Below are 141,876 nucleotides of genomic sequence, written 5' to 3'. Positions count from 1 at the left end.
CAAAGCCTGGCTTGGAGGGAGCTGCACCTGTGACCTGCCTGACCTCAGTGGGGTGGGAGCACTGGGCATCCAAAACTCACAGTTTGTGGGTGCTGCTCAGGGCCCCCTGTAATGCTGGGCTGGCTCCGTGGCCATGGGGGAGCACTGGGGTACTCTCAGTCCTGTGGCAAAAGAAGCAGCACACAGGCAGGCCCTGCTCAGGACCTGGCCCCAGAGCTCCAAAGCTCTGTTTCTGCAGGGGAACCGTGGCCTGGATGGCTCCCAGGACCCCCCTGCCTGTCCCCCTGCCCAGGCCACCAGCAGTGAGCTCAGGGCTGCCAGCAGGCCCCTCCTGAGCCAGTAGAGCACACGGTGTAATTACACTGACTTTGAGAAGAGCAGACACAGAGGCTTCGCTCTCTGGAAATCCCAGATCCTGCCCTGAAATGTTTACTGTGAATCACCTCCCGGTGAGAGCGCCTGGTCCTCCCGGCCGCTCCGCCTGTCAAGTCAAATCGCCAGAGCAATGTCACGAATGCACAACAGCGGTGTCAAACAGCACAAGAGGCAGCCCAGCCCCTTCCCTAAAGAGCCAGTTTGTTGATGCTGCCATCTGAGAAGTCCACGCTACCTTTGCTGGAGCACCTGCACCGATCCCGTTACCTCAGCAACAACCATCACCCTCTGGTGTCACCACCGGTGCCACCACGCTGAACACACCGAGTCAAGGACCTGTCCAAACACGAGCACTGATCCTGCTGCCGTTTTCCCTGCCGGGTCTGCTGAGCTCCCCCCTGCCCCGGCTCTGCTGGAAGCGGAGGCAGCAGCCCGGGGATGCTGGGGAGCGGGCGGCAGGGTCATTTGCATTCCCAGTGTCGCTCCGAGCCGCTGCCAGCTGGGAGCAGTTGGGCAGCAGGCTCGAGAAGAACAAAATAAGAATGAGAGAGAAAGCAGCGAGAGGTGCAGCGCGTTATTTAACACTGTCACTCTCATACCCAGTTGGGACTCCCCTGCTCAGAGGTTTCATTTGGTCGAACAAAGCTTCCTGTGGCACAGAGAGAGAGCAGCCTGCACCGCTCCCCCTCTGCTCCAGCCCTGCTTCCCTCCCGACCTGCCTGCCGGTGCTGAAGATAAGAGTTGTCTCTCATTTAGCAGTTCTCCTTGAGTGATTTTTATTGTGCTCATCTGCATTGTAGTAAACTCCTAAGATAGCCAGATAATAACAGCAGTGCCATGGAAACAGGCAGGAAAAGAGACCAAACATTGTATTTGTGATGCAGGAATGCCCACGAAGTGGCAGAAGTTGTTAGTGATGGAGAGGGAATGGTGAGGCTCAAGGCTCAGCTGCTCAGCCAGGTTTAGGGGGTGCAGGTGAGCCCAACTCCCATGAGACTGGAGGGCATCACCCCTGGGGAAGGGACCTGCTGCTGGAAATTTTGCTGCCTGGGGGTCTCACTGCAGTGCTGGGGTCCTTCTGTCCCTCCAACAGCTTTGCTGGGGACTCAGGTGAGCTGGGAGGCAGGAGGGTGTGCAGGGAGATGGGCTGGGATGAACCACAGGATGCACCGTGGCGTGTACCCCCCAGAGCTGCTGCGATTTGAAACATTTCCCTCCCACAGCCGGCGCCGGGGCCTAATGGGCTGTGAAATCTCACCCGGAGAAACAGCGGGATGTGTGTGGGGAGGGAGAGCGGCAGCCTCGGGGCTCCCGGGATCTCCCTGCTGCTCCCCAAAACACCACGGCCCTTCTTGCCTGCAGATGGGACCTGCCACCCTGAAACCCCTGCAGCTGGACCAGCTCCTGCAGCCCTGGCACAGCTGGGCACGGCTGGGCATGGCTGGGCATGGCTGGGCATGGCTGGGCATGACTGCATGCACAGCCCAGCTCCATACCAGGAGCAGCGCCGACAGGAGCAGGCAAAACGTGGCCTCTTGATCTCCTTCAGCAAGGCCAGAGATGTTTGCATGGTCAGAAACCTCAGGGGTTCTGAGAAATAAGACAAACATCTCCCGAGGCCACTTTATGGGCATTGCTCTAATTAGCACAGTGTTCATCGGCCGTTACCTCAGACCTCTGATTAACAGTGGAGAAAATCAATAACTGCTCTAAAAACTCAGATAACTTTCACAGCTAATTTTAATTTCACATTTTAATCTTGTATTAATGTCAATCTTAATTACCATAATTAAGTCAGATGTGACTTAGCAAGAGCAGCTTGGAGATAAGATGTTAAAGGCAGACGGTGCATGTCTGGTGCTGCTCTGGGAAGGATGACAGGGGAGTGGGGTGGTCCCACAGGGAAACCCACTTCCCTGTCCCTCTCAATGTCCCCAGCCTTGCCAGCTCCCTGCCTGGGGTCTGTCCCCTGCACTGCAGTGAGGCCCTGGAGCCGCTCAGAGCTGCGTTGCCTTTTGGCAAAGGGTCGCTTTTATTTGGGGTGCCAACCCCTCACAGGGCTGCATCTCAGCACTGGGGAGTGCAGGGAGGTGACAGAGCCCCACTGTGCTCCACTTGTCACGGCAGCTGAGCTCCACGAGATCCGAACTGCCCGGGAAATCAATCAATCTCTCATTTATTTTCGCCGTGGTGCTGCCTGCAGCCGCCGGTGCTGCCGCGTTCTCTCTGCAGTTGTGTCGATTGATCGCTGCCCACGGGGCAGGGGCAGCTTTGCCAGGGGCTCCAGCCAGCCTGGGCATTGCCTGTGTGACACTGGGACATGTCCACATCGTGGGGCCCTGCAGCATCGGCCCTGCACGGGCTGGGACAGACCCCAGGGCACCTCCTGTCCCCCACACTGGTGCAGCACCAAGTGGGAGATGGGGACAGAGGCACAGGGGGGACAGACCCCACCAGGACAGACCCCACCAGCCCTGACTCCTGGCCTCAAATCCATGTGAGCCATCCCAAAACACGCTGGGGATCCCGTGAGGGCACAGAGGGCATGCACGGGGTGCCAGGCTGCTGCCTCTCCTGCCCTCTGCTCACGCAGCAGCCTCACCACTCTGCTCCCTGCAGCTTCTTTGGGAAGCTTTCACCCCTCCTCCACAGTGCCCGGGGGGGCTTCAATGGCAGAGGGAAGCGGAAAAATAACCTCAGCTTCAGACTTGGAAGCAGAGGTGCCCCGTAGTGCAGCTGAAAGGCGGCTCTGAGGAGCTGTCCCCAGGCTGCGCTGGCTGGGGGCACTGCTGCTGAGTGGCAATATTGTCCCGGGGCAGAAAAGGCCTTTGTCCCTCCGAGATGGCAGAGCCACTCCAGCCTTTGGCTTTGGGAACGGGGCTGATTCCCTGCCTTGCCTTCCAAACACGGTGCTGAATGGGGGGTTTGAGCCAGAGGCCAGGCTGGGATCCAGCCCCTTTGAGGCAGTGCCGGCGGGCACAGCTGGGGGCCCGCTCAGGAGGGAAGTCCTTGTTCCTTGTCAACAGAAGAAGACTTTGCACAGCTCGAAAATAGGCTCCCTGTTGCCCACTGGGGTTTGGAGGGGGCTGAGGGAAACAAACCCGCTGAGGGGAAGGCAGGCAGCAGCATCCCTGTGGAACTGGAGGGAAGGGACAGCCTGCCCGGGGTGCTGTGTCCCCAGCATCACCTCTGCACCCCTCCCTGTGTGGGCCATGGGCACAGCTCCAGTGTCACATCCCAGTGAGCCACCCCCCCCACCAGGATTGAAGCCTGGGAACACCTACCTGAGCCCACAGCTCCTTAATTCCCCAGCCAGAAAGCAGGACATTGTTTTATGCTCTTTATGCATAATTCAGAATTCAGAGCTTAATTAACTAAAGCTCCTCATGGCAATGCCCGGAGAGGCTGCCACCAGCTCCAGGCACTTCCAGCCACTCCAGCCCAGGCTGCCAGGCTCCTTCCCAAGGCAGTGGTGTTGCTCTGGTTGCTGTATCCATGCCTCACTGCTGTGCTGTGATGTCCCAAAAGTTTTCAAGAGGTTTCTGTTGTGATTTTCAGTTCTTTGCTCCAGCAGGATTTGTGTCAGTCAAGGAGCAGCCATGGCTCCATGGTCCCCCCGTCCTGATCATCCCCACAAATCCTGGAGAAATCTGCCTCCTACAAATCTGCCTTTCAGCTGGAAAATACCTGCTCTGAGGAGGCTTCCCTGCCTTGTTCTCCATTCTCTGCATCCATTCCAGACTCAGTATTCCTGCCAGGACTGCTGGTGTTTACTCATTGCATCCCATATAAATTGCAAGAGAGATTACCCTGATACATAAAACAGCATTTGTAAATCCAGGAGTGCACAGAACTGTTGTCCTCTCTTGCAATTCCTCCTTGAGGAATAACAAGAAGTTTTTATGAAGTGAGGCAGAGTGCAGCATGATTTTAGTGCCATCCCACTGCCTCTGGAGAGAGGGATTTCTTTGCCTCTGCATTATTCTACACTTGCTGTAATCCATTAATTGCCTTCAGGAAAATGCTCTGGCCTTTTCCCTCACCCCTGGGCATTTCAGAGTCCCCTGATCCAGGCAGGAGGTCTCAGAGCCGTGCTCAGCACCCTGAGCCAGGCAGGAAGGCTGGAGGTGTCTGCAGGACAGGACAAGCTGCATGCAGACCTTGGCCCTCAGCACTAACCACAGGTAAATATTTTTCATTTGTCTGGCTCAAATAATTTCCCCGTGGGAATCATGAAAGCAGCCTGTGAGGAACTGATGCAATCAGCATTCCTCAGTGATGCTGATTGGGAATAATCCCTGAGCTGTTGGAGACGCTGGAGAGAGGGGGTGAGCACCAGTGTGTGGGAAGGGAAAGGAACAGGAAATAAGGGAAAAGAAGGAAATCACAGATCACAATCGGCACCAGTAACCATGGCACTGTGAAAGCCAGGCTTTGTCCAAGAGCTGATTGTGATCTTTGAGGGGATGATGCATTTGCGGGAGGGAGGGGAGGGGGAGGTATCCGATGGCTGCCGTGGGTTGCTGTGATGGATTGGATGTGGCACCAGGCACATTCTCCTGGAATCAGCGTGATGCAGTATCGGCACAGCGCATCCTAAGCGGGAATGAACTGGCTCATTGACAGATCCCCAGAACAGACTGATGAGGAGTCCTCACAAGGAGGAATTAGTAATGAGCCTGCTCAGACCTGGCGTTTGCTCTGTCACTGCTCGGAGCCCCCACGGCCTGCAGGCAAACACCAAATCGCTGGAGATGCTGCACAAGCCGGGATCAGTGCCTGGTTACCGGGAGCAGGGACGTGCAGCCACACAGCACAGCCCTGACCACAGCCCTGAGCCAATTATTCAGCCAAATGCAGTCCAGCCACTGGCATCAACTCACTCCTGTGCCATCAAACAGGGGGTTTGGAGGGACCCAGGGACTGGAAGGACCCTCTGAAGTGGCTAAAGCATCTCTCAGGTGCCAGGAACCCCCTGCAGCTGGAGCAGGGAGCCGTGCTTTGCTCTCCCACAGCCCCACAGAGCCCACTCCTGATGTTTGTGGCCAGCAGGGCCACACCTGCACCTCCCCTGCTTTGGGCACCACCCAGGGACCACAATCCATGAACTGGGTGGCACAAAGAGCAGGACAGTGGCACTAACTGTGGCTGTGCCTCACAGGGGAGGTGACAGCCCCCTCCCAGCCCACCCCTGCATCCTCCCTGGTGCCACAGGCTTGGCTTTCTCTGCAGCGGCTCCTTGCTCTCTTTGTGGGGGGAAAAAGGGATTTGTACTAAAGCTCTTTGCATGAAAAAAATAAAATCCATACTGTGCTGCTTTGCTCTGCCCCGGCTCCCAAGCTGTGATGTTTCATTGATTAGCTTGTAAGAGCTTGGAGCAGAGCCCGTGCTTTGCTGGGAGCATTTCCGCAGCTCCCGCAGGTGGAAAGCCATTAACCGCCTCCAGCCTCGTCCCTCCGCCTCCTGGGAGACTTTGGGTGGGGCCTTTGGGGTTGTTTTAAGAGGAAAACCCCTAAAACACATTCCCCACACTGTGGCTGGGGTCCTCATGCTCTGCCCTGGGCTGGGGTCCTGGGTGGGGGTCCCCACGCTCAGTGTCACCCCCCGGGGCAGAGCCGCTGCCCTTCCTGCAGCTCTGCGAGCTCACGGGGACACAGGGATAACAATCCCCGAGATTCCTGACAAAAGAACAGCATTTCACTCGTGCAGGGCTGTTAGGGAGCTCGCTGGAACTTCCTGCTGCTGCTCCGTGTGTCGGCGTGATGAGAGGCCGGCAATAAACCCGGGCCGCTCCCCGAGGGCTGCGGGATAAACGCCTCTTCTGGAACAGCGGTCCTCGGTTCCCAGCACCTGCTCAGCCTCCTGCGAGCCGCGATTTTTGGGGATGGGAGGTCCCACGTGGCTCCTGATGCTCCATGCAGCCGGGCACGGCATCCAGCGGCTTTTCCTGGAGGGGCTCATCCCGGGATGCCAGCGCTGGGGCTCGGAGCTCCAGGCAGGATCCGGCTACTGATCAGCCCAGGGGGTTGCTCTATTTTGGGAGGGTGGGCAGAGATCCTGGCACGGTGCCACAGCAGCAAGGAGCCGGGCAGGGCACGGAGCGGGGTGGGGGAGGCTGGGGAGGAGGAGGAGGAGGAGGAGGAGGAGGAGCAGCCAGCAACATGTGCGGGGCGCTGGCGGGGCTCCAGCGTGGCAGCGTGTGCGTGTGCGTTCGCGCGGTGGGAGATGCGGCACAAGCTGCCGTGAGATGTAAGGATTGCAAACACGGGCCAGCCGCCAGGGAAGCGCTCCCAGGGAACACCGGCCTCGCTGCCCGGGGCTGTCCGTGCTGCCCTTCCCCCTGCAGGGGCTTTGGTGGGAGCAGCCGCTGTTTCCTGCAGCTGCAGCACGTTTGGAGCGGTGCCCGTGGCTCTCCGTGGGATGCAGAGATGCCAGCCCTGCCCTGCTGGCCAGGCATCCTGTGCCCACTTGTCCCACCACCCCAGGGTGGTTCTGACCACGGTTCCCAGCCCACCCCAATTCCCAGCCCACCCCAGTTCTGTGGAAGACATTTCCAGCTGCAGATAGCGAGTGTGTGAGGCCCCGAGTTGCTGTGTGTGTCAGCTGAGTGACACGAGCGTGTTCCACGGCAGCTCAGCTCTCTGTGATCCCTGGGGAGATGCCCCTGTCCCCATCCTGTCACCCGGTGATGGCACCAGAGCTCAGAGCTGCTCAGGCAGGGCTGGGAGCCGGGAGAGTGGGAAGGAGCCGTGGTTGTGGGTTAAAGGAGGTCACTTCATTGCAGTCAACACTGCTGAGATCCCTGAGCAGCCACGGGGTTAATGGAATAAACCAGGGAAATTTGTAAATCTCTCCCTGGCACCCAGGAGATCAGGTTTTGTTTTGTGTTTGGCAATGGAAGCAAATCCTGCTCCGCTCTCCCTGACCTGGCTGTTAGCATGACACCGTGAGGACTGGGTTTGATTCCCAGGAGGGTTTTATGCACCTGGGAAAAGCTCCTTGGGAAAGGTGCTGCACCAGCCCCAGGTCCCCAGACTCTTGGTGGCCTTGAGCCCAGGATGTGCTGGGACTGGAGGGAGATGGGACACGCAGCCCAGCTGAGTGCAGGAAGGACACAACATCGTGGGGGATTTAATAGGGAAGAAGCCTCCTGACAGCCCACACCTAGGTCTAATAATTTACTATAACTGCTTTTATGGCAGACCATAAAAATCTAAAATAAGGCTGGGAATTGTCAGAGAATCCCACACGGAGCTGAATTTTTGCATAATCAGAAATTCTGGAGCCAGGGGTTTTAGGCTCCAGTGCCTTCCTCTGGAATCTCTGAGGTGTTCACCAGGCTCCCACAGTCCTGATGATGAAGGCCTCCAGTGATTCTGTCCAACCTCAGTGGGTTTGGGAGCCAGAGATCCCCTCTCTGCTCTGACTCTGGAGAGCAGCCCCTTGCCCTGCACCCTCCTGGGCAGCCTCCTGCTGTCCCCAGCCTCTCCACAGGAACCAGCACCCAGGGAAGGCACAGAGGGGTTTTATTTCCCAGGCCCAAGCCCTGCAGTCCCCTCCACGTGGCACAGGGAGGACACAGTCTGTCCCTGGAGGGTGACATTAAGCACCGAGCTAATTCTGCCTCCGAGTGCTAACCCTGAGCTGTTATCACAATTACTCCCAGGGCCACTGGATGATACTTGGTAATTACGTGGCTCTTTCATCTGGGATCTCGGAGCACTCACTGATCAATTAATTACACTTTGCAGCAGGCTTTGGCCCCGGTGCCAGATGCAGATCAATAATCCCTCTCCTGGGATGAGGCTGCCTCTGAATGACACGGCCCTGCCAGCTCAGGGCTCCCCCAGCCGGGTGGTGTCCAGGCTCTGGGGTGCCAGGGAAGGTGGCGGATGAGGGCATGGAAAGCTCATGGGTGAGAATCAGAGAATTTCCATTGAATAAGGCCTCTGAGATCTTTGAGTCCAAGCCTTAACCAAGCTCAGGAAGGTCCTGAGCACTGCCAGCTCTTCCCCACCCTCCAAAGGCTTTGTTCCCCTGCTGTTGGGGACAGATGGGAGAAGGGAAGTGCCAACCAGCTCCTCCTGATCCTCACAGCCCCAGGACAAGCTGTTGACTTGGAGCTTTGGACACAACACCGTTGGGAGGAGCCCTGGCAGGAGCCAGGCCATGAGCAGGGGTCGTAAATCTCCTCCCAGAGGGGAGCCTGGCTACACCCAAACCTGGATTTATAAGTATAAATAAGATGGAAAGCAGGAATTCCCCTCAGGGCATGCAGGGGTGGAAAATACACAGGCTCCTGCCAAAAACCCTTCAGGTTTTTCATTGCTTACTGCAGGAGGAGAAAACTCACAGGGCTGGGGATGTGCTGGGGGAGGGAAGGATCTGCAGGAGGCTTTGGTGGGAGACTGGGAGGGCAGAAAGCTGCCAAAAGCTGCGGGTCCATGGCAGCCCCATCCCTCCTGGAGGCAGAGGAAGGATGGGGTCAGGTGAGGACGGTGGCAGGGTCGAGGATCAAGCCCAGCTGGATCTGAGGGTTTCTGGGGTATCAGGAGCCAGCCAAGGGCCAGCCATGCTGACAGCCCACGGAGCTTCTCACCTCTCATTACAACGACCTTTTCCTCACAGACTTGTCCTGTGTTGATCTAAATGACAGGACCGGGGAGAGTTATTGCTCTTATAAAATGATTTTCCATTGCATTTCCCCATTGTCGACTCTCCAGAGATGCAAGAGTGGAAATCAAGGCTGTGGGGGCTGTCCCTGGGCAGGGTTTCAGAGCCTCCTCACAGCTTGGAGCAAAACTGCAGCGTTTGCAGCCCATTCCTGCCAGAGAGCCGCAAGCTGTGCCCTCCCTGTCCCAGCTCATTGCTGCAAATCGCCAGTCGCAGGTGGAGAAACTCTTCCCCCCGCTCCTCCCGCAGAGCCCCAGGGCTCAGCCGAGCTGCTCTCAGTCCTCTCCTGCTCGGCCAAAGAGCTGCGTCACTGCAGCCTGACATCCTCTCCCTCCTCCTCCTCCTCCTGGCTGCCCTGCTTGATGCGTCCTCCCTGTGTCACCCGGCTGGCACAGCCAGGGCTCCCAGCCCCTCTTCCCGAAACTGCTGGAGAAGGTGGGACATGGGAAAGGGGGCTGGGCTGCAGGCAGGACAGGTTTTGTCACCCTGGGACAGCGGTCTGCACTCTTGGCTGTCCTTCCTTCCTTCCAGGCAACCTTTCAGCCCAGATGGAGAGCGCCATACGGAGTTTTGTTTCCTTCCCAAAACACGCGACGCGTTCCCTGCCTGTCTAACAAGGTGTCTGTGCCAGGCTGTGTGACACGGTGAGAGGCACAACCAGGCATCATCCACGTCCCTGAGCAGGCAGGGAGGGGACACAGGGGAGCTCTGTCCCCCCACATCCACTGCTGGGCCACCCAGTCCTTGTCACAGGGCAGCACGGAGGGGGTTTGGGAGCTGAGGGCAGGTGTGGGGCACAGCCAGGCTGGAGATTCTTGCTTCCACCTGGACTTGTTACTGAGAGCTGCTAAAAAAGCAGAGTTGCCCCTTCCAGGGCTGCTGTGCAGGAGGCTGAGGATGGGGAGGGCTTTTACAAGGGTGTGCAGTGCTAGGGTGAGTGGGAATGGCTTAAGCTGAAGGAGGGTATATTTAGATTAAATATTAGGAAGAAATGATTTTCTGTGACTGCTCTGAAAGCTGTGGGTGAGGGAGTGGCTGTGGGGATGTCCGGGCATTGGGATGAAGCCGTGCCAGCAGAGGGATAGATGGATGAGCCATCAGCTGGGATTTCTCCAGCGCTTAAAAGCCTCCTTCACATTCTGTGCCATGAAACACAGCCGTGATTTTTGCTTTACAAGTGTCATTGCTTATAACAGCATGAAATTACAGCCAGAGCTGGTCAACCTGGCAGCAGATAAGCGGAGCTGGGAGTGTGGCACTGTGTTGGTGCCTGGGGAGGAGGGGTGAGTGCAGCCCCTGATGAGCCACATCTCTGGGCTGTCTCTGGGCTATCCCGGTGGGAAGGCAGTGGGGAGCCCAGAGATGGATCCTGCAGGGTTAGACCTGGTGGTGATGGAGGTGGGTGGGCAGAAGGGATTAGTCAAGGCACTCAAATTGGGAATAAACACGTGGCTGCCCTGTCCAGGGCATCCTCATCCTCTCATTTGGGGCTCCAGTTCTGAGTGCCACTTCAGCACTGCTCTGTCCAAGCTGCCTCTCTGCTCACAGCCCTGTCCCACACCCCCCTAAATCCCTGTCATTCCTGGCGTTTTCCTCACTCTCATAAGCTTTTTTACCACTCTGAGGAAAAAAAAGTCTCCATTTACTCATCACTGCTCTAATTCCATTTGCGAGCTGTGGGTGTCAACCAGAGGTGGGCCAGGGAAGGATTGCTGGCAGAAGGAGCCCGTGTGTGAGGGGTGGGATTGATTTCACGGTGCAGAAGCCACTCAGCAGCAGCCCCTGTCTGTCCTCCTGCCATGCACAGCACTGTGGAAAATGCACTTATTCGCATGTTAGACCAATTCTCTGAAGTTCAAGCCTTCCAGGTATTTCTGGTCCCTCCCAGTCTTGCCATCTGCTTTCACCCCCTTTCATCCCACTGCCCCTGCACCTCCCTGGTTCTGCTTTGCTTCCAGTGTTTGTCAGAGGGAAAATAAAGCAGCTGAGGGATGGCCCAGGGCTGGGGGCTGGGAGCGTTTTCCTGGCGACTGCGCTCTGCCAGCCTGACCTTTGCAGGGAGCAGCCCAGGACTGCTGCACGCAGCTTTCCCTGTGCCACAGCAGCAGCACAGCCAGGAAAGGAGCCCATCCCAGTGTCTGCATCAGTGCTCTGTGCCCAGAAAGCCTCGAGCACCACGGCAAGGCAGCAGAGGGAGGGGCAGTGCTGGTGGTGGGACAGGGCAGTGCTGCTCTGGGAAGCAGTGGGTGCCTCTGCCTCTTCCTCAGACCCTGGCGGCTCCCTGTGACTGATGGCGGAGTCTTTCACCCTGAACCAAGCTGACAGCTTCCAAAAATCCTGTTGATGGATGATCTCATTAACCAGGGGTGCACTGCGAGGGAGGGAGGGGAGCAGGTGAATTATTGCTTCCACTGGGGGCTTTGCTGGCAGTGTGAGGATGGTTCACTCCCTCTTCTCCAAAGCCAGGGAAGCAGCAGGGGCGTTCATCACTGCAGCATGGCCTGGGAGGTTCCTGAGGCACTGGGAGAAGGTGCCAGACAGAGACTGGGGTGCTCCTTGCTTGTCCCTATCCTGCTGCAGTCCAGAGCAAAGATCCATTTCCAGCTCTCGTGCCCAGAAGGAGCCAGTGGGATGACCCAAAGCAGCCAAGGAAGTCACAGGGCTGGAAATGTGCCTGCAGCCAGGGAAGACACCTCAGTGTGCTGGAGAGCCATTTCCATGCTCACCACTCATGGTTGGTTCATCCCCATGTGCTCACAGGGTGATGATCCAACACAGGAGTGGGAGGGATTTTGATTTTTGTTTCGGGGATCATGTTTATTTTCCTGCCATGCTTCAAGGAGTTCTGTGCAGCAGTGTAGAGGGTGAGCAGGCTCTCCCCAGAGGTGCCTGGGTGCAGTTTTGACAGGGAGTCAGGGGTACAGGGACTGAGTGGAGATGGACTCTGCCCTTCAGCACTGCTGGAGATGCTGGGCTGCTCTGGGGCTCATGGACACAATTTGGTTTACCCGAGTTTTTCTGCACTCAAAGTGAGCAGTTAAAGGCAGAATAAGAGTTTGAGCAGGGGAAGGTTCCTGGCTGTATAAAGGGAAGGTTTGCAGTGCTGGCTGTGGGATCAAGGACTGCATTAGTATTGACTTAGGTGTGGTGAGATTTCCTAACTCAGCACCAGGCTGTGTTTCACTCTGAACCTCACAGAGTGCTGGGCAGTGATAGCCCCTGCCTTGCAGAAGTGTTTGGGGTCTGGATTCATCAGTATCTCCTCAACACCTCCATTCCCAGAGGGGAAGGATACTCTGGCAGTGCAACCCACAGCCCTGGCTGCTGGTTGTGCATCAGGCACCAAGGTGGCACCTGAAACCAAATGTGCTGAGCAGGATCCCAGCTCCAGTCTCAGGGAGGGAGGGGCACGACTGAGGATGGCTGGGGGAATAAAGCTCCCCTGTCCCCTCATCCTTCTGCTGCAGCTCTGCCCTGGCACAGCAGAAAGGCCTCATGCTGGGCTCCAGGCAGGAAGAGCAGGTGATGGCTGTAAAGTCTCGTGTTGCTTGCAGGAATGAGTTATCCCAGGAAAAATGCAGGTTCTCTCCCCCTGTGGGCTCCTGAAGCTTTGATATGCTCCTTCTGCAAGTGAGAGAGCCAAAGAGAACATGGAATCAGCACCATCTTCCCCCTGGAGTTCTTCTTCAGGCTTCACTTGGTGTCATAATGATCCAATCAGTCCCAGGAGGCTCCAAATAATTATTAATTAAGGCAATGATTGGGTGATTTGGCCGTCATTGCAGCTGTCTTTCACAGGGAGAGAGAAAAGCCTGTTCCTTTCTTATTTTTCCCTAAAGCCTGACTCTGATGGCACGCGGCTGCTCTGCAGAACACAATGTAATAGCAGGGTGAGTCACAGCCAAGGATTTGTATTCAATATCGGTTCGGATTACATTAGCTTTGCCTAATGCCTGAGCAATAAAGTGCCTCTTCATTGTATGGCTGCAATTTATTTCGGTTCCTGGGTTGGTACAGAGCAAACATCCATCATGCAGCAACACGTGTGCCCTGTGCTGGGAGCAGGCTGGGGGATGCCTCTCCTCTCTGCCTCTCCTCCTGCTCCCAACAGGAGCTCCTGTTGTCATGGAATTCTGGAAAGGTTTGGGTTGGAAGGGACTTTAAAGCCCATCCTGTCCCACCCCTGCCGTGGACAGGGGCGTTTTCCACTAGAGGACATTGCTCCAAGGCCTGTCCAACCTGGCCTTGGACATTTCCAGGGATGGGGAATCATCCATTTGTTCAGCAGTAAAACCCACCCAGGTGTCACACCAGAGCCCAGCTGAACGTAGTGGCCTGTACCCCCAGCGGGGTCTTCTCCCGGGTGCTCCGCTCCAGGAGCAGATCCCTGAATCCCCCGGGGCAATCCACAGATCCTGGAGCAGCATTCCAGCCCCCTGCCACGCTCCCTGCAGTGTGCTGCTGCCTCAGTGCTGAGCAAGGGCTCTGGATCCACCTGAGTCTCTGGGTGGGCCCGGTGGGTCCCCAAGCTGATGGTGCTCTTGTCACATCCCTGCTGTCCCCTCTCTGCCAGCCTCTCCTCGGTGCCTTTCCCGCCCGTGCCATTCCCCTGTGAGCTTTGGCAGAGGGAGAGAGATGCAGAAGAGCAGTGAAGGCTGCGAGAGCACAGCCCGGGCTCTGTTCTGTGCCGGCTGCGCTCCTTGGCAAAGGCTCCCCGTGCCAGGCTCCGGCTGCGGGCACAGCCCGGAGCAGCGGCCAGGGCACAGCCGGGGCTGCTCTGATCGCTGTGCGGAGCTCTGGGAACACAGAGCCTTTCCCTTGGCTGCCCTGAACGGGACCCGGCGATGGTTTTCACGTGGGCAGCGGTGAGTAAGAGCCTTATCTTTATTTACTCCACGGTTTCGTGCTGGCGCTGTGGAACACCTCGGAGGAGGAGGGGCAGCTCCACAAGGAGCCTCCGTGAGCGCTTCCAGCCTGGGAGGGCTGAGCAGGTCACCGATGATCGATGAACTCTCCCGTGCAGGGCAGAGCTCCCTTTTTGCCTGGCACAGAGGCCCTGGGCTCCTTGGAGGAGGGAGCCGGCCCCAGCCTGGCTCAGAGAAGCTGCCAGAGGTTTCCTGATGGCCGAGGAAACGCCCCCGCATCTCCTCCTCCCGGGTGGCGGTGGCTGTCGCATGGTCCCTTCCCGTTTGTCCCTTCCCGTTTGTCACCCGGCCGGGAAGAAGGAGCGGGGCCGCAAGGAGGGGTCCGTGAGCATCCCCGGTGAGCTGTGTGTCCCCAGGGGACATGGACAGACCAGAAAGCCACCACCAAACAGCGACCTGCCGCTCGCCAGGCGGTGACACGAAGTCCCAGGTGGTGACACGAAGTCCCAGGTGATGTGGGGATGAAGGAAGAGGCTCCAGAGCTGTGCTGGGAGAGAGGAACGCCCCTGGGATGGGGCCCTTAGCACTGAGTGATGCCACCACCATTAATTAGTCCATGCAGCACCGATGGCAGCGCTTGGGTGTCCCCAGGGACGCGGACACCGCCGGTGTCACCGCGCTAGGGACAGAGCTGTGCTGTCCCCGGGGCTGCTGTGCCGCTGCTGCCGGCTGCAGACATCCTTAGAGGTGACATCTGATTGCTGAGAACACCTCAGACTCGCAGCCTGGCAGGGCTGGGACAGCGCCAGGGCTGGGCCGGTGCCAGCTCTGGGCTCTGCAGCCACCGTGGGCGCATGCCCGGCCTGGGATGGGGCTGCTCCTGTGCCCGTGCCGGGACATCCAGCAGCATCCTCTGCTCTCCCAGCTGCATTTCCCAGGAGCCAGCAGCTCTCCTGTGGCCTCTTTGGGGTCCATTTGCTGCTGGATAACCCACAGCAGCTGTGGGACAGCCACAGGGACTGAGCAGGGCAGGGAATTCCCTCAGTGCTTCCCAGGCTGCTGGGGTGGGAACAGGGATGCCTGAGCCCTGCTCTTCCCACAAACCCAGCACTGCTCCCTCTAAGGAGCTTAATCCGTGGGGCTGATGCTAAACCTGTCAGCAGTGCCCAGAAACCATGGCTCCATGCCAAGGGTGGTTCTCTGGGGTTAAGAAATAGTTCCCATCCCACAAAGTTTGGGTAAAAATCTCTGTTTTCTGGGACTGCTGGTGAGACAGTGCCCTGTGGGAGCAGGGGAGTCTGGATTCCTTGGTAAATCTACTGCCATCCAAGAAAAAACACATTTTAATCAAATCCAAGGCAATGCTGCAATCTAGACACAGGAAATATAGGCCATGCTCACAAACTGGGAAGCTGCGTCCCAGAAAACATCAAATGTGAAAATAATTTAGAGGCTAGAGGAGCAAAAGCAGCTCCACAGGCATTCTTAGGGCTCTGACACCCTCCAAGGCTGGAGCCAGTGGCCCCAGCACAGCCCTGGTGAGGTTTAGGGGGTTGCCGTGGTCCTGATGCACCTGTGGGACCAAGGGGAATATTCCATGCAGGGCTGGGAAATGTGGTTCATTAAAGAGGGGTTTGACAAACAGGAGAGGGTGAATAAAAGAGGCAGGAAAATTCTTTGAGGACTGAAAAAACACCACTGAAAGGCGAGGAGGGAGTGAGGTCCCTGAGGTTTAGGCAAAGGAGGATCCAGAGGTGCCTTGAATCCGCTCTGCAAAAAATGTTCCTGGGATACAGCAAGCTCTGAAAGGGCCTTTTAATCCAGCAAGGAAAGCACAAGAGAGCCAACAACTGGAAGCTGGAGCCAGACACATTTAAATTAGAACAAAAGACACATTTCTAATAGTGAGGTAATTAACCACTGGAACGAATTATCAAGGGGAAGTGGTGCTTTCTCAGTCTCTTGAAGTTTTCAAATTAAGTCAGGATGTTTTTTTCTGAGAAAAAGCTTCACTTGAGCAAAAAAACAACTGGAGGAATTTACTGCCTGTGCTCAAACGTCAGCCCAGACCCTGCAGAACACTCAGGCCTCAAGATCAGCTTTTTGATAAAACTGGTGGGATTTTTAAGGCAAACCAAATTAATTGCCCTGAAATGGGAAGAAGAGACTTTTCACAGCATATTCCTGTTCCCAGTGAAGCCAGGACTGCTGGTCCTGCCACAAGCTGTTCTTTTCCACTTGTCACCCATGGGGCAATTCCTTTGCCCTTCGGTAAATGGTGTGTGTACAAAATTTGGAATTTGGAGAATGGTCTGGATGCATCCCTAGGGACCTGCTCTGGGTCATGGGGCTGCAGCTTCTTGGTGCAAAATCCCTCTGGAAGCAAAGCCTTATCTGAGCTGGGGCTCTCCTTGCAGGACACTATAAATATGTGCACAGATACATCTATTTACTTTCTCTATTTACATTTCTATGGCACACTGACAGGCTTCCAGCACCGTTGCAGTGGCCATGCCTGGGGTGAGGCTGTTCCTGTGTGTTTGGTGTCAGACAGTTTGGCCCTTCCTGTGAGCCAGGGCTGAGCTGGGAAATCAATCTCAGCTGTTCCGTAGAGCTCTGGTCCTGTAATTACTCCGTGATTAAATAAAAACGTAATTCCTTCAACACCTCCGCACTCCTGCTTTATTGCAGGAGAGCCCACACAAGGAATTATTGTTTAAATAATGGCTTTCCTCCCCAGGAGCACGCTCTGAGATAGGCAGGAATATATTAATGCTCTGTCCCACGGATGGAAGGAGCAGCACCTTGCTGGGGGTCACAGAGGCAACAGTGCAGCATCCACTGGGATTTTCCCACTGATCTCTCCATATCTTCTGGGCACAGCCCAGAGCTGCCTTGGGCAGAGCCTGTGCATGCAGCCCCCCAAATCCCCACCCCAACTGGCACAAGGAGCCTTCCTTGGCGCGATGCCGAGGCCTGGAAGCTGCCTGGTAATTCCTGCAATTGGGATGGAAGTTTGGTGCCTGGAGGGGTGCAGAGAATTCCAGCCCCTGGCTGCACGGATTCCTGAGCTGTCCATCTTCTCCTATCGGCAGATGCCAGCTGGGACGTCAGTGCCTGGTGAGGAATTGTCTCTCCCTGCAAAGGGCAACGCAGTTTGAACCTCTTTATTAAACCAAGCACAATCCTGTGCGCCAGCAGAGATGAAGAAAAGCTCCTGATAAGTGGGACTGGCCATTCCCTGAGTTTCCAGTCTCCTTGGTTACAGTACGCCGCACAAATGCTCTTCTCGGAGAGCAGCCTGTGAGCAGAGAGTTTCAATCCCAGGCTGGAGGGGTTCCCCATCTCCCAGCCTCATACCTGGTGCTGCTGAGAGGATGCTCAGCACATGAGGGGGTGGGGAAGGGGCTCTTGCTGGTTTTGCAGAGGTGTCTGAGGGATGCAGTGGGAGCAGACCCAAACCCTGGACAAGCTGCTCCCAGCTATGAACGAGACTGAATGGAGGATGGGCTGCCTGCTGTAACTGGTGTGAGGGTACAGGGAGCAGTGTGGGGCTCAGAGAGCCTCAGCCCTCAGCCAGCACCTCCAAGGAAGCCCAGCAGGGTGCTGGTCCCACATCCAGTGACAGCAGGGTGCTGATCCCACCTCTAGAGCACAGGCAGGAGTGGCTTCAACACAACTTTGCCACGCTGACCCCACATGTGTGCTGTGCCCATGGTGCCATGTGCTGCAATGCCACCTCGGTGGTGTCACCCAGGGCAGGGCAGTCCCAAGGGATTGCTGTCACCACCACCAGCCTGTGACAGGCGTTAGTAACGTGATCCCCCGGCTGGTCAGAGCCTCCTGTAGCTATGGTAATGGACTACCATAATTCACAATTATAATGTCAGATTTAAACCCAGGGCTTGTGCAAAAGGATAAAAATATCTCTTTGCTCGTGGGATCTCGGTATTATTTGCTTTGCTATATTGGAAGCTAAATGCTCTCATGAACATCAAGTGATTGTGCCGAGATTAAACACTTTTCTTCTGTTTATGCACGTTTCACCCTTTTATAGTTTTATTAAAACGTTGGCTGCACTCTCAATTAAGCAAACTCCTTCTGCAGTTGTAAGCACATTTCGTAGGAATAAATAATTTAATCTGGAGGGTGTTTTGGGCTTAAAACCACGATGCTAAGATATCGGGGAGTGCAAAGCTGAGGCAGGGGAATGGGCACTGCCTTCTCACTGTGCTCCAGCAGGGATCATTGAGCACAGAGCCCTCCAGGTGTGCCCTGGGTGTGCCCCCCTCACACACCTGGATTGCACCTCCAGCCCATCCCATAACCCACAGGGACAAACGGGTTTTGTGGCAGAGCCCACCCTCCCCTTCCTGCACCCTGTCACACCTGTGCTGTCCTCACCTACCCATCACAGCAATGCCACCAACACCTTTCACCCGAGAAGCCCAAAGCCCCCTGCAAATATTAATGAATCAATCACCCAAACTGCACAGCTTGGGCTGCGCCAAACTCGCAGTCGTCGTTTCTCCGAATTTCGCATGGAAAAATCTGTCTGTTTTCTGCCATTTCTTAACCTCCAAATGTTGCTTTCTTGGCACTTGCCAGAAAGCACATGTTCAGGTTTCCAGCACGGAGCCCTGTTTCCCTGGATCCCTGCCCACGCTCCCCATGCTCGGCTGAGCTTCCACGTCCTGGTGCTGGTCCTGGTGCCTGCCCGGGGCGTCCCAGCACCGAGCCCTGCTCCCCCTCCCTGGCACCTCTCCTGGGTGTGTTTGTGCAGCACCAGGCAGACAAAATCCCTGTGAAATCCCACCCACTGCTGCTGGGAAACTCTGGCAAAGCAGGATGGCTTTATTCTTCGGGATGGCAGCTGACAAAGGCTGTGCTGTTGGAGAATAATTAAAATGGACAGGTACCAAACCTTTGTCTTGAAACCCCCGAGACCTTGAGCTATTTCTGACACATCAGCAGAAAGTGGCAGCAGCGTGACGAGCTCAGGGTCACGCCTGGCTCTGAGGGGCCCTTCTCCCAAGGCACAGCCATGGTGCCCTGGCTACTCCAGCCAGCACATGAGAGCATGAATATTCCTTAGGAAAAGCATTTTCAGCAGCACGGGTTTGCCCCAGTTTTGGATTTTTGCTGTAGGTGATGCCTGGGTGGGTTGGAGTCAGTGCCAGCCCAGAGCTCTGCAATGGAAATGCAAATGAGCCTGAGATCCAGGATTTGCTTCTGCTGGGTGGGTTTTATTCCCTTTAAAACCCTCCCTGTGCTCCGGGTACCCCAGTGCCAGCACGAGGCTCTGGGAGGGTTCCTGCTGCAGGAGCTCTCTCCCCAGCTGGTTTGCAATGTGCCACATGAGCACAAAGACCTTGCACTGTAATTAAGCTCTCGCTGTTCTTTCAGGACTTTGATTCAGAGAAATTCATCACTCAGAAAGAGCAGCTTGGCTGGGAGTTGAGGGAAAAACAACACTTTTCCCCCAAAGCCACGGCCAGTGTGTGGAGGTTTATGCCCAGCAGTGGCACTGCTCCCTCTTCATCATCCAGGTGAGCAAATGAGGACCCATCTCCTGCCCTCAGTCCTCTTATAAATTATTTAGCACCATCCAAATTACTGGGAATGTTCACTGGCTGTCCAGCTAAATCTAATTTGTATTAAGTTCATTTGGCAGTAATTTTTCTTAATGGCCAGGGTGGCCTTCTGTGGGTGTGTGGTAAAAGTGATCTCTTGGATATAGGTGGGAAAGGCCTGCGTGGGCCTGCACTCCAAAATAACAACCAGAAATTAATTATAGCCATTATAACAGCTCAAAAGTACATTTAGTGAAAGTGGAAAATAGAATGAGGATAATTATAGTGTTTTTTCCCTACTGTACCAGTCATTTGATGACATAGCAAGCTCCTCTATAAATATAGAATGCATCAATAAAATACATCACACAGAACACAGAATATATAATATATAATGTGTTATATAATATACAATGTATTATATAAGCTACAATGCAGTGATAAGATGTATCGGTTTACAATATGTATCTACCATATATTTATATAGAATAGTTTCTTTATCATATATATGCCAAATAGATAATATTAGATACATATGATATATATTATAATTAGAAGTTATATCATAATTATATCATAATTGTGATATATATATAAATAACAGCATATGATAATTATAATAATATATTATAATGTATTTATAATATACAATGCATACAATGCACATTCTGGACCTTTTGAATTGGGAGAGACCAGGAGCCACCCAGGGACACGGGGGGGTGCAGAGCAGGGCCAGCCCTGCCCCTACAGCTCCTGGGCAGATCCCAGCGTGGGGAGTCCCTGAACAGCCCCACCACATCCCCCTTTGCCACCTGGATCTCAGCTTTTCCAGGCCCCCGGAGCAGCAGGATCAGTGTCAGCCCAAATCGAGCCCAGCAGAGCTTCATCACAGAGACCGCAGCTCCTTCCTCTCACTCCTTGTCCCGACTTCAGGGGGTTTTTTCCCCCTCGGAGAGCCCGAGGCACTGGCACGTGTGGGGTGGCTGATACTCCCCAGAGGATCTGGGATGCTCCGGGATGCTCCGGGATGCTGCGGGCTCTGCCGGGATTGCCGGGAGCTCGCTGGAGCGCAGCAGCGCTGGTCACCGCCGCGGCGGGAGGGTGCGGGCTGGCTGCCACTGAGGCAGGAATCCCAGCGGGACTTCCACAAGGATAAAGCTCAGCCTGGTAAGAACGAGCCCCAGCCTGACAGATGGCCCTGGAGCTGGGCAGGGAGCACATCCTGCCCTCCTCCTGACAGGCCCCACGCTGGCATGGGCGGTGGGTGGTGGGAGGACACTCTGGGCAGGGGTAAGATCCTGATTTGGATGGGGACAGGGGATTTAGGGTCATCCTCAGTGGTTCTGCACAGCATGGGGACACAATTCCTGCTCTCCATCCACATATGGATGAGGAAGGTGGCCAAGGCGGCCCTGCTTTGGCAAATCCAGTCCATTTTCATTTTCCATCCATCCCTGCAGTGCCACGCCATGCCAAAGACTTGGCTCATCTCTTCACAGACCCATTTCCCCATTCCAGACCCATTTCCCCATTCCAAACCCATTTGGAAGTCGCCGTGCTGGGGGTGGGCTTGGCCACTGCTGCAGCTGCTGCAGCAGGAGCCCAACCACAACAGCAAACAGTGGGCAGGGCAGGGGGAGGCTGCCACGCCTGCTGAGCCACCCCGAGGAAGAATAATTTCAATTCTATCTCCCTTTTGGAAGGGACACATTTAATGGCAGAGAGGCTCCATGCATGGCAGTGATCGGGAATTAACTCCCTGCATCCAAGTGCCGTGAAATTGAATCCTGTCAGAGCAGCAGGAGCTGAACACGGTGCAGGAGAGGTGGGGGCCCAAGCCCTCATCCTTCTGCCAGAGCCACCAACCCATCAGGACAACCCTGGCTGCTCCACTAGGTGAGGATTTGCAGCTCTGGGTGCTTCCCTTCCCCCTGAGCAGAGTTAGGAGTCAATGCCAATCGTTCACAGCTACGGGTGCTGGAAAAAACAGCTTAATTGTTGGAGAAGAGGCTCACAGACCTAGATAACCATTCAGAAGTGCAGTAAATGGAGTTCCCTGATTGCTCTGAGAGCATTGGAGGAGGCCACAGAGCACCTCAGGCACGTGGTGGGGTTCTTGGGGTGGTCTGGTGCAGGACCAGGAGCTGGATCAATGATTCCTGTGGGTCCCTTCCAACTCAGGAATTCTGTGACCTCCTTGATGCTCAGCTCCTGCGAAGGTGCCGTGGTTCAGGGGGGTGATGGGGAGACATGGGAGGTCTCCAACCCTGGTACTCGCCTCAGCAGGGATTGGGAATTGCACCCGAGCCTGCCCAGCTCACTCACACTGCTGCTGGAATCTCTGTGAGAGGTGGATGTGCAGAGCCAAAGGAGGCTCTGCCAGCTGGTCCTGGCTCCAGGAGTGCTGCAGGACAGCTCTGGACACTTAGTTCTGAGTGATGGGCATCATGCAAAGAAGGAGCTCTTACAGAGATCACTCCTCTGAGGAAGGCTTTCCACAGGCACAGCCAGTAGAAGAAAAGAGCAGGCTTTAATTATGCTAATTAGAGACTTGGCAGTCTCGTTGCTTGATGCTTTTGCATTTGATGTGGAGACATTTCCCTTTCCCAGGGTCTGCCCCTCCTGGAGAGGGAGAGATGTGGGCAGAGGGCTCCAGGGGTGTTACCCTCATGCTCCTGCTGATCCCAGCCCCGAGGTGCACTCAGGTGAAGGATCCCAGCTGACTGGCACCACTCTCCCTTCTCCAGGGATGACATGGAGCCTCCACACTTCCCTCCCCACGGGCTCCGTCCCTGCCAGCAGCACAGGGCAAAGCTCTTGTGCTGAAAGCAGGTGAACATGCTAAAACACAGGGGCAAAAGGAATAACTCCTGTCCTCCCACTCCAGGCTATAAATGGCCGTGATCCTGCTCCTGGCTGGCTCAGCCATCAGTTTTGTGTCTCCTGAGCCTCCCAGGGGGAGCAGAGAACCAAAGCTTTCCCTCCTTGGCTGTGCACAGGCCGTATTTTCCACCGGCCAGCACTGATGGATGGCTTGGTCTCACCATCCATGAGCTTTGCTCTCTGGCTGCTCCAAGGGCAAACAATTCTCTGGACTCAGCCTGAAACGCTCCAGGCCAAGCATCGTTTTGTCCTGGTTTGTCATTAAAGGATGTGCACAGCCATTCCAAGTGACAGAGCAATTTCCTTTGTGTCCTGCAAAGCAAAAGGAAAAGAAAGAAGTCAGCGTATTACACACAAATCTGCTTTTCTCCTGCAAGTTGAAATAGGAACAGCTTAATTTCCAGCAAACCCAACGCTGTAGTAATTCCAAATCAAAGGCTTTGTGTCAAAAGAACCATTTTGCTACAGCCACAAATAATGAACAATTTATGTCACGTTTGGAGATCAGATTAAAAATGAGCTGCAAAGCGACACCTCAGCCAGTGGTGGTTGTAGGTCAGACTTCAGGGGCTGAAGGTGGAGCAACACTGGATTCCTGGTCCTGGGTGTCCCTGCTCCAGGTGCCACTGGTGTCCCTCCCCTCAGGTGCCACCAGTTGGCTTGGGGCAGACCAGAGTGACAAGGGCTGGAGCCCCTCTGCTCTGGAGCCAGGCTGGGGGAGCTGGGGGTGCTCACCTGAAGAAGAAAAGGCTCCAGGGAGAGCTCAGGGTTAGATTGGGAGGGAATCATTCCTTGTGAGGCCCTGGGAAGCTGTGGCTGCCCCTGGACCCCTGGAAGTCTCCCAGGCCAGGCTGGACAGGGCTTGGAGCAACCTGGGATAGTGGAACATGTCCCTACCTATAGCAGGGGAGAAACAGAATGATTTTTAAGGTCCCTTCCCACCCAAACCCTTCTGTGATTCCCTGGCTCTATGAAACCCCTCTGGGGAGCAACACTCACTGCAAAGAGAAAAGCACTTGCCTTTTTTATTTTTTTTTCCTCCCAGAAATAGCAGAATCATTAAAAAAAAGAGAGACCGATTTAAAACTAATTAGAGGCAATTTCTTCATCTGCTGCCTTCCTGCATGAGGAGCACGTCTTGAAAGGGACACGTGGGAGCACGGGGAATGTCACCCTGAGCAGCGCTGCCTCCTGCCAGGCTGCCGGCCCTGCGGAGCCGCCGGCTCCGAGGAATTGCTGGGAATTGCTGACAGGCGGCCGAGCAAAGTGCTGATGTGAGCCCTCGTCCCTGGGCTGCTCATCCATCGCTGACAAGGAAAACGCTGCTGGCTGCAAGGCTCGGCTTTGTGTTGGGAGTGAAGGTGAAGAATCCGACAGTCAAAACAAAATGCTGAGCAGTGCCCAACCGGCCTTTCAAGCTGCTGTTGCCCTGTGGCTGTCCCAGGGGGTCCTGGGAGGTTCATGCAAATTGATAAAAATTTCCCAGCCAAGCAAATGACTTGGAAATCCCTGATGGAGAGGACAGGTTTGTGCATGGATTTATACCCTTTTGCCCCAAACCTCTGGTCAAGGAATAAGTTTGGATCTTTTCTAGGAAGGAAGGGTGAGGCTGAGAAAAGAGATTTTTGTGGAAGGACATGCTCGGTGGCACTGTGCCACTTCCACCGACCTGCTCCCACCATGGGGAAAGGAATAACAAGAAGAGACCTGTGTGTCAAAGAAGCAAATATTTTATTGTGTAAAAACCAAGCAGACATTAAATAGAGCGCCCCATTGCCCCCGCACCACGTGCCTTGTATGCCACTGGGATGTGCCCAGATGTCCCCCACAGGCTGGAGCCATGGAAGCACAGATGGATCCATCTTCGAATACCTGTGGAATTATAAAAGCTTCAGAGCTGTGGTGTTGCTGGGTGTTACTGAGACCCAAGAGCATCCTCGAAGATCCACTGATGTATGAGCAGTGCAAAGCGGGATGAGACAGCTGGGCTGCAGCTCTGGGTTCCAGAGGAGGGGTTTGGTGTCCCTCCAGCTCCTCTCAGAGTGGCCTTTCCCAGGCCATGGCACATCCTCAGCATCTGTGGCAGCCGCTGGGTTTTAGTTAAAGCACCAACTCCCAAGTCAAACAACTGCAGGAGAACAGGAAAGTCCTTAACCCCGCGGCTGGCCCTGAGCAAAGCTGGGCAACGGGGCAGGAGCACAAGGGAACCACGGCTATGTCCAAGACCAAAAAAGTTTGTAGAACCATCCCATGACTTTTGTGGAGCCACTTGCAGCCCCTGCTCACGTGAGGTGGTTCTGCCAGGAGCAGGGGAGCCGGGTGCCCAATGTGGCTCCTCATCTCTGCGGGTCGGGGCCGGCTGCTGCGCTTGATGGAAACAAATCCTGCAGAAAGTGGGACGTTGCATTATGCAAATTTGCTTCCTGGAAAGAAATGTTTTATTAACACGCGCTCCCTTCGTGTGTTGGCTTAGTCAATTTGGTCACAGCTTGACATCCAATAAGTTACTCTAAAGGCAATGGTTTTACAAAATGTTTTTCTAATCTATTTTAAACACTTAATTACAGTTGTGGCACATTCATTAGGGACTCTGCTTTCAAACCTGGATTGCAGCAATAAATCCTAATTCTCCAAGTGTCAGTTGCAATCCTGACATGGCATCCAAGTGGGTGTTGGAGGCTGTTGATGACTGGGGGAAGGATGTCTGGGCCAGGCAGGAGCCCCATCCTCCAGAGAGGAAACCCCCAGCATCCAGCCCCAGCTGATTTCTAACCACCAAAAGAAACTTGGGCCCCAGAAGAGGGAGTGCTCGAGGGCCTTGAGAGGATGAGTGTGCCGGGGGTGGGAGCTGAGGGATGCTGTTTTTGGGAAATCCCAGTGAATCCTGAGCTGGTGCCGTGCTCTAGGGCTGAGCCTGGCACCAGCAGCATCCCCATTGTAGCTCTGAAGCTGCAAAGGCAAGGGGAGACCAATCGCAGTGCCACACACCCCGAGGGACACGCTGCCAGCCCTGGGATGCTCTGACATGCCAGGAGGAGCACGGGAACCTCTGCTGTCCTGTCCCCACACACTCCCCAGCATCAGCACAGGCACCGAGGAGGGGCAGCGCCTCAGGGCCAGCATCCCAAACGTGCCCCCACCGTGCCATCAGTACAGTTACCTTTTACTCTCTGCCCAGGTACTTCTTCATGATGCTGCTGACATCGTCCTCCTTCCCTTCGGCCTCGGCCCGGCTCATCCCACTGCCCTGGGTGCCGGCTCTGCCGCTGGAGCCCTCCCCGGCCCCTCTCAGTGGCTGCGGCCGGCGCTTGATGCTGCCGGCGCTCCGGGAGGAGAGACGGGAGCCGGAGGATGAGGAGGAATCAGAGAGGTCCCCGGGCTCTTCCCGGGGCGCCGGGCTGCACTTGGCCGTGCCCTTGGTCTCAGAGGGCTGCAGGCTGCCCGCTGTGGCCTCATCCTCGAAGCGCACGGTGAGGGCGCGGTGGCCGTCCCTCCTGTCCCTGCGGGGCCTGGCCAGGCTGCTGGCCGAGCGTGACTTGCGGATGGCCGGCAGGAAATCATCGAAGTCGACCTTGGTTCTCCTCTCGTAGTTGAGGGTGGGGATTCGCCAGCTGAAGGGGTCGCTCCCCTTCCCCTCACCCAGCGCATCGCCGGACAGGGAGCTCAGGAATCCCTCCGGCTCCTTCCCCAGCTCCACATCCTCCAGCGACGGCTCCAGGCAGCTCCTCCAGGAGCTCAGCCGCGGCACCTCCGTGCCCGCAGCCGGGGAGCTCGGCCGGCGGCTGGAGCCATCGAGGGCCGGCAGGAGCGAGTCGTAGGAGCCGAATTTCGACGCCTTTTTCAGCGCTGGGGAACGCGGGGGCTCGGCCGGCTCCGAGGCCATGCTCCGCAGGCTGGAGGAGCGTGTGAGGCTGGCACCTGCTCCTTCCCCTTCCCCTGCCTGATCCCCCTCCAGCCTCCCCGGGGGCTCCTCGGCCGCTGGGACAGCCCTGGAGCGCCGCAGAGCCGCGGCGCCGGTGGTGCGGTAAATGGGGAGTGGAGAGGCGTCCCCCAGCGCCGGCTCCCGCTGCCGCCGCAGCTCCTCCACGTACTCGGAGAGGGCGGCAGAGCTGGGCACCGGCCCTGAGGACACCGACACCGGCCCCGAGGCCACCGAGAGCCTCCTCCTGCTGGGCACCGGCGGGGACACCGCGCTGGGGAACCTCGCGTCCGCAGCCGGGGAGCCGCCCCGCCGCAGCACCGATGGGGACTGATCTCCTGTCCTATCCGCGGGCTTCTTGGGGCTCTCCAGCTCCTCTCCTTCTGCCAGAGGTTTTCCATATTCCCGTCTTCTGGCCCCCAGCAGGGGACTCGTCGTCCTGCCCGGATCCGCGGCGCTCCGGGCGGACAGCGGCCGGCTCGGGGCGGGGTCCTTGGTGTCTCTGCTCACCCTGAACAACAGAAAGCGGTGTTAGTTCAGACTCTGGGGTTCCCAGGGAGCGGGATGTCATTCAGCAAGGACAAGGCTGAGCCATGAAAAGCCGGCATTGCCATGGGAGTCTCGGGATAAACTCACTGCTGCATCCAGCAGTTGGGAAATGCCCAAGGATTTTATCTTAAATAAGCCCAGGTCAGCCAGCCTGGATAATTCCTGGTGTAGAGCGTGTGGTGTGACCAGCTTCAGCTCTGCCAAGCCAGCACTTACCTCCAAATATCCTTTTTCTTGACAGATTACAGCAATATGTAGGATTTATTTTATTTCTGTCAAAGCCAAAGATTATTCACTAAAATTTTATGAAACCAGCTCACAGCGCACCCCCGACACGTCTCAATGTTATTGCTGGGCATGTTTCACCCAGGCTGCTGCTCAAACAGTTCTGAACTGCAGGAGTCCTGCAACACCCAGGCCTGCACAGCCAGGGGGGGATGGCCAGACAGGACCACAACCCAGACAAGGGCTAGGGCAGAAAGGGGAGAAAAAAGGGGAGAAGAAGAAAATATATCAGTTGAGAAAACTGATATTATTGGGCAAACTGCACCACGGCTGGAGCTGAGGGGCTGAAAGGAGCATCCTCTGCTCTTAAACCCCTCTTGGCACCAGCATCTCTGGCTGCTTCCAGCAAAGTTCCAGAAGAAGAAAGTTTCTGAAACTTTGGGATGGGATCCACACCAGTAGCCCCAGCCAGGATGTCCCTGTCTTCGTGAAGATGCACAGAGATGTGGGGTTGCAGGCTTGGGGTCACTGGTGTCACTAAGCCCCTGATGGGGCACTTTGTGACCTCTTCCAGCATCTACATTTCCTTGCTGGCAGCTGTCCCCACTCCCAGGTACCCCATCCCTGCTCAGCTCAGGGAACCTGGACTGGGAAGCCTGCTGGGATGTGAATTTGGGGAAGAAAGGAGGAAGGAAAGAGAGGGAATGGGGCAGAGCAAAACAGCAGAACCCAAGCAACAAACCCATCTCTGGGAGGGAGCAGCGCTCAAGTTGGCCATGGCCCTAATGAGGTTTCCTGCCCCGGGATGCCGCTGTTGCCGTGGGAATGGGGTGGGAGCCAATAATCCCGCCGGGACGCTCAGGCCAGGCTCTGCTGACCCGTGAAATAATTTACATGCCGAGATGGGCTGAAGACAAATTCCAGAGCTGGGAAATGCGTGATTGCAGAAGGGAAGGGGCAGAGGAGCAGCTCCAGCCTCCCAGCATCCACTGTCACAGCCAGGGGCACAGAGGTGTCCCCCTGTCCTGGTACCCACGGCCTTTCCCTGCCCATTAAATCAGCCTAAATCGTCTGATTATTCAACACAAAAGGAGTTAAGCAGAGATTTCATCTCCCTGAATCACTTCAGGGCCATCCCGTGCTGATGCTGCCGAAGAACCGCAGCTGATTAATAGTTTGAGACATTTCAGTAATGCTGGATTTTAGGATCCTAAATTGCATCTCACTTAAATGGCTGGTGTAATCCTTCGGTGAGGTTTTGTACAGAAATTGCTCCATTCATTCTGCACGTTTCCAAATAATGTTGTAACCTGTGTGCTGCATGAATGGCTTTCATAAATTAAACACCGGCATCAGGGTTTTTATTTGGGTTTTAAGGCTGAGATAAAAGTGAGTGGAGAGGTGAGAACCACTAATGGGCTGTGAACAAGGACTGAACACGCTGTATTTATTGTCCTGTTCAGCATGACGGACAGCTGCTGATTTTATGAAAATCTTTGGAGTCTAAAATGCAGAAAAGCTGCAAAGGTGGGATTGTTCCAGCTTCCATGGCTGGCAAGGGCCACACAGCCCCAGAGTCCCTGCAGGGACCTCACACTCTCCATGCCCTGGTTTCCAGCCAAAGGCCAAGACTGCCCCATCCATCCTTGTGTGTCCCAACAGTTCTCATTTTCTGCACCCATTAAACTGCCAGAGGCAGGGTTGGCTGGGATATTGGGAGGGAATTCTTCCCTGGGAGGGTGGGGAGGCCCTGGCACAGGGTGCCCAGAGAAGCTGTGGCTGCCCCTGGATCCCTGGAAGTGTCCAAGGCCAGGTTGGACAGAGCTCAGAGCAATCTGGGATAGTGGAAGGGGATGAAACCCTTGGCAGGGGGTGTGACTGGATGATTTTTTAGGTCCCTCCCCACCCCAACCATTCCATGATTTGTTTCCTTAACTGTTCCCTTTTGCCTACCAAAATCCCCTCCAAAACCATGGCCAGTCTCCCTCATCCTCATCCTCCTCACAAGGCAGGACACAGGAGCGAGAAGGTCACACTCCACCCTGCAGCATTCTCTGCTCATCCACAAATCCCTGGCAAAGAGCTGATGTGCCAGCACAGATTCCCAGGGCTTGGAATGACCCCAGGAAGCCACAGGCAGCCCCAAAGGAAGGACCATGAGCCCCTCCAGCCCTGAGCAGAGCCCTGCTCCTCCACCATCCTCAGGGAAGATGATTTTCCCAGCAAAAGGCAAAAGATGCCAAGCCCGAGAGGCGCCTGGAAGCCAACGGAGCTCTGCAAGCTGCCATTCACACCAAACCAAATGACATACAACAATAATTAGGGAAGATTACATAGCAATTAGCATGATTACAATTATACCAGTTGAAATCATTTATACAATAAAATCCACACATGCTTTGCAACACATGACCAGGGCCGAAAGTGTGGCTGGGATGCTTTTCCTGGGAGCTCATAAATAAAGCCAAGACAGCTCCATTTCAGGGAGGGAAGAGACATTGGCCTCATTTCTGTCAGAAGGGGATTTTCCTGTCACACCATCATCTACACAAGAGCTCCCACTTTCCCAAGTAATGATTTGCTTTTGACACAATCATGGTTAAAAATAAAAATCCGTGTCGGATCCCCGGCAGCCTTGGGACCAGGGCTCTTGGTTTTGTTTACCAAGGTGGGAGGGGAATTGCTGCCAGGGTGATCCCGGGGTGATGCCAGGGCTGTGGATGTCACAGTCCTGTGGGATACAGGGTGGAGAGGCAGATCCTGGGCTGTGGATCCACTCCCTGACTGCATCTCTGGATAACTCCCCATCACAGCACAACCCTGACCTGCCTGGAAGGAGCAGAATAAATAAACAAACTTTTAAATTGGCTTCTTAATAAAAAAAAATCATATTTATTCCAACCCTGCACTGTGTCATATTTATGGAGGCTTAGCTCTGCTGGCCAGCATTTTGCACAGGCATTTAAATGGCAGAGAATTAAAGGAAATGTTAATCAAAGCTCTCCCTCCTGTAAGCACACGGGTGATAAGAGCTCCACGCTCTCCCCTGGCTCTTGGCAGCTGTTTGTTCAGCAAACACCCCAGATGTGGTGCTGAGCAGCCAACACGAGCAAGACTCGTTTTTCATTACTGGGAGCTTGCGTGAGACAAAGGAATCTTAATAAGGAAGAGCTCGTTTCCCTGATCTCGTTTTTATTACCTCCACTCTCGTCTCCTGTTTGTTTGCATTTCATCCCCTCCCCGCTCTATTTCCATCCCAGATGAGCTGCAGCCAAACACAGCTCCCACACCAGCATTTGCAATTTGCCCCTTCACAAGCCCCAGGACAGAGGGTGATGTCACACTGTGGCCAGGGCTCAGGACAATTCACTTCTCACAAGGGCCACAGGCAGCCCAGCAAACCCCAGAGTCACTGAGGTTGGAAAGGAATCCAGGACCATCAAGTCCAGCCTGTGACAAATCCTTGTCACCCAGGCCAGAGCACTGAGTGTCACCTTCCCTAAACACTTCCAAGGATGGGGACTCCAAACCTCTCTGGGTGACCCTTTCCAAGACCTCACCACCCTCTCCATGAGGAAATTCCTCCCAATGTCAAACCTGAAAACCTGCATATCTTTTACTATAAATCCAAGGTGTTTCAGCTCAGAAATAAGATATTAGCCACAATGCCCGTTTTTCTGTCATTCATTAATGGTCAGAGCTGGGTCATTTGGAGAAAAGCCACCTCAGCAGCACTTAGGAAGGACCTTATTTATTGTGCAGGGTCCCAGAGAGCTCAGCCAACTGCTCTCAGGGCTCCCACTCATCACTGGGCCCATGGCAGGGAGCTGGAATGAGATGATCTTTAAGGTCCCTTCCAACCCAAATCATTCCAGGATTCTGTGATCTCCCCACAGGTCTCTGCCCTGCCTGACTGCTCTTAAACTCTGCCTTGTACCTCCCCAAACTGCTCCAGCTCACCCAGGGTGATTCCTGCCAGGGAATTGCCCTTCAGAACATCGGTTCTGACAAAAGTGACTCTCCTGTACGAGGCAGGTGGGGGCCGTGGGGACAGAATTGGAGCAGGGAGATAAATGTCTGCAGTGGAACTCTGCTCCACAATCCTGACAAATTCTGTCACCTTGGAGCATCTACCTGCACACCTGCAGGGATCTGTGCCCAGCCTCAGCCTGGCACCTGCCCTGGTTATGGGGAGAAAAACTGGGAAAACAGGGATGCATGTCCTGAGACACCATCCCTGGGAAAGCAGTGGGGTGGGGAGGCCCCAAGGTGCCCCTGGGAGGTGCCAGCCCTGCCCACCCTGACTTTGGATGGTTGGCACCTTTTCCACCTTCCCTGCAGGGGGATGATGCTCTCTGGAGCCCACTCTGCTCCCTGCTCCATCCCTGCTCCATCTCTGCCCTCACAGACCTCCAAGGGGATCTGACACCCTCCTCCATCCTCACCAGCTCCCTCCACCAGACCCTGATTTACAGAGCTTTTCCAAACTCAACCCATGAGATTGTTTCACACAGGAAACACAAAGAACCAGTTTCTCTGCGCCCTGGAAATTGGGTTTTTCTCTGGGCTGGGTGGTCCCTCTGATGGGCACCAACTCAGGATGGGCACCTGGGCACCCACAGAGCAAAGCAGGGACATTTGGGCTGTGCAGGTACTTGGGTCCTTCTCCAGCTCTCTCCCAGCCCATCAGCATCACCACCAAAAATTAACATATTTGCTATTAGAATGGCAGAAATGCATCCCCCTCCCTCAGCAGAGAGCATATGGCATACAAATCCTCAAGCAGGCTGAATTGCCTCTTTAAATTATCTCCAGAGAACACATCAAGGGATATTTTTCTGCTTGAAGCACATTTTTGATGTAGTGACTTTCATCTGGTGTTTCACTGATCATGACTGCCTCCCTTGATTTGATGTTTTGACCTTAAACACCACAGGTCCCACTGAGCTCCGCTCCGCACGTCCCAAGAGAGCCCAGAGGAAGCCCCCACACCTCAGCACCCCCAAAACACCCAGGGTGGGCTGGGGGTCCCTCACCTGAGGCTCTGGGTGCTGCGGCTGCCCATGGATGGTGCTGAGATGCTCCCGGCCACGCTGGCACTCGCCAGGGACGTCCAGCCCGTGGAGGAACTCGGCCAGGACTTGAGGCTCTCTGCAGGCTCCAGGCTGAGCACGGAGCCAACGCTGGAGCAGGCATCCCTGAGGGGACAGGAGGGACCTGTCAGCTCTGCAGGTGCAGGCAGGAGGGGTCACTGAGATGGTGACACAGAGCAGGGAGTCCTCACATCTCCAGCTGGTGGGCTCTGCTCGGGTTTGTGGCACCAGTACAGAGACAAAAAACCTTTCCGGGCAGCCTGGTCCTTGTGCCATTGTTGCTGCCATTCATTGTTTCTGAAGCTTTTGCAAATGCTCTGTAGACCTTGATCAGGAAAACCCTGCACTGCCTGCTGTGCCTGGGGCTGCAGTGACAGAGCCAGTGTGACACCAGACCCACAGAGCCCCACACACCCCGGGATTCCCCAGGGCTGGAACTGCAGTGACAGAGCTGCTGTGATCCCGGGTGCCCCCCTGGGCCCTGTGCACCCCTGGGCTCCCCCAGAGCCAGGACTACCCCAGCCAACCCACCAGGAGCCCCCAGGGCAGGCGTAGCGGATGAAATCCTTTAGGATCTCAGTTCTCCTTCAAAACCACAGATCATCTCTCAAAGCAGAGCCCAGAGGAGTGGAAGCATCCCTTGGGATAAGAGCCAGAGTTCCCAGGGAATGGGAGTGGGTGGATGGGCATGGGGCACACAACGCCAGCACATCTGGAGGCCAGTGTGAGCCCAGCCCGTGCAGCTGCAGCAGACAGTGGCTCCTGACCCCTCAGAGCAGCAGCTGGTGGCCCATGAGCTGTGGCAGAAGCAGGCACAGCCTCTGTCCTTTTACCATCTCCTGGCATCACTCACGTGTCTCTCCTGGAGCACAGCGACTCCCGCGCCGTCCGCACGCTGCAAGGAGCACAGCAGAGGGTCAGCCACGGCTGGGGGGGACCCCAAACCCGCCCCGGGCTGCAAAACTGCCCAGACCCCCTGCAACAGAGCCGCTGTGGCCGGGACAGGGGCTGGGCTGAGCCGGGGAACATCCAAAACATCCACAGGGAGTAGAGCTGGAGACCCCTCCCTGCTCCCGCAGGGGTCAGGCCTGGCTGCAAACGGGAGCCAAGGGCGAAAGGAGGGAGCAGAACACCCAGCACGGGGCTGCTCCTGCAGCAGAGCCCAGGGAGAAAGGAGGGAGCAGAACACCCAGCACGGGGCTGCTCCTGCAGCAGAGCCCAGGGAGAAAGGAGGGAGCAGAACACCCAGCACGGGGCTGCTCCTGCGGCAGAGCCCAGGGAGAAAGGAGGGAGCAGAACACCCAGCACGGGGCTGCTCCTGCGGCAGAGCCCAGGGAGAAAGGAGGGAGCAGAACACCCAGCACGGGGCTGCTCCTGCAGCAGCAGCTGCCGTTCCTGCCGGGAAACCCTTCTCACCTCCACTGATGCATCAGCTGCATGGGAAATCACTCTTCTTTCGGGAAGCTGTGTCTAAGCTCACGGTTTCTATCTCACCCTTCCCTGGTTTAATCACCACAAGGAGCAAGAGCAAGTGGTGGCAAGCACACCTCAGCTGCTTTTTTTTTTTCCTTTTTTTCCTTTTTTTTTTTGTCTTTTAAACTCATTTATCTGTTTTGTCTTCATTTGTCATGATGCCCCTTTAGCTGCGTGGCAGAGGGGAAAATTGAACGGCTTTAGAAATAACACCTGAAAAATGCGCTGGAATTCTTTCCTCATTTTTTTTCCTAGTGAAACGCTCTACCCAATCACCCAGTTTCACTGGCTCCTCCAGCTCCTGGGGATGATCAAAGCAGGATTTTCACCCCATGAACCCAGCGCTGGGGCACCAACAAACTGCTGCCAGGGACCTGCTGTACAAATGGGGCTATTCTCACCCTTTTTGCTCACTTTAAGCTGGGCCACACAAGGGTGACACTTTCGGTGAAACTTTCCATTAACGCCAAGCTTTTTGCTCATACACGCAGCACAAACAGGTGAGGATGAGGAGATTAAACTCTCCTGGCATTGCCCAGCTCTGCCTCTTCCCCTCACAGAGCAGCTGAGCCCCGCAGCTCCCCCCAGCCCCGTTCCTCACCTCTCAGCATCGCTGTCGTCGCTGTCACGGAGCCCCTCCAGGGCCACCTGCAGGTCTGCGATGCGGCGGATGGAGGTGCCCAGGTCAGCCTGCAGCACCTGCCTCACCTCTGCCAGCTCTGCCAGCTGCTGCTCCTGCACGGGGGGCACCAGGTGAGGGCCTGCACCTGACATGGCACCTGAGCTGAGGGTGGGGTGGCTGTGGAACCCTCCCACTCTGGCCCCAGTGCTCCCAGTGCCTGTCAGGGCGGGTCACCTGCACCGTGCCCCGTGAACATAAACTGCATCTCCCAGCACCTGCCAGTGCTTAAAAGGGCTCTAAGAGAGCTGGGGGGGAATTTTGGATAAGGGTATGAAGGGGCAGGACACAGGGAATGACTGCCCACTGCCAGAGGACAGGGACAGATGGGAAATTGGGAAGGAATTCTTCCCTGTGAGGGTGCTGAGGCTCTGGCACAGGGTGCACAGAGAAGCTGTGGCTGCTCCACCCCTGGAAGTGTCCAAGGCCAGGCTGGACAGGGCTTGGAGCAACCTGGGTTAGTGGAAGGTGTCCCCTGCCCGTGACAGGGAGAGGGACAGGATGAGCTTTGAGGTCCCTGCAACCCAAACCATCCCAGGATTTACAATCTGACACAACCCACACGGCTCCATGCACCCAGTGCCGACCACTTTGCACACCAAGGACACCACCCTGGCCCTGCACCCATGTTCACCACATTCCAAGTCCTTCCAGCTGGGAAGGAACCCTTCCTGCTGCTCCTAAGCCGTCACAGGGCCGAGAGGAGGGAGCAGCAGAGCCACAGTGATTGAAGCTGCCAGCTGTGAAATCGCCGCGGCGGCGGTGACAAGGTGAGGGATGATTTGTGACAGGCCACGGCACAGGAGCTGGCACACTGTCACAGTAAATAATGGAAGGCCTGGAATCACCAGGCACACGGGCCCCAGGGGAAGAGCATCTCAGTTCATCAGAACATGAAGAGGAACAGCCCCGTTTGGGTCGCACCGTGTCACAGCGGCTCATGGTGAAAACCTCAGTGCTGCTGAGAAGTTTTCTGAAACTCGGCGCTCCCAAGCCCTCCACTTCCCTCCTGGACCGGGCAGAAGGTGGGAAGGAGCTGTTTCACCAAGGGAAGTGTTTCATCAAGGACCTCAGGGGCTCCGAACAGGGCACACAGTGAAACACCAACACTGAGGGGAGAAAAGAGCCCCAGGCTCCGGGTGCCTACGTGCCTGTGTTCAGCTATTTGGGACTGCAGGAGTGGAGAGTGAAACCACTGCCTGATAAAGGGCAGAGCCCTTCCACAGGCTGATAACAGCCAGCTCCTCATCTGCAGGCTCTGGCACAAATTACAGTTCAGTGGCTGCATTTACAACAACAGCAAAACTCCTCTGTTCTGCTGTTGTTGACAGGGATGGGCAGGGAGGCACTGAACACCATCTCCCTACCAGCACCCCAAACCCTCTTCCTCTGTCCACGGACACAGAAATCCCCTGGGATGGCAAACAGACTGTCCTGGGGGCTGGAGGGGTCCCCCTGGTTGGTGGGGTCTCCCTGACCTTCTGCATGACACTGGGAGGGCTGATGGGAAAGGCACCATCCCAGCTGATGCTGCAGAGCTGGGGCTCCACCTGCCACCCCCAGGACATTCCACATTTTGTGGCACCCACGCTGGTGTGGAGGGACCTGCAGGGCACCACGGTGACACTGGGAACTGTGGGTGACCCTGGGTCTCCTGCCCACAGGCTACCCCAGGGGTAATTTGAATGTGAGCCAGAAAACAGAGCTGACACTGCTCAACCCCACATCCCAGCTGTCCCAGATCTCATCCACAGAGACACCTCATGTTTTTCTCCATACCCTACAATTGTCTCAAGGAGAGGAATAATTTTGCCAATAGGATTCAATTTCAGATGGAAAAATGCTGTCTGAATAACACAAACTGACAAGGCCCATCGTAGCAGCAGCCCCCTGGCACTCAGGGAGCTGTTGGACACCTTTGACACAAGTTGTTTCTATCTAAATGTAAATGTAAGGAGCTTTTCTCTTTTCACACAGTCCCTGGGCTGAGAACTGACACCCTCACACTGGGCAGAGCTGGATTTTTGTTTCCTCTGAGCAGAAAAAGGGGACAAATAAAGGGGAAAATGTATCAGTTGAGAAAACTGATATTATTGGGCAAACTGCAGCACGGCTGGAGCTGAGGGGCTGAAAGGAGCATCCTCTGCTCTTAAACCCCTCTTGGCACCAGCATCTCCAGCTGCTTCCACCAAACCAGTCAGACATGCACAGCAGGACCAGCCTGACCAGCTCAGAACCTCTGGCTGATGTATATTTTATCACCAATAAATAAAATATAAGTTCTGCCCGGCTCTGAATACATTTCCAAACTGGATCCTCCCATTCACACTGAGGGACAGATTGCCCCAGAGAAAGGACTGGCTGTGCTGGTGGGTCAGAAACCACGATTTTAGAAGGCTGAGGTTGATTCCTGCTGACAGGGAGCCTGAATTAAAGGTTTCCCCAAGACAAGGGGACAGGAGCTCACTCAGTGGTGGCTGGCACTCAGCAAACCCACAGGGAGCTGCTCTCAGCTGAACTCCTGCCCTCACCCAGGGCTTCCCAGGAAAGAGATTCTGCACATCCTTCATGGAAGGGGATTTCTAAACCTTCTTTTTCTTAAGAGTTGGTGGTGTGTTTTGTTTTGTTTTCCCCAACTAATTTCGTCTCAGAATTATTTGAAGAGAAGTTAAAAGGAGATAAACAAAGCCAGCAGTGAAATGATCCGTGGGACTCCAGAGGATTCCCAGGCCGGCACCGCGGAGCATCCAGCCCCACGTCCTTGTCACCACCTTGTGTTTTTGTTTGTGGTTGTGCTGTGACAACACCGCCTTTGCTCGCTCCCCTCCACCTCAAGTGAAGTGTAATCTAATTAGCCCAATTTGGATCGCTTTTCTTCGAGTAACTTCAGCGTGCACCTGCAGGATTCATCCATCATTATTATTTTTAATTAAGCCGTTAACTCGCGGGGTTTTCGGAGAGCTGGAAGTGACAAAATTTGCACAGTTGAAGGCTCGAGCGAGATGGGGCTAGCACCGTGTAATTGGTGTGTGAGCAGCTGATGGATTCCTGAGGAATTTACTCTTTTCATGGCAAAGCAGAATCACAACAGCCCTAATTAGCGCAGCGCTTTCACTCCTGGCTCCTCCATCACCCACCCTCACCTCTAAGGACCGAGTGCCTTTGATCATAATTGTGCTACACTTCCTCAAAGACGTTCGCTCTGGAAGGGAAGAGCAGCTGGAAAGACCCAGGAGCAGGCGGGGATGGGGACACAAGAGCTGCGGAGACATCAGAGGGTTTGCTGGGACCCTGCTGGGAGCTGAGCGTTTGCCCGGGTGGGAGCGTGGCATTCCCGGCTGGAGGCACAAACAGCTCCCACTTCGCTTCTCAAGTTCACCGGAAGCCCCAAAAACTAAAACAACCCCCCCCAAAAAAAACAACAAAAACAACCCAACAAAACCTTTAAAATTTGCAAATGAGCAAAACCATCTAATCCCGGAGTTCGGGCTGTGTTGTGTTACACAACGTGTGGCCATGGCAGGGCCGGGGCGCAAAGATCTGCCAGCAAAAGAACCAGGGGGAAAAAAAAAAACAACCAAAAAATAAAAAAACCCTATGTTATTTACACTAAGGCTCTCACAGAAAAAAAGAAAGAAAGGAAAAAAAAAAAAAAAAGCACACACACCAGAAAAAAACACACCCAACCAAAAAAACCCATCAAAAACAACTTGTGAAGAGCATCTTCACACCTGTACTTCAGTTTTCTGCAAAATTAGTTAATTATTGTTCTGAGGAATTTCACAGCTTCATTAAAGAAACCTGATTTTAGGATAGCACCTGCCAGCCCCCGTGCTGTGCTCAGGGGGGGTCAGTGGAGCTGTGCTGGGTGCAGAGGGGCAGGAGGAGACCCAGCAAGCCCCTGGATTGTGCCTTGGCCAGCCAGGGCTCCATCCCAGCTGGATCAGCCTCTGTTTTTCCCTAGATATTCCATCAAGGAGGCACCTGGCTCTCCAGGAGAGACCTGAGGGGCTCCTGCTCATGGCTGGACCCCGTTCCAGAGTTTTCATCCCAGAGCCCTCATCCAGATGAGGGCAGGCAGTTCAGTCAGCACCAGCACAGCCAGCACCATCCTTCCCTAAGATCAGCCTCCGGAGGGAAATCCTGGAGAGTGCCTTGTCCTGGACACTCTGCCAGTCCCACATCCCTGCCCCATGCCTGCTCCCAGCCCTTCTCCATCCTTCCCAGACCCTGTTCCCTCCTTCCCAGCCTCTGTTCCTTCCTTCCCAGCCTCTGTTCCCTCCTTTCCAGCCCCTGTTCCCTCCTTCCTAGCCTCTGTTCCCTTCTTCCCTGCGCTGCAGCCTCACCAGGGGACACACATAGGGGACAAGCATGAGTGTCAGTGCCCACACCATGAGCACAGCGAGCAGAGCTTGGGTTTGAGCTCCCCAGGATTAACTCCAAGCTGGAAATCCACCCCTCACTCCTCACTGATGCAGTGTCTGCCGTGCTCTGAGGACACCAGGGGGCTGGGGCTGGCCTGGCAAGCTCTGGTGTCAGCACAGCAGCTGAGGGATGAGGAGCTGCTGCAGGCTGGGATCCAGATTTTATTGGAAGAGGAGCTCCAGGGAGGAAACCCAGAGCAAAGAGAGTCCAGCAGGGCCAAGTCCTACCCCCATCATTACCAAACATGCTTGGAAGGTGTTCAAAACCCATGCTTCTTACAAAATTCATAAGGCAGAGCCATCTGCCTGGCAGCCAGCTCTCATCCCTGCTCCTCACTGGATATTCCCTGCTGAATGGCACAAGGCTGCCTCCCAACTGCCCTAAACTGGGTGGGAAAAAGAAGGAGGGATGGAATAGATGTCCTAAACCTGGCTGGGGATGGTGGCATCTTCCAGTGCCTCCACCACTGATAAATATGAGGTGTGAGAACAAAACACCTTCTAATTTGTGTATTGTGTATATATAAACTATATATACATATATCTACATGTACAGGCAGCAGCTCTGAAACAAGACAGGATTTTAAACCAATTTTCTGCCAGAAATTTGTCCCTTCAACACCTCCCTTTGAACCTCGGCAGTGTGTGGTAAGTCCACAACCTCACCACCGTGTATTTAAGTAAGTTTTTAAAAAATTGTTAGGAGCAGAGCACAACTTAAGTAATGTCAAGTGAATAATTCATGCTGGATTTATAATTGATGGGGGATTTAGCAGGAGCAGAGCCATAAGTGGCTTTCTATTAACTATTGATGCTCCCCACCAGGCTCCCGACAAGCTGGGCCGGGCTCCTCGATCACAGCTCTGCCCCATGTTTTATTCAAGTGCTCTTAAGAGGACACACAGTCTGGGGGGATGCCTCTGCTCCCAGGAATGTCACAGCACTCCCTGCCTGTGGCCGTGCACGTGGAGCAGTTCCCAGGGAGCAATCCCCGTGGAAAAGCTGGGATGGGGAGGTGTGTCTGGGAGAGCCCACCCGCTCCTTCCTCCTGCTGGATAACCCCGAATATCTGAGTGTCTGGATAAACCCAGAGCCCTTAGTTCTGCCTTACAAGTTCAGCTGTTCACGAGGGTTTGTGTCTTATTTGAGGGAGGTGCCTCTAAAATCCCTTCCAGCCCTCTTTGCACACTTTATCTGGGAGAACACAAGAGTGCCGAGAGGTTCCTGTGCCTTCCCTCACATCCCCGTATGAAACATTCAGAAAGCTTCCAAAAATACAGGCACAACCCCAAAAACACAGCGAGAAGAACCCACCCCTATCCCAACAACCAGAGCACCCACATTCCAAACACTGCCTTTCCAGCAGAGCTGCAGCAAACACCCAACATCACAGCAAGCACGGCTCCCTGGATCCCACAGGGAAAGCAGCAGGATCAGAACACCCATGGAATCTCTCATTCCACCACCTCATGGCTCTGCAGAGCATCAGAGGCTGAGAGATCCGGCCTCATTCCATGCCCAGGGGAGGCTGCTCCGGAGCACGCAGGGCTCAGCCTGGCCCAGCAAGGACAAAGCCTGGCAGGCAGAGGATTGGGAATCACTCACACCATTCCCCTCGGGAAGGCTGGCAGCCTCGGGGCAGAATAAATCCTGAAATCTCCTTGATTGCTAACTAAAAGATTATTGATAAAATAACTGCTCCTAATTCGGCCCTGCTGCCAGCAGAACTGCAATATCTTTTGATTATCGCTCGGGAGCAAGGCTTTCCTTTGGATTACTGGAAGAAACAGCTTGAAAGGAGACACTGGGAAAGGGCTGGAAAGTGAAGGTGAATCTATTTTTGCTGCTCTCCAGACCCAGCTGGGGCTCTGCTCGCTCAGAGCGGGTTTAGCTGATGGTTGGCACTGTCTGAGCTGCAATTTGGCAAAGCCAGGAGCTCCACGAGGATCTGGTGCTCGGGATGAGCCTGGCACACCCAGCCCTGGCACACCCAGCCCTGGCACACCCAGCCCTGGCACACCCAGCCCTGTGGCCAGCACTCAGCACTCGGGGGCTGCTGCAGGGCCAGAGCATTCCCCACCCACTGTGGTTCTGTCTGACATGAGGAGAACCAGCATGAGGAACGACCTGAGCAACTTGAAATCATAGATTCATCTAGGATGGAAATACCTCCAAGATCACCCAGTCCAACTGTTACCTCAGCACTAAACCATGTCCCCAAGTGCCACATGACACACGTGAACTGCATTTCTGTGAGTGGGGCAGGCAGAGCCACCTCCTTCCCACAAAAAAAAAAAACCTGGAGCAGAGTGAGTGTCCAGGCTCCCAGACCAGCCACGGAGAAAGGGAACATGAGGGTGCTCAAGGACAGCTCTGGTTCAATGGTTTGGGGCTGCAGAGAGACACAAAGAATTCCCTGCCCCTCCCAGAGGAGCAGCCCAGGACCTGCTCCATCAACAGACCCAGAGCACACAAAGGACCACACAGAAAATGACTTTTCTGGGGCCCTCAGACCAACCTAGGGGTTATGAGGGGTCACCTCCAGCTGCAGCCAACCCCCCTGTGGCCACAGGACCACCCAAACCCAGGGAGGAGCACCCCCTCACCAGCTCCATGCGCCGGCGGCTGGACTCCAGCTCCCTCTGCACCAGCTCATCCATGTCAGCTTTCATCTCCTCCATCCTCCTCTGGTAGTACCTGGTGTTCTCCCTCTCCCGTGCCTCTGATTCAGCTGCCTTCTCCAGCTCCTCTCCCATCTGGATGATGCTGTCCCGCAGGCGCAGCACCAGCACCTGGGGTGTGAGGGAAGGTGAGGGGTTGGAGAGCTCTCCAAGCCACCGCTGCCTGCCAGGAGCCCCGATACAGAGACAACAGCAGCACCAGGAACCATCTGCTGTCCCTCCCAGCCCTTCCCAGGTGCTCCTTTCCCCACAGATGGGGCGGTGGCAGTGCCTGGCAGGGGCAGGGGTGAGGAGGGGGTACCTCGAAGCGCTTCATCTGCACGGCCTGGAAGTCCAGCTGGCTCTCCAGGTCCCGGATCCGCGCCTCCTGCCGGCTGACGATGGAGCGCTCGGCCGGGCACTGCTCCAGCTGTGCCGCCCTGGCCTGGGCTGCCTGCAGCTGGGAGAGCAGGGGCTGGCTCAGCATCCCCCTGCCCTCTGCTCATCCCCTCTGCTCACCCCCTCTGCTGTCCCCCTCCCCAGTCCCTCACATCCTCTGGGGCTCTCTCCTGGCCCCTGCAGTGAGGGGCACCGCGGCCGCTGGGTCAATAATATTTAACAGCACATGAGGCCAAGCGTTGCCCTCACTTCCCAAAGAATTCCCAAAGAATTCCCTGCTGTTAAAGCCACGCAGCACAGGCCTGACACCAATGCGTGGCTTTGAATGGAGAACCTGCTGACCAGGGACACGTGTCTGGGGCTTCTTTACTTTTCTCTTCCCACAGAGTCTTTGAGGCATAAAAATTCACAGTCTTTGTGGAAAGCTGCCTGGGCCAAGCTGTTTCCTCACTTCTTACACTGAGACCTCCAAAGGAATCTGCCCTTTCAGTGATCCCAGTAGAGCTCGGGTTTAGATTTTGAATTTGACCCAGAACTAGGGGAATTTGTCTCCTTTTATCCGACCTATCTCCAAAGCACCGCCCGCTCCGCCTCGGAGGGAGCGAGTCCCGCTTCTGATTCCTGGGCAGCTTAGCCACGCTCCAATAAAGCACTTAACTTAATGGGATTACTCATGTGTTTAAAATTAAATCCACCACTCCAGGAGGGCTGGCACAGCCACAGAGGCGAGGGGGTGCAGCCCCTGCTGGTGCCGACCCCAGGGCAGCCCTGGGGTCAGCCCATCCCAGCCACGGCAGTTCAGCAGGGGAAGAGGGAGATGCCAGGCTGTGAATCCCAAGAACTCTGCCAGGAATGGATTTCTCCAGCCTAAAGTGGTCCCACTCTTCAGCAGGGGTGTCACAAGCTGGGCAGGAATAACCTTCTCCTGCAGGAATTACCTTCCCCTGCAGGAATTACCTTCCCCTGCAGGAACTATCTTCCCCTGCAGGAATTACCTTCCCTTGCAGGAATTACCTTCCCCTGCAGGAATTACCTTCTCCTGCAGGAATTACCTTCTCCTGCAGGCTCTGCTTTTCTTTCTTCACATCCTCCACCTGTGTCTGCAGCTCCCGGATCTGTGCAATGTCTGTGGCCGACTGCAGAGACAGAAAATTTGGAGTGGGAGCAGCAGGATCAGAACAAGGGCTCAGAGCAGAGGGCTGGTTCCTGCCTGCATCTCCTGCCACTGGGACAGTGAGCTGCTCCTGGACTGCCCTGATGGAGATTAATTCTCCCAACTCACTGCAGTTTCCCTAATTTTTGAAACCCGTATTTGTAGATCAGGACAGAAACCAGGTTGTCACCTCTGTCCTCAGGACCCTTCCAGACACAGGCTCCTGGATCCCTAACACCTTTACAAGGGGCACCAGTCTGTGAATTATCAGCCTGGCCAGCCTGCCCCTCTCCCAGGGGTCCCAGGACAATCCTTTGGGAGAGCCTGACATAGTTTGGATATGGCACTGAAATTCCCAGGGATGTCTGGCAGCACTTTTTAACATCTGTATGAGAGAGCAGTGAAAGAAAGAATAAAAATGACCCAGAGTGGCAGCAGTAAGATTCCCCAAGTGTTGAAACTAAAGGCAAAACACCTCCTGGAAGAAGACTCAGAACTGCAGATGAGAGGAGCTGGTGCCTTGAGCCTTCCCTTCCTCATGGCAGCATCTGTGTCCTGGGATCCCCACCCCCCTGTGCACCCCCAGGGGCTCTGTGCCAGCCTGCAGGGCTTTCTGAGAGCCCTCCCAGGGCTGGAGATGCTGCCCCAGCTCCTACCTGGGCTATCAGAGCTTTGTGCTTTTCCATGAGCTCGTTCAGGTCCTCCTGGTCCTCGTCGATGCGTTTCAGCAGGTCGGCTCTCTCATGCTGCAGCTGGAACAGCTGCTCGTCCACCTGCAGGAGGGTCCACAGGACCAGTGGTTGATGGATCCCACAGGGAACCCACCAAATCCCCTCTGGGGCGTGCTGCCAACAGCCCCAAACCCATGGGAGAGGCAGGGCAGGACCGTGGAGTGCTGCTCCCTTGCAGGAATTTCGTCCACCCATTCAACCACCCGGGGGTTGTTGTTTCCAAACAGCCCAGGGTGATTTAGAGAATATCCGTGGAGACTTAGTAAATACTCTCAGATCTTTTGTAAATTAACACTCGGAGGTGATTTATTAACCCCTCTGGCAGTGGCTGATTTAGCAAAGCAGCTCCTGATTGCTGCCAAACCCCACCAGGATGGGACCGTGCCCTCCCACCCACCCTGCCCTGGCCACATCTCCAGGAACCCACCAGGGTCTTGCTTCTGCTGAGGGTCTCCAGCTCGGTGTGCAGGTTCTCCAGCTCCAGGGCCGCTGTCTGCTGGGATTTCTGGGCCTCTGCACACTTTGCCTCACTCTCTTCCAACTGGGAAAATTTGCAGGGGATCATCATTAAAAGGAGCAGAAACCTCATGCTGGTGGTGCTGTCCCTGTGCTACACAGCCGCGTTTACTTCCCCTTCCTCAGAGCATTTTTCCATTTCCACAGAGCATTTTTCCACTTCAAAAGAGCATTTTTTTCCCTGCTAATGAACACAGAATCTCCACCTTTTAAACCCGTGCTGCTCCTCAGCTTGTCTGCTCCTGGTTTACAGAGCAAGCAAAGTTTCCTCGGCACCTCCCAGCACAGGTCCCAACACCACCGACTGCCCTGGTGGGTCCAGCAGCCAGAGCCTCGGTGGCACATCCTCCCTCTCCCTCGGCAGAGGTAGAGCTGGCATCATTAATTTGCAAAATTATGTGAATTACATGTAATTCCTGATTAGAGCAATTCATGATTCGGGGGTTTGCAAATGGGCTTTTCACGTGGCGTAAATTGCATTTGCAAATACACGTGGAAGATCCCATTTATAAACGCTAATTTGCTCTCGGGTTTTACAGCTCAGCCATTGAGATCACAGCGATCTTCAATGGGCTGCAAACATCTGGAAGCTGCAGCGTCATTCCCGAAAATTCCCGCCTTGCCTGAGCGGAGGAGTTGTTGCAGGCTGTACCTGAACATCCAGTTCCTTCCCCTGCTCGCTGGGGTTTCTTTTTCTCTACGAAAAAGAAAACCAAACCCCTCCCTTCACTGCTCGTTTCCTGGGCCTGCTCCTGGTTTCCCTGTGGGGTTCCCAGGAGTATGGGGGAAAGCTGCACACCATGGTGAGAGTTTGGGAATTTTAAGTTGTTTTCTCAGGGTTTGCTTTCTTTTTTTATGTCTCCCCCTCAAAAAAGGAGGGAGAATCATGGAATGCTGTAAGAGGAGCAATCCTCAGCTCACTTCTTTTCACTGTTCAGGGAGATGGAGGCCTTTCACTAGAGAAGGAAGAACTTTCTTCCATCAGCTGGGAAAAAAACCTCTCTGTGCTTTGCTGGGATGAGTTGAAGATGCCACTCAGGTAAAACCACTCCTGGTTTTATGGCCGAGCACTTTCCCACCTGTTCAGCTGCTCCAGAAACATGTGGAAAAACCTCCACAATCAGCCTTGGACTGGTCTTTTCCATCCCACCAAACTCCTGATGGTTCAATCAGACAGAAAAGCATCTCCAGGACCCCTCATTAAACATCAGCTTCCAATTCTCTTCGTGTAATGGAATTTTCCCACTTGGGAAGAATAAATTGAAATTCCCCCCCAAAAATGTATAATGTATGAACCGTGGAACAACATTAGTTTGCTGTGAACACCATCTGTTAAATACCTGCATAAAATGGATGCCTCAGCCTTATTAAGAAACAATGCTGCACTTCCAGCCATATGGGTTTTGATTAACGGAAATGTAGCATTTTAGCAAAGTTTTTCTTCTTGTGCAGGTCCGTGGGCTGGTGGTAGGATGCATTGGCTTTTGAGAAAGTCGTCATGAATGCCATTAGAAATCGTTTCAGTTTAAAGGACAGAATAATCATGTGGCATTTTAAACACATGCAGAGTCTCAGTGTTGGTGGCACAGCAGAAACTCCACATTCCCCAAATCCAGGCTGTTTGCTCATCTCCAAGCACAAGGGAAATGAGCACAGGCCATGGATGAGGGAGCCCGGGATGGAATGACAGGGAGAGAGAGTGACCTCCTGCCTTGCTGTGGGGACTGGGGTGTGCAGGGAACAAACATCCCAGAATCCCAGAGGCGTTAAGGTTGGGAAACACCTCCAGAATCATCAAATCCAACCTGTGCCTGATCCCCATCCTGTCACCAGCCCAGAGCACTGAGTGCCACATCCAGGAATTCCTTGGACACCTCCAGGGATGGGGACTCCAAACCTCCCTGGGCATTCCAAGCCCTGACCACCCTTTCCATGAAGAAATTCCCCCTGGTGTCCAACCTGACCCTCCCCTGGCACAGTTTGATGCAGTTTCCTCTCCTCCTGTCCCTGTTCCCTGGGAGCAGAGCCTGACCCCTCCTGGCTGTCCCCTCCTGTCAGGAGTTGTGCAGAGCCACAGGGTCCCCCCTGAGCCTCCTTTTCTCCAGTCTGAGCTCCCCCAGACCCCTCAGCTGCTCTCTCTTTGACTTTACTCTCTAGAGTAAAGATTTATGTCCCCAGCTCTGTTCCCCAAGCAAACTGGGCATTATTCCCCAGAGAGATGGGGCTGGACACTTCAGGATGGGCAGAGGAAGCACCTCAGCATCCATGCAGGTCCCTTAGATCAGCACAAGGAAAGGACCTGAGGGCAGGGCCCTGCCACATTTCCCTCCCACCAGGGACTGGGGAAAAAAAAAAGGGGCAGTGCAACCTCTCCGTCCCCAAAGCAGGATTTGGGAAACATTGAGGGATTAACGAAGGGCACCATTGCAGCACTGGGTCAATAATATTTAACAGCATGAGTGCAAAAAATGGCCATTCCCACTGCCAGGGCCATCCCCTGCCCTGGACATCCAGGTAAAGGACACAGAGAACAGGCACAGGCACCGCTGGCTCCACCAGCCCCAGCTCACCTTCCCCTTCTCCCTGAGCACAGCTGGGAGCAGCTGCATCTCACAGCTGTCATTTATGCACAGCCACCCTCCCAATTATATCTGGATGTTGCTGGAATTGCTCCTGCCTCCAGACCCGTCCATTTCCAGGGGAAATGTGCAGAACAGATTAATTCCTGAGTGGTTTCAGAGGACCAGCACCCTTAGCTGGGCTCCTGCTTGGCACTTGGGAATACACAAGGGGATGGACAGCCTGTCCCGTGGCAGGGCACTCCACAGGACGAAGAGTGATGCCTTCAGTTTTATCTTTCATGTTTTTCAGGCTCTGTGCTGCCCAGGGGTGCAGCTCTGAGCTCACACTCAGGGTCACCCAGCTCTGCACAGAGCAGGGACACAAAACAAATCCTTTTCCAGATGAACACCAGGGATAACAGTTACAAGTTTTCAGGCCCAAAAGCACAAACAATGGTGGACTGAAGAGAGAAAACAAGAAGAATGGGACTTCATAATCTCAAACTGTAACTGGACAATTAAATTGCATTTTTCCCAGTGTGCAAATGGACCAAAACTTATAAAAGTGTGAGTCCTTGTGACCAGTCATCCATTTTGTGAGCATTTTGGGTTCACCTTGGGTGGGTCTTGTGCTGCCCAAGGTGTACCCTTAAAGGCCTTTTAATAAACACCTACTTCATTCTCTTAGCACTGTCCAGTCTCTGTTCCAGGTCAGCCTTCCCAAGGCACCAAGAGCTCACCCTGGGGCCGGGGTTGTCCCCAGCGTGGTGGCACAGGCTGGCACAGAGCTGGAGCCACTCCCCAGGTCACTCAACCCTGCTGAGCCCGGGGCTGTGTGCGCTCAAACCACAAAATTCCCTCCCCATCCCTCTTCCCGATGCTTTCAGCATCCCTATGGCAACGCCGCCCCAGCCCGGCCGTAGGAGACACACAGAAACGCACCGAACACGAGGGAATTAACAGGAAAAAAAAAAAAAAAAAAAAAGGAAAAACACTCCACCAGCGCTGGCTTAATTCCAGGGAAGCGCTCCTTGCGAGGAGCCCGCCCGGGCGCTCCCTCCGCCAGACCGGGGCCGCTCCGTGCGGCTCCCCCGCTGCCCCGCAGGTGCCCCCTTGTTGGGAAAGATGAAGTAGAAAGACCTTGCAAATATGGTGGTTTAGATTCTGGGAGTCTGAGTTCAACAAGCGAGATAGAAATGAAAGCAAGCTTTGAAATTTAGGGTGTGGGGTACAGGGCCATCAGCTTGTGAACAACGATGTGCTAAGCTGAGGGCCAGCTCCCTTGATTAAACAATATACTCCTGATCCTTTGATTAAACAATCCCCTTCTGCTTGCCTTAGGTAATGGGACATTTCTATTGGCTGTATGTAAATGTTGTTATCTTGTATTAGATTGGTTGGTCCAACTCATACTATTCAACTTGGAAAGATATTTAATGTACGGTATTCGGGACCTCGCGGGATTCCTCTGTTCCTGCTCTCCTGGCCTGCTTTAGCTGTACCCAGCAGCTACAAGCAAGGACCTCACAATAAACCACGTGCTACCCCTGCAACTTTGCTTATAGAGATATTTTATCACCGACTCTACTGTCATGGAGATGCTCCTTCACCCCTCACCTGCGTGCGCAGCTGCTGCAGCTCCTGGGCGCTGCCCCCGGGCTCCGCCGGCGCCGCCAGCAGCAGCTGAACATCGGCCAGGAGGGCGCGGGTGCGCCGCAGGTCCCGCCGCAGCCGCTTCTCCACGTCAAAGTCGCGGTGGCCGATCTGGGGAGGGGACAAGAGGGTGGCTGAGCCATGCTGAAACCTCCAGCAGGGTCTTCCTCCCCACCTCAAGGTGTTTTCCACGTAATTTAGGGATATTATGGTCAACTACACCAGGGCACTGAGTGACGTGGCCGGTTGTGCCTTGAACACCTCCAGGGTGTTCCAAATTTTTTTCCAAATTTTTCCGCACCAAAGAGAGATTCCTCTTTTTGCCCAGCCTGGGTCTCCATCAGCCACATCGTCCCCAGTGACCACCCCTGCAGCCCAAGGGACAGCCTGGCCACACAACTGCAAGGAGTTAAAATCCCACCCTCAGTGCTACCCCAGGAGAGAGGGAGAGAACAACCATGGTTACAGGGATGAAGGAGTTAGAAAACCACCAAATAAACAGGGACATGGTTTCAGTGCTTGATTTCAGCATAACTGAAGTACAAGAACATTTTCCATTTAGGTTGTTTTCCATGGCTCTTGTTTTTCAAACCCCCTCCTCCTATTTTCTGTTTTTCAAACCCCTTCCCTCTCCTATTTTCTGTTTTTCAAACCCCTTCCCTCTCCTATTTTCTGTTTTTCAAACCCTTTCCTTCTCCTATTTTCCGTTCACTGGCTAAAATCAGCTGTGTGGATTTGACCTTGTAGTCTGGTCTAGAGCTGGCTGGAATTTGCTGGAACAAGAAATCTTTGGCATCTCCATTTCCTTGATTAGTTTTCTGGGTTGGCAGTTTTCTTCCCATCTTTTTAATGAACTGTCCTCTGCAAACCAGAGGGTGTTTGCAGCACCACCACTGCTGTCCTGCCATCCCTCCTGCTGGATCCTGGACACTGCTCACATTTTTCCTCTTGTTTAGGGTCTGTCCACAACCACAGGGGATAAATTTGGTGCCACGGCTGGAAACAGCTGCCCCCTTCCACCACTTCAGCCCAAGATTTTTAGGTGACAAAGCCAGGATTTGATTTAATGGCTGCTGCCAAACTGTGCTTGTGTCTGGCAGCAATCCCATCTCCCCTTCCCTTACACCAGGACTGCCCTGGGGGGCTGGGGGCTGCCAGGGCAGCACCTGGGGACTGTCCTGGAGGGAGAAGGGGCCTTTCCCCCTGGGCCCTCCCAGATCCTGCTACCTCCCCATCCATCTCAGCTCCCCTCCACAGAACAAGCAGGACATGTTGGACTGTTGTAATAATCCCCTGCTTTGATACAGCATTATTTATTGTGACAGCTCCCAAAACATTTTCTAAGCCAGGAGCAGGAGGCTTGTGTTGGATCAGCCTTGTCAGACCATTTTGTGTCTACTTGAAATACACCCCCCATCCCAGTGCTGCAAAGATCCCGGATTCATCCCTTTTAATGAGCACACGGGGCTGCCAGGGCTGGTGAAATGGTGAAATCCAGCTCGTGCCAACAGCCAGAGGACACAGGGCTCAGTTTCTGTGCCAGGGCGAGTGGCACTGGGACATGGTGGGCAGGAGGTGTGGGGACAGATCCTCTGGGCTGAGCTCTGGGGAGTCCTGGGGTGCAGCACCACCGAGATGGTGACACTGAGCTGGTGCCACCTCAGTCACCAAGGCTCTGGGATGGCCTCTGGGTGATGCCCAAACTGATAAATGCTGTGTCCAGCCCCTCACCTGCTGACTGAACAGGGGTAGAACTGGGTGTGCTTTTTTTTTTCAGTTGCTTGCCACAGACTCATCAGAGAGGGAAAAAGGGATTTGTTCGCCCAATGTGTTTGGGATATAATTCCTCTGCAACGAGCAGGATTGGATAAACTGCTTTTCTAAGCAGTTTGATGCACTCCAGTGCTAGGCCTGGCTAGTTTGACTCTCATGACACACGAGGAAAAAGCCTCCCCCTTCTTGGATAACTCTCCTGTACAAAAGGGAGCAGTTCCCCTCTGCGGGTCCTCAGTGGGACCGTGTGGCTCCCGTGTGATCCCTGCAGTCCCAACACCTCCAGATCCGGTGCCTGCTGTGGCTGGGTGGCAAATGGGAGGGATGAGGGACAGAACACCACGAGCAGCTGCACGTGCACCAACACCAGGCTGCTGCTCCTGCTGCATTGTTCATCCCCACTCGTTTTTAGGGCAGGGCATGGCCCACGAAGCAGCCCTGGGAGGGCACTGTCCCCTTACCTGCTCACACAAGGTGCCAATGAGCCCTTCCAGGTCCTGCTTCTCATGCAGCACCATCTGCTTCTGCTCGTGCTCCTGCTCCAGCTGCATCTCCAGCTGCCGGAGCTGTGGGAGAAAACCCAGCCACGCTCAGGGCCCAGCCACCCCTCCAAGTCCCAGCAGGGCAGAGCCACTGCCACAGGGGGGATTTGGCATTCCCCGAGGTCTCTGCAGCCAGCACTGGGGACCAGGAATGGGTCATGTCCCCTGGAGCACCTCCTACCCCTGGCAGTGCCAGTGCAGAAGAGAGGGAGCACTCCAGGCACCTGCAGGACACTGGGGACAGGATGGGCTCTTTGAAGAACACCCTGTCATGCCCAAAGGCTGCCCCTGCAGCTCTGAATTTTGTGTTTGCACCCCCCAACCCCATGGCCTTGAGGAAAGGCTGTTTTCTGCAAATCATCCCCAAACAGGAAGCCCTGGAGCTGGTGCCCTTGGTGTGACTCTGGTGTTATTGGGAGGAGCAGGTCCCTGTGCTGCACCACGTGTGGCTCTCACACACTGTCCCCAACAGCCCCTCCAGCATGGCAGGGACCCAAACCCTGATCTGTCTGCATCCCCAGGCCGTGACCAAGGCTCACACTGGGGCAAAGCAGCAACACCGACCCCTGGAAGGGCTCCTGGGGACATGGGGAGCTTTGGGGAGCCCCCAGCATCAAACCCACCCAGCAGGGACCTACCCTCTTCTGGCAGGACTTCTGTGTGTCCTCCAGCTCCTCATCCTTGTCCTCCAGCTCCTTCTGGTGGATCTGCTTCATCCGCTCCATCTCCAGCTCCAGCCTCTCATGGACCTGAGACACGCAGAGACGATGCACAGCCCCAAGGGGATGGGGATGGTGTTGGCCTGGGCTCGATGTGGGGCCCAGTGGGGACAGGCACCCCCCTTCCCCAGCCCCACATTACCTGCTCCAGGTGATCTACGGCAGCTGTTTGCCTCTCCAGCTCCTTCTTCTGCTCGGCAGCGCTGCCCTCCAGGTCCCAGAGCTTCTTCTTGAGCGCAGGCACCGTGTCCGTGGCCCCGGGGCTGCTGAGCTCCTGCACTCGGCTGGCCAGCACGGCCACCTGCTGCTCCAGCCGGGCCACCTCGGCCTCCTTGTGCTGGACAGAGCAGGGCTCAGAGCCAGGACACCCCAGGACACCCACCACCCCCTCTCAGAACCCACAGCCCGCTCTCAGAACCCACAGCATTTCCAAAGTCGTCATCCCAAAGCCCTGGGGCAGCAGCAGGGGTTTGGCAGCCCCTGCCCCACGCCAAGAGCCCCATTCACACCTTTCCCTCTTCACCCTGACCTCACGTTCCCACTCCCCTGGGGTGTCCCCCGTGGGTTCCCTGCAGCCCCCGCTACCTGGGGGTGCTGGCAGCAGCCCTGGGGGTTCCCCTCACCCCAGCAGCCGTGCTCCTGCCACCACGGTGGCATTTGGGGCAGCACCATCCCACAGGGCACAGACCAGCTCCTTCCCCAAAGTGGGGTTGGGGGTAGGGATGTGAGGAAGAGCACAAGTGAAAATGGGGGTGGCCCTGATTAGCTGAATCCTGGGATGGGGGTCACTTATATGTAGCAACAGCCCTTCTTCTGGAAGGAGAAAGTCATTTAAACACCCTGAACTGCGTTAAGAGAAACTGGAATCAAACTTCCTGATTGCCTCTGCTCTGATTGCAAAGGTGGTGCCTTTGCTCCCAAAATTGGGTACAGCACAGCAGAGCAGGGTCTCCTGTTACCTCCAGGCTCTGCTGAAGTTTGCCCATCTCCCAGCGGATGCTCGTGTTCTCCTGGGACAGCTTCTCACGGAGGCTCTTCTCGAAGGCAGATTGCCCCAGGGCCTGGGCTAACTGCAGGTCAAACCTGGAGGGGAACACAGCAAGGACAGGCTGGGCTGGGCTTGGAGCAGTCTGGGATAGTGGAAGGAGAATATAGAATATTCCCCCTCTATGGCAAGGGATGGAATCAGATGAGCTTTAAGGTCCCTTCCAACCCCAACCAGTCTGGGATCAGACCACACATCAGTCACACAGCGGCAGGATGGAAAAACAACCCCCAGCAGCTGAAACAGAAGGAAACAGCCCCACCCTTGCAGCAGCTCCTCACCCACCCCAATCCTCCCCATCCCCTGGCTCCTGCTCCAGCAACCCCAGCCCTCCCCTTGCTCCCCCCGCCCCTGTTGGAACCCTGGGCACTGAGAATTTCAGGCTTTCTGTGCTGCAGGGCACTGGCCATCAAACAAGCACTACATTTGACCTGAGTCTTGGAACAGGCTTCCAAAATTGAGTGATAGCACTGGCACTGTGGGCGTGTAGTTTGAATAAAAGTGTGGGATATCACAGGGTGAAAAACTTAGAATTTAAAGTTTTATAATATATATGGGGCAAGATGGAGGATTTAAGCCATTGGCTAAAGTCCTTCTTCACCTTCTTCTTCGTGGTTTTGGGTGTTTTTTTCCTTATTGGGTGGAAAAGTCTGCATTGTGGACCTTGGGTGGTCAGTTATTGGGTTAAAAGTATAAATAATACAGGTGTCATCCTGTTCTTGGATAAATAGTGCTTAAAAGATCTCGGAAAGAGTTAGAGACAGAGCCATTTTCTACCTTGTTAGCTAGAGCTCACAACTCGTGAGACTGTGCTATAGATATGAATTAACAAACATCTGAGTCCCAACACGAGAAACTGCGGCTCCTGTGCATTAATTCCCAGCTCTAACACAGAAGAAAAGAAGATAACAAATGCACACACCCACCCCCCCCAAGCCTTACTTCTTCTGCCTCTTCTCCAGCTCGTGGCTGCGGCTCTGCTGGTTCTCGGCCAGCACCCGGGCGTCCTCCAGCTCGCAGGCCAGGCGCTGGCAGCGCCGCCGCAGCCGCTGCGCCCCGTCCCGCGCCGCCTGGCACGCCGCCCGCGCCTCGCCCAGCTGCGGGACAGAGGGGCACGGGGCTGTGGGGCTCGGGGAGGGACACAGGGACCCCGCAGAGGATGGACACTGCACCCCCAGAACAGACACCCTGCGGAGGAGGGATCTCACAGAGCCCACAGAGCCCACGGCATTGCACTCTGCAGAGGAGGGACAGGGGAACCATGGACCCCACATGGGAGGGACCCCATGACATGTGCACCCCATAGAGGAGGGACACATGGACCCGTGGACCCCACAGCACATGCACCCACAAAGGAGGGACATGTGGACCCATAGACCCCACAAGAGTGGAATTCAATGGCACATACACCCCACAAAGGAGGGACACATGGACCCATGGACCCCATGGCACATGCAACCCATAGAGGAGGGACACATGGAGCCAAGGACCCCACCAGGAGGGACCCCATGGCACATGCACCCCATAAAGGAGGGGCACATGCACCCCACAGAGGAGGAATCCCTCTGACCCCACAGCACACACCCCCCTGGATAAACCCCCACCAGGACTCAGCCTCACTTCATTCCCCAGGCTGGGTCCACCCAGAGATTTTTCACTAAACAAGGACAGCCTGAGGTGCTGTGACCCCTCCAGCTCCGGCACCCTCCGAGTGCCTGCAGCATCCCAGCCCCTGCTGCTGAGTCAGAGCAGCTGCCCCAGGGCCATGCCTGATCCCGTTTCTCTGCAGGAAGCAGCGTCTGGACTGGAATCCCCAAGGATTCACATTGTGTTTGGGACAGACACCCAGAGCTCTCCCACGCCAGGGAACGGAGTCGTTAAGGAATGACTTTAAATAAGCAAAATCTTGCATTAATGAAGCCTGTAATTCCAAACTAACTGAGAGCAAATGGGCTGCTTCGCTTTACCCAAGCTCCTAAGACTCAGCTTCTTTCTTATTACTATTTAATGTACCATGAGAGATTTTTATTTCTTTGTTTTATCCTTCTGGGAAATGACCTGGCTCCCAGGCAGTGCTCAGGGAAGCACATTGGCTTTTTGGCTCCTCGGGGCAAAGCTCGGGAGCTGCCAGCTCTTTCCACCAACAGCTCTTTGTGTGACAGAGGGAGAGCACAGCCCTGTACAGCTCCTAAAGCCAGAGCAGCACCTAGACCCACCACTGAAAACCCACTGCCCACAGCTCCTCACCCTCTGCTCACACTCACACGTGACCAAAGTGGAATTTTTGCTATGCAAAAGTGATTTTTGAGGCTCTGACCAGCAGAAAATATCTGGTTTTCCCTGGTCAGTGAGAGCAGCAGCAAGAAGCAGATGCAATGCTGAGCCTCAGCCCTGCAAAGCTCCAGGGAGCAGGGAGAGGAATAACTCTAGAAGAGCTCCCTTGGGTGTCCCTGTCCCCTCCTGGGCTGGCAGAACTTGCCTTTTGCTCCAGCCCTGTCCTGGTGCCCAGCTCTGCCTCCAGCCGCTCCTCCAGCTGTGCCAGCCGCTTCCGCAGGAAAACGATCTCGGTCTGGGCGCAGTCAAACCTCACCTGCCACTCGTCCTCTGCCAACGAGAGACACCCAGGGGTGCAGGCGGGGTGCTGGGGCCTGGCCAGCCCCCGTGGGCAGGGAGGGGGATGCACAAGGCACCAGCACGGAGCTCAGGGGGCATGGCTCTGCTCTGTGTGCCCAGGGCTGCCCCACTCGCATAGAGCATGTACCCTGCCTCAGGCACAGCATGTGTGCCCTTCCCTTCCCTTCCCTTCCCTTCCCTTCCCTTCCCTTCCCTTCCCTTCCCTTCCCTTCCCTTCCCTTCCCTTCCCTTCCCTTCCCTTCCCTTCCCTTCCCTTCCCTTCCCTTCCCTTCCCTTCCCTTCCCTTCCCTTCCCTTCCCTTCCCTTCCCTTCCCTTCCCTTCCCTTCCCACTTGTGCCTCAGCAGCCTCCTCTTCACCCCACACGTGTTTCACCCTGAGGTGTCAGGGCTGCCAGGCAGTGCCAGCAGTGCCCTGGGGCACAGCACCCACCAGCCCCGTGCCAGGGCCAGAGCTGTGTGACCGAGCTGTCACTGCCAGCTCCTCTGGATGAGCAATGCAGGGTGACAGAACACTCTGGAGTGCCCAGGGGCTGGAGAGTGGCACTGACTGGTGGAGACAAACCTCTGCCCTCTTCTCTGTGCCCCACAGGTCAGGCTGGGTGCCCAGAGCATGCACTGCCTCTGGAGGGACATCCCTACCTCCTCCAGAGCCGCTGATCCTCATCTCCCGCAGCTGCACCAGCTGCTGGGCCTCTTCCAGCTGCTTCTCCACCGACTCCAGTTTCTTCTGCACTTGGTCATGTTTGCTCTGGGAAAGGGAGGAAGGGAGCAGCTCTACCCAGCTCTGGGGCACTCGGTGGGGCTGTCAGGGGGGTGGCACAGCCGCTGTCCCCACACAGGGTCTCAGGGCAGTGGTACCTGCAGCTCCTGCAGCTCGCGGGTGCCCCGCAGCCGCTCCGCCCGCTCCCCGTCCAGGGCCTGGCAGGTGACATCGCCCTTGTAGCGCTCATCCGCCAGCTCCGCGGTCAGGTCGATGATCTGGGGGAGCAGAGGGTCAGCCTGGGCATGGATGGGGGCGGGTTCTGCCCTCCCACATCCATCCAGAGCCCTGGCAGGTCTCAGGAGTGCACAGCAGTGTCACCAGCGGGAGCCCAGGCTCCCAGCCTGTGCCACGCTGCCTGCACTGCACTGCAGGCTGGGCTCAGCACAGCTCTCCATTGTCCTACTTTATTGCATTAAATTTAACTTTGAAACCAGGAGAGGATGAAGGAAGGGGAGAATTATTAATCCAGAAAATCGATTCCATTTTGCGCAGAGCAGACGGGCACACGGTCCTTCCTGCTCAGGCAGCCCAGCGAGGGGCTGCAGAGGCAGCAGGGCCACGGGAGAACACAGAATTCCAACACCCCTTTCCTGTGTCTGACAGCATTTTAAGGCATCTCACATCGTGCAGGCACCAGCTCCTTAGGGAGTCCCACAGGTTTAACCCAGTAAGCAAATCCCACAGGATTTCTCTCCCTGGAGAGACAGTGTTTTCCTAGATCTGCCCTGAGGCAGTTGCCTGGCTCAGAATTCCTAAGGAGCTTAAACTAAATCATCTTTACCCCATTCCCAGTGATGAGGAGGGTCCTGGCCTTGGGGCTACTGGCTCCATCAGGCAGAGCTGCAGCCTAGACCCAGCCCAGCCCTGCTGCAGCCCAGGGAGCTGGGAAAACCCAGGGTATTTATAGAAACCTTGGGAGCTCCTTCTCCTCATGACGCTTGGCAAAATCCCAGGCACAATCACAAGGAGCTGCGCATCCCAGAGCAGAGCCTGCAGAGGACCAGCAGCCAGCTGGGAACGTGGAATCCCAGAATGGTTTGGGTTGGGAAGGACCTTAAAGCTCATCCAGCTCCCAGCCATGGGCAGGGACACTTCCACTATCCCAGGAAAGCTCCCAGCCCCATCCAACCTAGGGATGGGGCAGCCCCAGCTTCTCTGGGCAGCCTGGAGTGATGCCAGCCTGGAATTCTGCAGCTGGACGCTGCAGCCTGTCCAGAGTCCTGTCCAGAGGAGCATCCCTGGCAGCTCCTCCTGCTCTGATGGAACTGGTGCTCCTGTTCATCCCCATCAGCTCCTTTCCCAACCTGGCTGAACAGGGCTGTGGCAGAGGTTTTGGGCTCTGTATCAGAAGTTTTGGGGTCTGTACCAGAGGTTCTGGGGCTGTACCTTGCCCTCCAGGCTCTCTGTAGTCTGTCTGAGCTCGCTGCACGCCTGCTCGGATTTTTCCAGCTTCCTTCTCAGCGCCGCCAGCTCCTCCTAGGGAAGATTGGGAAAAAAACACACACAGAGAGTTCCAGCATCCTCGGTTTATTTATGAAAACCTTGTTTTCTGTTCAAAATAAGTGGAAGAGACATAGCTGCCTTATTAATAAAATTTACCAGGCAACTTTGAAGGCTGCTCACTGCAAATTGCCGGCACTACAGCTCCTGACATGAATTCCATCGGAGGGAATGTCAGCTTTGGTGTGTGTAGAGCATGTTTTATGAGAGAGCAGCAAGCCTCAAAAGCCTGGATGAACAGCCAGGGGCCTGGATCATGCCCAGGGAGTGTCCCAGGGCCCTGGCAGGTATCAGAGCACGGTGCAAAGGCACAGTGTTGGCTGTGATTTCTCCCCAGGCAGCAGGAGCTGCTCCATGTAGCCTTGTCCCGCTTTCATGTCCAACACTGAGCAGGAGCAGAACGTGCAGAGTGGTGATAAAAACAGAGGTTAACGGATGATGGGGCCTGATGGATCCCAGGTGGGTTTGGAGACAAAAACAGAGGCTTGGGCAGCTTTTATTTCATCTGAGCCAGCCTGAAAACATCTTGTTAAAACCTCACTAAGGTGAGAGGAGGAGGGGGACTCCAGGAATGATGGACTAGGAATTTAGCACGGGTCTCAGAGGGTGCAGAGGGGTGAAAGGAGCCTTTCCTGGGACAAAAAAAATGTCCATCAGCATCTCCCATCACCCAGGGCAACACAGGTGGATGCCAGCACAGCACTGGGGACAGCAGAGAGTGGAGTCCCCTCTGTCACAGGTGTGTGTGAATGTTCATCTTCCAGCACCCCCCAGGCTGGCAAGGCCATCCCCTGGGGTTTGGCTCAGGGGACACAGCCCCTGGAGCTTGCAGAGGGCACGAGGAGGGCAGTGGCAGAACCCTGGGGTGGGGTTTGGCTGTGGGGACATGGTGTGTTTGCTACTGTCCCCCTAAGCAAAAAGTCACTTCTCCCTCCACAGCCCGGCAGAACGTGGGACACTGGGCTAAGAACAGACGGCAACATCTGGATGGTGGGAAAAACAACTTTCCCTGGACAGAAATGACTTCCAGCTTGACCAATCCACCAGGCAGAGCCCCTGAAGCGCCCTGCCCTGCCTTGTGCCATCCCACCCAGCCCGTGTCACTCACCTCCTTAGCACGGAGCTGCTCCTCGGCGAGGTTGACACTGAGCAGGGGCCGCACGTGGCTCAGCAGCTGCCACCAGGGCCAGTGCCTGACTGCCTGGAACAGCACCACGTTCTTCTGGATGCAGCGGACAGCGAGGCGCTGGATCTGTGGGGACACAGCAGCAGTGACCCTCACCCAGCCATGGCCAGGACTGCTGGGAAGGACAGGGCTGGAGAGGGAAAGGTGGGAAAGGAGCTCAGGGATGGCAGCACAGCAGCTCTTGGCTGCAGGGAAAAGCTGGTGCCCTTCAAAGCAGCTCAAAAGAGCTGTTGTTTGGGTGCTGTGGGGCCAGATCCCAGCAGCACTGGGTGAGCTCAGGAATCCCAAAGGCACAGGATGGGTACCTTCAATCTCTTGAACTTCTGGCGGCTGAGGAAGCCCTTGCAGGCAGCCTGGAGCAGAGTCATCTTCTGGGCTATCAGCTTGTCCCGCTGCTTCTCCAGCCTGGAGATGACCCCTGGCTTCAGGAACACCTGGCAGAAAGGAACAGGTCACACACCCCAGGTCGGGGCTGAAACCTCTGCCTGCTCCTGCTTGGCAAAGGGATCGGCCATCACAAGGGGCAATTCCTCAAAAGCTTTCCTGTGGGATGCTGCTCATTCCCCCCATTGTGGGGATGGATGGAGGGAGGGATGGAGGGATGGAGGGATACCTCCACCAACAGTGGATTCTGACGGGTGACACACAGATGCACACACAGGCAACGGCAGTGATGTGTCACTATAGCAAAACCAGAATAAACCAGGTTGTTTTCTTTCTCTGAACTGGTCAGAAACGCCCCAGAAATGACACAGATTTGCTGATGCCATCAAACCCAGGCCGGTATTGATCTCTGAGTGTCTGAAGCACCTCTGGGTCACTTCTGGGAGAAGCTCTTGGAATCCAGGATCAGCAGCTCCGGACCATTTGCATGGCCCAGCTTTAATAACCCCTGAGTGACACGGGCAAGGCCGGGGCTGTGCTGAGAGAGCTGCATTTTAACAACACCAAATTGAATCTAAGCACAATCCCAAGGAAAGTGGCTCTCCCGAGCTGATGCCGTGATTGCTCCACCACCCGCTCGATTGCCTCATTAACGTTTGAATTAACTCCCCAACCCCTCAAGTTTCGCAGCTGGTACAAAATCAATGCTCAAAGCCACGGCAAAGTGAACTCGCCCCTAACAAAATGTGACCGGGGCTGCCACCGTGCTATTGATTAAGAACAAGGGTTCCAGAGAGGAGATAATTACAAACTGCACAGCACAGGATAAAAGAAAGTCATTTTGCTCCACAGAGCCGTTCCATGAATTCTCTCTTTACAAACTCCAGAGCTGAAGGCAAGCACGCACGTGAAATTAATTTTTCTTTGAGACCATCACGTTGAAGTTCAAATGTTGTTGCTGTGACATTTCCTGCTCTGCAGCAAACCCACGAGCTGCCCAAGCCCCCTTCACTCCCAGGAGACATCAGTGGTAATTAGGAACTTAAATACCATCAGGGGCCGGATGGATTTTGGTAATTAGGTACAGGATTTACCCTGGGTACTGCTTTCAGATGAGAATTAGGAGCCTTTTGCTCTGATATTTAGCGAGTCTCAGTTTCCCAGCCCACCTGGTGCCACATACAGCAGTGGAGGAGAGCCTTTCTCCCCAGTTTGGGGAACTTTGGGCTGCTGGGGAGCCTGGCATGGGGCTGTGCCCACACACACCAGAGCAACAGGGGAGCAGGGCACAGTCATGGTACCTGGGTGCGTCCTATGGCAACGCTCTTCTTCTCCAGATCCAGCGCCTGGAACAGCTCCTCGATAGCCTGTGGAGAAGTGGCACATCATGGGACTGCTCAGGAAACACCCACACCCTGCTACGAGCTGCTGAAATGGGGTGCAGAGACCCCCAGTCCTCATGGGCACCCAGTAAGGGTTCACCCAGCTCTGCCCTCCTTTCCTCCTCCCCTTGCCAAAGCCCATCAAGCCCAGTCCCAAGTCCCAGCACAAGGACTTTTCTCCCCTGAGGCTTTCAGCAGAATCAGGAGTAGAGATCTGCATCTGCAGGCAAGATTTTCCTCCTTTTGCTGCCATCCCTGGTCTGGCACAGCCCTGGTGCATGGGCAGGAGGTGACACAGGGGACAGTGCCTGTCCCAGCACCGTCCAGCTGCCCTCGGTGCTCCCCTCCTGCCCTCCACCTCACCAACAGCTCATCCCATGGAGCTAAAATCACAGGGAAGGGCTGAGTTCTCCCCTGAGCCCACCAGCACAGCACAGAACTCCTGGAGGATTTGAGCAGGAGATTATCCCAAGGAGAAGCCTGAACTCAATTACTCCAAGCTTTGGACCAGAACATGAACATAACAGGCAGTAACACCAGCCATTCCCCCGGGGCAGCCTCGCTGTCCTGGACGGATGGATGGTTTGAAAGCCCCAGGGCTACAGAAATTGTAACAAAAATCCTCTGCTAATACCTCACTCCACAAAACATCACCTGGCAGCCTCACACAGCTCCTCCCCAAAGGACAAACCCACAGAAGGAATATTCCACCCAGGAGCAGCAGAATTGCACCCCTGGCCTCACCAGTAGCCGTGCAAGGAGGGGATGGAGCACACCAGGGAAGGAGGACATGGATCACAGAGCCTGAAACGCTGTGCCAGGGGGAGAAAGCACCAGTGCTGTGGCTGTGCCTGTTCTGGTGGCACTGCTGGGACCAGGGCTGTGCAGGACAGTCCCATCCCAGCACAGGCACAGGGCCAGCTCTGCACTGTCCCCTCACAGCTGAGGAGCCTCTCTCCTGCTCCAGCAGCCGGGTTAATGCCGTGTCCTGGGAAGCATTTCCCAGCTAACAAACCCTCGTGGCAGCAAGCTCCGGGGAGGATGGGATTTTCCAAATCCCCTGCTTACACGCTGCTGACAAGGCACCCTCTGCCTCTGACAGCATTTCATAGCAATATTGACCTTTCCCAATTGTCAGACTTGTCTTATTAAATCCCGAGGTCTTAACTGCCTTTGCACATGCTGGCTGCAGTTTGCACAACACAGCACGTGCCCAGCTTTAATTCTGTTCCTCTCAGCTCTTCGTGGCTCATCCGTAGATTTATTCCAGGCATGGCTTTGCACTGGTTTTGCTACAAATTTACAAGGAAACAAATAAAACTGGCACATGTCCAGATTCCTTCCTGAGCTCTTTCGGCTTTTAGCATCATGGGGTGAGGTATGGAATAACCCCGGGCTGCAGGTGATGCCCAGTGCCCAGAAGATTGCACAGTCCTTGCTCTCTTGGGTGCCTGGGAATGTTACCTGGCTTGTCCTCATCCCAGGTTTTGGGAGAGCCAGTGAGAAGATGCCCACATCCCACCCTCAGTCCATGCCTTGTCCTGCTGGAATAGCTCTGGCATCATCACAGCCCCACTGGGGGTCTCAGCTGGTGCCCCCCATCCCAGCACACACCTTGCCCTCATCTGGCACCTCGTAGGCAGAGTTGTGCTTCTGCATCACCTCCGGAGCCAGCACCTGGAAGCGCCTGCGGAACTGCGGGAGGAGCAGTCGATCCGAGTACCCTGGGGGCACACAGAGGGGTTGGGGGCTGCTCCGGGGCACTGGCACGCTGGGGAGGGACCTGCTGGGACATCCTGTGCACAGCAAAGGCCACCAGGGGTGGAGGGGACACAGGGAGATGCCATGAGAGAGAAACCCCTGCAGTGAGGGCAGGGAGAGGGCACCGAGATGAGCTGGAGGTGGCCAGATGCCACCCCAGCACCTCGTGTGACACAACACATGTCCCTGGAGCTCCTGCACAGCTCCCTCTCCCCAGGGCATGGCAGTGCAGGTCCAGCCTGCAATGGATGCTGCAAGGGGAGCTCCAGTGCAGCTGCAGCCACAGAGCTCAGGGCATGAGATGGGCTCAGAACCCCTGCAAGAAGCAGGAATAAAAACTGAGGAGAACTTCTGAACGGGGAATTTCTGACGGAGGGGATTCCTTGCCTGCCAGTGAGAAGCAGGTGATGAGCAAAGGCTAGAGGGGCTGAGCCAGGGGCAGGGAGCAGCAGGTGGGACAACCAAGGGCCAGGGCAGGCTCTGGACATACCCACACGGTGGAGGCGCAGGGCATCCAGGAGCTGGGTCCCCTCCAGCTGTGTCCTCAGGGCCACCACATCCAGCTGTGGGGCTGCATCTGGCGACGCCGGGGGCCGAGGGACCGGCCCCTCCTGGCCCATCCCTGGGAGGAGGCAGTGGACAAAGTGCAGCTGGGACCGTCGGAGAAGGTTGGTGAGGGCATCCTGGAGGGCAGCAGAGGTCAGTGGGGATGGAGGGGACAAAGGGTCAGCTCCCTGTGCACCTGCAGGGTGTCTGGGCAGGTGGAGGTGTTGGGAACAGCATTGGTCAGAGGGTGGACACAGGTGGTGAGCAGGACCCTTCCATGTGATCAGATGGTGGCCAGAAAATTCACCAGGATTCGTAGAATCGTGGAACTCTCTGGATTGGATGGATTAAAGATCGTCATGGTTGAGGGATGCTGGGGAGGGCGTTTGCCAGAGACAGGCAAGACCCCAAAAGGGGCCGGTCAGGGAATCAGCAGAGCCTGAGCCTCATCTCCTCGAGAGAGTTTGGACACTTAATTAGGTGTGAGAGCAGCAGGAGCCTGGCACATGCCCAGCGCCCAGGGCTGGTTACTGTCTGAGCACTTAAGAGGATTAAAGCAGCAGCGAGGTGCTCTGTAATCTGTGTGTGATCTGTGCGCGATCTGAGCCTGATCTCTTTGCCTGGGGGGCTCTCCCTGAGTGACAGCAGCATCCCAGGCGGCCACAGCCACGCTGGGCACAGCCAGGGCGCTGTGGGCTCCCCGGTAAGGGAGCGTGCCCACGGCAAGGTGCCAGCCTGGGCTCACCGCGCTCTGTGCCCCGGGGACCGGCACTCACCGCCTGCAGCTTGATCTGGGCGCACACCGACCTCTTCCTCAGGGCGGCGGAGCTGCTGGCGAAGGTTTTCCTCAGGCAGGCGTTGCGGTGCAGGGCGGCCTGGGAGCGCCCCTCCAGCCCGGCCAGGGCGCGGCAGGGCAGCGGAGCGCTCGCCCGCGGCTGCAGCAGCTCCCGGACCGCGCCTCTGCCGGGACACACATGGCCCGCTCGCTTTCAGAGCTCCCCCGACAGGGATGCAGCACCCAGAGCCCCAAATTCCAAGCTGGTGCTGCTCTACGGGTGGGACACACCCCCCCATCCCCATCCCCATCCCCATCCCCATCCCCATCCCCATCCCCATCCCCATCCCCATCCCCATCCCCATCCCCATCCCCATCCCCATCCCCATCCCCATCCCCATCCCCATCCCCATCCCCATCCTCTCTGCTCCCAGCATGGAGCTGTTTGCTGTTAAAACTTCCCTGGGTTGAAGCCCAAACCAAATGAGGCAGGAGTAGGCAAGCAGAAGGTTAAAATCCCCCTGTGTGCACAGACACCTGCAGAACTCCAGTTCCCTTTCAGTTCCAATTTAGTTTACAAGGCTGCTCAAAGCATGGGAAAACCTGGGCTGCTGGTGGAGCCCCAAAGCTCTGACTGGTGCTGGACCCCACAGGCAGGGACACCTTCCACCAGCCCAGGTTGCTCCAAGCCCTGTCCAACCCAGCCTTGGACACTTCCAGGGATGGGACAGCCACAGCTTCTCTGTGCCAGGGCCTCACCACCCTCAGAGCCAGGAAATTCTTCCCAATTTCCCACCCAACGCTGCCCTCTGGCAGTGGGAGACCATTCCCCCTTGTTCACACAAGGGATGCCCACACCACCCTCTGTCTCCAGAGCTGGGGCAGGATTGCAGCTCAGGGCAGGGGCATCCCCCACCCCCTCCCACGGGCACTGTGGCACCTCCTGGCACTTACACCGTGGAGTTCTGCAGCACCTGGATGGCATTCTGGGCTGAGAGGTTGAACTTGGCCTTGCTGACCCAGCCTGTGAGGTCGTAGCGCACGGGGGCCGTGCCCAGCTGGTGGCAGATCTCGAAGTGCAGCGTCTGCTCACACCTGCGCAGGTGCCCCTCACCTGGGGCCGTGCCAGCACCCCGGGAGCAGCCCAGAGAAAAGCCCAGTGAGGGGTTCAATCACCCACAGCTCCCAAACTCCCAAAGCCACACGGTGATGCCAGAGGCTGGGCAGCCTGGCACAGCCCCACTCACCCTCCTGGTCGGGTCCCTTGGTGGCGAAGTAGGAGCAGAGGCGCTCGAAGGCAGTGCCATCCCCGGAGCCTGGGATCAGCACCTCCTCGTCCAGGATCCACAGCAGCCCCCGGCGGGCGGCCCCGGGGCTGCCCGGGAGCACCTGAGGCTGCCGAGGGACACCAGGGCTCTGAGCTCCAGCCACAGCCACGCCAGCCCGCTCTGCTCCCTCCTTCCTGCTCCCTCCAGCCTGCTCCCACTGCCCAGCTGTGGCTCCTACCCCAGGGCAGACCCTCCTGAGCTGATCCAGCTCTGGACATCACCCCGAGGAGCCCATTGCTCCAGGCTGGAAAGGGTGATGGAGGACAGAGTTTGGTCAGGGAGGATCTTTATATTTTAAAAAGCCTAAAAAGGTCCTGGTGGATTCTGTGTTCCTCCCCTGCAACACCTCAGGTTGCTCTGGGATGCTCCAGAGGGTCCCGCTCTGCCTCTGGAGCCCTCCCTGCTTGGAGCAGCAGGATGCAGAGGGGACAGGGTACCTGGGAGCAGCTGAGGTCGATGATGGACAGCGTGGCCAGCGGAGAGCGCTCTGGAAGATCAAAAGACACCTCAACATTTTCCTGGAAAACAAAGATTAAAAGCTTGTTTCAGTCGTGGGGTGGCATCTGGAAGTCTTCATCACCAGGGAAGGGCGCATCTATCCTTACTCCGTGATGTGTGTGTTAAACCATAGGAATTCAGCTGTTTTCCCATGGCTAGAGGCATTGTGGTAACTCCTTCAAGCCTATAATAAGTTCATCTTTGCCTGTAGGTTTTCTCAGCAGCTTATTTCTGCAGTAATTTATCATTTTCCTTTCTATTCTCTATTATTCATCAACTGAAGGAAAAGTCAGCGGTGCCCACAGAAGAGCACAAAGTCTCCTGAGCTGGAGCAAGTACATAATGGAATTCCAGAATGGTTTGGGTTGGGAGGGACCTTAAAATCATCTCATTCCAACCCCCCTGCCATGGCAGCTTCCACAAAGATGCCAAGAGACCATCTCTGGCACATCAGAAATAGCCAAGAGGATTCAGAACCAAGGCAGGGGGTGAAGACAGAGGCAGCTCAAGATTCCTGCTCCATGCAGACTCCCCTCCAGTTCTGCTGCAGCCCTCCCAGTAAAGCTCCTGAGCTATTCACTCACACCACAGCGGGACACGGGGACTCCTGGGGACAAAGGCAGCCCCACTCCCGGGTGCTGAGAGCTGCTCCCAGCCCCTGCTCCTCACCTGTCTGTACCTCTCCATCTCCCACAGGAAGGTTTTCTCGTAGAAGAGCCCCTGCAGCCTCTCCTGGACGTAGTTGTGGCACAGCTCCTCGAAGGTGGCAGCGCGCTCACTCCGCCGCTGCCGCGGGCTCTGGAAGCCAGGGGTGTCCACCACGGAGATGGAGGCCATGGAGAGGTGCTGGGAGGAGAAGGACCTGGGAAGAGCAGCACACACCACCAGGATTTACCCACGGGCAGCAGAGCAGTGCCAGCCGGGCTCTGGTGGTGCCTGCACAACAGGACACAGGAGTCCCAAGTGCCAGAGCCATCCCCACATAAAGGTTTTCACTCTGCCTGTTTATCCAGCAGGAATCAGCCACCTGCTCCATGCCCCTGGAGAAGGGGCTGCCACCCCCAGTGCCTGCCCAGCAGCTCTTTGGTACCTGTTGATGAGCGAGACCACGGCGGCAAAGAGCTCCTCGTAGAGCCCCGAGGCCATTCCCTCCACACACTCCACTCCAGTCATCTTGGGCCCTGGCACAGCGAAGGGAACAGCAGGCAAGGTTATTTCCAGCCAAGTTCAGCCCACTCAGAGCCGAGGTGGGGCCTGGGATTGTGGTGCAGGAGAACCCACACGGCTCCACAGCATCACCCCAGCACATCCCCTCGCCTGCCTTCAGCTCCTCTCCTGCCTCAAGTGGATTTAAGGAATACAGCAAAGGCCACTTCCTCAGGTTCTCACTTTTATCAGGATAACTTGCAGGGCCCAGCTGGAATTCGGCTGCTGAGCACCGTGGAATAATTAAGGAAAGCTCTCCAAGATCATCAAGCCCCACCTTTAAGGAATGTGGGAAGGCTGACCCAAAATCCAGGCAATATCTCACCCTCCCGCCTCTCACACACTGGATCTGCCTCTGTGAATTAGATCCACACGATAATTTAAGGTTTGTGGTGGCTCAGCAGCACAATCCCTGATCCAGATCTCCTTGCAGGACACAGGTGCTCGGAGCACAGCACCAGCCCAGCTCCTCTTGTGGAGTTTGGGGATTTTCCCCGTTTTTCCAGGCAGAGCTCTCACAGCATTGAAGCCACCTCACTTATCCGAATTCACCTGGTTTCATGTGTCCCTAAGGAGGGCCAGGCAGGGGCAGAACTGAGGGCAGCAACGTGACACAGCTAAATTGATGATTTAATTAACATTAACAGACCTAACCGAGCCTCCCAGCCTAAGAAGAACGGGACAATTTGCCTGCCCATTCCCTCTCCCCCAGAAATAAAGGGAAAAGGGGTGGAGCATCCCCGGTACCTGGCGGGCTCTCCTCTGCTTGGGGCCGGCCCCGTGCTGTCACCTGTGCCAGGATGTGCCTCAGGTGGTGCTTGAAGACGGCGGTGCCGAGCTCCTCCACATCGCAGCCCAGCACCTCTGCAGCGCGGCTGGCGCTCTCGAACCTCAGGAACTGCCTCCTGCCAACTGGGGAGGGCACGGGGGGCTCAGCCGGGCCAGCCCTGCCTCAGCATCACCAGAACGCCCCCCCAGTGCACCCCCAAAATCAAATCGGTCTGAGGCAAGCCGGGGAGCAGGCCAACAGCAGAACAGCAGTGTTTGAACAGAGCTGAGCAGCAGTGTTTGAGCAGAGCTGAGCAGCAGTGTTTGAGCAGAGCTGAGCAGCAGGTGGGAGCTGATGGGATTAGGAACCAATCCCTCAAAATCCAGGATTGCCTTTTGGGGTCCCAGCAGTGTTTGCTGTCCCTACATCTGCAAGCAGCAGTTCCTCCCCGTGGACAGGCATCGCTCACACCCGGGGATAACGATTCCAGCTTAATGATTAAAATCAATAGGGAAGTGATCTGCAGGATTAATCCTTTTACAAATCCAGGGCGGAAAGGTGGCCTGGAGGCAGCTGGGCAGCACAGCTCAGGGACACGGGAGATGAGCACAAATGGGAGCAGCCACAGTCACCCAGAGACCTCAGGGTGGCACTTTTGGGTGGTGGATGAGGAGCTCGGGGGGCTCACAGCTAAAATGGGCCCTTAAAACACAGCTGGGGGCTGGGGGCAGGGGAGAGAGTGTAGGATGGAGAGTGAGAGGTGGCCACATCCTGGGAAGCTCCATCGGGGACCCACTCCCGGCCGATGGGATGCACAAAGCAGGGCTTGAGGGCTGGGAGTGCTTCACAGCACGCCCCTGAGAGTCAACCCCCTTCTCCCTTCCCCTTTGATCCTTTCCCAGTATTTTCTATGCTGACTGAAGGACTCCAACATCAAGGGCTGCGCTGGAGCAGGCAGAGGAATTGCCTCAACACTCCAGGCTTTGATTTATTCTGTTTTCACTTGTTCTTTTCTGAGCTGGCTGGACAGATGCTGATTCCTGTCACACACAAAAGCTCTGCCTGCCAGGGAGTTGGAGGGGCTGGGAGGCCAGGGCTGCACAGACCTGGCTGGCATCTCACACTGCCCACTCCAGCACCCCACACTGCCCACGCCAGCACCCCACACTGCCCGCTCCAGCACCCCACACTGCCCGCTCCAGCACCCCACACTGCCCATTCCAGCACCCCACACTGCCCGCTCCAGCATCCCTGCGACAAACAAGAGGGTCCACTCAGCCCTGGCATCCCCAGGCACCATTTTGCCCTCCATAAACCATAACCAGCAGCAGCTCCACATGGCTCTCCTGAGTGTGATGTGACCATGGAAAATTCGCTGACTTTAACACCTGAAGGGAATTACTTTGGCCCAGGTAAATATTTAAGAGAAGCAGAAGGAAAATACAGGGTCAGCACTCATGGGGACAGCTCAGCCTCTCTTGCCACAGCCCCAGCTCATTTCCAAACTGCTCAGTGCCTGATTTCTGAGTCCCAGGACATGATGCCACATGGGTGGGTCTGTGCAGGACCACAGCAGGCCCCATGTACCAGCAGCTCAAGCACTCACCCTGGGCTATTGCTGCTGGTCTCACTGACCCCAAAATTCCCCCCTGGCTGTCTGGGTGCTCCTGTCCCTCCTGCTGCCCTGGTGCCCCTGACCTCTGCAGGGTTTGGGGCAGCTCAATGTCCTCCACCTGAGCAGCAGGTTCCAGCCCTCCTGCCCTGTGGTTTTCCTCCATCCAGAGGAGTTCAGGAGGTCGGATCTGCAGCAGCCTCGCTGTGCCAGGGGGGTTGCAGTGACCCCTGACCACGGCTGACTCCTGACACACCTGTGGCAGCACCAGGAGGGCTGGAATGGCAGCCACCTCCATTACAGGTGCTGGAGCACAGGGAGCCACAAATGTTTTATTCTGATATCAGCCAGCAAAAGGACAGCATGAGAGCGAGCTGAGTGCCACCCCTGCTGCGCCCCAAACCTCCCTTCCGCTTACAGGGGCAGCAAATAAATTAAAACAGGGGATTTTCCACAGCCCACAAAGGGACTGGAGCACTCAGGTGAATGGTGCCCGGGTGCCCCGCTGGCCTCTGGCTGCCAGGCTGCTTTCCTAATAAAAGAGCTGCTCTAATACGTTTCAAAGGCAGCGGGAGGGGCTGACACCGGGATGGAGCTGAACGAGCTTTTGAAACGCAGCCTTTTCTTCTCAGCGTTTTTGTAGCTGCAAACGCATTTTCCACCCCCAGCCAGGGAGAGGTGGTGCTGCTCCCTCCTGGTTTATCCCTGCACAAACCGAACGGGTGAGGAGAGGAGGGGAAAGGCGCCTTTAGCCCACACTGGGGCCCGTTTAACACGTGCCAGGGCCGTGGCTGGGGATGGGGATGCAGGAGGCGCCCGGCTGAGCTCCTGAATGCCCTGGAAAAGCAGTGCCGAGGCTCCCTCCGGGGAGATTTCAAGGAGAGGATTTGGAATACACAACATCAAAGGGCATGAAAGGGGAAGAGAAGAGATGGCTATCGGGAGACAGGTTTAACCACATTAAAAGAGTCGTCGCCCCCACTGAGACTTTTGCTCCATCCGGCTTTGATCCATTTTTTATCCATATTTCCTTTCATTCCTCCCCTTTTGTTGACACACGGTGGGGGAATCAATACCACAGTGAGTGACACTGAGACATGCTCTGCTTGTTAATCCCACTCCAGAGTGTGCTTGGAGCTGCAGCCCTGCCTGGATCCGCTATTCCCATTCCTGTTCCTGCTCAAAGAATGGAGCAGGATTTGTTGGACACAGCATTTGATTCCCTCCCAGACTGATTTACAGAGGGCTGAGGACAGAATGTGCAGGAAGTCTGAGCAAAGAGAAACTCCCCGTGACCATCCCTCCACCTGTCCTTGAGCTGGGCATTCCTGAAATCAGACTCATCTCCAAAATCTGCTCTCCTAAAAACCCACAGGGCAGAAAGACTTTTAAATATTTTGGCCTAGAGCCTTCTGACACTCATCAGGCTGAGAGCACAGGGTCATCTATAAAAGCTGGAAGGGCATTAAGGTAGATGGAGATGAGGAAAGAGAACACCAGAAAGAAGGAGAAAAGAGAACTCACTGTAAGTCATGACAGCATCTATCCTTTTAAAATAATTAATAAATGATTAATGGCATAAATTACCATAAGACGTGTTATGACATGTTGCAGAGACATTTATAAATGTCTGTGGCTTAGTTTATGGCAGCCTTTATGCAGCCCTCACAAATTGAAGTGTGTAAATCAATGTGGCTGCCTCTAAAATGGGTTAGTGCACGCCCTAAAATAATTCGTAAGGGACAAGGCAATTCCTGCTCCTCTGTATTAACAAAGTCTCAATAAATACAGTCTTCATCCAGACTCAGCCTACTGTAATTCAGTTACTGTGGTAGACATTCGAGAGATGATGAAATTTGTGCTACCTGCAGCTGTCCCTTCGTGGTGTCACTGGGGACAACGCGCCAACAAAGGAGTCACCCACCCCAGCCCTTCCTGAGGAGCTGGCAGGAGGTGACACCCAGCAGGGTGGCATGTGGGAAGGACACACGTGGCAAGGACAGGCGTGGTCCAGAAGCCCCCATGGGGCAGGACATCAGCACCCCACATCCCACCATGGAGGAAAAGCAAGGAAGAACTTGGAGCCACCACAAAGGGAGCAGCCTTGGGATGAGCATCATCACCCCTGCACACCCCCAGACACTGATCCCTGCCAGGACACGCTCCCTCCCGCTCCAAGCACAGAGAAAAGGTGTGGAGGGCAGGACTCCCCTCACCTTTGCAGGCTCCAGCAGCTCCCAGGTGGTAGATTCCTGCCAGGATGCGCCACACGGCCGCCTGCTCCTCCGTGGTGATGCCCAGCGTGCCCATGGCAGCCCGGAGCTGGGAGAAGGCCACCGAGGCTCTCTGCTTGTCCTCAGGCTGCAGGGGGACAGAGCCAGGGGATGTCACTGCCTCTGCTGACCAGCAGGACAGCAAGGAAACACAACAAGGGACCCTCAGGAAATTTGGAGCAAGTGGAGAAGCCGCTGGCAGGTTCCTCGGGTGCCTGGTGCTAGGAGCAAGCTGGGCACACCACCTCGTCAAACAAGGACACGTAATTCCCACTTCATGAGTGTCTACAGAGCAGCAGCTGGAGATGGGTGGTTTATATCATGGAATGATTGAGTGGTTTGGGTTGGAAGGGACCTTAAAGGTCACCTCCCTCCAAGGCCCTGCCGTGGCAGGGACACCTTCCAGTGCCCATCCAGCCCTGTCCCCTCACTCCTCACCAAACACACCTGCCCAGAGCAGCTCCTGGCTCCCGGCCAGCAGCAGGGCCTCACCTGCCCCCTCCCACCACAGACACCCCCTCCTGCAAACCCTGGGGCTGCTCTGTGGGGCCAGGAGCCACCAGCATCCCACCTCGGGACCAGGGAAACCTCTCCATGCTGGGATGGCAAATCCCCAGAAGTCAGAGCTGGGAAAGGAGGGCAAAACCCCAGCTCTGAGGCCAAGTCTGCTGCATCAGCAGGGTGAGAACCTCGCTGTGCCCTCCCCGGGGCTGCTGCTCCAGCAGCAGATTCCTTCGGCTACCGAAGCGGAGCAGGAGCTCCCTAATGAAGATGGAATATTGGATTCATCAATAGATGATGTAACTGCAAATTGCTGCCGTTCATCCCAGAGCTTTGTCTCATGGACAATCTGCTGGGGCTCTGCAGACAGCTCAGACTAATGAGGGGCTGGAGGTGGGAATCAGCTGTGGAGATTTAACCCCCAAAATTCACATTCTGGGCTGCCCAAAGGATGCTCCTACCCCTGGGAGTTGCTGCTGCAGGGGTAGGTGACCCTGGAGCAGCAGGATTTGGTGCCAAGGTGGCTGTGGCATGTGCAGAACCCAAGCAGACATCCCAGGCAGGGCAGCCCCAGCCCCAGCAGCTCCCCTGTGGCTGTCAGAGGGGTGCTGGGGAGCTGTTTGGGCAGAGAGTTCCTCACATCCCAACATTCCCTCCCTCCCCTGCAGGCTCCCACTACAGTGGCATCATCACGAATCACCCAGGACTCCAAGTCACCCTCTGACTGGTGGTGACACAGGGTGTGCCATCCCACTCCAGCTGGGCACGAGACCCCAGCATTTCCCTCTCCCTACCTTTGTGAACGGCTTGATCCCAAAGGAATTGCTCTCAGCCACTTGGTGCAGGTGCAGCATCGTCCTGGGAGTGGTCACAAAAAACGAGAGTCAAGCTCCCTCCTTTGCCTGCCCTCAGCACCCCCAGGCACCTTTACAGCACCCCCTGAGGGACCTGGATGGGACAGGCCACCACAGCCCTGCCTTCTCCTGGAGACACAGCCTGGGGGAACCAGGAGTGAGAGGGAAAGGGGGATCTCTGTCTCATTTATCACCCCAATTTCAGCTTTAGTGGAGGGGCAAAAAAGCACTGGGAAATGCCCTCATTTCACAGAAAATGTCTGTATGTGCAGCAAGATCCCTGCAGCCCCATTAATGCAATTGTTCTCACAATCTCTTATGGGAGGGGGGTCTCAAAACCCCGCTGATGGAGGGAATTTGGGTATAAAGGATGAGGAATCCCGGACAGCCCGGGGCTGTCAGAGCCTCACACCCACCTCTCTGCCACATCCAGCCCTGCCAGCAGCAGTGGGAAGATGTTGAAGCTGCTCTCTCCTTCGGGCTGCTGGGCTACGCGGGCCCTCTCCAGCAGCAGGGTCTGGGGAGGGAAGAGGGGACAGGGAGATGGGGAGATGCTCCTGGAGCTGCCAAGGAGGACAGGGAGATGGGGAGATGCTCCTGGAGCTGCCAAGGAGGGGCTGGATTTCTCCTCTCAGGGACTCAGCTGGGTTTGGGGGCTGATCCTCCCACCCAGAGCTGTGCAAGCAAGAGCTGAATCATGATCCAGGCATCAAGGGGCAGCAGCACTTTAGTGTTGAAACACTTCCAGTGCATGAAAGCAACCCCCAGGGTCCCTGTGAGCTTCCAGAGGTCTGGGCAGTGCCATGGCCCCAGAAAAGGAGCTGCAGGACTGGGGTAAGCCATTGCCTGGGCTCAGGACAAGCCCAGCTCAGCTCCAGCCTTGCCAAAGGTGTTCAGGGCCAGCACTGGAGCCAGCAGAGGGTCTGTAGAGCTGGGGGTCCCCATCCCAGACTGTCCCACGGACGTGCCAGGATGGTTCTGGTGGTACTGACAGGGACATTCCCACCCCTGCACAAGGACAGCTCCACCAGGCCAGCAGCTCCCCGTGGGAGCCCAGGGCAGAGCAGGGGCAGCAGTGGGAAGCCCTGGTGCTCCCCACGAGCAGACAAGGCTCCAGCCCTCTCCCCCCTCAGACAAGGCCCAGGGACATGGGCAGCTCTGATTAAAGAGCCTTTGATTAGAGCCCTGACGGTGATAAAATCCCTCTGAGGCTCAGCTCCAGGCGGGCGCGAGGTGCTGCTAATGAAACGCTGAATTATACATGTCCTCATCAACATTTCATCCCAGCACCGCCCCGAGCTGCGAGGACAGGCTGGGGGACCCTGCCATGCTGCTGACAGAGCTTCAGCCCGGGGGCCATTTGGGCACCTCTGGTTTAGGAGGAGCAGGGAGTGGAGCAGGGAGCGGAGCAGGGAGCAGAGCATCACTCCTCATCCCAGCCTGGCTCATCCCCACCCCAAGGACCCCCATTTTCAGCCACAGCCCTCCCATCTCACCAGGTGACAGGTACCTGGAGGTGAGCAGCAGTGACCTGGCCAGTGGCGCTGAAATCCAGCGACAGGACCATGGAGAAACGTGTGGAGCTGCTGCTGTGCCTGGTGGTCACCGACCCAAAGGCTCCCAGGACTGTGAACATGGCCTGGATCTTCTCCACTGCAAAATCACCACCAGAGCCCCCTGAGCCGCCCTGCAGCTCTGGAGAAGGTGTCTCCTCTTGCCTCACCTCTGCCTGCTGCTCCCGGGGTCTGTCCCAGCACTGGGGGACTAGCAGAGCACAGGGCCAGCATCCCACACCGGGTGTTTGCTGACAGGGAGGGGACATGCCAGCCTGCCCAGGCTGCCCAGCCTGTTCCAGGCTGCCCCTCAGCCCTTTGCAAGAGCACCGTGTACCCAAGAGAGCTCCGAAATCCAACCCTGCCCTCTGAAGCCGCTGCCTGCCGAGCAGCGCCTCCTCCCGCGTCACCGGTAACCCGAGCAGGTGGGAAAGCGCTGCCCCAAGCACCGCAGCCTTTCGAGTAATTCCACGCCTGTGTTTATCAAAGCAGCAAATCTGTTGAGTCTGGGACCGGGACAGTGGCACTGGCAGCAGCTCCGGCTGCTTAGGAGCCACCCCAGGGGACACGAACCAGGCTGGGATTTGTGTGTCTGTGTGCCCCCACCCTGCACAGGCTCTGTGCGCTGCCTCTGCCCAGCACCGAGCATCCAGTGCCACCCCTGCCCACACCTGAGACCTGCCCACACCTGAGACCCTGACCTGCCCACACCTGAGACCTGCCCACACCTGAGACCCTGACCTGCCCACATCTGAGACCTGCCCACACCTGAGAGCCTGGCCACACCAACCTGAGACCCTGCCCATACCTACCTGAGACCCTGCCCACACCTGAGACCCTGCCCACACCTACCTGAGACTCTGCCCATACCTGAGACCCTGCCCACACCTGAGACCCTGTCCACGCCTACCTGAGACTCTGCCCATACCTGAGATCCCACCCACACCTGAGGCCCTGTCCATACCTGAGACCCTGCCCATACCTGAGACCCTGCCGTCCAGGCTGCCCGCCGTGCCCACCAGGTACTCCAGAGCGCTCTGGCAGCACCGTGTCCTGCCGGCCCCGCTGTGCCCCAGCGGGATGATGGCCTGGTCCTGCCTCTGCATCAGCAGGTTCCTGTAGGCTCTGTGTGCCAGCGAGCAGATGTGTGGGGGAAGGTTGTCCCGCTTCCCCCTGGGGACCTGCGGGCAGGGAGAGGGTGACAGAGCACATCCCAGACAGGCTTCTCATGGAGAAAATCCTGGAGATATTCACACTCACACTCAGGGCGATGATTTCTCCCCAGGGTGCAGAACCTCCCGAGACTGAGTCCTCAGAGCACCCCCAGCCCCAAGAGCAGGCTCCCCCAGAGCATTCCTGGCCATCAGTATCTTCGGAGCATCCCCCTCCCAAAATCCCAGAGAGTCCCCACAGCATCCCAAGTCCCAAACGTCCCTGAGTATCCTCAGTCCCAAATATCCCCACAGCATCCCAGTCCCGAGTATCCCAGAGCAACCATAGTCCTGAATGTCCCTGGAACATCCCCGTTCCCAAATGTCCCCTGAGCATCCCCGGCCCCGAGTGTCCCACAGCAATCATAGTCCTAAATGTCGCCGGAACAACCCCGGTACCAAACGTCCCGTGAGCATCCCCGTTCCCAAATGTCCCCTGAGCATCCCCGGTCCCGACTGTCCCCGCACTGTGACGGTCCCACGGTGCCACCTGCCGGCCCCGCCGCGCCCGGCGCCCTCAGCCACTGTCCCCAGGAGGGTTGGTGGCCGCTTCCCACGGGAGCTCCTTCTTCCCCAGGGTCCCTCCTCTCACCTTCCCGGCTCCGCCGGCGGGCGCGGGGCCGGTGGCGATGGCCACCAGGCTGGGCCCCGCGTAGGTGCAGGGCAGGCGGGCACGGAAGCGCTGCCGCAGCGTGTTGATGACACTGCACTCGTTGAGGCTGATGAGAGCGGCCAGATCCTCGGCCTGGTCCAGGCTGGGCGGGTTGGTCTGCAGGAAGAGAGGCAGAGACACCCCTGGAGCTCTGCTGTCACTGCAGGGCTGTGCCAGACCCGGGGGCACCCCGACACCTCGGGCACAGCCAGCCCGGGGCGAGGCCTGCAGAAGCATCACTGTGCCCGGGCACTGTCCTGCACCGGGGCTCCCGTCCCTGCTCCAGCCCAGGCCGGGGAAGGGGCTCACCCTCTGCACGCTGTCCTCGTCCACCTCGGTGATGGTGCCATCCTCGTCCCGGCGCACCCTCACCCTCCCCGCCGGCAGCTCCGGTGTCCCCACGTCTGGCTTCAGCTGTGTGGCTGAACGAGAGCCTGGTGAGTGCCCCCGGCGTGGGGCAGCCCTGGGGAGGTGCCAAGGGGCCAAAGCCAGCCCCGGCCCCAGCCGGGCACAGCACCCAGGGCCTGCTCTGCTCCCCACACCTCTCACCCAGGGCAGAGGAGGGAGAGTTACCGAGTGTGAACCCGTCCTGCTGGATCAGCCAGACCTTCTCTGCTTCGTACCAAACGTCCCTCGGAGCCTGTGGGGAGGAGAGAGGGGAGCTGGGCAGGAGCAGGAGGAAAGCTGAGCTGAACAAACTGCCTCTGCCCCACAGACAGGGAAATTTCCACACTCCTGCCCCTCTGCTGCCCGCCCATCCAGGCCCGGGGTCACCTTCCCTCCAGCCCACGGAACAGGAGGAGCTGCATGAAACCAGAAATCTGCATCAGTGTTCCAAACCCGGGTAACACCTGACACATTACCTGGTCCTTGTCCGTGCTCTCGCCTGATGCCTCTTTATCCTGGTCCTTTTCCATGCTCTCGCTCATCTCTTTGCTCCTTCCCGATGTTTCTTTAGCCTGGTCCCTGTCCGTGCTCTTGCCGATCCCTTCGCTCTCTTTCAGCATCTCTTTACCCTTTCCCAGCTCTTCCTTCACCTTCCCCACCTCTTTTCCCACTTCTGTGGACTTCTCTTGGATTCCTCCCGGCTCCCCCTTGACACCCTCTGACTTGTTTGTGGTTTTTTCAGGCGTTTTGATCTCCCTTGGCTCCTTCTTGCCACGTCCAACATCTTTCTTCATCTTCTCTGGCTCTTTCCTGGCTGACAACAGCTCCCTCGGGGCTTTTGCCTTGGATGGGGGCTCCTCGTGCCTCGGGGGTGTCCCTTTCTCCTTTTTGGTGCTCTCAGGGCCTGTCCCCTTCTCCTTGATGCTCTCAGGGACTGTCCCCTTCTCCTTGGTGCTCTCAGGGACTGTCCCCTTCTCCCTTTTGGTGCTCTCAGAGCCTGTCCCCTTCTCCTTGGTGCTATCAGGGACTGTCCCCTTGGGCACGTCCCCTTCCTTCACTGGGACTTTGCTGCCACGCTGGGGGCCCTGGCTGGGTGCAGGGGCTGGAACTGGGGGGCTGCCCCCCACCAAGGAGTCCTTGGGGCTCTTCCAGGGCCACAGTGGCTTTCCCACCTTGGGAGCCCCTGGGCGAAGAATCTCTGCTGATTTGGGGGTGGTCTCTGATGGTTTGGAAGGAGCCTCTGCTGTTTTGGGGGGTGTTTCTGCTGGTTTTAAGGATGCCTCTGCTGGCTTGCAGGGTGTCTCTGCTCTCTTTGGTGGTGTCTCCAGAGGTTTTGGGGCAGGCGCTGCTGTTTTGGAGGATGTTTCTGCTTTTTTAGGGGCTGTCTCTGCCAGTTTGGGGGCAGGTGCTGCTGTTTTGGAGGATGTTTCTGCTTTTTTGGGGGCTGTCTCTGCCGGTTTGGGGGCAGATACTGCTGTTTTGAGGGACGTTTCTCCTTTTTTGGGGGCTGTCTCTGCCGGTTTGGGGGCAGGTGCTGCTGTTTTGGGGGACGTTTCTCCTTTTTTGGGGGCTGTCTCTGCCGGTTTGGGGGCAGGCGCTGCCGGGCCAGGCTCAGGGGCCGGGGTTTTGCTGGGGACAGTCCCCAGCAGAGCCTTCTCAGGGGGCAGCTCCTTGTGCGGGGGGGCTGTGAGCCCCTTGCCCCCCTGCCCCTCGCCGGCCACCCCTCCTCGGGCAGCGGGGCCGTCCCCTCCTCGGGCCTCGCCGTCCTTCCCCGCGGGCTGCCGAGCAAAGGAGAAGAGCCAGCTGTGACACCTGGGGACACCTGGGGACAGAGCCCAGCCCAGCTCCTGGTGCCCCCGCGGCTCTCACCTCCTCCTTGGTGCCCACCCTGCTCTCCCTCCTCCTCCGCGCCGCCTTGGCCTCCTGCTCGGTCTCCCGCACCAGCTGCTTGATGAAGCCCCCGGGGATGACCGAGAGCAGCAGGGGGGGTGCAGACGGCGGGGGCACCCGGTCCTCGTCACGGATCTGGGTTTGGGAGCAGACGGGGGTCACAGGGGGCAGGCACAGGAGCTGGCACAGCCTGTTAGTGGCAGCAGGGCTGAGCACCAGCACCCTGCTCAGGCTGAGGCACTGCCCAGCACCCATGGGGCACCAGGCTGGCTCAGGGATGCTGTGGGAGCAGAAGCACCGAGAAGAAAAGCCCAGAGAGAAGCGCCCAGATTGGTGCAGCGCCCGGGGGCTGGAGCAGCAGGAGCCCAGGTGCGCTGCCAGCTCTGCTCTGTGCCAGCAGCCCTGGCACGGCCACAGGAGGAGCCGTCCTGGCTGCAGCCAGGCAAGAAGCAGCTCCAGCATCACCGCAGCCACATGCAGCCCTGCAGGGCCCTCCGTGCCAGGCCTCAGGGCAAAACCAGCCCCACTCCCTGCAGCTTTTCCAGCAGCAGCACCAGCAGCAAACCCTGCAGCCTTCTGCCGGGCTCACCAGGCAGCCAAAAACCACTCAAACCACAACACTCAGGCTGTGAAGGAGCCCAGGGGGCCGGACACAGCACGAGGAAATGCACAGGGGGAGCAGTGGGGATGCGACCCCGGGGGCTGCTGCAGTGACACCCCCCAGCACTGAGCTCCCCGGCAGCCCGAGCACCCAGCCCCGAAGCACCACCAGTGCCAGCCCGGACAGAGACTTTCCTTCTGCTCCCAGAGCGCGAGGCGCGAGGAGATGGCCATGGTGGCGGCGAGGCGGGACGGTGCTGTGCGGAGACACGCCGGGCAGAGAGAGAGGAGAGAGTTAGCCAGGGGCTGCTGCTGGCCCCAGGGCTGTGCCAGGCCGGCAGCACCGTGACCTTGCCGGGCATTGCCCACCTGAGCCTGCGGCACCAACCGGAGCGCCGGGGAGGGCGAGGCCACCAGCAGCCACCAGGGCAGCGTGGGGAGGTGGTGGCACAGAGGGTTGGTGGCACGGGGGTGATGGTGGGACCCCACGGGCCCAGGCTGGGTGGCAGCAGGAGCCCGTCCGTGCCCCACTTGGGGCTGACCCCGGCTTCACCTGTCGGGATCATTCATGCACCAAGCGCGTCGGGGCTCGCCCGGCCCTGCCGTGCCTCTCCTCTCCGGCAGCCGCATCTCCTTGTACAGTAAAGGGCAGGAGCGGCCGGAGCGGGCTGGGAATGTCACTTGCGTCCCCGAGAGGCTGTCCCCAGCGCCACGTGCTCTCAGGGACCGGCGCTGCCCCCGCGCTGTCCTCGCAGCCGGGCTCTGCGGTCCCGGGAGAACCGGCCCCGGTGGCACCGCAGAGCCCGGAGGTGGCGAGCGACGGGCCATTGTCACCCCCCGGGCGGAAAGGGACGCTCCGTCCTGCCCCGCACACGGGGAAGCCGAGGCACGGAGGGGACGTGCCTTGACCAAGTGCCCAGGGTGGCACCGGCGGGGCCCGGAACCACCGGCACCAGCACCGCGCTCCGTCCGCTCAGGATGCTGCCCCGGGCGGGCCGGCGGCGCTCGGATCTGGTCCTTACTTGGCACCGGCGGCCACCCCGGTGCGTGCCACGAGCCGAGGCCATCGAGGGGGCCCCAGACACCACCCTGCACAGGGCAGGGAGCAGCGTCCCCGTCCCTGTCCCCATCCGCGCTCCCATCGCTGCCCTGCCGATTTCCTTTCCGCAGCACAGCCCCGCGTCTTTGGAAGCCGCCCGCGGAGCCGGGGCTGCCGCTATCGCCATCCATTCCCAACTAAAAATAGCCCTCCCGGCCGAGGGGCCCCCGGCCCGGAGCACCCACAGAGCCCGGCCGGACCCCCAGCCCACCCCGGGGACCCCCGAGCCCTGTACCTGGTGGGGGCGGTGGGTGCTGGGGCTGATCCCGCACCAGCACCGGGCTCCGCGGGACCCCGGCGAGCCGAGAGCGGCGGCGGCAGCGCGGGGAGCTGCGAGAGGGTCAGCACCCGCCTCCCCCCGCCCCCGCCGCGGTGGCAGCTGAGGTGACACATGTCACTGCTAAAAATACCCGCGGCGGTGGCACCGGGGCCTCGGCTGGGGAGAGGCGGTGGCACCGCGGGGCCCTCCCGTTCCTTGGCCTCTGGCACAGCCGTGTGTCACCCTCAGCACGCTGTTCGTGCCCCCCTTGGTGCACACCTCTGCACCCCGAAGAACGGGGGGAGCGGCTCCTGTTGGGTGTGAGTGCACCCAGAGCACTCTGGTGCTGCCCAAGGGAGACACCCTGGGCTGGGACCCAGCACGGGGCTCCCCAGAGCACCCCAGAGCCCCGAGACAGGGCCAAGCTGGAGCAGAGCTCAAAATAGCCCCTGGCACCAGCAGCAGCACGGTCAGCACCCGGCCGGGGCAGGTGGGAGGGGAGCAGCAGAGTGGACACGTGGTGACCACATGGGGAAAAGGGTGACACCCCGGGGACCAGCAGGACCTGTGTCACACATGTCCCAGCACACAGGAGCCAGTCAGGGGGCAGGTCAGCAGCTCAGGCCACGTCCAGCTGCAGAGGGACAATGTCCCCACCTCGGCCCAAAAGCTCCACAGACACATCCAGGGCATCGGCACCCACAGCCAGAATGGCTCTGGGAGTAAGAAAGGAAACAGGATTGTCTGGAGCCCCATGGCAGGAGACTGAGGGTTGGCTGAGCACCTTACCAACCCCAATCCCACCTGGGAACAGCACACACTGTTTCCATGACCCTTCTGCAGCCACGGAGGGAGCCTGGCCACTGCTGGTGGGAAGCCACCCTTGGTCACCTATCACACACCTCCCACTCCCTCCTGGCACAGCCAGCACCGTCTCACTGCAGGACACAGCTGGTGTGTCCCTTGGAAAAACCACCACAAACACCCTGTACAGGGCTGGGGGAAGGAAGGGACTTACCTGGGCAGGGGCAGCAGGTGTGGGATCATTCAGCCGTGCCCTGCAGGCAGCTGCTCCTCCCGGGAAGGGACAGGGGACACGGAAAGAACGAGACGCCAGCACACACGCAAAGGACGGTTTTTATTGGGGGTCTGGTCGTAGGAGAGCAGTTGTACTGACCAACACACAGAAGCAGCTTAGCTGTGCCAAAATAATCCGTTAAAAAAATACTGGCGGCAAGAACCGAGTGTGGCACACCCGCCACCACGGGGCTGTAAACTCCGGGACAGTCCGTGAGGAGCGAGGCCACAGCTCACAGGCACTGGGACCCTCCTCCCCACAATAAATATGGAAAGAGCCAAGTACATAAAACAAGGAATGATCTCATCGATACAATATCTAAAGTTATTTACAGATCCTGGCTTTGCTTACCATTAATTACACATTTTGGACAGGTTCTCTTTCGATCGTTTCCCTTCATCGAGAGTAGCTGTTCGTGTGAATCTGCTCCTTTTTGTTTTAAAGGACCTAGTGAGGCACTGGAAGTGCTCACAAACCCCCTCTCCGAGGATGCTCCTGCTTTATTCTGTTTTTCATACACACTTTTTGTGCCATCTCACCCAACTGCTCTCTCCATTTCCCTGAGGAGAAGATGCCTGCTACCCACAGGAAAGCCTCTTCCCAGCCCATACCTCAGCCCATCTCCTTTTCCAGCCTGGAAACACAGCGTGTCACACAAACCCAGACCAACCTGGTCCTGGACAAAGCCACCTTCCTGCAGCTGTCCCCAGGTTCTCTGCCAAATCCCTGCCTGGACACACCCCAGGCCAGCAGCACCGGTCTCATCACTGTCCCCACCATGGCACCTTTCCAGGGGTGACACTAAGGAGCCACAATGCCACCGGCACAGTCCCACCCATCACCAGCTCCTCCCTCCCTCCAGGAACAGCTTGGGCTACAGCTCACCCCAAAGTGCAATGGGATCAGAGAGGGAAAGGGGAAAGAAGGCAGAGACTGCCCCGGGGAGCACAGGAGGGATCCCTCCCTGCCCCAGGCAGCCCCTCAGCAAGGAGAAAACTTCAGCGGCAGGAAAATGCCACACTTCACCCCAGAAATGCCACGGGGATCAGCTCTGACCAGCACAGACCCCCAGCCCCACCACTGTGGAGATTAAGAGCACACAATGTTATACCTCGAGTATCCCTCAAACTGCACAGGCCATGCTCACAAACCACAATTATGTTTAGGAACTGAGTGACCTGATAAATTTGGGGCAATTTCTGAACCCCACTGGGGATGGAGGTGCTGGGGTTGGCTCTGCAGATGTGCCCAGATGTGCCCAGCTCCTGGAGCGATGGCACCACAGGGGGGTCCTGCCTGTCACCCTCCCCACACCCCCAGGGACAGTCCCTGCAGGGTCCCGGGGTGGCCGCTCCCCTCCTGGGATGTGACACCAAGCAGGGTCCTAGAGCAGGCACTGCTCCTGCCTCAGGATCCTGTTCCTAAGGATCAAGTGCTCCCCCTCACACACCAAACCCATCTCCAGTAAGAACATTTTGGGTCCTGCAGCCCGGCCCCGTGTCCAGTGCTCCAGGGTCCCTCCACTCGCTGCTTTCCCTTGGAATGAGAGTTCTGCAATTCCCTGATGGCTGAGCTGGATCAAACACCACGCTGACTCCTTGCCCCAATTTAGTCATTAACTCTCTTTAACTCAGCTCAGACTCCTGTGAATAAACGCTTGCTCTGGGAATGCTGAGGGATAAAGGAGAAATTTGGAAATATCCCATCAAGGGGTGGATTTGCAGGAGTTTTCCAGGTGTTTCTGCCTTCAGGAGCCACCTGAGATGGTCCTGACAGAGCCTGGAGTTCTTGTGCAGGGAGAGAAGGGCTGCACAGCCTCAGGGAATCTATCCCTACTTTGTCATGAAAAACAGAATAAAGCTGGCTGATCCTGCTTGAAAGGAGCTGCCACTTCCATACATATACGGAGCAGAAATTCTGTGGAATGTCAGAAGTTGGAGAAACATGTATTTAATAAATAATATAAAATGCTTTTTCTGTTAAAATAGAATTCTCGGGTTTATACCTACAGAGCATAGCAACCTTTACATAAACAAAATAAAGCTGAGTCTGTGATGATTAGTTTAACACAAAATAAAAATACAATTTAACAATAGTATTAAAACAGCCAATGTTCCATCCACACAATATGTACACCATGGAATAGAAACCAACAGGAAACAAAAAGTAGATTATCTTGAAACTCCTCAGACATTTGGATATACATATTTTCTCTGTATATTTTAGATATCTTCCTTCTTTTTTTTTTACAATATTAAAATTAATACTATGCTTTGTCAAAATACGCTTTTCAGATTTTCTTTACTTTGCAGAACTGACTCATTCCTTATATTAATCAACACCACTAGAATTATTTATTGTCTACTGTACACTTCAAACAGTCCTTCCTCTGGGGGTATTTCGGGTGCAAACACCTCAGAGGCGGAGGAGCCGTGTCACTGCCACGTGCTGGGAGGTGACACCGCCGTGCCAACGGCACTGGGACACGGACATGGACATGGAATCAAGGGACCTGGCCCTAAAGCTGAGCAGCTGCCAGGGAAAGAGCAGCTCAGAGCTCCAGGGATTTCTCTCCCCGTGGGCTGATTCACTGCAAACCCCCGGCACGGCGATGCCCCCGCGCTGGGGCTGGTGCTGCTCAGGGAACATCGACCCTGAGAGCTCCTCAGGGCACCAGCAGTGCCCACTGTGGGCAGGATCACAACAGAACAAGGCTTTTTTTTAGCACAAACCAGCGTTTCCACCACTGGGCTGCAAATATCTGATTTATCTCAAAGCCAAACCTGACCTCAAAATTCAATTTCTGGGTTTTCCCCCCTGGAAGAAGCAGGAGAGGAAAAATCTTCCACTGGGTTTCTAAAGAGGAGATGATGAATCACAGAATATCCTGAGCTGGAAGGGACCCTCAGGGATCATCAGGAGTCCAACTCCTGGCCCTGCTCAGGGCAGCCCCAAGAAATTAAGGAAAACTCAAATGTGACTAAGCCAAGGTCTATCCCCAGAGCTGCTCTCTCCCTACCTGCCAGGCTTCCCTTCCCAGACACACTTCCAGCTATTATTAGCCTGCTCCAAGATTTTTTGAAGCCTGCTGGGGGATGGGGGAACATACCAGGAATGTCAATCCCAGCTGGATCCACTCCAGCATTCTCCAGCTTCTCTCACAGCAGCACTTTGGGAAGAACCCGTGAGACTGCAGCCGAGGCTCTGCTGGACCAGGGACAAGAACACAAAAAGCTCAAACACAACTAAGAGGAAGAAGATTCACACTTGGAGAAGTTGATGGCCAACACTTGGATGAAGGATTAAAAAAAAATTCCACAAAAAACACCCCACCGTAAATGTTTCTTTAACGGTTTCATGAATTTGCAAAATAATTAGCAAATGAAGGAGGGATCTTAAACACACAGCCAAAGACCCTCCTGCAAATTAACACCACCAGGAATCTTTGTCCAAAACAAAAACTTCGGAGACTCTGGCTCCTACACCGGGAAGGAGCAGTCTGGGGCAGTATCCAGGAGGTTTTTTGTTTCCAGCTCTCCCTCCACACCAGCACACCCAGTCACAGAGCCCCATTTCTTACTGGGATCCCACCTTTATTCAGGAGTTTGTCACTGTGATAACCTCTCCTCTCCTAGCTGCACAGTTAGACACAAGTCACAAAAATAAAGCTATTTTCAATTGTCAATAGATCAGCTGGCTAAAGAAATCCAAATCCTTTCCTGCCCCTCCCACTGGAGGTTGGATGGGGCAGCAAGGATTAGGATAATGAGGATATTCCAGGGCCATTCCAACTCCATCACATTCCAAAATAAATATATTTCCCTAAGTCAATATACAGCCTTCATTTCATATAAAATCTCTGGGTTTGAGGCACAGTTTCCCAGCTGATGACCTGTTCCTCCCTCACTGACATCGGCAACAGAATCTGCTGTCAGGGAGTGAGAGTGAAATTCAGCCATGGAAAATAACTGGAGAAGAATGGAACTGAGCAGGGACTAAGAAAGTAAAAACAAGTTACACAAGAACTGTGAGAAGGTTTTAACACCATCTGAGGGCTTTTTTTCTAAATCAAGGAGAAAAATGCGAGCACTGCATGGTATTGTAGGGAAAGCTGAACCACAGCCAGCGGGATGAGACATTTTTTTATCCCAAACACTTTTTAAATACCACACACAGAATCATGGCTTCATTTTAGGTTGGAAAACACCTCCAAGATCATCAAGTCCAATCACAGACCAATCACCTCTGACACTGCTCCTTACAGAGGAGCTGAGATGCTCAACAGGAATGACAGAGAGGCTGGTACTGTTCACAGAGAATAATTTGGAAAATAAATAGGGGAGAAAAAAAATCATTGAAAGAAGCCACTTTCTCAGGGGGTATTTTCCAGAATCCACTTTCCCTTCGGTGCAGCCCCAGGTGGTCAGCCAGGGTTTGCACAAGCTGTGCAGCAAAAGCAGCCCCTGTGCAGAAGCAGAGCCACTTTTACTACTTTTCTCCAAGGAACTCCGTGGTGATCTGACAGCCACACGTGCTCCACAAACCACACACAAATTCTGCTCCCACTTACACAGGCACAACTCCACTGTCTTCAGGGACTAGGAGAGTTGTACCTCTGTAGCTGGGAAGAAAAACCTTCTCTAAGCTGTTCACTGAATTGGAAAAACAGCTTAAGTTCAGCCCTGACCTCTCTCTAACAAAACACCACAACACGCAGGGCAAGGCCCAGCTTGAAGCTGTGGGACAGCTCAGGATTAGATCTTTCCTTCCACCCAACACTCCTGGATGCCTCAAGGTGGAATTAACATAAACCTGGCGTTTGCTCAGCTCATCCTGTCCATTCCACGCTCAGTTTTCTCACACTGCTTTCACTGCGGGCAGTTTGAACTCTTCAGAACACAAAAGGAGAGATCCTTTCCCCAGCTGAGCTGTGATATGTGCATGAACCTCCCGGGCCGGGCTCCAGGGGGAGCTGGGCATTTCTGGGGATTTCTGAGGATTTCTGGGGATTTCTGGGGATTTCTATGCTATGGGAACACACCTGTGTACAGCAGAGGAGGATCCCGAGTCCCAGGGCTGAGGAGTGATCCGGGATACGTACCGAGGTACCCACACACACCAGAACCCAGCACATGCTCTAGAATGCACTGGGTTTGAATCATTTCTTTTTAATTTTTTTTAAAAAGTGCAGTTGACCTGAAATGGAAAAGAACTGTCTTTTTATGTTCACTGTAAACTTGTCGAAAGGAATCTGCTCTTTAAAAACTGTGCTAAAATAGTCAATTTATACAACAGAGCACTAGATGAAGCTACCATAAATTCCTCTTCACCAATTATTACTCTATTGTGTCAGTTATAGTACTGCATATACGTAGAAGAAGCAAAATGGTGGTAGCTACTATTAGTGAGTACAACAAACCCAGGGAATAATTCGAGTTCAACGCTCCCATGAAGTAGCAATAACATTTAAACCACAGGACAGTTAGAATTCAGTACTTTTGAAGTGCATCAGAGTCACACTGTTGATCATCAGCAGTATGGAGCAAGGTGATCAAGAGAGTCAGCAGTAATGGTTGGGAAAAGGACACGGCAACACCACAGAGCGAGGGGCACCCACCAGGGCCAGGCGGCAGCTCCGGCTCCGCCGGTGTCACCGCGGCAGCGTCACCGCGGCAGCGTCACCACGGCAATGTCACCACGGCAATGTCACCACGGCAGGGTCACCCAGCCCCCGGCTTGGCAGGGAAAAGCCTCTTCCTCCCATCAGTAGTTCCAGAGGGACGGGGCCCCGCCGGGGGTGGGGATGTGTGGGAGCAAGGAGCAGCCTCTCCGCTCGGTGACAGGGGTGTCCCCCCGGCTGCCGCCGCCCTTCCAGCCCGCACAGCCTCCGGAGACAGAGTCCTGACGTGATCCCACGCTGTAAACATCGCACTCCTCCTCTCCCCGGCGCGTCCCGCCTCCGGGACCGCGCAAAGTTCATTCGTTCACAAGGGTTCTGGGACGCTCTGCAGGGTCACCAAGCAGCTCTCCCTGTGGGAACGGGGTCGGTGTCTCCTACAGCCCGTTGCTGTTCCTGTGGCTGAGCGGGGGCTTCGAGAGCTCCACCACCGTGGAGCGGGATTTATTGAGGAACTTGGGAGCCCGGCGCAGCAACCTCTGGGCCTCGGTGAAAGCCTCTGTCAGCTCTTTTTTCCACTGAACAAACTCGGGGTCGCTCTGCAAGAGACACAGAAGGAGGTTGGCACTTCGTCCTACGCGGCCAACAGCGTCTTCTCCCTCAGACAGCGCTTTAAGGAAGTTATTTTGATTTTCTGAAGGAATGAGCAGCTTTGGGTACTGCCCACGTGCAGCCCTCAGCTCCTCCATCACCCCAGCCAAGGCTGGTACAACGTTTTGAGGATTTGAGCACTTCCCCCTTCCACACACGAGCTCCAGCAGCTCCCCACAGTGAGACACGAGCCAACGAGGAGCACATGGAGCTTGAGGAGTTTGGGAGGTTTTAGCTATTTAATAAACCAAACTCGTTCTATCCCACTGAAATCCATGACAGGAACTGGCACAGCCGCAGGTTTCCTGCTTTCAAAACTCGAGTGTGGCAAACACTTCAGCTCTGCTTCACCAAGTGCCTCAGTTAGCATGCAACAGGATGACCTGAAAAACTTGTCAATCATTTATCATATGCAAAACAAGCTGATCAAATTATCAAAAATCAAGTCTTACCTCACACTGTAGGACAAACTGTTTTCCTCCTTTAATTCTCAGTAAGATGCATTTCTTATCTTTAATTTGTGTTTCTTCAACAGATACTATTTGTTCCATTGTCAGCAGGTTTTGCTGCAGCATTTGCAAAAGAGCAGAGAATTAATTGAAAAATAACTCTTGGATGCCCATCAAATAAAGCCACTATCTCATTTTCCTGGACTATCCACATGAATTAAGTGATGAACATTAAGAGTCATTACACAAACATTTATTTCTGAAGGCAGGGTCATGAACTAAAGATAGATAGTAAGGTAAGAGAGATTTACAAGAGGCTTGGTTGCTTCAATAGTGACAATGAAACATCAGCTCTAAAAGCCAGTAATGACAGCATGAAATAACAATCTACAAATAGGCGTGTCTGCAAACAGAATATTCACTATTTTCCCTCAAGAGTTGTACATAATTTGATACATTTTTCAAGCATTACTGTTATTACAAAAAAAAAAAAAAAGCCAATTTGAGCACTTCAAAGAGCTGAAAGGGAATATTTCAGCACTGAATACTTACAAAGAGAACATACACAGCAGTGTGCAGGAAAACTCTCCCTATGGACTGCAGAGGACACAATGTCTTCAATTCCAAGCGCTTTCTTAATTTAAATATACAAATTATCTGCCCTGCACGTGAGCACAGCTGGGCTACACTACAGCCACTATAGCATTTTCTTGGAAATAAAATGCTATAGCATTTGTCACCTTACCAGTTTGTGTTTTTTTGTATAAATAGTCCAGAGATCCTAAATGAAAAACAACACCATCAACTACCAAAATCCTTTAAAATCACAACAAAACAGAGCAAACAGGTTTCTCAAGTCAACTTTATGTCTCCTCCGTGCAGCGTAAGCTGCCTGTTAACTACAGTGAGACTCGAGAGGAGTTACTCAGATCCACTGGGCTTTTACTCAGAGGAAACTCCATCCCCTGGAGGAGTGAGGACACATTCCAGGTGTGCCTCACCTGCACCTGCCTTCCACCACAGCTCCCCAGGGCCCCTCACTCACCCGGGACTCTCCTTCTCCTCGCCACTCCAGCCGGTTGGGGAAGAGGTAAAAGTAACGCCGCTGCCACTGAGTCAGGAAAGGGTTCCCCAGCTTGAGCATGTACCCATGCATGATACAGTCCTTGCCCAGGGCATAATCTAAACCAAGAGGAGATGTCAGCACAGGGGCAGGAGGGGCAGCTGAAAGCACTGTGAGCGAGCTCTGTGCCCGCAGCAGGGTCAGATCACACACACAGCCCCAGCTCTGCCCTAACCACGCAGCTGCTGTGGCTGCACAGCAGGGACCAGGGACACGACTGGCTCTGAAAGATGAATCTCTCTGGAGGAGGTTATTAAAAGTATTGAATGTTGCTATCCAAAGTTTGCGGGTTTGATGCAACACCCCTGTGCAAGCTGCAGTTTAGTTGTGCAAAACCTTCCCAGCTCCTGGGCAGGAAATCAAACCCCACAGACTGGGAAGGTGGGGAGGCCCTGGCACAGGGTGCCCAGAGAAGCTGTGGCTGCCCCTGGATCCCTGGAAGTGTCAAAAGCCAGGCTGGACAAGGCTTGGAGCAACCTGGGACAAGTGGAAGGTGTCCCTGCCCACGGCAGGAGATGGCACTGGATGGGCTTTAAGGTCCTTTCCAACCCAAACAATTCCAAGACTCTATGATTCCATAAATCTCTTTCCAGAGCTTGATGTCATCATTCACAGCATTTCAAAACATCAAGAAACATCTTTAGCAACACGACAGTGATTAAATGAATCCTAATGATTCCTGGGAATGACAGCAATGGGAGCCTGTGGAACTCCAAACCCAGGAATTACTACCTAGCAGCAAAAGATGAGAGAAGTGTAAGGACAGATTACCTTCCTCGTGGCCAAGCTGCTTATTTTTAGCCCTTTTTCTGGCCTCAATTTTATCTGTGTCTGCATTTACTGCATCATAAACAGTTTCTGCTACTTCTTGCTGCCAACGCTCCGATATTACCAGAGGGAAGTTCTTATATAACTCCTGGTCACTATCAAGCAACTTGCAAGAGAAAAACAACAAAAAACCCAACATTTTAATAACTTTCACTATTCTTATCCCCAACAGTTAATAGTTACCCATGCAACAGTATTATTTTACAAGATGGATTGAACTCAAACCTTCACAAAACAAACAGATGCAAGCAAGAGAAGCACAGACACTAATTTAAGCAAAGATATTAATTTATGTGCGGAGAACAGGCCACCTGCTCAAAACTTGTTTGGTTTGATAGCTCCAAAATCCTCACTCAACACTGCCCCATAATGCTCTCTAGACATTTAAATAATTACTCCAACGTAAGCAGGAGCATTCTTAACTTTGTTGCCCAAAAAGTTCCTCAGCACAAAAACCCCATGAAAAAATGAAAAGATACTTTTTCCACAGCAATGCCTTCCATGCCTCCACATCCTGGCTTTATATTCTTAATAATTAACCCTCAGAATTCACCAGCATGTGCTGCAGACCTCAATCTTCCTGGTATAAAGACTATTTTCCCCACTAATCCTTTGAGTACTTGAATTGCACTGAAGAAAATTCAGAACCAATTCCTTCACCAAAAGGGTTGGGCAGCACTGAGCAGGGCAGTGCTGGAGTGCCCATCCCTGGAGGGGTTTAAAGCTGTGTGGATGCAGCACCAGCAGCTGCAGGAGCAGCTTAATTCTCCTGCTGCAGTCAGGCCAGACACTCCTGGAATAGATATTCTCCTCCTTTTGAGAGATCTGTGCCATATCACAGGAAATACAGGAAAATACACACGCAAAACTGTGGTGCCCAGGGCAGAGAGGGCTCCTGTCACCTCTGGACACCTGTGACACCCAAGGGTGGCTGTGCTATCCCTCCCTGACTCATCCCCAAGGGTAAATTTATCCCAGGGGCAGCCTGAGCTATGAGATTCTGAGATCAAACTGGAGATGACACGGCACTGACCTGCTGGTGATTCAGATTCTGTGACAGGGTTTCTCACTAAATCATTTTATTGAGAGTATCTGATCCCCTCATAAAATAAAAAGACCGCCTGGCTGCTCCTCCTTGCAAAATGTTCCTCTGAATTCTGGCACGGCAGGATTACAGGAGGCTGGAATCCTGCCAGGCTAACACTGATGCTGAAGATGTGGAATTTTCTGGGATAAAGAACATCCTGGGCTCTCTGCACTTTTCTGTGCCAACTTCTGTCACCACAGCAGGTGACACTGACAGACGAGCTCCCTTTTAGGCTCAGTGAGTACTTAATGGGGCTTTTTGCTTATAAAGTTTAGAACAATTAGTTTCCCTCCTGACTCATTTCTGTAAGAACGAGGTCTGTTCTACTGCAGAAATGGGTGATGAAAACAAAGAAGGGCACTGACCCAAGCCCTGCTGTCCCAAAGCCCCTGGGAAACTTCAGGGAGCAGAGGAATTCATAGGAGGGTCATCCCCTTCATGTGAGTCCCAAAGGGGCCAGCAGCTCCAACTTCTCTCTTTTTAAATATAATTTATATTATTTTCATTACATCTTGGGATAATATCAGAACCTGATAATTTCTTTTACCACTTTTCTAACTTGTGACATTGCTACTATTAACACAGTTTGTCATTTTTAAGAGTTTTCCCTGGCACTCTATGACCACTCAACTATTAAAATTAGGTTTAGCTCCATGTCTCCAAGCTACCAGAAATAAATCTCAGCTTTTAAACACACAAACCATAAGGTATTATTGAATATCTGAGGCTTTCTCAATTGTTTCCTGACTATTTGAAACATAAAACTTTCGATAAGAAAGTAGATTTCAGTTAATCTAAAAACATAAGGACTTGGCAAGCAAGAACAAACAGGGAAGCAGCCCAAGGTACCAGCATGGATTGATTTCCCCAGCCTGAAGGAATTCCTTGCACATCCAGAGCCCTGAAGCAAAGGAATGCCACACACACGTGGAAAGCCAAGCACAGCAGTCCCAGTGCCACCCTCCACCACTGAGAGTTGGGTACCTTAATGCCTTTAGTGTCCTCTTCATCAAACGAGCCAATATCAAAAGCATCTGCTGCATTGACTTCTCCCCGGGGAGGAATCAGGGGGGGAGGGTACTACAAATTGAAATCAGCATCATTAAAGACAAATTCACGGGCATTATTTAACTCCATTCTGTAGTCATGCACAACCTTTGTATATTTTTTTTTGCACAGATTACACCTGACTGTGCCAGAGTGCCCCCCTTGGAATTAAACTTCAGTGCAAAATCGTTGGCACTTTTTTTAATTAGAGCTCCTTCAAAAATACAGGGATAAAACTCCCCAGTTTAGAGACAGCAAAGGAAAGGAAACCATGCAGTCGTTTGACCCTGGAAATGCAGTAACTCACTCCTAACAATAAGGAAGATCTGTAGTAATGAATATTCATCAACAACCCTCCCTGTATTTGTGTGAGTGAGCACTTGTGCTGGGCGCTGTGACCCTCAAGATTTCTGTTCAGTACCTGTTTGGGTTTATTTTCCTTTTACTGCTTTTAGCTTTTTAGTCAGCTAAAATTACAGTCTTCATCCTTTACCTTCTGTAAATAGACTTGCTGCCAATCAATGCCTTTGAAGAAAGGATGTTCCTTTACTTCTTGTGCGCTGCAAAACAGAAGTGACTGAAGTCAACAAATGAAGGGGCTTTTCAAGTGTATTCAAGAATACAAAGCCTTCAAAGGTCACACTTCTATCACTTGAGAACAGCGGGGAAATTCTCTTTTTTTGCAAGAAAAACATAAGAATTCCTCAGTAAACAACAGGAGAGAAGATTTTCACGTGGAAACACTTGGAACAGTGCTCTAGGGCTGGCAGGCAAGAACTGATGGCACCCCATCATTTCCAACAGCAAACAATGTTCCTGTTGTGAGATCCCAACACTGATCTGTGTCAGACCCCAAACACCTTTGGCAGATCCCAGTCACTGCCTGTAAATAACCAGATTACTCCACACCATTTAACATTATACAAATTTTATGGGAAAATAGTCAACTATTCTTGTTATGTCCCAGAGAAAAGAGATCTCAGGTCATTATCAAAGAGGGCTGCAAGAAAAAAATCATCTGCATCTCCCTGGAACTGGAGCCAGCCCCAGGCTCAGGTGTGACCTGTTATCACACATCCCAAGGGTTTCTCAACAGTTGTTTACTCCTCTAATTTTCCCTCTCAGTCTCACACTGTTTTTTTAAGCAGGAGATAATTTGACTAACAGCTACAAGCAAGGTGAGCTTGGCAGGGGCAAGGTGTCTTTTGTAGTCAAGAAACAAAACAAAAGCTCTTTTCCTTAGAATAATGAAGTGACACAGACAGCACCAGCAATACTCACTGCTTTTTGCTTGGTGGTTTTGGGATTGGTTTTCTTTTTTTGTATGTAATATGCTGCTATCATAACAGATACAATATAAGCAATAAAATTTCCCTATCAGTATGTCTGAGTCAAGTCATATGATTTCATGCCAAAACAGATTCAGGCAAAACCAGAAAAACAACCGAGGGATGAGAAGAAGGAACACCACCCAATGCAAGCATGACAGCAGGGAACTCAGGGGAAGGCTTTAAGGACAGAGATTGTCCAAAAAAACATGTCCAAACCGAAGGAAGCTGAAATGTAATTCCATGCAGCGGCACTTTTTAATGTTCTCTTTCCAAAATTAAAATCCTCACAACAGGAAGCAGATTTTTACTTGAAACGAATTCACTCATTGACAGAGAAGTGGAAATTTTTCAAGGCAGAGGTCCAAGGAGAAGACAACACCTACCTTCTTCCTTGGCATCCAAGCCTCTTGCTCACATCCCGCTGCAGGAGCCCTTCCAGGAGGGACTTCAGCTCGGGAGAAAAGGAATCCGGGAGCTCCACATTCTGCAGAGAAAGGAAGGACAAAGAGATATTCCATGATGGAAGTGGTGTGTTCTGCCTTCTCGTCCCTGATGGTGTTTGCAAACAGCTCTGCCACGTGCAAATACAGCTCTTAGGGACAGTAATTCCAGTTTTGGGGGCAATGGGAGCTCAGGGGATGTCACTGAGGCCAGGCCTTACCACGGTGAGCGTCATCCGGTCGATCTCGTGCTTATCTTTGGTTTTGTGCTGCCTGAAAGGGCTGTGCCTGTGGAAAGGAGAAAAAGAACTCTAAGAAATGTGAAACCACAGCACATCAGGGTATTTCAGCTGTGGCAATGCCAGGAAAGAGTGGAGCATCCTGTTAGTGCCATCCTTCCCCTTTCATCACTCCTGTCCTGCAGAACAATCTGATCCACAGGCAGGGGAGTAGAAAGCTGGGCAATTCTTAAATTACACCTTATCTTAAAGATGTACTTCAAATGCCTCACTGATTACATCTATGTCCCAAAATCCTGAGCAGTTTTCAGCTAACAAGGAAACCCCCAGCAGCCATCACCCACAGGGATTTAAATCCAAGCATTTCCACAGGGAAGGTGAGCGTGACCCACTGAACTCACCACTCCCCATCATGGAGAGAAGGAGATAAGAGATGACAGATCCCGCTGCATCAGCCACTGGGAAGATATCTGATGGTATCTTGTGAATTATCAGCTTCATCCCTTTCCTGCTTTATAATTCTGGTTTGAATTTGAATTTTCCTCTAAGCTATGGAAGACTGTGGCACATTAGAGATTTATCACACAGTCCTTCGTGAAAGAAAGAAGCAGTATTGTAGTAAGATTTTTTGATTACATTTAGGATATATTCCCTGCTTCTTTTCTTTAAAACCTTGAGGGGATGATGTTTTTCACAATCAAAATGTTATTCACTAATCAATTCCATTAATTAGCTATTCTAAAGCATTCTGGCTTACCACATGGCAGAGTGTACCAGCACATTTCAACTGGAGACCTGCTACTCCCAAGTTATTTTCCTTTTATTCTCAAAAATGTTCTGATTGATGGATGCAGTGGATGGACCAGGACTTCAATCTTTCTCTTTTTAGCGTGACAGGTAAATGGTTCCCACACAGCCTCATGTACTCTGACAAGGAGGCTCTGAGTAGATCAGGGAAGAAAATGATTCACTGGCGACTTATGGGCAGATTCTGTGCCAGCCTAAATTTACCAAATACCAAGAAATGGCACCATGTGCCCAGCCCTTGTTTTGGGATGTGTTTAATTGGCTTCAGAACAGATGAGGAATGAGAGTTCACCGTGAATAATGCTCTGGCTTCTGGCTGAGCACTGATACCACCCTGAACATCTCTGCCAGGGAGAATCACAGCCCAAAGACTGGCAATTTAAACACCACTTCTTTCTTTATTTGCACCCTTACATAGTCTGCTTTGTGCACAATTAATGTTAAATTGATACAGCTCTGGAGTTCAATTCACAAGTCACACACTGACCTTCCTTTGTACAGTGTGTGGATGGAGATAAAAGCTTATAATTAATTATGTGTGAGGACACAGGATGACCTAATGATCAACCTTTACAGAGAAGCACTGTGAAAAGCCTCAGATTTCTTCTGGTTTGCCATTAACAGCCAGGATGCCATTTTCAACAAGCACTTGCCCATCAGTGCTTGTTGACTGCTCAGATAAATCCCGTGGCATTAATCAATTCTAGACACGTAAGTTTAATGAGAAGGTAATTGCTGACAAAGCTGTAATTATGGTGTACCTTTGGACACTGATAAGGTAACAGGCCAGATTCAGCAAATGGAAGGATCCACACTTTGTACCTGGCCCAAACCCTGCAGGAGGGAAGGCAGAGCAGCACACAAAAAGGGACCAGTGCAGCCAAGAGCTTCTCCACAACACCAGGGCTCAGCCTAACACCAAGCCCACGATTGAACAGGGCTGCTCAGAGCACCCCAAGGAGCAACATCACAGCATTTAAAACACTCCCAGCTGCCAAGACAGGAGTGAACTGCTGTCAGCAGCAGTCCAAAGAGCAGATAAAGGACCTGCCTTCCTCATGTCCCTCACCTGCAGCTACTACAGGACACAGGGCTTGGCTTGGGCTTGGTTTGGAAGAAAAAGCCTGGTTTTGTCTGACATGGGTACATGGGTCAGCACTGAGGGATCACTTCAGACAATCTGTGACACACGATGTCCTGCTGTCCCAAGGGACACCCCCAGGCTCCCAAAGGCGAGGCAGGAGCCCCACTCACCCCCTCAGCAGCTTGAAGAGCATGCAGCCCAGGGAGAACCAGTCAGCGCTGCTGTCGTAGGCTGTGCCCTTCTGCAGCACCTCGGGGGCCATGTACCCGTGGGTTCCTCTGCAGAGCACAACAGCACAAAACATTCATTATATCCAACATTATCACTGGAAAAAAATCACTGAAAATCCCTATTGTCTCAATAAGCCAGCCCAGTTTGGAGAGAATTAACTTTAACTGTTTTATTTTGCTTCCAAGGGGTTTCATGTGTCACCTGTGTGAGCACAGGACACTCCTGAATTCACCCCTGGGCACCACTAGAAGCAGCCATCAGGTATTGCTTTTACCTTTGACATACTCAAAACATATGGACTTGTTTTCAAGAAGTTACTGCATTGCAAATCTCTTAAGGTGTGACAGGCTGGAGTTTCCCTTTCTGCATAAATTCCAGGACTAAATCAGGGCAATTGAGGACCTAAGAAGAAAACCTGCCAGGTAAGATGTGAATCCACACACAACTCCAGGAATTCAGATCCTAGTTAAATCCCAATGGCAAGAGGCAGAAAGGAACATAATTTGCCTCCAGTTCCATGAAGATCCAGAAAGAGAAAGACACAATAAATCCAAGATTTTAGTCAGTTTGGGAATACTTAATTACCAGGTTGGGACAATTAAAGCAATCTGGTACTTTAACTCAGTCAGGTTCTTCTCTGAGCAGTGAATCATCCCGAAATAATGTGTCATATCTCCCAGCCATGCCTACACATCAGCTGCTACAACTGTGCAGGAAAACAGGGAGAAGAGCCCAAAAAACCTCATTAGAGCCTCCAGCTCAGCAAGCCTGGGCCACACAAGTGTCATTCCTCCTCTTCAGGCAAAGTTAAGTTATAAAGACAAATTCAGGATGTATTTAGCACTACCTGTATGTGCAGCAAAGCTCCCAGACATAATACTTACACACTGGCATGTGGCTTCTTCTTGGAAAAGTCACAAGCCAGCCCAAGGTCTGATATCCTCACGTGCCCATGTTCATCCAGCAGGATATTTGCAGGCTGGAAACCAACACAGGGAGGTGAGTGCTTGGTATTCCCCAGCTGGCAACTGCAAACTCTCACAGCACAGCAACTCAAACATCAATACTCCCTGGTAATTGGTAATTGCCTTCTTTTATTTAACATCAATATACCAGGCAATTCCTAGATAAAAATCTATGTTCTCAGAGAGGACTACTATCAGCTCCACAGGTTATGAAATACTGAATAACAGAAGGGAATAACAGGCAAGGTTTGAAACACAAAGCAGGTAATAAATGAATTATCCATTCTGGCCTCAAGTTGTTTTGAGTTTCCTCACAGCAGGGTCTGTGTGTGGCTCTTACACCTTTTATTTTCAGTCTCTGGGCAGACTTTCATCCCCTTGTGCTGTCTCTTGCTCCAGGGACTCTTCCCTGGGACCTGTCCTCGATTTCCCAAGGTCAGTGAAACCCCTCCAGCACCTCTTGTGCTGTTGTCCCCCACCACACACACAAAGGTCTCTTCCAGGGCTCCCACAAACACAGCATATCCCTTAAATCATTCCCATCAGGGAGATCAGTAACACTTCACAGGATTTGCTGTGACCCCCAGGAAGCCTCTCCCAGGCTGGTTCAACTGGATAACGGCACGGATTAGAACGACTTGGAAAACTTATTACAGAAATCAGGCAGATAAAGAAATAATCCTGCCAAGGAAAGGTTTCAGGCAAGGTAATCCATGGGAGTTATCTGAGGGCCTGTGTGGATGCAGGCACCCACCAAGCCTTACCTTCAGGTCTCTGTACACCACGAAGCGATTGTGCATGTGCTCTAACCCCAGGATGATTTCAGTAGCATAAAACCTCATCTCTTTTTCAGAAAACACTCCGTGCTGGGAGAGGTGGTAGTGCAAATCTCCTCCTGGAATGAGAATTGAGATGTAATTAAGTGAAATTAGGTGAAATCTTACCCTGCAGGCAGACAGGGTGACACAGTGGGGGAACAGCACAGCTTTTGTAGGTTCTTATCACCTGTGGAGCACACTGCCCCACCCTCTGCAAATCCCTGTGGTGACAAAATAGCAGAGAAAGTTCATACAGAGATTTGCTCAGTCTGAAACTCCATTTTAACATGCATTTAGTTCATAAATGTTTGCATTCAGTGACTAATCTAGCAGAGGATTTCCACACAAGCAAGGGCTGTACCACACATTGGTTTGTGGAGAGCTGAATAAATCAGCTCATAGAGCAGCTCAGGTTTGAGGGACCAACCATCTCAGCAATCCTCCTGCCAAAATTTCTGTAACATCAGCGTCATCTGAACAGGTCTTGCTTACCATTCATGAGGTCCAGAATGAAGCAGAGCTTGTCAGGGGTGTGGAAGGCATAGGTCATACAGACTATAAAAGGACAGTCCTGCAAGGGAAGAGCAAAGAGGTTCACCTCGGGCAAAAAGCAAAGTGTGACTCAGGAAAGCTAAAAATACATCTGATATTTTTCCTGTGCTATTTGCCAGTATTCCCAAGTTCTCTCGTCGCTCCTGAAATGCAGCCACACTTGGTAACTGCTGTCCCTTCTCCATGAGGGCCCTGCCCAGGTGACAGTGAAGGTGTTTGGCTTCCCCAGCAGCATTTCCAACAGAGGACTGAAGGAATGCAGACACAGCAGGCAGGAGGTTGGGATTCTGGAGCGTTACAACGTTCAGGAAGCAGCTATAGCAATATCCAGATCAGGCAAACCCCACAACACAAGGGCTGTGGGAGCAGGTTTAGGAGGTCAGAGCAGAGCAGCCTGGGCAGGGATGGGTTACATTCCACCTCCTGATGCACCTGGACCTCAATTCATCCCATGTTTAAGACAAGCAGCCATAAAAAATTCCACTGGAAAAACACACCTTTGTTCCCAAAATCTGCCATGTGCTGGCACTTGCATGGCACACATTCAAAACCCCATGGCAGCAGCTGGCAAACCTTCCTCTGCACTGTGCCTGTGCTGGATGCAAGGCCTAATTCCTAATTATGGAATTACTGAGGCTGGAGAAGCCCTCTGAGATCACTGAGTCCATTCCCCAGCTCTGCCAAGGCCACCACTAACCCATGTCCCCAAGTGCCACATCCACACATCTGTTAAATCCTTCCTGGGATGTGCCAGGGCTGGAGAATCCTTTTCCATGAAGAATGGACCTGCTTTGGTCCTGCTGGCCACACCATTGCTGATCCAAGCCAGGAGGCTCTTGGCTAATGACCAGGGGGTGGTGTCACCTCATCAACTTCTTCTCCAAAGCCGTACGGGATGGAATCACGGAATGCTTTGGGTTGGGAGGGACCTTAAAGCTCATCTCCTTCCAACCCCCTGCCACGGGCAGGGACACCTTGATGGGAGGCTGTGCTACAAAACCAGGGCTGTTTGGTCACTCTGGGATCACTTTGGGGACAGTTGTGCTCCTGGAATGCCCCGTGGATCCCAAAGCGCCGAGGCCGGCAGGGAGACGATCCCAGAGGAGCCCAGGACAGCCCTCAGGAAGCAGAGAGCGGCCTCACGTGGCTCCAACAATGTGCCTGGAGCTGCAGGATGGACAAGGGAAAGCTCTGGGAATCTCTGGCAGGAACTGGCTCCCTTTCCCAGTTTAGAAACAGCAAAACACGGTGGCCTTGGGCAGCGCGGGGCTGGGTCCGGAGAGAGGAAAGGGAGGGACAGGGACACTGCAGAGCCCCTTCAGCCTTCCATGAAATTCAAATATAAAGGTTTCTAGAGCTGTCTGTAACCCCAGGGATCCCCACAGTGCCTGGGTACCTCCTCCCCTGCTCCAACCCAACTGCACTTCATGTTTTGCTCCCCCCAAACTCTCCTTGCAGAGGGGAGGGATGGGTGTGAAACATCTGCACAACATCCAGGAAAAAATCCAAAATTCTAAATGGCCCTAAAAATAAGGAGCCTGATGTGGTGTCTAACACAAGATACCACCTCTGGTTATGAACTCTGTGCTGGGGACTATTGTGGCTGCCACTTAACTTCACAACAGCAGCTTTAGCAGAATTATTAACTTAATTTCCTGCATCGACTGGGTAATTCAGAAGTGTGCCCAAGGAGGGCTCCTAAAATTTCAGAGCAATCTAATTACCCAGGAGGATTTAGTGGTAGAATTTAAACACCATACATAGACAAATAAAAAGGTTTTTCTACACCAGAACATAGCTTGCTTATATTTTTATGGGTTTTAAAAATAAAAGTTATCTGGAAGTGTAAATGTGATGCATAACTTGTTTTTGTGCAAGCATTCCTAATTTCATCACTACCCTCTCCCTGCTCAACAGAGAGAAAAACTGTACTGCAGTATTTTCCTCATACAAAAACCACAGCAAAAGAGTATTCTACAGCATAAAAATAAAAAAAAACCACCCTACAGGTTTTTTTTAAAGGACACATAAAGCAATAAAACCAATTTCCCAGGAGAGCAATTCTTCATTCTAGTCAAGTCTCTGCTCTGATGAAAATAAGCAACATTATGACATTAATGTGTGAATTAAGACCAGCTTGGAAAGAGTTCCTTAAATCCAAACACTCCTGGACTGAGTCCAGAGAACTGCTGAAGTCAAATCTGGGGCAATAAATCATGTGGAAGGAAAAAAATATTAGAGCAACCATAAGAAAAAAAGTAGAAATATGATATTTTAAAGACATCAGCACATTAAAAAGTGCTCTAGGAGAAAACCTCTGGTTTTGACTCTTCACTGAAAGCCAAGCATTCGGCTTTGGGGCACAAAGTGACAGCAAACAGGGGACAAAGGTGCTCAGAGCACAGAGCAGCTGTGTCCATTTTAACTGGAGGGCAGCTCTGTCCTGCCATGTCACTCAAAGATGTGTCAGTCACTGACTGAAATGCATGAAAACCAACCAAATACCTGTCCTGCTCCAAAAAACCAGATTATTCATCTCAGAGGGTTATTGCTCCTGTGGTATCCTGGGTAGAGCCCTTCAAATGAGGATATTCTGGGATTATATTTATCCCTTGGAGGAAATCTTGAATCCAGGCATCAGTAGAATTATCTCAAGAAGATCTGGGTACGGCAGCTGAACTGCTGAGGTTTTTTAGAAAGAAGAAACAGGGAGCCACAGCCCTGCACAGCCCCTGGTCTTGCAACAGACACATGGAATGATCCCCTCCTACCCTCAGGAAAAGATTCATGGAATAATCACTTCCTTCCACAAGCATTTGGGACTGGCTGGTTTCACAGGGTCCATCACTGCCTCGGTGATTTCCACGTTCCAGTTTTTGAATAGGAATCAGGTGAATACTGACTACTACAGAAATGAAATACATTTTTCTTTTAACAGAAAGTAAAATCTTTTCCCTGCTCCGTGGCCTTCCAAGGATTTCACAACGTCTTCCCAGCCTGCAGGTCTTTGTGGGAGGGGAAGATGGGTCTTGCAGAAGAGGAAACCCAAAGCTCAGTGACAGTTTGTCCCCGTTACACCACAGTGACACAGCACAGACACCAAGGGAGGCTGAGCCCTGCAGAGCCCATTTGGTGCCACCAGGCCCTTCCAAAAGGCTCCAGATCCTCTGCCTGTGCTACTCCTGAACCCACTGGAAACGTGGCTTTCAGGAAAGCTGCAGTCACCACTGCTCCAGGAGTGCTGGGGAATGCCAGAGGTGGATGAACAGAGCTGATCACACAAGCAGCTGTGCCATCTGCACAGCTCTTATTATGCACTTTGCAGAGACATCTGGATTCCCAGTTAAATGACCAATTGTACTGTGATGGACTTCCCAGCTCCATTCTGCTCCGGGCAGCACAGAAGTGTCCCTGGGCATGCCATGTGCCACTGCAGCCTCTATTCAGGGATTGAAGGAATTCTCTTATCCCACCACCTTCAAACCTATCTCATTCTGCTTATTCCAAGTGCTCCAGCCTCTCCTGCCCAGGTGTACCTGACCTAAATGAGCAGCACTTTGTACAAAACCTCTCTTGGAAGTCTTTCAAATTTCGGAGAATCTGAAAGAAATGTCACTCTAATGAGCTGATAATCCTTAACAAAAGAAACAAATGGTTCCTCCTGCTGCTCTCCCTGCTCAAAGCCTCCCTGTGTGCTGGCCTGTGAGAAAACTGCCTCCACCAGCAGCTCCTGAACTATTTTCTCTTCGAATCTCTAGACATGCAAACTCACATTGAGTGCTGGAGCCACAGAATCACAAATTAAAGTTAATGGGACAATTATTACTCATTTGCCTCGATTTCTTGTCTAGTCTCTACTCCAGACCTACTCCCCACTGGTTTTCAGGAATCCTGCCATATGTGGTCAAACCACAGCTTATCTCTGGTGAAAACAGGCAACTTGATAAAAAAGTCTGAAGGGATAAATCACAGATCCCAGAATGGTTTGGGTTAAATGGGACCTTAAAGTTCATCCGGTTCCACTCTCACAAGGCAGGGACACCTTCCACTGTTCCAGGGTGCTCCAAGCCCCGTCCAACCCAGCCTTGGACACTTCCAGGGATCCAGGGACAGCCAGAGCTTCTCTGGGCACCCTGTGCCAGGGCCTCACCACCCTCACAGGGAATGATTCCCTCCCAATATCCCATCTAACCCTGCCCTCAGCAGTGGGGAACCATTCCCCCTTGTCCCGAGCTCCTCTCCAGCTCTCCTGGAGCCCCCTTAGTCACTGGAAAACCATTCCCCCCTGTCCCGAGCTCCTCTACAGCTCTCCTGGAGCCCCCTTAGGCACTGGAAGGGGCTCTAGGCTCTCCCTGGAGCCTTGACTTAGTGGTGGCTGTGGCAGTGCAGGGATAATGCCTGAACTTGAGGATCTTCAAGGTTTGCCCCACAGAAAAGCTCCTCTGATCTGTGCACACACATCCCTGGTGCCTCACAACAAATCCCACTGCAGGGAATCCTGCTTTTTGCACAGCAAACCTGGAACAAAACCCCACAGGATCCCTCCTCAGCCCTCGTGTGTGCTGGGGACGGGGGCTGTGCTCCCACACTGAATTCCTGCAGCACAAGGTGAGGGAAGTGAACCTGGCTGCCAGCATCACCTGTAGCCATGGCAACCGTGGTGTCACTGCGATGAGGGCAGAGCCACCTCCAATTCTGCTGCAATTCCTCTGAGCCCAGCACACCTCAGCCACCAGCCAGGGCTGGGGAGACAACACCTGTGGTGGTTTCAGCTTTAGGTTTTAGTTAATCTGATTTTAATCTAATTTATAAACGGACTAGATGGGCAGACTGGCTTGGACATAGAAAACAAAAAAGGAAAAATTAGACATCAGAGTAACAGGAAAGGGAGGATGAGCTGGAGTTTTGCCTGCAGTAGTACTTTAGATTCCACAAAAGTACTATCTAACTGGAGCAAAAAAAAAAAGGAATCTTTTTTACTAGACCGAGTCGTGGTTTGGAAAAGTTTCAAACAAAAATACTTTAAAAAGGGTATTTAAAAAGTCAGGAGGGTGGGAGGATGCATTACCTCAGAAATGGGCACCCCCTCAAGCCTCTGCAGCAAAGATGCTCATTCTGTAGGACCCAAACTGATCAAACAAGTTTGGTTTTCCCTTCTCATTTCAGACACATTGCAAGAATCAGGGGGAGGCTCCAGTGGGGGTTAATTTTTGCATGTCACACAACGGAATTGATGGAATATGCATTATATGTAACAGCTTTTACATTATATGGAAGAAAGAAAGAATAACATAGTGATACTTACTCCTGTACTGACAAGAGACAGCATAATTCTTTCATTTAAGGCTAATGTTTCTCCTTGCTTCATTTTGATTCTCTTCTTATCTAAACATTTCATTGCATACCTGAAAAAAAAAAAAACCCAACCATTCAGAAAAAGCACCAAAAATCTCCTCTATCAGGATTATTCACTGGCAGTCAGGCCATGCACATTTACAGGATGCTGTAAGCAAGCTCTTGAAAGACTTAAAGCCAGGACTAAAAACATCATTTCAGGCTAAACACAAAACCTCCAAAACTTCCCAGAATTAACACATTTCCAGCAGAAGCCCCCTGACAGAGAAATGTGCTTTAACAAATAATTCTATGTCCAAACCATCGCAGTGAGATAGGAATTACACAATATATATTCATTTTCTCATACCTACAAGCAAGGATCTGCCATAGGAATTAAATAACAGAAACTCTGTTATGGTTCCATTTAATTCCAACAGTTTCAGCTCTACCAGGAAAGCAATATCTTGAACACACGCTGAGTTTTATATATACATTTTTTTCCCCCTTAATTTTCTTTCTACTCAGAAAAAGGTCAGATACACACAAGAAAGCTTTTTTAGTCTTCTACCATCTGTGCTACACAAATTAATAAAATTTTGCTCACAAAGGATGTTACCCTAACAACCACCAACCACAGGAGGATATGATACAGGCTGGGTATTTTTCCAAGACATGGGGTGAGTTCATTAATAGACATCAGTGAGAAGGACACGTGTGTTCCTCCCCAGAAGACTCCTAAACACGGGCACCCATGGATTTTTAGGAAAAATTACAGCAGTGCTTCAATGCCCATCCAGCCCTGGGGCCTCACCTTGGCTCCAGCTCCCAAAAACAGCCACGTCATTGCTGACAGCAATGTGCTGGGAGCGGGGGAGTGAGGGTGAATTTTAACTTTCCAGACTGGGAATATATTTATGTGTTCTTGCTGAGGAATCTGTGAAGGGTGAGTAAAAATGAGCCCTGACCTTGCCCTGACTGCAGAGTGGGACTGGGGGATTTTCAAGGCTGATGGAAATCACAGAATGGTTTTAAGGGACCTTAAATTCACAGGCAGGGACACCTTCCACTATTCCCAGGCTGCTCCAAGTCCCATCCAACCTGGCCTTGGACACTTCCAGGGATGGGGCAGCCACAGCTTCTCTGGGACCTGTCCCAGACCAAGTCTGCTGCTGTCCTGCTGTCCCTGTCCCTGGAATGCTGCCCCTGGTCCCTCTGCAGAGGTCCTTGCAGGGAGGTGGCAGCAGCCTGGGGAGTGTGGGTGCTCAGTGGGCACTGCTGGTGTTACCTGGGAGGGAGGGGAGGCTGCCCACGCTCCTTGCAGGCTCTAAGTGCAGCAGAGGCAGCCATCTAGAAGGGATGGGAGCTGGGTTAGGGATGGCCACACAGGTCTGGATCAAAAAAGAACTAATCCAAGCCTCTACCCAGAAGCTGAACTTCATCTTCAGTTTTGCTTCAAATTTGAAAAAGAAGGTTGGTTTTCCCACATTTTGCTTCCCTTTGCTCTGTTTAAATCTGATAAAACCTGTTCTTTGCTTCACTTTTCCTGTCCTTCTCACTTCCCAAGGGTTTATCCACCTCCTGCCAGAGCCCTACTCAGACAAAGAGCTCTGAGAACTGCCTGCTGAGCATGCCTCAAGCTAAATAAAATGTTTATTTTTGTACACGGACAAATGAATGAAATGCACATGGACAAAAAGTACCAAAGCAAGAATAAAGCCAGCGTTGTAAGTAAGAGTATTAATATAAATACTTGAAGTCACTGCAGAAATACTGAATGTAATAATAGCAACATTAAGATGTCTTCCACTTGTTAAGAGTCAGAAGTTTATTATTAACAAGGATGTCAGGCACACACAAGTGCCAGAGGAGCCAGCTGGAACCAGACACAGGCACCTCACACGTGCCCTGCTCACTTGGAAGGGAAATGATGAAGGATGGGCTGTGGATAAAACTGTTAGGAGAAAAGCAAGATGAAAGGGTGGGGTGTAAATAAAGAAATGGATTGATATTGAGAATAACTGGTTAAATCCATGCCCAGATGTTCAGATCAGAACACAATGGGACAATGATGCCTAGAAATGGAAATCTGGTGATCAGGGGAGGTGTGTGAATGGTAAGATCACAAAAAGAATAAAAACCACCCAGGGCTGACCCTGGGCTCCCATGGAGAGCTCTGGGAATCACAAATCCATCAGTGGGATATCCCCTTCCACATGGCAGCAGGGATCACAGGGATCAAGTGCATTTTCCACTGGTTTTGACAGGACATTTCCATGTGCCCAGGAGCTGTGTGAGACTGAGCCCCTGCAAGAGCAAACTGAGCCTGCAGTGAGCCAGGAATCAGAACCTCTGGGGATCAAACTTCATTACAAAGAACTTTACAGCAATGTGACGCTGCCTTCCAGTGATTTCCTAAGAAATGATTGGAAGGATTTCCTCACTAGTCCAGAGTTTACAATCACCTCTGCCATAGAGTGTGTGATACTCACATTTTTCCAGTGTCTGCTTTTCTGCAGCCGTACACTTCACCAAATCCCCCTCTTCCTATTATTCTATGTACACTAAAATCATTCATGGTCAGCTGCAAATGGAGCAGAAACAACAAAACAAAACCTTCTTTTTTTTCCAGCATTAAAAACCTTACTGTGAAAACATCTAAATGATCCATGAATGTGTTGAGATCCTCAACTGTAATTTAGCATTTATGGTGTTGGAAAAGGAGCCCCTTATTGTTGATAATTCCATGTACTTGGAAGCACCACAGTGTGAAGTAGCAACAAGGGGAATGCTGTTCCCAAAAACTGCCAGTCTCACTCAGGGCTATTTTTACAGCCCAAGTTGTCAGAAAAGTAAAGAAGAACAAAAGCAGAGGCCAAGGGAAGGGGCTCAGAGGGTGCTGGGATCACGGCAGGACTGGAGTGGGAAAGGGAGATGGACAGGGATTGGGGCTGATAAACAGCAGCAATTCTGGCAGTTCAGCTCTTTCAGCCATTAAAAAAAATCAAAATTCTATTAACTGAGGAAGGCAGAGGGGAGGTCCAGACAGGAATCATCAGGGCTGTGCCTAAGAATAGCAGAGCAGTGACATCCACCACCCTCCTTAATGAGGCCTTTGCAGAGCAGGATTCAAAACTGAACATTCTCTTTCCTGTATCAGCCTCTGACAAGATAAATATACTTGTAAGTACTTACATGAATATTTAGCTCTACATTTTTCCATTGACAAAATCTAGTAAACTTGTCACTGCAAAAGAAAAAAAAAAAGTTTAAAAGTTGTCTGAGACTATTGTGTAGAGTATTACAGGAAATGTCAAGACTCTGATATTTAAAATCTAGTCTGAGCTAGGGCGTGGGGTGGTATTTAATAAATGACAGCCTTCCTTTCACCAACTGTAATCTTACCCCCACCAAGAAAAACAATTCCTAGGCAGAGCACACTCCATGTTCTACATCCTTGGGAGAGAAAGAGAGCAGATAACCTTACCCCTGGAAGTGCTCAGTGTGTCCCCACATCACTCTTGCATGGTTTTCAACCACTCAAAGATGGTTTTCAATTTTTAAACAACTATGTTTGGAACTAACAAACATTTAAATTACATCAAGAGAAAGATAATTATGAGAAAACACAGGCAGCTCGATTTATGTTAATGAACCTCCACATACTCCAAGGAACATTTTAAACTCATTTTATCTTAAAATAGGGAAGACATCAGCAATACCACAGGCTTTGGGGAAAAAAAATAATAAAACAGTTGCTTATTCCTCCATGAATAATTAAGTGTTTATTTTCAAAGTAAGAAATAACAGCTTTATGGAGGCATTTTTATAATTCTCACAGAATGGCACCAAACCAGTTTAGAAAATGGATTTGGGTGTTCCTGGGTGGCAGCTGAGCTTTCCAGAGCCAGACACAGGAGCAGGAAAGGGCTGCTCTGCTGAGCCAAACTTGTGCCTTCAATTCTTTCTTTCTTTCACCTTCATTTTGAGGGGCCCAGCCCCAAAACACCAGGACTGGGTGTCCCAGTCCCACACCAGACAGGGGCACTCACAGAATATCCCCAAAACCCCAGTTTTGCCTTTTCACAGCCTAAACTCCAACCTCTCCCTGCTGTGACTGAGGAATCCCTCAGCTTTCCTGCTGTTCCACTCGCACATCCTGACACTGCTCAGGATATCTCACAAAGCTGGGTATTTACAAAGCTTGCTGATGAACTCTGTTTGATTAATCGTGCATTAATACACATTTTTAGCCTTATTTACAGCACTGAATGGACCTGGCTTCCCACTACATTAGACAGCTAATTCAGGTAATATTCCATGATCATACCTTTCCATAAATTTTTGAAATATTTTTCCGCGGAGACTATCACAAATTTCTTCTATATATGGCTAAAAAGGGTGAGGAAACACAATTAGTATTTAAGCAGACAATAAAAGGCTTTTTTTCAATCCCATCCATTACAGAGAACTCTCACTGAGCCCACACAGCTCCTGGATTGTCCTTAAGAAGCCTCAAGGAAGCTTTTTAGCTTTATTTGGCTTTTGGAATCTAAGCAGGTGCACTGAAGTCAAACACAAAATATTTTCACGAGCTAGAAAGGGGGGTGTCAGGGCAAAAAGTTCTTGCTTTAAATGTCATTTAAACAATAAATTGTCACCTCTGTGGCATCCAAATTTCCCAGAGCTGCTCCCTCATCTTTGTGGTGCTCCTCTCCTCTCTGTCCTTGCTGAGAGATCAGCACCTTGAAATCACAGGTGATTTTTCCAGGGAATTCCCTCCCCTGGGTGTGTGATGGCCCAACCTCCCCCCAGTTAGTGCTGAGACATCACCCAGCACTGCAATCACCACTTCCAGCTCATGGAACAGCCAGAACAGCTCAGGAGCACACGAGACACCAGGCAGGGGCAACCTCCACATTTTTTCAGCATACAAAAATCCATCAGATTTAGATAAAAGATATTTAAGCTTACAAACACCCCCATGATGGATAAGACAATTTCTCCACAGCTGCAGCTCAGTTCACCCTGACAGGATGAGCATCTTGCTGATGGAAAGTGATTTACTCGAAATCATTTAATGGCTTAAAATTACACAACTATAAAAACTCTTCTGTTCACGCACCAAGGTATAGTTTGCTTTTCTAAATGTGCTTGGAAATATTATAGATAAGAAGAGTAAATTGTAATTTTGACTTGGAAAAGCATTTCAATCCCACTTACAGCACAGCATATGTACCAGTCCCATTTATTCTGTCTCTTTAAACAGTATCTAGAAAGACACTTTCAGTCAGAGAAGCTGAATGTTCAGACTGTGAAAGCTCACCTGGAAAAGGCTGGCTGGCACTTGTTTCTTGGCTAAATGTGTTTGTACATGATCTACAGCTTGTTTTGAGAAAGGCTTTTGGAAAAGAAAAAGGAAGATTTCAAACAGTTGGAACTGTCAGGAGTTTCATTTCAGGTCACAGCACTGTTGTTCTTTTCCCCACGTGGAAACACCGACCCCAAGGGGAATCAATAGGGCCTCCCACAGGTATATTACAGTGAATATTGTGCAGAATGATCCAGTAACAGGATTATTCCAAAGCAGAAAGGCAGGAGAGGGGAAGATGAGGAGGAGGAAGGTAAAAAAATCAAAGGGGGTGATGATCCTCCTTTAACAAATCCATGCAAAATCCCATTTACAGGCACAGCTCCAGAGCCAGAAGCAGACACAGACTTTTTACTAATAAAATAATGCATTTTTTGGGAAAAAAAAATAATAAAAGCTTAAACCCTCCACCCAAAGCATGATACCACCAGGGTAGAACACCCTGCAAATCCTTCTTTCAAATGAGAGCGTGTGAAACTGTTAAGAACAGATCAAAGGGCCCAAAGTTCAGCTGAAGGAAATGGAAATGTGTATTTTCAGTGACTTTAGCCACATCTCTATACACACCCCCTGCACTTATTTCATCCTTTTGGAAACAGACATTTAGTCTAAAGAAACACAAACCAGATAAATCTCCTGATGCTTCCTTTGCGTGCCACTAAGGTTAATAAAAATTGCAGCGCGCCACCAACCTTTACACCTCAAAAAAAACCCCGAAAAATAAAAAAAGCAACATTCTGAACTTGGCCAAAGCCAGCCCCTGGATTTCAAAGGGAAATGCAGAGCACCCTGTGGATGGAGCAGCAGATATTCCTGGGGAAAGGGCAGGATACCCACGTGGGAACAGGAGAGCAGCTCCTTCATGATGTAGGTGTCGTAGATCTGCCGGCTCCGCGACAGCCGCTCCTCCTCCGAGTCCAGCTTCTCGTACTCCTTGATCTGCAGCACAAGGGCAAGCACACACCACAAATTTCTACTCATTTCCCACTCACTGGCTCAAAACAGGACTTTGGCTGGGGTTTTATTCTATCGTTTTTTTTATTGATGGAAAATCACCTGTGACAGCGCAGTTACAGCTGGGGGCTCCCTTTGATATTGGAATTTTCCAGCACAGCTGCCCAGGGCACTGGTGGAGTCCCCATCCCTGCAGGGATTTAAGAGGCTGTGGCACTTGGGGACACGTTCAGTGGTGGCCTTGGCAGTGCTGAGTGAACAGTAGGACTCTATGGGCAGAGAGGGCTCTTCCAACCCAAAAATCCCCTGATTGCCTGATCACAACACATCAGGTACAGATGTCCAAGAAAGAATATAAAGCACATTTCAAAATGTTCACATAGTTCAGCTACACTGTGGATTTGAACCCTAAAGGTGGCTGAAAGACAGTTTTACAAAATACATCAAATTTCCTCAGGTGTGCTGTAGGAGATCAGCGTGTTGCAGAGGAAACAACAGCAATCCCCAAACCTGACAACCAGTTCCAGAACAAAAAGTTCACCGAGTCCAAGGGTCCTCTGGAGCATATTTAGAGAAAGATTTCTTCCAGGAGGGACAAATTGTAAAAAATAAAATGCAAGGGGAAAGATCAGCTCTGCTTTCCTGGACCTTCCCAGCCTGTAAAGTCCTGGATCCAAATATCTGTCTGTGAGCAGCTCTGCTCTGTGCCACAGAATCCCAGGATTGCTTAGGTTGGGAAAAAGCCTCCAAGATCATCGAGTCCAATTATCAAGAGACAAACTGGAACCAACCTACCTCTGAAGGTGGAACATTAATTAAACTCAGTATCTTTCTATCTGTACTCCTCTTGTTTGCTGACATGATAAGGCACCAGTCCCACCCCAATTTGCCATCTGTGCTGCTTCCCCCTTGATACCAATTTATAATTAAAATGACTCAAAACGTCTTTGCCCAAGAAACACTTTTAATTAATGCAATGACACAAAATAATTAGCAGTACAGCAGGAAGCCTGATGGATATCTGATCGTCTTATTTGAGCACAACCTCCTATCCCTCAATGTTTGGTTTTTAAGGGACCAAACTCCCCAGCCAGTGCTGGTCTCAGCAGAGCCCCCAGAGATCAAAAGGATCTCCTCAAAAACTGAGATCAGAACACATTTGTTTTCAAGTATTTAGAAGCTCTTTTTTTTCTTTCTTTTTTTCCTCCTTTTTTTTTTTTCCTTTTTCTTTTTAATTCCTGTTCTTTTCCTTCTGAAACCGATCAGGATGAATCACTCATCCAGTTAAATGCCTGATCGTGACTCCAGCTGCAGTGATATGAAATCCCTGGAGTACGCAGCTCTTCTACATCGAGCGATTTTTAATGTAGCAATGTACTCAGATTATTCTATGTGTAATAAATGCAGCAAGTAAATCAAATATATAAAAAAAAAAAAAAGGAAAAGCTCCTGGATCCGGTATGTCACAGAGGAAAACACAATGAACCTCTCTTTAAATATCTTTAATGGGATTTTTCCAGAAGTACATGACAAAGCACTGAAATTCTTTTGAGGCAACACTTCGCTAATAGCCTAAAAATACAATTTTGAATTGTTTCAGAGATAAAGAGGCAGCCAAAAATATCTTGCTAAATAATCTGGTACAACAGGCCTTTTCGGATTACTTCTGACAGTGATATCTTCAGTGTATGAAGAGATGGAAATAACAGAGAAAGATTCTTTATTGACAGTAGGTATCTGATTTTAGTCGGGGAATGGAGTCTTGCTGAGGACTGATCTCCAGATTGTTACCAGCTGGTTGTGCTGATAGCAAGAAAAAAGTTAAATTTTCAGCTCAAGAGTGAGGTAGTCAAGGCTGTCCCAGCTCTGACTGACCCTGAGCATCAGGCATGGCCATGTCTGCCCTGAAATCAGCACCTGGGAGAGGATTCACTGGGGCTTTATTCAGTGTCACAAATGTAACAGGGAAGGAAAGAAGGGAGCCATGAGCTCAGACTGTGCAGCAGGAGAAGCTGGGGAGGGCCAGGGCATTCCTTGGCCCAAAAATCCTTTGGGATGTGCCCTGCACAGCGTCTGTCAGCTCCTTCACTGGGTATCTCCTGCCAAGGGACACAACTCACCCTCTGAAGTCACCTCTCATGTCCCCTCTGCTGAGCAGCTCCCACCCCACACCCTCCACAACCCCCTCCAGCTGCACCCTGCTGCCTTTTCTACAGGTGAAAAGCTGCTGGGGAAAGACCTGAAGGCTTTTAGTGTCACCCCAACACCAGCAACTTCATCCTAGATCCTTTTCCACCAGTCCACACAGCCTCACATCACCCTCTCATCCCTTTCAGCATCCCCTGATGGAGCAGGAGTGGAACAGCCTCCCTCAGCCTCACCCCCTGCACAGCCCCAAACCTCCATCACCAGCACTCACCTCCTCATAGAACTTCAGCTGAGGGACAGCTTCATCAATCTCATTCATGCAATAGTCTTTAAAGAGCAAAAATCCTGGAAAGAAAAACAGGAAAAAATCAGAAAAGCTTATCTCATTATGCTGATGTCTTGTAAAGGCTCATGAAACCACCTGAGCTCCACCATGGGCTGTGTAAACCTGTGTGAGCAGCCCCAATTGCCAAGGCTGAGGATTCTGATTCCCATCCAGCTCCTCATTTCCAGCACAAAAGGATCCCAAGCCTGCCTCACCTCCCACAGGTGTATTAAGCCCATTACTGCTTCCACCTGCTCAGGATTTTATGAGGCATTTCCATAATGCACCAAAATATCCTGTTCCTCTTCAAAGACCACATTTTCTTCCCTTTTTCCCCTTCTCCCAGTAAAAACTAGACACTATTCACGTTTTGGGGTTTTTTGCAAGAGATTTACCTACATTTCACTGATGAAGCACAGCCTCTTCTGCACTCCCATTTCAGAATTACCGGTTCATGTTACCTATAATGGGTTTTATTGCTCAATAAATTACATCAGGGTCTTTAGAGTTCCTTTGCAAGTAATTTAGAGCATGACCCCAGCAGGCTGCAGATGAGAATCTTCCATTAGGAGCATTTTAATGCACTGTCACAAGCCTCATCCCATGTCTTTCCCTGCCTCTGAGCTGGCACCTGCTACTCTGGAATTTCTGTGTCACCAATGTCCCCATCACTGCCAAACCCACCCAAAGTCCCCCATGTCTCCAGGCAGACCATGCACCTCCACCTTTCCTTGCCAGCCTGGCTTTTTGAGGACAAAAAGTGAAATTTCGGGAGCTGACTCAAATTCCTAATTTGCCACATGACGGAACCAAGCGGCGGCAGGGAGCAGAATCCTGCTGAATGGACTGAACTTTTCTAGGACAATGAACCAAAGAAGATTGGGTAATTAAGAGACTGAAGAGTGGCACAAACAGCACTGAATGCAGTGAAAGAAAAATCCCTGGCCTGGTCCCAGCTCCTGGCTGGAGCCCAAAAAAACCCACAAACAACAAAAAAACACAACAATAAACCACAAAGACAACTGTGGGAGGAGTGTGAAAATATACCAACACACATTTCCAGCAAGGCCACGCCAAACATTCCAGCCCTGCTTAGTATTTTCCAAACTTTTAAAATTTAATTATGGCAGAGAAAGAAGAGGTTCCCAAGCCCATGGCACAGGGAACAATCAGAGGCTTATGCAGCCACAGGACACGAGTTGATCCTCTCCGAGGCCCCTTGGCACTGCACTGCAAAAACCCAGATATACCCAAAATACACAGACTGAGAGCTGAGGCTGTTCAGCCTGGGGAAGAGAAGGTTGTGTGGAGACCTCACAGCATCTTCCAGGACCTGAAGGGGCTACAAGGAAGCCAGAGAGGGATTTTACATCAAGAGTGACAGGACAAGAGGGAATGGCTGCAGACTGAAAGGGAAATTTAGGTGAAGATATATGGAAGAAATCATTCCCTGTGAGGGTGCTGAGGCCCTGGCACAGGAGAAGCTGTGGCTGTCCCACCCCTGGAGGTGTCCAAGGCCAGGTTGGACAGAGCTTGGAGCAACCTGGGATAGCAGAAGGTGCTCCTATCCATGGGACTGGATGATCTTTAAGGCCCCCTCCAACCCAAACCATTCTGTGATTCAGACAAATCCAATTAGAGCCTAATGTTCCCCAGACTGGAATTGTTTCTGTTTTGACCTCCCATTCTATCAACAGACCCTGCACTTCCCCTGCAGCACAAAGGAAATCTCCTCCTTTACTGCTGCTCTTGGATTGAGTGAAAAATGATCAGCCAGAAACTGCAGCTCTCACATAATGGCACAACGAAGTGACAGATGCAGCATTGAGTAAGTGACAGGAGTTTTAAGAAGTTCAGGGAGAGCTGACGAGGAGCACAATAAGCACAGTTAACAGCACACAGAAAAATAAGCCCAGGAACAGAAAGCAGGAATTAATAAAATGATAGCGTTAAGTAACAGCTAAAAAGAACCGGCAATTATTTATGAAATAAAGATGCTGACAGCTTTGGCTTTAAAGATTCTTTCTGCTATAACTATATAATTTCTGCAACAACCAGATCACTGGTTGTTAAGGGAAAGGAAAAATATTTTTTAAGAGCTTCTTCTGGTAACACCAAAGTGATGGATGGTATCAATAATACACACACAGAGTGCGAGGCAGCACCCAGCTCCTCTGGGCTCCCACCCTCCTCCTTCCCAGGCTCTGGACAATCATTTTCCCCTTTAGCTTTGTACGGACAATCCTAAAACAGATTTGCCAAGTGTCATGAATTGCACTGACTCTGATAACCAAGGCAAAAGGTCTTTCAAGGAGGGATGAAGGCCACCTTTGAGGTTTGCAGTGTTCACCAGAGGCCCATGAGCAGGCAGGGATGGGGTGGTGGGGACAGCAGATTCAGGTGAGGCAGCTCATCCTCAACCAGAGCTCATTCCCGACTGGACAAGGTCCCTGTCACAAGCTTGAAGGGCACAAGGAGCAGATCTAAGTTAACCCATGTCTTTAAATCAGAACATGAATGTTTCCTTCACTATTTATTTCAAATAATTATGTTTTCCTGGCACGACCACAGGAATTTTGCATGAAATCCTGACCCTAATCAACGGCATCCCTCCACCCCTGGTTTTTGTCTACACAATTCAGCCCTTCCCACAATCAAAGAACACAAATGCTGCTGGTGACCAGCCACACACTCCAGACCCCTCATCATGTTGTGGCCTCCACTGGACCCTCTCCAGGAGCTCCTTGTCTTTCTTGAACAGTGGAGACCGAACTGAACACCACAGCCCCCACGAGGGTCACTCATCAGGATTAAAGTCACCTTCTCATTTTCCACTTCTGTGGCATTTTCCTGCCCTGCTCCCAGCCTGTGGCTCTGCCTCAGTTCCCCCAGGACAGCAGCCACAGGGGCCAGCACTGGCCTCTGCCTCCTCCAGCAGTCTAAAGGTCACCTGCAGCCACAACACCACCTCTTCATCCCTGTCAATTAGCTGAGAGCACGGAATCATAAATTAAATAAAACAGAACAACAAGGAGGAACTCCATCATAAAACACTTGGAGAAAATGACTTATCTAACTGGAATTTTATGAGCATCCGATTCAAGTAACCTTTTAACAGGAGTAAATAAAATCTTATTAAAGCAAACAGGAATGACTAGGTGAGAGAGCAGAGCTAAAAATAGCCATGTTGAGCCCCGATACAAGCGTTCACAATGTCACTGATTGAAAGGAAGCTGCATCTATTTACAGCGGGCCTGAACGTGGTCCAAAACGCTGATGTAGCCTCTTTCTAGTAGGCAAAATAGCAAATTAGAGAACAAAAATATCAAGCTGTTTCCAAATCCTCCCGAAACGTGCTGTGTATAAATACAGAATCCTGACAAACAAAGCAGCAGTGACATCTGCACCAGACACGGGCTCCTTTCCCGGCGCTCCGGCCAACAGCTCCCGGGCAGGAAAAGCTTTGGGAATGTGGGATGGTGCTCTGCAAAGTCTGCAACACAGGGGCTGTCCCTGCTCAGGGCACTTAAAGGTCTCCAGTCTCAGGCACTTCAAGATGTTTCTCGTGATCTTTCTTGTTTGGTGAGCTCAGGCAACAGCAAGAAGCCGTGGTCAGAGGGATATCTCAGATCCTGCTCTCTGCACCTCCCTGGCAGGACACTGTGCCAAGGTGGGGGTCAGGCTCTGGTGGCAGGGAACAGGGATAGGATGAGAGTAAACGGCCCCAAGATGTGCCAGGGGAGGGTGGGGTTGGACATCAGCAGGAATTTCTTGCCGGAAAGGGTGGTCAGGGCTTGGCAGGGGGTGCCCAGGGAGGTTTGGAGTCTCCATCCCTGGAGGTGTCCCAGGAAGGGCTGGATGTGGCACTCAGTGCTCTGGGCTGGGGACAAGGTGGGGACTGGTCACAGGCTGGACTCGATGCTCTTGGAGGGATTTCCTGACCCAAATGATTTGGGGATTCTGGGGCATCTCCTCCCCAGAAATGTTTCTTATGTAGAACTGCCACAGGACAGCAAAGCTCAGCCACCACACCATGGTGACATTACAGCTGTGTTTAAATCCAGCTGTGTTTAAATCCAGCTGTGGGGGTGTTCAACCTCCTGAAATAGCCCTCAGTGACCTTCAGATCCAGCAGTACCAGGAACAGATCTGGGTCATAGACACAAACATTGGGACAAAGTCTATTATGAAACCAAAACCACATTAAAAACTGTGATTCCCACCAGCCTGCAATTGTCTCAGAACACCAGGCCAGGCTCAGACTCCTGTTCTCTGCAGTGCCCACACAGAGCTGCCACAGCACAGAGTAATTCAGGCCACCTGAGAGCTCCAGAACTGAGAGAACCACCAATTTACCCCTCCAGGAACAAAGATTCCCAGGGAAAACTGTGTAGGAATTGTGCTCTGGCAAGGTCCAAAGCCACAAAAATCCTCCCAGCCCAGAAAGCACCACACATTCCACAGCTTTTCTTTCCTTAATCTATTCTTTCCTAATTGAGCCTAATGTTCATTCACTTTGCATTAAAAATAATACATTCTAACAGACTGAAACATATTTCTGTGCATAGAAAGCAGGGGAAAAGAACAAACTGTATTTCATGAGGACGTGCATCCAATGGTGAAGAGCACAGAACAATTTCTCTAGAACAGAACCAAACTAAGCTCAAAATTAGGCTGCAAGTTGCCAGGTAGCTTATTTAATGACGTCTAGAAATCATTATATGAAAATAAGCTTTGGCTAAAAGGTTTTAGGTGTTGTTAAAGAAAAAGCTCTTATTTCCAGGTGTATTTTCCAATAGATTTCACCCAGGGAAATTATTCAAGCTCGGTCAGCCTTCTTTCTAAACACCAGACTTGCGCATGCCTGGAATTCCTGCAGGGAGAGGAGCAGGAGAGCTGAGCTGCTCCTTCAGCACTGACACTGGGGACACAGTGGAGGGGTATTCCCAAATTCTGTGTCAAACCTCAAAAGCCTGAGTCTGACACAGGCAGAGCATCTCAAGCAGTGAATATACAGAGCCAGTTAAATGAAAGCACAAAATTATCCTTATTTAGGTTGCCCAGAGAAGCTGCCCCATCCCTGGAAGTGTCCAAGGCCAGGCTGGACAGGGCTCTGAGCAACCTGGGATAGTGGAAGGTGGAACTGAATGAGCTTTAAGGTTCCCTCCAACCCAAAGCACTCAGGGATTCTCTGAATATCCTCATGAAATAGTAGCTCTGAATACTGAACGCGTGATAAATCATTTTTGAAAGCCATGGAGAGAAAATAATGGAGAAAACTTAGCTCTGAACCATATTTAATACGTATCTTTCATATTCTGGTCTCCCTTAACATGCAGATTACAGCTGAATGAAGTCGAGTATCAAAGGTATTCAACATATCAAAGGTGAAAGAAAAAAGAGGGTTTTACACAAGAAAAAGCTCCTCTAAAAGATGGGGGAGTAAAAATACTAAACAGAAATACACAGAAATATTCTAATTTTTAAAAGGACCACTAAACAGAGAATCAAAGCATTTAATTTCAACCAGTTCTTACAAAGAATGTGATTAAATTCCTTCACTAAATCCCACCAAGGAATACACAGCACTTGAGGTTTTCTTTTTCCTTCACTTGTAAACAAAAGGAACTCCCACCCCTTTGCAACTGGTAATAGAAGGTACCAGCAAGCTATGAGCAAGCTAACAACCAGGAGCAGCTTAAAAACCTCATGGTGGTGGATTGGGTTTTGTTGTCTCTGTTCTTTCCCCACATCAAAATTCAGGCCCTACCAAGGGAAAGTGAAAGTTATTATTTTCGTGACCAGTATTTTTCCATTATACAACATTTTAAAATTAATTACATAATACAAGCCAATATCCTTTTATTATTGAGAAACACACTTTTCCTTCTGCCCTGCTCCAAGCTCTGAACTTCCCTGTCACCAATTACTGAGCACACAAATTCCACTGGGAGCTGCAGCTCTGCTCCTCAGGAAGGGCCTAGATCCAGGTGTGGTTTTTAGTGGGAGCAGGTGACAGGATCATTAGATGAAGACATGGAGTAATTCCACAACAGAAGGGTGTTCCCAAGCCCCTGGTGCCAGGATTTGCCTCAGCAAGTTCTGCTCAGTATCAGAACCACTGTGAAGAGCCAAATTGTTCAGGCAGAGCATCGAGGAACTGTTGTGCTGTGGTCAAAACCAAAACACAAAGCCAGCAGTGTTCAGTTAGTAAATACACACAGCACTTAGGTAAAGAGCAGCAAAACCACTAAAACAACAGTGACAGAGCCCAGCTGATTCTCCTGCAGGAATTTCTGAGCCTTCCTCTGGTTCATTCTCGTGCTCTGGGAAAGCTGCTGTGAGCTGGAGGCTCAGAAGCAGATGGTTCTGCTGCTCTTCCTCTTTTAATCACAGGAATCATGGACAGAAGTGTCGAGACACATTAAGAAACTGGTTTGCATGTTTTTGACCCCACCTATCCAACCTCCACGGACACAGGTGACAGCAGGGTGTCACAGAGGCGCTGGCTGGACAGGACACTGCCAGGGAAGGGGGTTTGCCAGGTGTATTGCCCACGTTCTTTTATAGGACAGATGTTGGCATGGATCAATAAAAGTATCTGGAAATGGGGTAATTGATAGTCAGAGCTCTCCAGCTCCCTATCCCCTCTATCCCCTAATGCTCTATCCCCTAAATGCACTGCTGAAAGTGAGAACACTTAATAGCTCCAGTAATTCAGATTCTACTGACTGGTGCTGGTTCTGAGCTGTTCTCCTGTCCCTGCTGAGTGATCCCACTGAGGGGAATGAGCAGCACTGGCTGGCCCAGAGAATTTGATTTATTAGTAACACACAGCTATGCAGGTAAAACTCATTAAACTGTTACTATGCCACCTTACAGACAGGGCAAACCAACATTTCCCTATTCCACAGTGGTGTTCAGAGCCTTAATTAGCCTGTGAACTGTTAAAAGACACATTGCTAAAACTCCATGGGAGTGCAACTGTTTCAGATTGACTGAGGAATTGCTGGGTGGGAAGAAGTGGAAATCAGGATCCTGTGTTAACAGTGGCAGTGCACAAGAAGATTCCACCAGGAATGGGTGAAGAAAGCCCAAGTGAGGACAAGCAGAGAGGAAACAGCACCTTTGGGATGGAAGTCACTTTGCACAGCATTAATCACTGAATATCCAGAGCTGGCAGGGACCCAGAGGATCATTATCCAACTCCTGGATCTGCACAGACAGCCCAGCAATCCCACCTGGGCATGCCTGGCAGAGGTGTCCAAACCCTCCTGGAGCTCTGGGAGCCTTGGGCATTCCCTGGGGAGCCTGGGCAGTGCCCAGCACCCTCTGGGGGAAGAACCTTTCCATGATATCCAACCCAAACCTCCTCACACAGTTTTAGGTCATAGCAGTGTTCAAGAAGAGGTTGGAGAGGGCAGGACCAACCACCCAGGGCCCCTCTGATCCCAAAGGAATGAATTTTCCTACACACACACCTCTGGCAGGTGCACAGCAGAGCAGGTGTTTGTGTTTGTGTGTGTTCTCTGGAAGCTTCCCTGGAAACATCCAAGGGAAATGTCATGCAAATAATTTCTAATTTGCTTTATTATAGAGTGATATTCCTTAACACTCTCTTCTTCTCTCCTATGATACTACTTCAGTTCAAAATTGCCAGTTTGCCTGGAATTCTTGATAACTTAACCCAAGAACCATATAATTGCACTGCTCTGCTGAGATAAAGGCTTTCTCCCCATGCCTTATATCTTCCAAGAACTGCACTGTATATAAATGCTAATCTACCAGGATATGTACATTATCCATCATGGGACCTTCCAGATGATAGGGTATGTATTTCCCTATTTTAAAGCTCAGATTTAATCTGCAGCTCCCCTGGGAAATCACACAACTCAGCATCTTCAACCCCCTACAAAGGCAGGCAGGAGCATCAGGCTGCAGCCCAACAAAGAAATGCTCAATTATTTATCATCAAAAGAAAATCGAAAATGAATACACGCATTTTGATAGTGCCTTTTGATATTCTTTATCCCTGACACCAAGACAGACAACTCCAATGCACATAAAATCTACAGCAGGAGCTTCAGCAACACCCCTCGAAATGATCTTCAATGTAATTCATGCCAAGCATCACTTTATTTTACCACAAAATAAGAGGGTGTTGAAAGAAATGTAGCTTCCAGTAACACTGAGATTACAACATAATAAAGAGATCTTAAATCTAACACTCATTTGGTGAAAAACACTGCAAAACAGAAAACCAGACCAACTTGCAGAAGGCTCAGAGCACGGATTTTCTCTTTCACTGTCCCCCTCATCCCTCTTTGGTGCAAGCAGAGAATGGTGTGAGGAGCAGATCCCCTGTGAAATATCTCCCAATAACGGTTTCTGTTTCAGTTTACAGCCACACAGTTCCTGATGTCTCCTTGTGGTTTGGCTTCCGTGTTGTTTTTAACTAATCACAGAACTGTGCAAGGACAGAAGGGCTTCCACAGCCCCTGAGAACCTCCTGTCCACAATCCACATCCCAGGCTGATCCTGTACTGAAAATCAGAAATGCCATGAGAAAGAAGATCAGTCTTCAAACAGCTTTTTAAATGTCCCTTTTTGTTCAGAAGACAACTTCCTAATTTTGGTGGTGACTACTTCAGTGTGGTGGCTGCCAGGTCAGAACCAGAACCTCAGAATAAAACCACTTTGAACAAACAAAGTGTGCCCTGTTTTTACAGAAAACCCACCAAGTAACGATGTTCCTGCTACCTGGGTGCACATTATTTAACATCAAGGCACCAGAACAGAGCAAAATTATCACAGTGCTCATGATACAGCTCAGAAAAGTCATCCCTGCTCACTTCACAGCCAAAAACTCAGGTGCTTTTCTTTACTCCCGACCAAGTTTTATAACCTTCATTGTTATTTCCTCAGAGGACTATTTAATTAGTCCAGAATGCCAACAGCACATAGATCTTCTGCTTAAATTAAACAATAGCTTAAATAATGCTCTAGGGAGTCACTTTTCCCAGCCTGTTATTTTTAGGCAGCTCAGGGAGCATGGTGCCAGCAGAAAGAGGAAGAGCAAGAATGTTTTTCTCGACAGATTTTAACTCCTATCTAATGATTAGCACCAAAGCCCTGAAATAATGAAATACGAGTCCATAACTAGAGAAAGAAGCAACAGAAAGCACAATTCACTGGCCCCAAAAAAACCTGCTTCAGCTGTTCTCACCCTAGTTTTGGTTGGGTTTGTTGGGGGTTTTTTTTAACAGAAAGTTAAAAGCTGGAGGAAACAGCAGCCAGCAGGGTCAGATGGAGCACATTTCCCTTGAACTGAGGAGGGCAGGCACAAAAATCCCTGTGCAGAAGGAGCTGCAGAACAGACCAAACGCTCTGGAAGCTCAGCTGAGGAGCTGCAGAACAAACAGGATCCATGCTGAGCTGGATCAGGACAACGGGAGCAGGGCTGGGAGCCCCCACAAACCCCCGTGGGTTGGAAGCAGCACTGATGCAGATGGCAAAATTCTTCCCCTCCTGCTGGGAAAACCTCCAGCTTGGAGCTGCTCGAGGAGGATATGGAAGACAGTGGAATGAATCACCTCAGAAAGATCATCCCTCACTCTGCGAAAGTGGATGGTAAATAAGGAAAAAAAAAAAAAAAAAAGGTTTGTAACTTCTTACGTCAACTACAAGTTGTTTTAATTAGTTCTAGTTCACGAAAATAAAACTGAGCCACCTTCGAGGGGGAAAAAAAATGCAAGTTACTTCCTAGGCAAGGTGAAAAACTTACACTGCAGCAAGACCAGCTGCTGAAACAGCTAAAACACGTCCTGTTCTCATCCTTCCCCCAGACCCAGACCCAACGGCTCTGCAAGAGATGAGAAACTGAGAAGGGTGTGAAGGAACTGCCACGTCCCACCAGCGTCAGGAGATGAGAGCAGCCTGCCTGCCTTCACCAGGGTCTCAAGCAGTCACCAGAGAGCCCAAGGCTGATCTTAAGCCAGGCAGGGAGCTACAGGATGCTTTAAGATCACAGCCCAGGATTTCTAACCCAGCTTCATTCCCTGCCTCGCAGTTTGTCTGAAAGCCCAGAGTGAGACACGAGAGTCACTGAACTGTAACTGGCAGCACGTTTGCTCCAAAGTGTTTAATAACCAGGATAATCCTGTTCTAAAGCAATATTATGATCTCACAGATTCCCCTGAAAGCTTTGGCTGCAGCAGCCCCTGATCTGCTCATTTCCCACCTGCCCTCTGAGGGCAGGGTCTCTCCAAGTGTCCCTACCCCAAAGGGCAAGGGAACGTGACAAGGACTCCACAGGGAATTTTAATGCAGGTGTGAAGCAGAGTGGATTCCACATGTAAATTATGGATACTGGGATACCAGAGCCATAGAATGGTTTGGAGACCTTATAAACCATCTGCCATGGGCAGGGACACCTTCCACTAGCCCAGGCAGCTCCTAGCCCGGCCCAACCTGACCTTGAACACTTCCAAAACCTCTCTTTTTCTAAAGAAACTCATAATCTGGTGTTGTAGCAAACAGGATGTGGTAAAAGAAAACCAGCTTAAGGTGGTTACGCACTCGGCTTCGAGACAGGCTGTACTTCCCCAGGAGGCTTCTGCTGTGGAGGAAGCAGCCTCTGAAGGAACAGCCAGCTGGGCTGGGCTGCCAGAGCTGCCAGAGCTCTCTTCTGGGTGCTTCTACAGCTCCATGTCCTCTGACTCACCCGGACATTCTTAGAGAGCTCTGGAGCATCACTCAGGGGGCAAACAGCAGTGCCAGCACCGAGGGATGAGAGCAGCCTGTTTGCCTGCCTGAGGGAGGAGATGCAAATAGGGGACAGACTTGTTTATGCAAATCTGATGGAGCCTCCGGGCCATTTTCATCCCTGATGAGCTTCCTGCTCTTAGCCCGGTCCTAAAGGGTTTGGTTTTGAAGCCAGAGCTGTCCCTGTGACTCCCTGCAGTTGCACACCTGGCAGGAAGGGAATTTGGGCCAGCCTTTGGCAGTGGGACCAGGAAAGCACTGACCCTAAAACGATTTTAGGGCTCACTAAGAATAAACACTTGCAGATGATGAGATCAGCACCATAATTAGAGACATTCACAGGGAAACATCCACAGGAACCTGACATCAGAGCCCTTCTATCAGACAGCTGATCAAAGCCTGGGTTTACATTTGAAAGGATACTGAAAAACAGAAAAAAAAAACCCTCAAAAAACAGTGACCTGGAGCTGTGAGGAAGAATTTAGGTCTGGGGAAGAAAAAAAAAAAAGATATAGAACAGTTCTCATGTAGAGCAGTTGCCAAGGAAAAACTGGAGAGCTCGGTGCAGTTTTAGACTCGGTGTGCAAGGATAAAGCAGGGAGTGCTGGATGGTTCCTCAGCTGAGGATAAAACAGGGATATCCAGCAGAATTCCTAGAGATCCAGGCTCCTGGAGGAGTCTCCCATGGGTGCCCCCACCCAGGACCTGCCCCACCTGTGGTCTCGCCACATCCCCCCCAGACAAAGAGAACAAAAAAGTGATTAGAGTTTTAATTACCTGCCCATACTTCTTCTCACAGCCCTTTGCATAACGCTTGCCTAAAACTGCAGGTACTTTACCACAAGCAATTATGCTAATTAATGTCTGGAAACAGAGCTAATTGAATGGCAAAGAACACGCTAGAAAATGCAATCAAATTTAAATGAACAACCACAGTAAGGAAATACTGTATTTTCCAGCGTGATGCAAAGTCTGCTGTTAAAAACAGTCGTGTTTAGCTTTAATCTTTTTTTTTAATTCCATTCTAAATCCTATTTCAGCTTCAAAATTAACTGAAACTCCTGCACAGCAGTCACAGAACTGCTCCTCCTTTCCAGGTAATCCAGGGCAAGTTCTGCTCTGACTGTACCCGGGGAGAGAAGGAGGAAACCTCTCCTCTGTGCACAGAAACTAAAATGTTAATGAAACTGGGCTCTAAAATTCCAGGTTTAATGGCTACTACCAACATGGGGAAAAAAAGAGAAGATTTAATCCTTCCAAGGTTCCAGTTACCTAACTGTAATTGCTGTAACTTATCAAAATAACTGCAACAGTCCTCGCTGTAACAGGTAATGAAAAGTATTCAATTACATAAATAGAAATATCCATTACATAGAAGACGGTCTGTTTGACTTCTCTTTTTATAGAGAAAAAAAAAAAAAAGGACTTCTTCATTTCACTGCCTCCAAAGAGACTCAGTTGAAGTCAGGCTGTGTTTGGTTGCTTAAAATTCCGCTTATTTTGCAACTGCCAGGCTACAGCAAAATATTAATGATTCAGCACAGGCATTGGAGCTGAAGCACACACTGAGGTGTCAGTACAAGGAAAAAAGGTATCTGTAAATTTACATGGCAAAAGTTTTGGCCACAATAAGAAGTCATAGTTTTAAGCACAAGCACAGACCACACTCCGATTGTTGAGACACATTGAAAAGCCCCCCAAGACTTCCAATGGCTCTGAGACCCATTAATGACACTCTGAGACACAAGAATATCGATTATTTTAATCTGGCAATGCTTGAAACTCTCACTTCAGTGAGCTGCACGCTGCCAAGCAAGCAGGAAGTTTTAGGGTACTTCTGCTCCTGCCAGAAGGGAGGTCAGTGAAAACTCAACCAGCCCAAAGATGCCTTTATTGCACCACTTTTCCAGGGAAAGCAGGTACTTTGTTCAGTGCAGTCCCATTTCAGACAGGAATAAAACCACTGACCTCAAGACTTTCCAGCCCATTCCCCATTTTCCAAGACAGGAGCAGCTGTGCTATCCCAGCTAATTCACTCCTCAAATCTGTTGGACAAAGATCCCAAGAGCCCCTCATGAAATCCACTCCCTGCTTTATTATCCACACTACCACTAAAATTTTAAATTTTATTCATATTAAGTTGTTTTGTTGTTTTTTTGGTTTTTTTTTTCATTGACACATTAAAGCTCTGGAAAATGGACTAACCACATCATTTCTGCAACAGCTTTTCTGGTTTTGAATCATGTTCAACTTCACTTCTCCCTTCCACTGCCCACATCACACCCTATTTCAATACTTCCCTGTAGGTCAGATTTAACAGACAGCTCAGCAAGGCCTGCACTCATTCAAACTGCTCTTTCCTGGACTCTTCCCAGCAGGTCCATGTATATTTTTATAAACCACTGCCAGGATGGACACAACATTCTGCCAGAAGAGGATTATTTCACATGCCTCACTGGCTACAACACCGATTTTATATTTAGTCGTGTGATCCAGCTGAGCCAACACAGCCCAGGGCTGGCTGTCACAGCCAAGTCCCTGCTCCGAGGGTCCCCAGGCTGTGCCTGGATGATTGCTGTGGCACAGGTGGAGAGGAAGGACACTGCTGGATTTCCCTGGGAGCGCTGCATTTTCCCCCTCCCCTGGTTTATGGAGTTTTTGTCCTTGTCCTCGGTGTGTCACAGCACAGCACAGAGGCTCCTTGCTGCAGCACTCAGCTCACTGAACACTGATCCAGGGAATGGGAACATTCCCTGGATCCACCTTTCCATGGAATACTGATTAACTGCTCCACAAGTCCATTTTCCCAGCAGTTTCACCCAGGCTAAATCCCCCTGTGATGTGAGCAAGAACACCCCGTCAGAGGGTCAAGACAACACATCTGGGATCTTTTCTCCTGCTCCCTTATCAACAGGCTCATTACCTCTGCAAAGAAAAAAAAACTTTAACAGATGTGACACATTAAATTGTTGACAAGCCCATACCAAGTAATATAATTTTGTCCTCGGTGTTTCTAAATAATTTAATTATTTTCCCTGTAGTTTTCCAGACCCTGAAGTTGACAGATTGCCTTGCTTCATCTTCTTCCCTTCCACAACATTTCATCTTCTTGAAGATCTTTGTTTCACTACGTCCTGTCCACCCTCCAGTGTTCTTCAGACAATCTACAGCACTGACCCCTTAGCAGGCACCACAGAGAAATGTAAAAACCAAACTGATCTTGAAAATATCTACACAAGTAACATTTTATTGAGGCACCACTTACCAATTTTCTGATGAAAGATCTTGTCGAAGGTTAATTCACCCCTTTCCTCGAGATATTTCTGCATAACACTGCGGATACTGAAAGAAAAAAATGGGAAAAAAATAGAGAGGTTACTTGAAATTGATTTTTTTAAACGTTTGAAGAAAAGTCAGGTAAAGCCCTGCCTGGCCTCAGGTGAGCTGATCCCTGGGGTCACTTCCCAGGGGACACTCTGGTCACCACTTTATTCCTGTCTCAGGTTTATCCTGCACAGTAAAATAACTGCACAAGTCACCCTGAGCTGCCCAGGATCAGCCACACAAGGAGCCAAAGCAGCTCCATTAGGCCCTGCTTGGCTGCAGTGCACTTAACATCTACTTTGCCTAATTTATAATGGCACAATCACTCACTTAAACCACATTAACAAAGATTTCCTTTATTTGTCAAGTAACCTCAATATTCATTGTAATATAATGCCCATAAAAATTTCATATGGGCAACAATACAAGTATATAAATCTTAAAATCAATGCAGGCCAGCAGTGCTGGGCCTTGGTAAAGCAATTCTGTTGTCACAGTATCGAGTCAAAATTCCACCAGACTTTCTCTGCTTCCAATTTTAAAATCGATAATTTCCATACATGCTATTTATTACTATAATTATACTACTTATTATTATAATTATACTATTTATTATCATCAAAATAACCTTGAACAAAGTACTCATGCCCTAAACAAGGCCATTAAGTATCCCTCACATTTCTGCAGTAGCAAGACTGAGCAGCAGAGCCTTGCTGACCTCAGGGACGTCCCCTCCCCTGTGCTCACAGGGACCCCATCATTAAAATTCTGAGAAGCCTCCCAAATACTGACAAACATTTTGTCCTCAGAGGAGGACCTGAGGCACGAAGTCTGAATGACTCGACCAGAAAAAAGTCTACAATAAAGCCAAGGAGTTTGCTGGAAGGCCCTAAACTCCCATGTAGGAAAATATCCTATTAATAGTTTTCTGTGTATCTCCAAGTCCCACATGGAACACGGATCTCTGAACAGTGTGATCCAAAGCGAGAGCTCTGGAGGCCAACCACCACATCAAGTCAGACAAGAACTGGGAGGGCTGAACACTGTTAATCAGGTTTGGGATTATAAATTATTCAGTGACGAACTTGCTGTTTATTTGTTCATTAAGAACTGGGTCTGCCCTCTGTGTGTATTTTAACAATCTAAACAAAATACTGATTTTAAATAAGTAAATAAGAGATTGTGGAATCACAGAATGGTTCAGATTGGAAGGGATCTTAAAGAATACCTTGTTTCACTCCCTGCCATGGGCTGGGACACTTCCCACTATTCCAGGTTGCTCCAAGCCCTGTCCAACCTGGTCTTGGACACTTCCACGGATGGAACAACCACAGTTTCTCTGTGCCAGCACTTCCCTACCCTCACAGGGAACAATTCCTTCCTAAAATCCAACCCAAATCTTTTGCCAACCTTCTCCTCTCCCCTCTGTGCTCATGGAGGGCCCACTGGAGATGAACAATCCTGGCACAAATTCCCAGAGCCCACGGCTCCCCCTCCTCCCCGTGCCCCCAGCACCTTCCCGTTCCCACTGACCACCAGACCAGCAGTAACAGAATAAGCCTTTTTCATAATAATGACATCAAGAGTGCTTTCCTCTGCTCCAACGAGTGCACTGCAAGAAATTACATCAACGCATCTTCAGTCTAGACAATGGGAGGAGATAATGAAAATTTAACGTGTGACTGAAGCGCCCAGGAAAACAGCGATTGTGCAAGGAGCAAACCTCTCCAGCGCCTCCTCCTCTGCCGACATCCCGTACTTCTGGTCTGATGGATAACGTCAAAGGAACAAAATGTCTTTTGCAGCCACAGAAACTGAACAAATCTGTAAAATGATCACAGGCTACAGGAGTCCGCACTGCATTCCAGCTCCTCAACGCTCGCACTCCTTTAAAATCATAGCTACTTATCCATACCAATAAATAGGAATAAATTACATGGAGTGGATTATGACTATCCAGAATAATCATCTCTTAATTCTCACGTGGCAGTAACAGGTAGAAATCCTCTGCAGTTCGAAGAATTGAAGCAGAGTCCATGTGTCCTTCAGAAGGATGGAAAATTTTAAAATGGGGTTTAGCACGTTCCACAAACAGGAAGAAAGGTTCCCTCTCTGCTTTAGTCCATTGACTCATTAGTTGCCCCACACGTAAACAATCTGGGATTAAAAGCTGCATTTCACAGAAACACAGCCATTTCTGAAAAGCTTTCCCTGGCCAGAGATGCCATCAGCACAAACCACGCACTAATGCAAGAAGTGGCCGTTTCTGCACGAGTTCATCTCAGTTCACAGCGTGATCCACCTTAATAGCAGCACTCACAAGGAGCAGAAACAAAAGTTGGCTAAAAACAAAATCCAGCAAGACTTCAGAAACGAAAGCACATCCAACTGGACTGCAGCAAAACCTTTTGTTCATACATTTTTTTCATTTCAAAGAGGAAGAAAACAGCAAACAAAAATATTAGAAACACTCCATTTACTATCCACATACCACGAGTCAACTGAGGTATGTTTAGGGGTAGTCAAAGTCAGGCCTAAAATTTGGTGAGAAATGCAGCTTGGACCCTGGGTACCTCTTTCTGGGCATCTTTATCTTCACTGAGCGCGTGGTCAAGCATTGGAAGGGGCTGCCCAGGGACATGGTGGGGTTTGCTCCCCTGGAAGTGTCCAAGGAACATCTGGACGTGGCACTCAGTGCTCTGGGCTGGGTGACAAGGTGGGGATCAGGCACAGGTTGGACTCAGTGGTCCTGGAGGGCTTTTCCAACCTCAGTTATTTTGGGATTCTGTAATTTCTGGTTTAACTGGGAGCACAGGGAAGTCCTGGCCCCAGGGAGATGCCCAGCATGGGCAGCTGGGTGCTCTTGCACTTTTGAGAGCCCCTGGGTGAAGCTGCCCTCCAAGAAGGAGCTGAACAAACACCGCAGGCGTGCAGAGCAGGTTGGAGCACAATGCCTGCCCCAGGCAGGCACAAGATGACTTATCTGCATCCTCATCAACTCTGCGAGCAGCACAGGTCACCCTAACCTGGTCAGCTCTTCCATCTGCCCAGAAAAGGCATTTATTTCAAGCACGAGCTGAACAGTCTGTTGAAAGGAGCTTCAAGCTGCATCTTGGAGCTCTAGTTGCTCCAGCTTTGATCAAAGAAACCTGCTGAAAAGCAGCCTTCAAGGTTAAACTCCATTCTGGAATTAAACAGCTCTCGCTGTCTATGAGCAGCCTGGCAGGGCACAGGCAGCAGCCGCGGTGCCAAGGTCAGCGCAGGCGGAGAATGTCTACTCGAAAACATGTCTGAAAAGCTAAGAACAAAACGCTTTATGTCCTTTCTAACACAGAAAAGGCCACGTAAGGCAAGAGCATCCATGATCCTCCCTCTCAGACGAGTTCCAGCAGGAGCAGCAAAGCAGAAGGAGCCTTGGAGAGGAGCTCAGTTAAAGCCGGGACTTGTCCTTGGCTGCAGCACTGGACAACAACAGCCACTCCTGCTGTTCTCCCCGGACAGAGCAGTGACAGCCCGGGACTCCAGGGAGAAGCCAAGCAGGAGAAATGAAACTTCTGCTGGGTGTCTGAGTGTGTGTGCCCAAGGATGGCCACTGGAACAGAGGAACTGTCCATAGGGCAGCCAGAGAACAGCAAACCCAATGGATGTGGGAATATGCCCAAACCAGGATTTACAGAGGACAGGAAAACAAACAGCACTCGTTCCGATACTTCCAAGAAAGATGGAGAGGGACTTTTTCCAAGAGCATGTAGCAACAGGACAAGGGGGAATGATTTCAAACTGGCAAAGAGGAGGTTTAAATTAGATATTAGGAAATATTTCTTCCCTGTGAGAGTGGTGAGGCCCTGGCACAGGCTGCCCAGAGAAGCTGTGGCTGCTCCATCCCTGGAAGTGTCCAAGGCCAGGCTGGACAGGGCTTGGAGCAACCTGGCATAGTGGAAGGTGTCCCTGCCCACGGCAGGAGGTGGAACAGGATGGGCTTTAAGGTCCTTTCCACCCAAACGATTCCATGATTCTATAAAAGTTCTGCTATTCAGTTCACAGAGATTTTGTCCCTGAAGTTCTTCTGAAAGCAACACACACCTCAGAAAAGGAAAGGGCACAGAATGAGGCAATGGGGTGTATCCGTATACACAATACTCCTACTATTGGAACTAGGTCATGAAACTCCTTACTACTGGCCTTCCTACTACTGGATCTTAAAGGAGCTTTGAATTATTTATCATCAGAGCAGACGATTTTTTCTTGTAAATCAATAAGAGTTCAGATTTGTGGGATGTTATCTGGTGTACAGGTGCACACATGAACACCACAGCTTGGAAAAACAATGGCCAGCATTAAAGAACCACACCTGCACTAAAAATGAGCAGTTCCAGTCATTAATATATTCTCCAATAGGCTGAAATAGAGACAGGAGAACAGAAAAACAAAATAAGAATGAAACAGAGCTTCAAAGAGACTGTTAAGAGCTTACTTCAGGATTTAACTCTACCAACATTTCCTGTATTGTCAAAAGCAGGTCATAAACTTTATCTGCTCAGATCTCCAGTCTGTAAAGTAAAGCTGGGTTATTTTTTCTCTCCTCTTTGTCATTAGAGCAGGTACCATCCCTCTGTCACATGTGGCTCCTGTATCCAACAGCACACTAAATTCCTGATGGCTCCTGGCACATCCAAATTAATAATTATTTCAACAAAATGCCAGATATTCATCACTTCCATGGCCTGTGCTTTGACTGCCAAGGCTTAGCAGTGCCTGTCCACTCTCTGCACTCCCAACATCCCATCTCCACATCACAGCCACCTTCATTTATTCCTGTGTCAGGGCTAATAAACACTGAACACTCACAAACCACTGAACCCATTTCATCCTGCTTCCTCTCAGATTGCACTCAGCTCAAAGTTCAGCAGAAGTCAAGACTTCTCCAAATGACTCTGCTCTCAGTGCTGTAAAAGCTGCTTCACACGTGGTCGCTGTGGTTCCAGCAGCTCGTGGGGCAAATTCCCAGCACAGAAAGACAGAAAAGATCATTACACCATCTAAACGGATATATTTATCTATTCCTTGTAAACTCAGTCACACTCAATCCTGAAGGTCTTTCCCAACGCAAATCCTTCTGTGAATCAGTCATTAATTAGTGCACACGCTTGGCCTCATCAGCTGACAAAGCAATGAGTGACCCCAAATTCTGATTTCTCTCCATAAACACATCACACCACAAGCACACCCCCACCTCCACGGGACTCTGCCATTTTCTGGCCCAACTTCACCCATTTCTGGCCCGTTTTGTGCCTTCACACCCCCTGAAGTTCACACCAAGCCACTGCCAAGTCATTTCACTGCTGCGAAATAATGTTCTTAGAACTGTCGTGAGTGATTAGCAACATATTTCACCCCAGAGCCCTGTGGGATGGAAGGGATTAGAGCTCAGCAACACCTGCCCACACCCCCCTCCCAGCTTCACTTATGCAAATTATTTTACTGGAGAAAGTTTCCAAGGAGGGAGCCAGAAGCAGGAGATGTAGCTCTGACTTCACAAAACACCAGCCCCGAGATCCTTGAGGCATTATCAGCACTGAAATCTGAAACTAATATAAAAGCTTCTAAGTACATGAATTTTTCAGGAATAATTACACCAAATTGCAGTGTCAAGGACTTGCCCTTCCACCAGATTGCTGCTGCTGAGAAATTACAAGAAAGGGAAATCAGAGCAAAATCACATCTCCTCAGTCTGACTGCAATTAAGGCATTCGCCAATCATAAATTACTTTTTTTTTTTAAACAAACACAAAATTACTGAAGACGTGCCAATTTTTTCTAATCTTTCTCAATCTCAAATGTTTAGAACTTTCTTTGCAAGTAGCAAGTATAAACCTTGACTGAGAGACCAAGAACTACAGCCAACACTGACAAACGCCTCTGATTTATTTATTCATTTATAGGCTCGGGATGCAATTTTACAGAGACTTTAAATGTTTATTTCCACTATCCAAATCCATCATAAAGTTGCTAAAATTGGACCAAAGATCCTGCCCCAAAGGCCTCTGAATTGAAAGCATGACAGGGTCAACAAGCACAATTCAAAGCACTGGCAGAATGGCCCAGAGCCACCACAGCCGAAAGTGGGTTGTTTTTTCTCTTTGTACAAGTGCATTTAAAAGGTTTAGCAATGCAAGAATGATCAAAAGTGAAAAATGGGATGAAATATTTGGCCTAAGAAACAGATCTTTCAAAGCTCTTTTAAACAACAAGTTAATACTACAGGAATGTTCCTGTATTTTTGAACAATTAGGAAAATCTTGGGTTAAAAAAAACAAACATAAAACCCCTAATAAAAAAATCAGAGGACTGATGCACAATGCAGAATTGCTTCAAACGTCAAAATGAACAGAAGAGGATAGAGAAGAAATGGAGAAGCCAGACTGGAGACTGGAAAAAAACAGCAAACGATGAGAAGGCTCAAAAAGGAATGTCACTCTCAAAGCTGTGTCCCACTCCCATGGCTGTCCCAGACGTCCCTACTTGAGACATCCAGAGTAAGTCACACATCCACAAAAAATCCTATGATTTGTCTTCTTTTAATTGAGTTATGGGATTGTTTAGGTTGGAAGAGCCCTCAGAGACCATCCAGACCAACTGTTCCCGCAGCAATGCCAAGGTCACCACTCACCCATGTCCCCAAGTGCCTCATCCATATGGCTTTTAAATCCCTGCAGGGATGGAAACTCCACCATGCCCTGGGCAGCCTGTGCCAGAGCTGGACAGCCCCTTCCATGAAGGAATTTTCCTTAATATCCACCTAAACCTCCCCTGATGCAACCTGAGGCTGTTTCATCTGGGTGTCAACTGGATCTAACTCCATCCACCACCATGCTCTGGACTCACCCCATTCCCTGGACCCACCATTCCTCTTCTCCACCTAAATCTCAGTTGCACAGAGCTGCTTTTCCCTGCTGAAACTGAGGCAGAAACACGACAAACAACAGCAGCCAAGCCCCATCCCCGGAGCTGTTCAGCAGAGGCTCATTCTGTGCTCGGCCCCTCGGGACAGGGGTGTTCCTTCTCCAAGGTCTGAAGCACTGAGTGTTTCACTGGGCTCCCCGGAGCTTTTTAATTTCCCGGGAGGATGCAGGAGCTGCCGGGAGCTCTTTCCTCATGTGCACCTGGAGCAGAGGTGGAACTCCCCCGAGCACCCAGCAATTCCCAGCTCCTCTGCAGAGATCCCAGTGAGGCTGCAGGAGCTGGGAGTGCAGCTGGTGCCTGCCTGCTGTCACACATATCCCAGACTGGATCCCTAATGATGGCTTTGACCTGCACAGCTCCACCAGATCCCCACAAATCCGTCCTTTCCCTGGCTCTCTCCTCCATAGGATGTGACACGTGGTGACAGGACAAACTTTTGGCATGCTTGAAGGGGGCTGAGGGGCTCTGTGATCCTTCAAATGCTTTCAAATTTTGTTAATTTATTTCTGCAAGGTGTATTTATATAGGTGTTTAGTCAGTGTTGGAATGAGTTTTTTTTGATAAGTAGGGGGTAAAGCTCCTGTGGAAAACAGCTGTATTTTCTAAGCTAGAAACTGCTGCTTTTGCACCAATTTAGTTCAATTAAATTCTGGTATTTGGTTTATGCACCTGGACCTGACGGCTCCTGATAGGCTTTTTACTAATTTTATTAATTACCAACAAAATAAAGCTATTATTGATAAGAAGATTAAACCAGGCCATTCCACATGATTTCACCAGAACAGAAACCAAGGGCTGCACACACTTGTGTCCTGATGTTATAGTTCCAGTGCTGGCTGAAACCATTTCACACAGGAAGGTCTAGGCACTGCAAAACCATCAGCTATAAAAGGAGTAAAAGCTATAAAGTTCATTAATTTTACTGACAAAACATCCGGGAGGTCCCGCAGCACCTGCAGCCCACCTGCACCGGATCAAACGAGTGCTTCACACCTGTAACACAACATCACATTTTGGAAGCTTTCCCCAAAAACACAGCCAGAATCATCCCTCTGTTTTTAGCACACAACAGAAGGCTGCACACTGATCTCCCCCCAGATCACTGTGATTTACCTCGTTCCTTACTTAAGGTAATGACGCCCGAGGGAAGGTCTGTGCTGCGAAACATACGCTGCAATCCTACAGCATCCCCAGGGAGGAGTAATTGGAGCATCCCTCTGAAGGCCAGATCTCTCCTTCCTGTGCCCAGAGATGCTCCAAGCACCAGATGCTCAGAGCTGACACAGTCAAGGGCCTCCACTGAGGCTCAGAAAATTCAGCTTCACCTCCTGCACCTGCCCAAGGCGCTACACGTGAACAAAGGTACACCAGGTATTCTCTAACTGCCTCCTGAATCTGTACAATACAGATAATAACAAACTGTCCCTCATCCAGATTCTCATTCCTTGTCTCTTAAAGAACTTTCATCCTCCTGTGCTCTTCTGTCTGTTATCAGAGTATGGGACACAGCAGGTCCAGTAAAAACTGAATTCCTGAGAGAAGAGAGCATCCAAACAGAGCCAAGAGCAGAACTCACAGCAAGCAGGAGCCCTCCCATACAGCCTCCTCCTCTGACAGCCCATAATCCATCCCCAGGCATGCACTCTTCCCAAGAAAGTGCTGTAGTACAAAGCTGACTTGAGATAAAAAGCAAGTACACGTTGTTAGCAGCCCCAGCATTCCGCATGCACACCCAATTATTTTGAGAGAGCCATTTCTTACTGCCTTCACAACCACACACTTCTGCTGACAGCAAAGCAGGCAGGCTGAACTTCCAATCAAAATTTCACTACTCTGTCTCACCCTGAGCTAATCCACCAAAAAACACAAGTGTTCTGCCTTTCTTGTACTGTTAGTTCAGAAAAAAGCAAGTCTTTCCCCTTCCTCAAGCAGTTCCCAATGAACCCTCACACATGCCTTTTCACACTAGCAGTGCTAGATAGCAAGATAAGCTTTGGTTTACTCATTTAAGCTTCAGATTTTGGACATCAGGAAGAATTTCTTCATGGAAAGGGTTGTCAGGCATTTATTGGAAGGTGCTGCCCAGGAAGGTGCCCAAAATTGAACAATTTCTTGCAGCAACAAAAAAGCACCTAGAGAGACACAGAGGGCTGACACAGGCGGAATAGCAACAGAAATGAAAATTACACAAGCAATTGTCAGGAAAATTTTCCCAGAGACAGCACGGTAAATGAATAAACACAACACGGAGGCGTTAAACAACGCCAGAGAAAACACCACCAAAGTCACCCAGACTGACAGCAGAGAAGGGAATGTGAGCCTGCAACTTGGAGATTTACAGGAGTTTCACGAGGTGCAAGAACTCCCTGAAGGCCACCTCAAAGAAAGAACTGAAATCCACAGAAAAAGCAAAGTAAGGCCAAGAGCACAGAATTACAAAATCAGAAGCAGGAGAGAAGAGAGCAATGATGCTTAACCCTGAGCAGGAGATGTCGCTTGGATTTCAACAATATTCAGCAATTTCAACAATATTCAGCACCAACAGAGGAGGAAAAGAAATCAAAAATGGCTCAGGATAGAATTGGAAAGGCAAATTAACCTCTGTGTTTTCAACAAGCCTCAATCAGAGTTTTAACAAGCCAGTTTGAATACTCAGGTAAGAAAGCAAAGGGCACATCAACCACCCTACGAGAAGCAGCTGGCTCAGAATTCATCTCTGCAAGTGAAGATGGGATGATATAACTGCAGAAAAAAGTCATGTTAAAAGCATGATCTTTAAGAAAAAAGTGATGCAACATGCTCCCTTTTCCCCCAGCGGAACAAGATTCAGAGGAACACAGGAAACAAAAAAAAAAAAAAGATTGGGAGAAATATCAGAATTAACTTGAAAGAGAGGTAATTAGTAAAAGCAGGTTACAAAAGGAGAGATGAGATGAGAAATATCTACAGCCTCAGGGAGAGAAGCCTGGACAGATGGATGCTGTGTTTTGTTACCATGCCCGTGGTATTTGTATACCAAAAGCACCCAAAGCTTACGTGATGTTTATAGTAAGAAAGGTTTAATGTCAACTTTCCAGTGGCGCACACAAGAGGTTTCTGCAAGCCCTGAACCCTCTCCCATTTGTTACCTGATTTCTTGGACCATTTTTCTGAGCTTCACATTACGCAAATCCTTTACTCAAACCAGAACAAGCTGCTGGCAAATAAAAACAGCTGCTCTATAGTGCTCTTCCACTCCCTTTGAGCAAAATAAGGGAAATGTAAAATTTACATGGAAAAGTAAAAAACCTCAGCAGCCTGCTGAATAGCCCAAAAAATTCAGAGTGCAGTTCATTTACTCCTTTCCCACCAAACCTTAAGATATTTGAGAGCAATGCTGCAGAATAAGATTTAGGTTTCACATTTGCTCATATTTCCACAGGGCTGCCTTCCTTCCCATTCCAGGCCTGATTTCAGCAGGATATTCTGCCTCTGACAGCCTTTCTGCCCACCCATGCGAATCTCCCTGAAAAACAGGCTTTTAGGAAACAATGTACAACAGAAAGATACCACAGCTCTCACAGCTCTTGGCAAGGCTCTTAGGAACGAAAGGAGGAAATGCAGAAGGGAAGGAAAAGCAGATGACAGAGGATGGAAGAAGGGTTGTTTTGTTTTGGTGCTTAAAAAAACCAAAAACACACTAATCCTCTTCCTTAGGCACTCACGGCTCATTAGTGTTTTCTGTCCTTCCTCCTCAAACTGTGATATTTAACGATTTCAGGACAAAACCAGTCTGAGGATAATTCACAAAAACTCAGCAATAATCAGCCCTACGGCCAATAAACTCTTCACCCTCATAGTTTATTTGCTGCTAAGCCTTGGCCTGCAGCCTTGGAATTCATTCTGCCGGCACTACAGCTATTTCCTTGTAAACAGGAAGCCCCCTCAAATTTGCATTACAGTAAACTCATTTGCTCCATTTAGCCTCAGCCTTATCTGGGAAAAATAAAAGGCTGCCGACAGGTGTACTGGGCTCCAGCAAGGAGACAAGGGGTAAAACCTTTTAAAAATATTTCAAGAGGAAATAATGCCAGTGTACAGAACCCATCCCTGGGCTGTGGTTGCCCACCAGAGATAAACCAACATGTACCTGTGAGCAGAGTGCTGCAATAACACACGGACATTTATTCTCAAGCATGGATGTGATATTCCAGTGACCTTCCTGCTCTCTGTCCCAGTGACAGCCAGGACTGATGGTGGGGATGGCTGCACACCCAACATTACAGAGCTGAACTTGTGCTCCTCCAAAGAGCTGCTCACAAGCACAGAAATAATGAATATCTGGAAAAATTGTTTGATTTCAAACAAGAGAGGACTCTGTGTGTTGTTTTTTTTTTACTGTTACTATATCAACCTGCCTTTAACCAGCCGATTTATGTCATTTTAAATGAATCACTTTGCCAGAGATACAGAATATTTCAGTATACCCAGCACACCACGTCTGCTCTAATGAGAGGGATCAGAAAAAGCAGCCAGAAGCCAGCACAAAGATATCTGACACCAGAATAACGGTCACAATTTCCTACTGTATGAGGAAATCCCTGGTTTCAGTTAGAAGCTGAGAGGTTCAGTCATTTTGGGCACCCTAGAGCCGTTTGTGGTCCCAGCCTGAGGTAAGTCCCTGTTCTGTTCTGTCTGTGTTTCCTTCCGCTCCCGTGCCGAGGGCCTGGCACGTCCCCGTGCCACAGCACCACGCACAGCCCCAAACCTCTCCTCACTGAAGCATTCCTGCCTCCTGCAGAGCACCACAGAGCAGGGAGGGTGGCAAGCCGTGCTTCTCTAGTATCTCATGCCAACAGGTTTTCCCACAGGCAGCCCAAGGAGCGAGGCGCTTTGGCCACCCATCCTTTCACCTTCCCTCCTCCTCTGCAAAACTTCCTCTGGCACCTGGCTGTCTCTCCCACCTTGTGGAGCCAAATGCAGGTGAAACATCTCTCCCAGCTCAGGGAAACCACCAAATGCTGGCACCACGTAAATCCTGGAGCAGGAGGGCAAAGCACAGCGGGTTCCTCAGGCCTCGTGCTGTGCTCGCTACGAGGCTCCCGCCGCGCCGGGCACGAGGGATGTCAGTGCAGGCAGCAGCTTCGAGCCTCTCCACAAGCACCAGCTGTGCTGGCATTTCTCATGGTGTTAGGAGGATTCCTCCTGCCCTGCAACCCTCCACGTCCCACCTTTCACCTGCCCACGGGGGTCACGTCCCTGCTGGGAGCAGGGAGCAGCACGGCCACACATCACCGAGGACAGCACTGACATCACCGGAGCACTGAGACACATGAAGCCACCAGCATCCCCAGCAAAGCTGCACCTCAGGATAACAGGGCAAGCGGAATTTCATGGATATTGTACTGTTTTTAAAGTGTAAACATACGCCAGGAGAAAAGCAGGCACCTTTGTCTGTCCAGTAACGCCATCCTCAAGCAGACCCTAAACACAACAGCCAAACTTCATCACCTGCGGTCTCACTGCCACTGCAAGGGGGATAAACACGGGCTGGGCACCCTTCACCTTCCCCGGCCCTGCAGCCCCCCAGCATTCCAGCAGAAAGGCAGGAGAGAAGTGGGAAGACATCTCCAGCGATCCCTGGCTCAGCAGAGAGCTAGGCTAGGCCACCAGCAGGCTTCCAAACTGCCTACACATTCTGCAGTAAAATTTGGTTTAGATTTTTCCTGTTGCAGTGTTTTGTTTGCTGGCTGAATCTTCATTTTATATATATATGTATATACATACACACAGAGCCATGAAAAAACAGAAAAGCTTAGTTTTAATTTCAGCAATAAATAAGCGATGCTCAGGTGATTTTATAACAAACACATAACCACGGGGAAAAGCTGGCTTTGCAGAAGAAAAGCTGCTTTGAGCACCAAGCCCCAAGCAAACAACCTCGGCTGTGCCAGGGCACCTCTCTGCTGCCCCGGTGGCACCGGGGAAGGTCGGGGCGATGGAGCCCAGACCCGCACCAGCACCTCTGCTCCGTGATCTGCCTGCTAAGGGCGAGCTCCGGCCCCGCGCTCCTCCCGCATCCCCTGTCAAAGCCCATGAAGCATCACCCAAAAATCGCTCTGCAGAGCAGCACGGCCAGCGCGGCTCGGTTCGGTGCTACCGACTGCTCCGGACGGGATTCCTCACCCGCCGGACGGAGCACCGGGCTGGGGATCCATAAATCCCCGAGCTACGGGGGTTCGTCCTTGCAGGGACCGCCGTCCCCCCTTCGCCCGCCGAGGGACCCCGCTCAAGTTGTGCCAAATAAACACATCCAACACATTCAACACATCCAACACATGCAGCACACCCAGCCCGGCCCCGCGCTCGCCAAGGCCGGCCCCGGTGCCGGCGGAGGCCGCGGCATCGAGGCACGGCCGGACCGTTATGTCCGGCCCGGGGAGGGCGCCGGGGGCCGGGCCGGGGCCGCGGCGGGGCGGGCGGTACCTGGGCTCGGGCAGGGTGATCTTCTTGCTGGCCCTGGCCGCCGGGGTGCTCTTGCTCTTCTCCATCGCCATCAGGTAGCTGACATCGGCCAGCACCGCCTCCAGGTCCGCCATGTTCCCGCTCCGCCGCCGGGCTGCAGATGGAGGCTCCGCCGGGGCAGCCGCCCCCGGGGCGGGGGTTGGCGGCGGGCGGCGGCGGCTCCGCCGGTGCGGCCGAGCGGCTCCCGGTGCGCGTGTGCGGAGCGCGGGGGCCGCTCCCGCCTCCCGCCCTGCGCCCCGGGCGGGCGGGCGGCAGGAGGGACGCACGGACGGCCGGACGGACGGCGCGGAGGGAGGGAGGCGAGGCAGGCAGGGAAGGAAGGAGGGAGCCCCCGCCGCGCCCCCTCAGCGCCCGCCCGCCCCCGCCGGGCCCACGGCGGCGGCCGGTCCGCCCCCGCCGCTCGCAGCCTGCGCGGCCCCCGCGGCCCCGGGCCCGGCGCTCGCAGCGCGCGCGGCGGCCATGGGCGGGCGGGCCGGGCTGCCCCGCGGCGCCGCCGAAAATCCGGACGTGGATCGGCGGCGGCCGGAGCCGGCAGCGCCCGCAGGGACCCGGCGGGGACGGCACCCGCGGGCAGCGCCGCCGGGCTGTCCTGACACGGGGCTCCGGCACAGGGCGCCCGCAGCGAGCCGTGGCTCCCGGGACTGTCCGAGGCCAAGCCGGACGGGGCTTGGAGCAACCTGGGATGTGGAAGGTGTTCCTGCCCGCGGCTGGGGGTGGGATGGGAATTTAAGGTTCTTTTCAAGCCGAACTGCCGTGGGATTCCGTGGTTCCGCAAAAGGGGAACACCGGAGCCAACTCCAGCCGCGGAGCGCTGGAGCTGCCTGCAAGCCTCAGCACCCAGTTGGACACGTAAATTCAGAATTAATTTGCTCATAATTTATTAAAACGCGTGCATAACGAAAGCAGGATACAAATAAATGCGTCTGTGTGACACCCCATCGTTGCGCGTTGAACCGCTTGCTGGCAAATAATGATGCAGAACGAGGCACGCAGGTGTCCTCGGGCTCTGAGCACAGCTCCCCGCTCGTGTTCCTCCTTCAAGTAGTAGTAGCTCCACTGCAGCCGAGCAGATATGCAGATTTCAAGTGCTTTCTTTTCTGAATTTCGTCAAATATGTCATAAATAATTGGCTCAATGAAAGGCTAAGTCAATGACAAGTCTGAAGTTTGAAACTCAGCGTGTTTTGAGCTCTTTTCAAGTGCCGCCACTCCTCCTGCCTACATCTTTATGAAAGTTAATGATCTGATTAAAGCAAGGTAGAGTATACAGCTGGGAGGATTTCACCATGTGCCTCATTATGAACCGTCTGAGAACCTGCTTTTTTGTTGAAAATGTTAATTTAAGCCAACACTTTCCACCGGAACAGATCCACTGGGGAAGGTTTCTCCTCCACCAGTGGCCACAGAGCAAAGCTGAGGCTCAGGGTGTCCATACAAGTGTGGAAGGGAGCAGAGGAAAACGTGGGGCACGACCCTCCTGGAGGTTCAGGGTAAAGTCTCCCACCAGCCCTGTTTAAAGGTTTTATTGACCCAACCCACAGCATGGAGAGGGGTATTTTTATCTCCTGAAATCCCCTGGGCTGCCTATGGTTCCCGTGGCTCCTGGGGCTCCCACTCCAAAGCTCCTTCCAGAGCCTCCACGTGGGCTCTCCACTTTCAGGGCTGTGACGGGAGAGAAATTCCTCTCACCACATCCTCAGCCTGGTGATGTGACTGGACACGTGCCTCGTGCTGGCT

The 141,876-nt window shown here is 52.3% G+C and overlaps 2 protein-coding genes across 2 annotated transcripts; both read right to left on the bottom strand.

Moving 5' to 3' along the window:
* Window positions 1-24,279: 24,279 nt before the first annotated feature.
* Window positions 24,280-79,815, bottom strand: MYO18B (myosin XVIIIB). The gene is made up of 45 exons (XM_063416378.1): window positions 79,621-79,815; window positions 79,118-79,246; window positions 78,128-78,283; window positions 77,269-78,036; window positions 76,735-77,178; window positions 76,445-76,511; window positions 76,181-76,293; window positions 75,812-75,988; window positions 74,991-75,189; window positions 73,966-74,108; window positions 72,872-72,972; window positions 72,396-72,459; window positions 71,044-71,188; window positions 67,194-67,358; window positions 66,331-66,421; window positions 65,910-66,102; window positions 65,180-65,260; window positions 64,662-64,809; window positions 64,369-64,528; window positions 63,416-63,599; window positions 62,584-62,776; window positions 61,947-62,056; window positions 60,252-60,317; window positions 58,872-59,000; window positions 58,489-58,632; window positions 57,267-57,356; window positions 55,976-56,095; window positions 55,757-55,865; window positions 54,963-55,087; window positions 53,426-53,580; window positions 52,398-52,521; window positions 51,581-51,775; window positions 51,358-51,468; window positions 50,639-50,743; window positions 48,369-48,515; window positions 44,102-44,215; window positions 43,600-43,716; window positions 42,843-42,926; window positions 41,714-41,851; window positions 41,338-41,523; window positions 34,230-34,363; window positions 33,009-33,050; window positions 32,099-32,260; window positions 25,530-26,799; window positions 24,280-24,792 (listed from the first exon to the last, which is right to left on the bottom strand). The coding sequence occupies exons 1-44, from the start codon at window positions 79,813-79,815 to the stop codon at window positions 25,533-25,535; spliced, it is 7,890 nt and encodes a 2,629-aa protein (XP_063272448.1). The 3' UTR covers window positions 24,280-24,792; window positions 25,530-25,532.
* A 1,410-nt stretch (window positions 79,816-81,225) lies between these two features.
* GRK3 (G protein-coupled receptor kinase 3) lies at window positions 81,226-140,530 on the bottom strand. The gene is made up of 21 exons (XM_063415528.1): window positions 140,102-140,530; window positions 126,615-126,691; window positions 112,532-112,605; window positions 109,996-110,097; window positions 109,114-109,188; window positions 108,118-108,179; window positions 106,983-107,034; window positions 106,280-106,371; window positions 103,759-103,858; window positions 98,394-98,472; window positions 97,848-97,978; window positions 97,003-97,097; window positions 96,058-96,165; window positions 93,979-94,045; window positions 93,701-93,801; window positions 92,480-92,546; window positions 91,924-92,019; window positions 89,796-89,958; window positions 88,947-89,083; window positions 87,905-88,018; window positions 81,226-87,400 (listed from the first exon to the last, which is right to left on the bottom strand). Exons 1-21 carry the CDS (start codon window positions 140,212-140,214, stop codon window positions 87,239-87,241), a joined length of 2,067 nt encoding a protein of 688 aa, XP_063271598.1. The 5' UTR covers window positions 140,215-140,530; the 3' UTR covers window positions 81,226-87,238.
* Between the last annotated feature and the right edge of the window lie 1,346 nt (window positions 140,531-141,876).

This window comes from Prinia subflava, chromosome 19 (genome assembly GCF_021018805.1).
Source record: "Prinia subflava isolate CZ2003 ecotype Zambia chromosome 19, Cam_Psub_1.2, whole genome shotgun sequence".
NCBI classification, from domain to species: domain Eukaryota; kingdom Metazoa; phylum Chordata; class Aves; order Passeriformes; family Cisticolidae; genus Prinia; species Prinia subflava.
This window is presented reverse-complemented; position numbering and strand designations above follow the sequence as displayed.

Excerpts from the sequence above, each read along its gene's own strand:
- GRK3 (XM_063415528.1), bottom strand. The coding sequence starts at position 140,214 with ATGGCGGACCTGGAGGCGGTGCTGGCCGATGTCAGCTACCTGATGGCG. Across the intron at positions 107,035-108,117 it reads TTTCAAAAATTTATGGAAAG|TGACAAGTTTACTAGATTTT; the intron begins GTATGATCATGG and ends TTTCTTTTGCAG. Across the intron at positions 97,979-98,393 it reads CATTCTGGACCTCATGAATG|GAGGAGATTTGCACTACCAC; the intron begins GTAAGCAAGACC and ends TTCTCATTCCAG.
- MYO18B (XM_063416378.1), bottom strand. The coding sequence starts at position 79,815 with ATGGCCTCGGCTCGTGGCACGCACCGGGGTGGCCGCCGGTGCCAAGTA. Across the intron at positions 79,247-79,620 it reads CCGTGCCTCGGCTTCCCCGT|CCTGGGCCCGTGGGGTCCCA; the intron begins GTGCGGGGCAGG and ends GCTGCCACCCAG. Across the intron at positions 62,777-63,415 it reads CCCAGATCAAGCTGCAGGCG|GATGCCCTCACCAACCTTCT; the intron begins GTGAGTGCCGGT and ends GCTGCCCTCCAG.